The 103,298-nt window shown below is 46.4% G+C and overlaps 3 protein-coding genes and 1 long non-coding RNA gene across 10 annotated transcripts; 2 read left to right on the top strand and 2 right to left on the bottom strand.

The window, feature by feature from the left end:
* The first annotated feature begins 4,756 nt into the window (after positions 1–4,756).
* On the top strand, positions 4,757–20,120 carry Tmem183a (transmembrane protein 183A). Of its 2 annotated transcripts, none has more exons than XM_005005901.4 (8): positions 4,757–4,965; positions 5,163–5,252; positions 6,124–6,291; positions 10,886–11,042; positions 11,723–11,903; positions 14,381–14,461; positions 17,187–17,342; positions 19,323–20,120. In XM_005005901.4, the coding sequence occupies exons 1-8, from the start codon at positions 4,857–4,859 to the stop codon at positions 19,506–19,508; spliced, it is 1,128 nt and encodes a 375-aa protein (XP_005005958.1). In that variant the 5' UTR covers positions 4,757–4,856; the 3' UTR covers positions 19,509–20,120. The 2 variants fall into 2 exon arrangements, with proteins under 2 accessions (XP_005005958.1, XP_003474872.1); XM_003474824.5 differs by having other exon boundaries at positions 10,883–11,042.
* A 2,402-nt stretch (positions 20,121–22,522) lies between these two features.
* Positions 22,523–70,396, top strand: Ppfia4 (PTPRF interacting protein alpha 4). Of its 6 annotated transcripts, none has more exons than XR_002792454.2 (31): positions 22,523–22,685; positions 33,561–34,189; positions 38,180–38,281; positions 38,677–38,841; positions 39,097–39,171; positions 39,389–39,463; positions 40,013–40,204; positions 40,490–40,636; positions 40,876–41,010; positions 42,892–42,975; positions 43,162–43,293; positions 43,588–43,650; positions 44,280–44,371; positions 46,274–46,382; positions 47,907–48,115; positions 49,567–49,807; positions 50,125–50,160; positions 50,380–50,513; positions 50,794–50,960; positions 52,962–53,055; positions 53,532–53,613; positions 54,131–54,331; positions 54,970–55,032; positions 55,599–55,625; positions 57,726–57,901; positions 61,177–61,274; positions 61,838–62,013; positions 64,156–64,224; positions 67,411–67,588; positions 67,814–67,925; positions 68,139–70,396. XR_002792454.2 is itself a non-coding variant. In XM_023567145.2 (30 exons), exons 2-30 carry the CDS (start codon positions 33,956–33,958, stop codon positions 68,186–68,188), a joined length of 3,621 nt encoding a protein of 1,206 aa, XP_023422913.2. In that variant the 5' UTR covers positions 22,523–22,685; positions 33,561–33,955; the 3' UTR covers positions 68,189–70,396. The 6 variants fall into 6 exon arrangements, 2 of the variants coding, with proteins under 2 accessions (XP_023422913.2, XP_023422914.2); XR_216386.4 differs by having other exon boundaries at positions 22,524–22,685; positions 39,374–39,463; XR_001202369.3 differs by lacking the exon at positions 55,599–55,625 and having other exon boundaries at positions 39,374–39,463.
* LOC106028752 (uncharacterized) lies at positions 27,346–34,546 on the bottom strand. The gene is made up of 5 exons (XR_001202371.3): positions 34,281–34,546; positions 32,490–32,869; positions 30,113–30,264; positions 28,405–29,521; positions 27,346–27,603 (listed from the first exon to the last, which is right to left on the bottom strand). It is a non-coding gene; the product is annotated as an uncharacterized LOC106028752 (long non-coding RNA).
* Positions 70,397–75,447: 5,051 nt separating the features above from the next.
* On the bottom strand, positions 75,448–78,169 carry Myog (myogenin). The gene is made up of 3 exons (XM_003474821.3): positions 77,630–78,169; positions 76,892–76,973; positions 75,448–76,341 (listed from the first exon to the last, which is right to left on the bottom strand). Exons 1-3 carry the CDS (start codon positions 78,098–78,100, stop codon positions 76,220–76,222), a joined length of 675 nt encoding a protein of 224 aa, XP_003474869.1. The 5' UTR covers positions 78,101–78,169; the 3' UTR covers positions 75,448–76,219.
* Positions 78,170–103,298: the final 25,129 nt, after the last annotated feature.

Raw genomic sequence — 103,298 nt, 5'->3', positions numbered from 1 at the left:
AAAGCTCACTGACCCACAGTCCTGAGATTGCTAAGCTGACTCCTCCCATCACTACCTGACCAGGTGTAAACTCAAAGTCAACATCATACAGGCTAAAGCAACTGTGTAGATAAATTGTTTTTCAGTTGTTTATAAAAAGAGAAATAACCATAGATAAAGTATCAATAGGCCTCCCTATGTTCTAGTAACACTTTATTGACAAAAGCAGGTGAGCTTTGGCTTATAGCCCCTAGTTTACTGGCTCTTGATCTAAACTTGTGGTTTTCAGTATATGGGCTGAACATTAAAGTTACCTGAAGATGCCAGGCATGGTGGCGCATACCTGTAATCCCAGTACTTGGGAAGTTGAGGAAAGAGGATTGCTGTGAGTTTGAGGGCAGCCTGGGCTACAAAGTGAGTTCAAGGCCAGCCTGAATTGCATAGTGAAAGCCTAATTCAAAAAAATAAAGTTACCTAAAGATTGTTTTTTATTGTTTATGCTTATTTGTTTTACAACTGAGGTGCCCAGAAATTTGAGGTGTTGGCTAGGTCACTGGTATTTTTAAAATTTTTACCAGTGAGTCTGGGTTGTGAACTACAGATTCAAGTGAATATGTGTGTACTTGTAAGTGTAGTTAACATTTATTGAGTGCTTATTATATACCAGGTACTACAGCTAAAAGCTTTTTGTGACAGTGTTATCTCACTCTCATGGCTCTATGATTTGGTTACTACTATTAGGTCTATTTTATAGGTAAAGAAACTGAATTTTGGTGGGACTAAGCAATTTGTTCCAAGTCAGGTCACTTTCAGAGGAAGAACAGTGATTCAGATTCAGACATCACCATCAGAACCTGAGTCTCCCATTGCCAGGCTGCTCTTATTATTATGCTTAAGTGAAAACTACCCAGCCTTCACTTGAACTTAACTAGATAAACTATTTTTAACATATACACTATATTTTAAATAAGTCTTATAAAGTTAGTTACAGGCATTTACCTCAGATTTAACGAATGTACTTTTTCTAGTGCCACTGAAAACTTTTTCTGCGTCAGATTCTTCTCACCTTTGAAACATCATAGAGATTTATTGTTAAAGTACCCTTTCAGTTTGTTTCATGTCTTAGAGACTTCCTCTATCTTAGCTACTACTTGACTCCACATCTGCTTGGGCTATTAATCTTTTTAAGGCTATTAATGTTAATCAAAGATAAAGGCTTAGTAGGATCTTCATTTTATAGGTGCTATAGGATAGCAGTTTTACATACGGGCTTTGAAGACAGAAGTACCAGTCTCAATTATGACACTGCTGATTGCTGCTTAAATAATTAAAAAATATCAGCTAATCTTTTTACCATTTTAATCAACTGGAAGAAGTCGTCTTGATTTTAATTCCCTTATGTAGTCTCTTTTCATGCAGTAGAAGCAAAAAGTAACTCAGCACCTAAAGTATCTTTAAATGATGACTATAACTTTATCCCTCACTGCAATAGTAATAGCTGACATTGACTGTGTGCCTTGTGCTACTTTATTTTTCATAGGTTAATTAATTTAATTATTTCAGCAAACCTGGGAAGCAGGTGTTATTATCCCCAATTTATAGGCAAGGAAACTGAGGCCCAAAGAAACTAACTTTTCCAAGATCAAATAGATAATAAGTAACAAAGATTTTGAATTGAAGCAAGGCTGACTTCAGAATCTGTACTTTTACCACTTTTAAAATATTGCTTTATGTTAGTAAACTGCCTCCAATACAAAATTTCAGTGTCACATATTTATTCAAAACAGAAGGAGTAATTTTTCAGTCCTTCCAAAGCAATGATTCCCAGACTTTAGGATTTCAGACTATTAATATGCAACCAAAACAGATTTCTGACAATGCATGTAAGTTTTCCAACTTTAAATTTTGATAATAAAGGACCTTAAAAAGCCAACACCAGTCATTTACTAGTAGCACAAAGTAAAGGATAATTTAGTGCTACAAAGCAGAGTGAACAAAATCCAGATACTAGCAATTCTAATACTATTTTAGTATATGTGCTGCCAAAGTGAACACAATTCTAATACTAAATACTAAATTATGGGTTCAAAATTTGTCCTTAAACTTCTTACTTTATTGACAAGATTCTATAATGAAATTCTTCTTCCACCCTCTTCCTGACAGGTTAATCAACCATCATTTAAATATAATAGAAATTTTAATAACTTTCACACTTGTCTTTCTAGAGTACCTATGTCTTTGGGTTTGGAAATTAACAAGGCCATTAATTATAGTTGTTGCTTTTTAATGAAATATGGAATAAAAGATCTATGGATCTTTTGTTTCATTAATGTGGCCAGAGGATTTAAAACACTGAGAGGTTTAAGTTCTTAGTCTTCAAATTTTGAAACATGAAATAGTTTTCTTTTCTTTCTTTTTTTTTGTCTTTTTTCGCTTTTTATCGGTACCAGGGATCGAACTCACGACTGCCTGCTTGCAAGGCAGGCACTTATGCCGCTGAGCTAAATCCCCAGGCCCTAAAACATGAAATAGTTTTGAGAACTCACATTTCTGTCATTCCAATGGATTAAGATAAATATATTATTGAGAAATAAGACAACGTTTCAGTTAAAACTTTTAAGTTTTCCATAGAGACAGAGTATTAATAGAATCTATACTTATTGCATATTTGATTCCCTTCAGAGTTGGAATGTTTTGAACATGGTGTCACATATGCAGAAATCTCCAAGGATGAAAGGCTCATGAATTTTTTAGTGATGTGAAATGAGAAGGCTCAGTAGTTACCATCTACATTTTGAACTAAACTACTAACAATAAATTATGTATACATGGAAAATTCCCTGTTTTAACATAGAAAGTTCTTTGAAACAATTTTCATTAACAGTCTGGTGGACGCTTTTTTACTTTTGGTTTTTGTATTTTAATGTATTGCAAGTAGATATTACTAAAGAAAATATTTAAAAAGCACTCTTCTTACTTCTATAAAAAGCAAAATTTCATAACAAAATAATTAGAGAACACAAGTTAATGATGGAAGTTTAATGTTATAGCTGAGTAAACTGAATTTGAACATTTCATGATTGTATTATACTGTTTCAATTATAACTAGATTTAAGCCTAAGAGGACGACTCCTCGTGGTAGTCTGTATCATAAGGTGACTAAACGAATTCACAGTGGCTTGCTCCTAATAAATTTCTGTGTATGATACTAATTAGATGACAAATGGAATCCCTTTCTCAGTGATTTAGAGTGGATCCAGCAGATTGAATTCTTGCCCTCTACTGTTTCTCAGACTAGGGATTTTCACTCTTTTGGGAGCTGCAACCAATTAAAAGAATGGAGGAGAATACCCCGGCTTCTCATTCAATACAAGGGAAAGATCATATTGTTCATCGATCTGTCTAGAATTTTGCTTGGGCAATGATAATAGATAGGAAACTTTTAAGAACCCCTTCTCTTATTTTGAGAATTCATAAACTTGTAGCTTTGGTTAAAGAATTACTGTGCAACTAAAATACCCTGTGCTGATCCTTGAGTGTCATAATGTGAAACCCAGCAATAGTAAGGTATTCTTTGTTCAGAGTGATATTAGCCTGCTTGGGTTTATTCAATCTCAGCATAATTGAAGATATGGATAACTGCATGTATGTTTAAGTATATAGGATTGACAACCATGTTACTAAGTTTTTGTTGGATAGTTGAACAGAACTGGTTGCAGTCTCACTGTTTGAATCTCCACTTTATAAGCTCCACTTTAGTATCTTTTTTTTTTTTTTGGTCTTTTTCATTTTTTTTTTTTTGGTCTTTTTCATTTTTATCGAACTCATGACTTGCAAGGCAGGTGCTTATGCCGCTGAGCTAAACCTCCAGCCTTTAGTATCTTGAATAAGTATTTGTAAGAAGATAATCTGTAATAATCAACTAGTGATTTCTTACTGTTTTTCTTTGAAATTATGTATTATTTCTACCAGTTTTGTTTTGTTTATTCTTTCTTTAAATTAAATTAAAAAGACACTACATTACCCAGTGCTGATCACAGAGTGTCATGATGTGAAATCCAGCAATACTATTATTCTTTGTTCAGAATGATTTTAACCTGCTTTAGTTTGTTTAATCTAAACATAAATGAAGATATGGATAACTGCATGTATGTTTAAGTGTATAGGATTGACAACCATGTTACTAAATTTCTGTTGGACAGTTGAACAGAACTATTTGCAGTCTCGACTGTTTGAATTCCCACTTTACATGTTCCATTTTTGTACCTTGAACAACTATTTGTAAAACGACAATATGTAAACATCAACTAGTGATTTCTTACTGTTTATTTTTTTTTCTCTGAACACATTATTTCTACCTATTTTGTTTTGTTTAGTCTTTCTTTAAATCAAATTTTTTAAAATAAAAAAAACATTAAAAAAAAAAAAAAGAATTACAGTGCAGACTCATAAACCCATGTAGGAATAGTGGCCAGTCTACGGGCCCTTAGTCAAATGTGGCACACACAGATTACAATGTACTATGTGCGTGTGGGTACTGACGAGGACCTGGAATGCGGTAGCAGGAAGAATCTGGAAGACTAAGATATAAAGTCGTTTCTAACTCTACTGGGGTGTGAGCACCGGGTCAGATACTACAAACAACAGCAAAACAGTCTATACAGTCGGAACGAGCTCACTCCGAATCTGAGGGCGCCGGACGATGACGTATGTAGACAACTGGAGGTAATTGGTTCTGGGAGAGGGGCGTGGGCTGCCAACGAGATTTGGAGGCTAGACCTAAATTCTCGCGAGAGCTGTGGCCTCGGGTGCGGGATGGCCGCGGATCCGCGCGGAGCTGGCGCTTGGCTCTCGGCTCCGGCTATCTGGCCTGAGACATGGCCCGGGGTCCCGGTCCTTTAGGCCGGCCTCGCCCCGACACGATAACCATGCCCAAGAGAGGAAAGCGACTCAAGTTCCGGGCCCACGACGCCTGCTCCGGGCGAGGTGGGTGAGGGGGCGGGGGCGCTGAAAGACCTACGGGTGGGCAGGAAGGGGGCTGGACGGATGTGAAGCGCGCTCCGCTGCAGCAAGAGGGAGGCCGGCTGTGCTGGAGACCTGATGTGAGGAGGTCTTGGTGGGAGAATCTTGATGGTGGGAGAATCTTGATGGCCTTTTCCTTGAGGATTGATGCTGTGTTTCAGTGACCGTGGCAGATTATGCCAACTCAGATCCGGCAGTCGTGCGGTCTGGACGGGTCAAGAAAGCCGTGGCTAATGCTGTTCAGCAAGAAGGTAGGCTCAACGAGAGGTGTTTTTAGGCCCAGGCTGTGAAGACAGAACTAGTCGTTTCATTTATTTAGGATTTGATTCAGTGTTTTTCCTGCAATCCTTTGGTCATCTTCCTATGTTTGCCCACTGTGTTTGCTGTCATGTTCAAAAGGCTGAGGCGGGGTGGGGAGGAGAGGATTAGCTAAGTGTAACAGTTTCTGTAGCTGAAACTTTGTGTTTCTATCTTTGTGTGCTCTTTAGCTTCCACTGCTCTGTTTTTGGGTGTTAATTTCATTCCTGTAGTTTACATATGCTTTGCTCTGCAGTTTGCTTCCTTGTGTAACCTTATTGTGTTCTTTTTTTCCTGGTGCTTCTCAGCTTTTAAGTTTTTTTTTTTTTTTCCCTTAGCTTTTAAGCTTTTTGCTCGTGGGCCCCTGAAACTTGTGTTTTATATAACATTTGGGTTCAGATCAGGATCAGGGTTAAATTGGATGCAATTCCTCACAAACATTGCTCCTCAGAATTTATGTAAATGAGAATAGAATTCACCTTTTGCTTTTATCCTTCAGGGTTCATGGTAGATGAATTGTACATTTTCTTCTCTCTCTCTCTCTCTCTCACTCGCTCTTTCGCTCTCTTTTTTTTAAGAATTGAAGCTGACACTTAAAGAGTCAGTTTCTGCAACTTTGGATTCACTTTGCCCATTGCTTTTCTATTTTTTGATATTAAAATACTGAATTTTTATTTGAATTTGATGGTAAGTACTTAGTTTTCTCCAACAGACTTATACTGGTTCCCTCCCATCCTCCCCTGATAGATCTGATATCTTGGCGAAGTTGTCTATATTTTTGGATGGGACTATGTGCCATCTCATTCTTTCCATATTTTTTCCTAGTAAAATCTCTCTGTGGCTTGGAAGCCTCCCAGGTTCCTGCAGAGGAAGCTCTTTCTGGGGCTGGGGAGCCCTGTGACATCATTGATAGTAGTGATGAGATGGATGCCCAGGAGGAAAGTATCCATGAGAGAACTGTCTCCAGAAAAAAGAAAAGCAAGAGATACAAAGGTACAGGGCTTGCTCTCCTTTGGCTTATTAGTTCTGTCATGGGTATATATTGGAAATGTCATTTTCTTATGCTATGAGGGGAAATTCAAATGGTGATACAAATGGGGAACCTGGTAGTAGGATATTTGTTAATATATCTAGCCTTTTTGCTTTTGTTTAAGTTTGAGAAGGAAGAAGATTGGTAAGAGTCATAGGTTTCTGGAGCTGTGAACTGGATTGCAGTAGCTATTTGTTGACAATATGTCATTATTAGTAAAAATTAGCATTTCTGGATTTCTGAAAGTGTAAGGAAGCAGAGATGCAATAAATGGTTTTTCCATATATATGAATTATGTGTAACCAGTTTTATTTCAAATACAGTTAGATATTATCATGAGTTTTTGAAGGCTTTGTAGTTATTAATGCTTGCTTTATGTCTAACTGGTACTGTGGAAAACAGGAAAATATGTGATATTTACCTCCTAATGGTGAAAAAAACCTTGAAACAGAGAAAATTAAACTAATGGTATATAATATGTCAAACTACCACTAAGGGTCCTGTGTTTTTCACTAGACTTAATGAATCAGAATTTCTTGGAATGGAGCCAGAATAGCTATTGCTAATGAAAGTGAAAGTAGTTCTGATGGTCAGCTAGGTTTAGGGAAAAGCTGGGAAGTAATAAATATGATCTAGGGGCTGGGGATTTAGCTCAGCGGCATAAGCACCTGCCTTGCAAACAGACAGTCGTGAATTCGATCCCTGGTACCGATAAAAAGGAAAAAGACAAAAAAAAAAAAAAAAAAAGATCTATCAGAACATTCACCTCTTTGTGTGAAAATCAGATAATAGATACTAGTATTTGTTAAAATATTGAAATCAATAAATTAGTAAATCAGTATCACTTTACTATTACACCAGTTATTTTCAGTGCTATCCCTTTTTTCTTAAGATTACAAACTAGACATCAGTGTTTCACAAACTTCATTGTTTCTTAGTTTCTCACTTAAAATTCCTTCTTACTGTTCTATAACAATCAATATGATACATTGTACAAAAATACACTTGCATTAAAAAGCCTTTATTAAAAAATACATTCCATTTTCTTTTATTTTTTTGAGATAGGATCTTTTATATAGTTCAAGGTGGGCTTGAACTCACTATGTAGCCCATGCTGGGCCTGGAACTTGTGGTGATCCTCCTGCCTCAGCCTGCTGAGTGCTAGAACCACAGGTGTGTGCTACAAGACCGGGTTTAAAATGCATTCTGGAGGACGTAATTTGCCAGGTGTGGTGTGCATGCCTGTAATCCCAGCACTTGGAAGGCTGAGGCAGCAGGATCACTGTGAGTTTGAGGCCAGCCCGAAGTACATAGTGAGACCCTGTCTCAAAAAAAAAAAAAAAAAAGTAAAATAAAGTACATAATTCAGTACGTTTACAGAATTGTTCAGCCATTAACATAGTGTAAGTTTATAACATTTTGTTTACCCCAGGAAGAAACTCCCTTCCTATTAACTCCCTTCCTAGCCTAGCAGCCTTAGCAACACTAATCTGATGTCCATCTTTATAGATGTACTTATTCTGGACATTTCATATAAATGAAATGATATAATGTGAGGTCTTTTGTGCCTGTTTTTTTGTTTACTCAGCATAATGTTTTCCTAAAGAGTCATCAGTATTGTGGCATATATCAATAATTCATTCCTTTGTGTTGCTTGTTATTTGGCTGTTATGCATAATATTGCTACAAACATTCACAGATAAGTTTCATTTCTGTAAGATGGGAGTAAAATTGCTGGGTCATATCGTAACCTGTGTTTAACTTTTTAAGAAACTGCCAAACAGCCACTTTGCCAAAGTGGCTACATCATTCAGTATGTCTACCAGCAGTGTTGGAGGGTCCAGTTTCTCCACGCTCTTGTGGTTTTCTGACTTTAAATTACAGTGAATGTGAAGGTGTTACCTCATTGCACTTTTGATTTGCATTTCCCTGATGTCTAATGATGCTGAACATTTTTTTAAGGTACTGGTGGTCCATTTGTATACTTTGGAGAACTGTGTGTGGTTACTTCCATCATGTTTAAATTGTTCCTTAAAATACTGAGTTGTAAGAATTCTTTATATTTCATATTTAAGATACCAGTCACATTTCAAGTACATGATTTGTGGCTTAGAGACTAAGAGTCTACTTTATCTTTTACCCTACTTTATCTTTTACTTCCTTGCTTCACTTTATCCCTAGTAGGTTCCTCTGTTTGGGTCAGCTCCACCTTTTGGTTTTTTTTTGGAGACAGGGTCTTGCTGTATAGCTCAGCTGGCCTTGAGTTCACTGTGTAGTTCAGGCTGGCTTTGAACTCATGGCAGTCCTCCTGCCTCAGCCTCCCGAGTGCTGAAATTGCAGACATGCGTCACTACATCCAGCCCAGATTGACTTTCTTTTAGGTCCCTTGACTCCTCCCTTATTGGGGATTGAACCTGTCACACTATTTCCTCATCCATTTTTTATTTTGGGATAGGTTCTTGCTAAGTGGCCCAGGCTGGCCTCAAATTCTAAAGCCTCTTGCCTTAGCTTCCTAGGTAGCTGGGATTACAAGTGCACCACTATACCCATCTTGCTTTTTACTGAAGAATGTACAAAGAGAAGAATATAATGAATTCCATGTAGCTGTTACAATAATTACTAACTTGTGATCATTTATGTTTAACCACTAGTCCCCTCATTCCGTCACACACATTTCAGATTTTTTTTTTTTTTTTTGTCTTTTTTAAAATGGGATCTTGCTGTGCAGTTCAGGCTGGCCTTAAGCTCACTTTGTAGCCCAGGCTGGTCTCGAACTCACAAGGATCCTCCTAACTCAGCTTCCTGAGTGCTGGGATTACAGGCGTGAGCCACCACGCCCATTTTATTTCAGATTATTTTGAAGCAATCTCTGTAAATACTTTGGTAGGTACCTCTAAAAGGTAAATACTATTCTTTTAAAATGTTATGACAACTAAAACACTTATGATTAATTTTGAGTGTGTGTGTTTGTGTGTATGTGTGTGTTACTAGGGATTGAACCCAGGGTCTTCACACTGAGCTACATCCAGCCTTTTGAATTTTTTTCAATGAGAGAAGAATTGCTAAGGTGCTGAGCTGCCCATGATGGGCCTCAACTTGCAGTCTTCATGCTTCAGCTGGGATTAGACACCTGCGCTTCCATGCCTGACTGAAATTTCTTAGTTATGTGTAAAACATTGGCAGTTCTTCAATAATGACTGAATTTTGCCCTTAAGGACAAAAAATTTTGAACAGTATCTGCTTTGTAGGTCTTTATAAAAGTCTTTGTAGGTCTCAGTGGAGAATTTTTTCCACTGAGACCTACAGAGCCATTTGCATTCTCATTCAGAGAGAGAAATGATGGAGGGAGGGAGAAGGTAGGTCTTGGACTTGGTAGTACGTTGAGCCTTGAGTGGTTATTGGACATCCTAAGAAGGGGTAGGAGCCAGAAAAGAAGATGTGGTTTTAGATGTGCTGATGTCTATTAGGAAGGAACTTGTGTGAGAACCTGATTGACTCATGAAGCTGCAAGAAGCAGGCACAGAAGCATGGGAGGTGATGTGGAGAGACTTTTGGCCCAGGCTTTAGGACAGCAGTAAGACTGGATCTGAACTGAGACTCAGGGCTAGGACAAGTCCAGATACAAGGGTCTTTATGGAGTCCATATTGTCACTCAAGCCTGAGATACTCATTGTGCTTCAGGGTCAAGGGAAGGCACACTGGTGAAGTCTGAAGGAGAAGGTAGGGATACTTTGTTGAGGAGTAATTGACTGTCTTTTGCCAGGATTATAGGCCACACTGGCAAGGAAACTAGGAGAAACTAGAAGAAAAGTGTCACATTTCAGGCACTGTATGCATTTGTTAAATAATGAGTATATGCTGCACTTTATCTGGTTTTTATTTATTTTTACTATCTTTAATTTTGGGGGGATTTGCTTCTGAGACATGCTGACCTTGAACTCACTATGTAGTTTCCTGCCTCAGCCTCCTAAGTGAAAGATATTGCAGGGTGTGTCTTTATGCACAGGTTATCTGTTTTTCTATTTTTTTTTTTTTTTAATATAGTGGCACTTGAAATTTCCTTATATCACCCTAAAATCTGTTTTGTTCTTTACACTTTTGGAAGAGAATGTTTGGTGGATGGGACTGCAAGAAAAATCAAAGGCAAGGTTTATAATGTGACGCTAGAATTTTAGAGTCAGAAACGTGGATTCTGTTGACCTTGCCTGAGTGGCAAGGCTTTGTTTCTTACTACTAAAATGAGTACAGTGTATTCTCCTTATTTTTGTTGAAGAATTATTAAAGTTGAGTGATACATGCAAATGCATTTTGAAAACTTTAGAATATCATGTAGTTGTTAGAAAAGGCTCTTTATGAACAGGACTTACTCACTTGGGCAACAATAGGCGAAAGTTCTCAGCAGCTAGAATTAGCAGGGAGCGGTAAGCTTGAGGGCCTTCACTGGACCTATTTAAAACTTTTAACTGTGCAGGCTGTGGGAGCACTGAAATGATTATCATTAGGTACATTTCTAGCAGAAGGTAAGATTCTTGTTTTTTTTTTTTTCTGTTTCAGAAGACCTGGATGGGGCTGGAGGAGAAGAGTATCCCATGGATATTTGGCTCTTGCTGGCCTCCTACATCCGTCCTGAAGATATTGTGAATTTTTCCCTGATTTGTAAGAATGCCTGGACTGTCACTTGCACTGCTGCCTTTTGGACCAGGTTGTACCGAAGGTGCGACCATAGAGAGCTCACTGTGTTTTCTGTATAGCTGATTCATTGGTGTTTGTGATTTGGAGCCATTCCTTGACGGTGACCTCTTTTGACTTTCTCTGACCCTAGCTCTGGGCTCCTAGACCTCTCTCTAATTTAAATTTGGTAGTATTAATCACCAAGGTAATTGTCTTCCCTGTGGTTGCTTCTTTCTTCCCACTTGAAAAAAATTTTGTTTCAGCTCTCAAAAAGAACTGATTTTGTTATTTCTTCAGAGGTTTATTTTAGCTGAAATGTTCAGATGCTACAGATGTCTGTTAATCTTTCTCTCCTGGGTTAGTTGTTTCTTAGAGTGAAGTAACAGGGAGTAGAGAGTGTGCTGAGCTATCTGACAGGAGACCTGGTGGTTCTTTTTACAGGACAGGTTCTCTTTGAGCAGCGAAGTATATTGTGCTGATATTGGTTCAGAGGCTTACTCATTGTAGAGTGAAATAGGATTTAAAATTTTAAAACAGGTGAAGCAAAAGTCATTGAGAAGGTAAAGAGACAGTGGTTTGTATGTGTGTGAACCCTGGGACAAGCTACCTGCCCGCCAGTGGAATAGTGTAGTAGGTTCATATAGAGACCAGAAGTCCTGGGTGACTGACCCGGCACAGGAGAGACAGGTCACATTTTGGTAGGAGTAATGTGTCCTGTTTCAGGCACTACACGCTGGATGCTTCTCTGCCTCTGCGCCTGCGACCAGAGTCCATGGAGAAGCTGCGCTGTCTCCGGGCGTGCGTGATCCGATCTCTGTACCATATGTACGAACCGTTTGCTGCTCGTATCTCCAAGAATCCAGCCATTCCAGAAAGCACCCCCACCACACTAAGGAATTCCAAAGTAAGTGAGGATCAGTGTTAGGGTCTGACTAAAGGACTCGAGGGGTGAGCCTGTTCCTGTGGCTTGTGTTCTGCTATTTTGTTGGGGAGGGCGGTAGGTCCCAGGGTGCAGGGAGACTGATGTAAACCTTTAGGGGTCAAAAATTTCATTTCTCCAGGACATTCTCAGTGTGCTGGACTGGCTTATGTTACCTCTACTTAAAGCTTTCATGTGCTTTTAGTGTATTCTTTATTCACGTCTTAATTTGTTCGCTTGTATTATACTTTAGATCACTTTAGATACAATGACTTTAATGGTTTTGGCTAGAAGTTCAAGTGAAAAGGTAGTTGTATATTAACATTTTTAAAAGGTGCTTAAATCATGATTCAAAGATAAAATGTGAGCAACTCATTTTTTTTTCTTTCTAATGTAACTGACATCTTGGATTCCTCTTCATTCTTGACCTCTGTAAAGGATTCTGGTGTGTAGCTTTCCTTAGCATTTGTTAAGTGCCCAGTGCCAGGTTACTGCCAGCCTCTGTGGTAGATTGTTTCAGAGACGGTAAGGTGCTCTGATTCACAGACCTTCGTGCTCTGTCTGTGTTTTGGTCTAGTTTTATCTCAGGATCCTCCCAGTATTTTACATTCATACATTACATTCAAGTTTGTGGTGTTCTTCTACTCAGTCTAGTAGCTTTGATGCATTCTCTTCTTTTTGCTTTTATATTATAAAATTCCTAGTGAGGTCACCTTTGCCGAGCTTCACTAGTGCAGTAGATGTGATTATGTAGCTAGGTTGATTTCTCAGCCCTTTTCTTACTCATCTAATACTGTTGTTTACATTTAGGATCTTTTGAAGTCGTAGGTAATTTTTTGTTGTTGTTGTTTATTTTTTTTAATACATGAGTATTGAATCCAGGGCCTTGTGCATGCGAGTGTAGGTATTTTTTATTACTGTGTTCCTGTGCAAAATCTATAGCACCTTCTGTTCTCTTGGGCTTTGTCTTTATGATCATGGACATTATGTAATGATTCTTCTTCCCCAGTTTAGTCCTAGGTAGGGTGACTATGTTGCATGTGATACATATGAATTCGAAGAATACTTTTGATTTCAAGATAATTAAGATTTCCCCTTAGGTTTGCAGATGACTGGGGCCATTGGCTGCACTCAATTTAAAACTATGCTGATAGATTTAGGGCGGGAATAGCAAGCCTTCAGAGTAGAATTTCACCCTGCAGCTGCTTCTGCTTGTAATATGAGTGGACCTTGTATCATCTCACATTTACAGTATCCCTTCCCAGAAGCATTTGATAGTATCAGACTAACCATGGGGAGGGTGGGATCATCCCAAAGTTAACCATGCCAGGTGTAAATCAGTGCTGGGAGAAGAGTAGCATTGGGCAAACTCCTCATGCTTGACACATCTTAGCGGCTCCAGTGCACAGTGCAAGTGCTACTGCTTAAATCTAAAATGCCCATCTCTTCATATTCTTATCACTGTCTATTCATTTTTAAAAAGTAGACCGCAAAGCCAAAGTGAAATGAAAACCAAGATCTTAATCCAGGTAGTAAACCCAGGCCGTCTGCCTGCCGCTTCTTTGCCTGTTAACAGACCTTTGGAAGAGGGTGTGGGACCTGGACTGGCAGGTATCCCATGCATGGCCTTGCCATTAGTATAGCCACAAGCGCATGGCATCAGGGAGTTGCCAGCATGCTTAAAGGAAGTTGTCCCCTGGTCCTGGACTCCAGCTTTTCGCATTTGATTCCCCCTCTCTCTCTTTTCAGTAGCATAGCTTGTGTGGGACACTGGAGCCGTTGTGATGGCAGCAGAAGTGTTTTCCCCTTAAAGCCAAGCCCATTATTTTTGATGGAACAGCAGGACGTACAGGGCATGTCTGGAGGGCAGGACAGCTGGCACGGCGGACGACCCACCCCTTACCCCCTGGGAGGTATTTCACTTCTTGTGCTTAACCCTAGCTGTAGCCTGACTTTTACTGAAGGGCTTTCTCTAGACTGAATTGACTCCAGCTTTGTGGATCCTATACCGGCTGTCTGCTCCCAGAAGGTCCTGAGCGGCTTGCTCCTATTGGAGGGCCAGCCCTCCTTGCCTGTCTTATGGCCACATCATCTTGCCTGGTGGCAACTGGTAGCCCCTACATTTTAACATAGAGCAGTGGCCTGTTGAATCAGGGAAAATGTCCCGGTGTCTAGATACCATGTTTCTGTCTTTAAAGATGAGAACGGTAGTGGCTGGTCACAATAACTTTTGAGGTTGACTTATATTCGTCCCTCTTCTTACTGAGCAGTCCTAGGATTGTCTTTTCATGTTGTACCAGTGTTCAATTGGGAATTTCTCTGTGCCAGAGTAAAATCTCAGCATGGGGACTGTGTTTGACTTTAGAGCTGTCAGAGAGGTTTTTGCTGGTTATTTTTTGCTACTTTATATTGCATTTTGCTATCTTACCCCCTTAGTTCATTTTGTGTTTTCTTTATTACAGTGCTTACTTTTCTGGTGCAGAAAGATTGTTGGGAACAGACAAGAACCAATGTGGGAGTTCAATTTCAAGTTCAAAAAACAGGTATGTAGTCTTTCTTGTCCTCTTATTGTCTTTCAAGTAATAATCTTTTTTCCCCTTTAGTGGAGAAAATAAGTTTATATTGATTTTAAAAAACAATAAAAGTTATATTTTAGCCATGAGTTTTATGTGCTTAAAAAACTAACTTCTGGGGGCTGGGGATTTAGTTCAGCCGCATAAGCGCCTGCCTTGCAAGCAGGCGGTCGTGAGTTCGATCCCTGGTACCGATAAAAACGAAAAAGACCAAAAAAAAAATATATTTAAAAACTAACTTCTAAGTTTGCTAAGCATATGATGATGCTATTAAACATAAAAGGAATGGACAGAAACTGAATTACATACTTAGCGTACTATTGTTAATCTCTGTCAAGTAGATTAAAATGGGGAAGTATGAGTAAAAGAATAGTCGTTATATTATAATGTGTAATAGCAAGAAATTGGAACCAGGTAATATTATTCTAATGAATTTCATTAGGTATGTTAGGATATTTGTGGTGCTATATGAAGTACTACAGGGTAAATGTTTTTTTGGTTTTTTTGTTTTTTGGTATTTTGAGGCAGTCTTACTATGTAGTTCTGGCTGGCCTTGGACTCACTATGTAGCCTAGGGTGGCCTTGAATTCAGAAGTTAATTTCTTTACAGTACTGCAGTTGGGAAATCCAGGGTTAAGACATCTGCAGGTTCTGTGCCTTGTGAGGCCCTAGTCTCTGTGCACCTTATTGTCTGGTTCTTCATTGGAAAGGAACACTGTCCTCACAGCACGAGACAAAGGCCAAAAGGGGCTGAGCCTGGTGTGGACCCTCATTTATGAGGGCCTTAGTCCCCTTCATAAAGGAGAAACCCTCATGACCTCATCACCTCCTAAAGGGCCCACCTCTCAGTATCACTTTATTGAAGCTTTTTTTTTCTTTTAAGTTTTTTTTACTGCATTGAAGTTTAACAGATGTTCAAGCTATAATATTATGCATGAAATGATCTCACTAAAATTGAATAATATGTTTCAAAACTTATAACACAGTGTATCCATGCAAAGTTATGGTTCAGAGTTTATATCCTCAGTCTTTGCAGTTTTTTTGTTAGCACCTAACTAATAATTGCTCGGGGAAACTCTCACAATTTTGAGGAAACTGCAAATATTCTCCACAATTTTTTTTTTTTTTTTTTTTTTTTTTGGCAGAGGTTTGCAAGTAGCCAATCTAAGAACATTATTCAGTTCTTCTTGCTGCTGATTGGCTGCTTCCTTGTAACCCATCTCCAGCAGATGCACCAGGGTTCCTGTAACCTAACTGGTTGCTGCACTGCTTATAGCTATCTTGAGTATTTTTGTTTTTTTAAGCCCTAAGATCCCACCAAAAATGCCCTGCACCTTCTAAGGCTTTATTAATATAATATTTCATTGAATTATATAACTGCGGGAGACAAGTATTTGAAACTATAAAAATAGGCATTTTAGAGGACTGGGACTTTAGCTCAGTGGCATAAGCGCCTGCCTTGCAAGCATGCACTTGTAAGTTCGATCCTTGGTACCCATCCTCCATAGGCATTTTTCTGCAGATTTTCACAATTCACAGGTGCTCTAGGAACATAACCCCCATGAATTTCAAGGGTTCACTCATGCCATGAAAAGAAAGTAGAGAAGGAACTATTTTGTACTGAGAACTTGTTTTGGAGGTTTTAGCAGGGGAGCACAGATACTCATAGACCTTGCCCAAAGAAACATCCTGCCATCTGGGAAGGGGTCCTTTTCCCCTGAGCTGGCAGTTTTAGGAGGGACTCCTATAAAGCAGTGAGGAAGGGAGGGGACGCAGATTAGCCCGTATCAGCCCAATCAATGGAGTGACAGATGTCGTAGCCAGATAGCCCTCATAATCCAACTATTTTATATTGAAAGATAAAGATAACAACCTAGAGAACTGAGACCTTCGTACAAGACTTTTGGGGTCAACTGAAGAAATTTGAGCATGCTGTATTTATTAAATGATTTAAAAAAGTTGTGAATTTTCTTATTTGTGATACTGTGGTTATGTGTGTATTCATGCTATCATTTATTCATGTGTGTCATTTTTAAGGATGGACTGTTAAGGTTACTTCTCAAATATTATTTTCAAATGACTTTGTACTGTATATTAAATATGTAGACAGAATAAAGGATGAAAGAGTTAAATATGGCAAAATGTCCAATGATTGCGTGTATACAGGAACTTATATTGTTGTATTAACCATTTTATGTTTTGAAGACTTAAGAGGGAAACACTTAAAATAATGTACTGAAATTGCTAGCCTAAACTTATTTTTGTGGTTCAAAGTGAATGTGTTTGTAAATGAAAGTAATTTACATGGTTTTATGCCTGAGGCATTTTGGGGAAGTCATTGTCCCCTTCCTCCACATTTTGCCCTGTCTGTGCTTGTATCAGGCCACAGCAGGGATCTGTTTTGCTTTCCTTTACTTCTTAGCCTCAGCAGCTTCATTTTTTCCCACCTGTCTTCTGTATTTAACCATTTACTGTGAGACACATTACAGGTTCAGTTAGTTACCCTTCACTTGTCCCTTCTTTCAAAGGGCAGGTTTTCTCTGAGCTCTGCATAAAAACCAGTTTGTTTATAAAAAGGCAGTAAATAAAATTGTATCTCATTAGCTTTAGTTGAACTGTGGAGTTTTCAGTATTGAATTATTTGAGACAGAAGTATTTCCTCTAGGCCATTAAATTAATTCCTAATTTTCATCAGTCCCCTAGATTAAAGAGCAAGTGTATGGCACGATTGCAGCCCCCCATTCAATATGAAGATGTTCATACCAATCCAGACCAGGACTGCTGCCTGCTGCAAGTTACTACCCTCAATTTCATCTTTATTCCAATTGTCATGGGGATGATATTCACCCTGGTAAGTGGAAGCTCAGGATGTTATCTCTTGCCCTCTATAGACACACTATACCTAGATCTTTAAGGAAATTTATAAATTTAACCATTGAGGAAGAAGTCTCTGAGGAATAATACAATTATATATTAGACAAGTTAATTATATCTGAGAATATTTTCTTCTGTTTCCTTGTCTGTAGGAAAGTGAATGTTTTTCTATCTTTGTGTATATGCAGTGATGATTAGTGAATAAGAAACATTATCATGAAAGGAATAATAAACATATACAAGCACATGGGCACTGTATATTAAGACCTTGAGGCATGCATAGTGTATCATAAACAATATTAAGACATAGGGTAATGAGCTCTGTCCTTTGTGTGATGTTCTGATTACTCAAACCTTGACTAAGAATGAGACTAGTAAATGACGTATGTGCCTGTGGCTTATTTTTCCATGTTTTAAAAAATTTTAATTGGATTGGCAACTGGAAAGTTCATGTTGTCTTCTCTGTGTCTTAGGCTTATGTTCAGAGATACATGATATTCTCCTCAAAATGAAAATAAGTTTTTAAAAAGCTGGGCTTGGTGGTGCACGCCTATAATCCCAGCACTCTGGAGATTGAGGCAGAAAGATCACTGTGAGTTTGAGGCCAGCCTGGGCTACAAAGTGAGTTCAAGGCCCGCACAAACTATATAGTGAAACCCTGCCTCAAACTCCACCCCGCAAAAGAAAATAGTTTTTTTAAAATAGGGCCAGGGGTTTAGCTCCGCGGCATTAGTGCCTGCTTGGCAATCGTGAGGTCATGAGTTCAATCCCTAGTACCAAGAAAAAAAAGTATAAATAATATATGCTTATGTAAAGAATTTGAATAATACATAAATACATTGAAAAAGTAAAGATGACAGACTTCCACTGTCTTCCAAATGCATTTAAATTTCTGAAAACTTTTTTATAAATGTGCCTGTTAATATGCTTATGTATGTGTCCTCTCAAATAATTTTATATAATTGAGATTATATGGGGCTGAGGATTTAGTTCAGTGGTGTAAACGCCTGCCTTGCAAGTGCTCAGTGAAGAGTTCGATCCCCAGTACTGATTAAAAAAAAAGAGAGAGATAATATCACACATGATATTCTTTTTTTTTTTTTTTTTTTTGGTCTTTTTCCTTTTTATTAATACCACAGATTGAACTCAAGACTGCCTGCTTGCAAGCCAGGCGCTTATGCCGCTAACCTAAATCCCCAGCCCCAACACGTGATATTCTTTTTTTTTTTTGTCTTTTTTTCATTTTTATCGGTACTGGGGATCGAACTCACAACTGCCTGCTTGCAAGTCAGGCGCTTATGCTGCTAACCTAAATCCCCAGTCCCTGACACATGATATTCTTAATGAAGGCTCTTCTCCCAGACTCTAGATTAAGCCACATTAATGACCCAGTATATCCTCCTCCTCTATATAACTCACACTAACTCTGTATAAACCTGTATATATACACCTGGAAGTTTTATGTTTATTTTACAAAAAATGGAATCAAGTTTATGCTTTATGCATCTTGCTTCATTTGTTCAACAATATCTCATCAAAATCCCTCCAGGTCATCTCCCTCAATTCTAACTCAATTTAAAGGAAAATTGGGGCTGGGGATTTAGCTCAGCGGCATAAGCACCTGCCTTACAAGCAGGCGGTTGTGAGTTTGATCCCTGGTATCGATAAAAATGAAAAAAAAAGACAAAAAAAAATTTAAAGGAAAATTGCTTCTGATGGTGTCTGTGTGTGTATATCCTAATTTCTTTATCCATCTATGAGGCTTTCTTTAATATAGTTTAAATGTATGAAGCTGAGAAGATCTTATAAAATCATACTTAGTTTTTAGGTCTTTATAAAGGAGTTTCTGTTCTGTCTTTTGTCCTAGTCAGTGTAAATTATATCTAGACTATCTCATTTTAGGGAAATGATGGAAACCATGGTTACATTGGGTACTAAGTTTGCTTTTCCCTTCTAGTTTACAATTAATGTGAGTACGGACATGCGGCATCATCGAGTGAGGCTGGTGTTCCAAGATTCTCCTGTCCGTGGTGGGCGGAACCTGCGCAGTGAACAGGGTGTGCAAGTCATTCTGGACCCAGTGCACAGTGTTCGGCTCTTTGACTGGTGGCATCCGCAGTATCCATTTTCCCTGAGAGCATAGTTACTGCTTCCCATCCCTTGGGGCAGCTCTGAGTCTAGTCCATTAGTAATCAGATTCCAGTTTGGAGAGGGCAGCTGGATTGTATATCTGATTAGTAATGCACACGCTCTTTGGATTCCTGGGGCTCCTATTATGAGAAAGAGAAGGGTTCAATCAAGAGGAAAACAACTATGATTTATAAACATATTTTAATGTTAAAATTTGCATTTGAAAGATAAACCTGGCCCTGTTTTCTGTGTTAAAACCTAGTTTGGTGCTATTGAGTTTGGTTTTTTCTTTTTCGCCTGCCTTTTTTCCCTCCCTTCCCTTTCTCTCCCTCCCTCCCTTCCTTCCTTCCTTCCTTTTCTCTTTTTCTTTTCTTTTCTTCTAAGTTTTGTTTCTTTATTCTTTTGTACCAGTGGAAACAATGGATGATCTTGCTCTAGGGAAAAATTACACTCAAATCTTCATGTAAGGAAATTTCCCTCTATGAATCAGAGGAACCCCAAGGCCTAAAATCGTTGCTACTGTTGCTTCCAATGTAGCTGTCCCTCAACTGAGTGAATATTTTCTCTTCTTCCTTTAGCTATCTCCAGAAATAAAGCAGGTGACAGGGTTCTCAGAATCTTACAAGACTGACTTGTGTATCTTTTCTTAAAAATAATTTTTGGATATTTGTGGCATAAATATTTTGCCAGTTTTGGATTTTAGAGTTTTTTTTTTCATGAGGCTGATAATGACTGGGTCCTTAGTACTGACCTGGGAACTATAGTCTCAAAAGGTAGGTGAAACTATTTCCATTTTATGGTGGAGAAGCTCAGTTAATGGCTTACCCAAGGCCGTAACAGCCTGTGGACATAGAGCTAGGACTCTGACCCAGGTCTTTTTTGCTATCCATAATTTAAAAGCCCAGACCCATTTTTCTCATGGGAGATGGTAGTGAATGGGAATATGCAGAGTGCAATAGTCCAAAAAGCAAAACGTAAAACAACGAGTAAAAATTGATTATGGTGTCCTTAAGTCCTGACCAGCCTGAAAAGTATGTAAGAATGGTGAAAGAAGGTGTGTATTTTATTGAGTAAAATTTAAATAAACCAAGAAAGGTACTTCAGGAGGATAGTGGCATTTTTATGGAATTGTTAGACATTTATCATGCTAAAGATCATCTCAGAAATGCGTGGCATGTTGGAAACAGCTTCCGGAAGCATGGGCATGCTGGCTTTGCTCTGCTCTGCCCTGCACTAGGCTGCCTCCCCTGTTGTCTTCGTGCCTGCAGGAGCCTGGCCTTTGGTCCATGCAGAAATGCTGCTGTCTCTGTTTCCAAAGGACTTTCCTAGCAGTGTATGCTGAGAAGAGGGCCATGGGTGGAATTTTTGTTTTTTGCTTAAGCAGATAACCTTTTTGTGCTCACACCAGCCCCACCTCTCACCCCTGCCCAAAATAATCAGTGAGCTGGATATTGTCAGGAATTGGGCATTAAAACAGTATTCTTTAAACATGAAAGCTTGGTTGTGGGCAGGGATTATTGGGAGCCAAACTGCTAAATTAGTATATTGTTTTTCCTTACCATCCTCCCCACCCCCTGCTATTTAAAGAACATTCTTAGGAAGCATCTGCTTATTTCTGTGGCTAACAGCTAGCCTTACCCCACACTGAGGGTGGTGCTAAAGCTCTTCACACGCAGTGTGAGCCTGGGTCAGTGAAAAACAGAATTCAGGCATTTAAAGAATAAAAGCTGACAACCTAAGGACCCAACACATTTCACAGATCTTTGCAATAAAAAGTTGCCTCTTTGCAGCAGAAGGAAAGAAGAGTGGAGTCTCTGTTTTCATGAACTGAAGATGCCATGGACAGGAGGAAGTTGTCTGGGTGGAACATAGTCCCTCCAAGTTAGGAGTTACTTTAAAGTGGGGAGGGGTGGCTTGAAATAAATTGGGCTTAATAACTGTGTTCTGATTCAACTTACAAGTTTTGGTGACAACTCCATGTTGTGATAGTTAGAGGTAATGTTGGATATTGCGTCTGCTATTCTTTCTTAATGACACATTGGGAAAGGTGTATCATTAGTGTTATCCATGCTTCAGTCTTCTCAGGCATTGGGCCGAATTATCTTTCCTAGCATGATTTCCTTTTGGTAACTCCACACCACCTGGAGAAGAGTTGGAGCTTTCTGGACTTCAGGTTGAAAACTCTTTAATAGTTTTTACTTCTTTAAATAGATACATGATTTTTAAGGGCAAACAAAATATTACAAATTTAGCGTTAGTCCACTCCCCCAAAGTAAATCAGAATTCCTGGCAAATATTGGAGGAAAAAATAATAAATGGTTCTTTGTGTCATTGATCTCAACTGTAGCCTTTGCTGCTGATAGAGAACACACACACGCACACATATATTCATGCATATGTGAACATTGTATGTGTATAAAAATTCTTCACACTTCAGAGCACTTACTGGCTATTCGTAAAGGACTGAGGAGGCACTGCGATGAAACGTCACCAACCAGATGGGCAGGATGCATTAATAGCCACAGAGGGACAGAGTGAGGAGCAATTCAGGAGGGTTTTAGACACAGTTTGTCAGTCAGGAGTTTTGGCATCTGAGTCTGTTTTCATTCCATCTATATATAACAGACACTAAACTGCATTTTATAGTAACAGCTTTAGAACTGTCCGATGCTTGCAAGCAAGTGACACAATTCACTGAAGAGCATACTACCCAGTGTATCTGGCTTCAAGTTTCTTAAGTTACAAAAGTGCGTGGCAGAAAGATAAGGTGACAAGCTGGTGGCCAATTGAGAGAACAAGTGGTTACACTAGGGACAGGGTGTGTCCTGCGCTCCCGACCCTCGACGAGATCTTGAGCCTGCCAGGTAAGGTCTTGGCACTCAGTAACTTGCACAGCCAAACCAAGATGGCGCACAGCATCAAAGCTGCTCCCTCGTCACGTGCCAGTGCCCGGGGGCAGGAGGCGGGGCCTCAGGAGAGGTGGCCAGGTCCCGCCCTCGGGGGCGGGGCCAGGCTGTCTGCGGAGGAAGGGGGCGGGGCCTTGAGGCCGGGCGCTAGGGCGGCGGAGGTTTCGGCTGCCTCGGCTGGCGTTCGGCTCTCTAGGACCTGTCGCACTGCTCGGGTCGGGGGCAGCTCCCTGTTGTCTCCGAGCAGAGCTGCTTGCTGCTGGGCCTTCAGCGACTGCAAGCAGGTGAGCATTCAGAGGCCGACCTGGGGGAAGATGCCTCTTTTCCCCAGCTCTAGCGCCCTGCACAGTTTGGGGAGGGTCTCTGTCTATCGCGCCTTAAGAGACATTCTCATTTTATTCTGTGTTTCTGGCCGTGTTTAGACACTGCTAGCTCCCTGCCCCTCGCCAGCCTTGCAGTGCCCTGTGCCCTTGGGGATGAAAGTGAGGGTGATGCCCGATTTGCAGGGAGGGCATGGAGTTCGCTCTCAGCTCCTTCGGCTTCGCGGGAGGGGGTGATCTGGCTCGTCTCCTGGTGGGAACTGGGTGTACTGCGCCCCCGTTTCCCCCAAGACGAGTCAGAAGAAAAAGCTCCTCTGGCTCACTCTAGGACCGACTCTACTCCTTTGGGCAAGCGCTACTGAGGTGTTGAGGTGTGTGTGGTTTCTAGGGGTCTTAACCCTTCCTGCTTGCTACATTACACCCCTTGTTACTGCCTCCTGTTAGCTCTTTATTCCTGGAACTCCCAGCTTAAGTCTGTGCCAGAGATGTCCCTATCTCCGCAGTGCCAGGGCGGTGGGGTGGAAGGAGCGGCCACTGGAGGCCTGGTGGGGGTGGGGATAAGGGTGGGCACAACAGGAAAAGACAGCTGGAATGGAGAGATTCCTAACTGGGAGGGTGAGAAAGGGGAGCTGACTTTTGGTCATGCAGTAGGGAATGGTTTCCAGTAGAGATCTTGAGGTTCCAATGGTGGGTAGGCAGAGAGGTCGGGCTGGAGGACTTGGAAATGTGGTGTGGGTGGTTTTCTCTGAGAAGGAGGAGTGATCCAGGACAAAGTGGCACTAGATGCTGATGTCACCTTTGAGAGAGATGTACTGGTAGTATTCCTTAGGAAGGTAGGAGACTTGAAGCTCTATGAGGAAAGCAAGAGCTTAAGGAGGAGGTTTTGGGTAGCAAGGAGATCCTTTCCTGGTGTGACTGAAGGGGCTCCCCTCCCCCCCCAGGAGCTCGTTTTTGAGGTCCTGCAGCTCTTTCCAGAGTTGTTAGAGTTGATTCACTTAGTACTGTGTTCAACATCCACCCAGCATTTATTGGGTCCCTACTCTTTTCCAGAGACCGTGATGCATGCTTGGTCTTCTGAAGGTAAGTTAGGGTCAAGAAACTGTTGGAAGATACCCTTAGTAGGCACACATAAGAGGCACTCTGTTAACATTCTCTCCACCTACACACAAATTAGTGACATTGCTACTGGATTAGCAAAAGAAAGTTTTAACTTGATTCTAGCCCATGTAGTGCCTACCACTGACTGACTAACCACGTAGTCCCCAGGAAGCTTGCCTTAGCAAAATGACAGTCTGAATGATTTCTCTTGGTTATTTCCTGATTGTGTCCTGAGGAGGACAGCAGTGGTAGCTCAGGGTAATGAGGGGATGGATCGCACAGTGATTATTGGGGCTCAAGAATGCACTGGACACAGAGGGAGACACCATCTCTGGAAGATGAAGGAGTATGGGGGCAGGGCATGGGAGGGAGCTTCATCCTGTGGGCTTTGGGGCTGTGCTGCCGAGCCAGTCATGATGTCATGTGTGAGGCCTGGCTGCTGGGTTGTAGAGAAGGGACTGATTGGAGGGGCAGGGCAAGGCAGGGCAGGCTGGGTCTCCTTAGATTTAGGAAGAGTTATCAGGGATCGCTGGGGGTCCTTTCTGATCATCCAAAACTAGCAGAGCTGGAGCTGGGGACAAGATGAGTATGGAGCTGTGGTGGCAATGAGTCAGAGTGAAGACTGGGAGTGGGGATCATTCTAAGATGCAGGGTAGGGCTGGGGTTGTAGCTCAGTGGTAGATGCTTTGTCTAGCCTGTCTTCTTCAATCCTCAGTGCTGAAAAACAAAACACAAAACCACAAGTAAATAAATACCACCACCACGCACACAGAGATGCACAAAACCTTCAAACAAGATGTGAGCAACTAATTGTGGCCTTCTTATGCCAGGATACTCTCCCTGGAGCCCTAGGCTCTATTATGTTGAGTACAAGGTGTGGTGGCCAAGTGGGTACGTGCGTGCAAGAGTGCGTGCATGCAAGCGTGTGTGCATGAGGCGGGGTGTGCCAAGGGGAGGAGTTACTGAGGAGCAGGCAAGATTAAAACAATGCAAGCTGCTCCAGAGTCTGGGTCCCAGGTAGGGAATTAGGAGAAATGGAGGGGAAGGAGTGGGGTCAGGGGAAAGACTAAGTGTGTATTGCAGTCACACAAAGACACCATCTGTGCCCTCTTTGGCCTGCTAGCTCACTGACCTATAATTAGCTCTAGAGCCTACTGTGCTGGCTCACAGGAGTGTGGCTTTTCGGGTGGCCAGCAGGATAAAAGGACTCAGATGGGCCATGATGCTATGCTGAGCAACACATGCCCACCACCGTGGCCTCTGAGTACTGCATTCCAGAAAAGGTTGCTTCTAGGTGACTGTCAGCATTTGTTGTTCGGGAGGGGACCTGAGGGAATTGAGAATGTCACTGGGGTGGGCTGGTGGGAGAAATAGCAGCAGGACAAGGAGCTCCAAGCAAGGCTGGTATGAGACTCAGGATAGTCAGAGCCTGAGGACCCCTCTGTTGTCCTTACCTGGTGGCTGCTAGCTGTACACGCGTGACTGCTACCCAGAGACCTTGAGTGCTGCAGGCCTGAGACTTCCTGCAGGTGTCTTTTGTCTCTCTAGAAGTCAGCTGTAGCACAGCTCTGCTTTTCCCATGGGGACTGAGAAGCCTTGACTGGAGCATCTTCATTCTGAGGGTACTGGAGGAGAAACTGCTCCCAGTTAATTCAATTGGTCATACTCCAACTGACGCTTGGTACTGACCCACCAGGCAGGGCTGGAGACTCAAGAATTGGTTACATGCTATTCTGTATTACTTTTGAACAACTGCATGTGTGTCTGTGTTCTCTCAAGTCACCTGTGAACTTCCTGAAGGTTGAAACGTGTCTCTTGTATGTCTTGTGTATCTGTAACAGTACTGGGTTGGTGGAAATCACTCAGTGAGTGAGTGTTCGATTGAATTGAAGAGGTTCTGGTCCCCTGAGTTCCTTGAAGCAGGACGTCCTTGCAACTAGAAATATTTACCCTGAAGCATAGAAGCCTCTGTAGACCCAGTCCACAGATTCTGTCTGTGGTAGTAAACAAAGTGAAAATTCCTCAATCCCTCACAAAACATGATCTCTGGCTTTAGGTTTATAACCGTAAACAATACTATGAATGCATAAATTATGTACATTCTTTGTATAAATATACAAACATGTAATGCATATATCAGCAGGCAGTCGTGAGTTTGATCCCTGGTACCGATAAAAATGAGAAAGACAAAAAAAAAAAAAATAGCATGTCCTATGTAGTTTTGTAGTTAAGTGTCAGATGAAATTGCTGGTTTTTTGTTGCTTCTTTTGCTTAGCTAGAAGATTGAATTCTTGTAAATTAAATGTATATCTGAAAAACTTCCTTCGAGTGATCAAACTTTCCTCATTTCGTTGTGAGTTCTTTGCCTAAAGGGCAAAGGGAACTTTGTGCTGGGCTGTTGGATGGGTGGGCAGATGGGGAAGGGACCGTGTAGTCCCAGGTAGTGGTTGGCTGGGGGTGGTGGCTGGATGATGAAGTCCTTGGAAGCTGCTTCGGAAGAGAGCTCTCCCTTGTTTGGCTAAGAGAAGCACTGCTGAGAGTAGAGGCCTGGGAGGGAGGCCAGGCCCAAGGGTTGGCCTGCAATGTTCTAAGAGCGTAGGAATTCTGAGAGATGCAGGAGCGACTCCTGCTATTTCTCAATTTCTCATAGGCAAGGTGCCTTGGGCCTGGGAGATCCTGTAGAGAGAGAGAGAGAGAGAGAGAGAGAGAGAGAGAGAGAGAGAGAGAAAGTGTGTGTGTGTGTGTGTGTGTGTGTGTGTGTGTGTGTGTGTGTGTGTGTGCCGGGCTCAGTTCCATGATCTCCACTCACACCACATCAGCTGTGGAGTGCCTGAAAGTTTTGGCCCTATCTAGGGCAGAGCACCCCATCCCCTTTCATCCTCATACTCCGCCCCCACCAGGCATTCCTGCTCGGACTCAAGACCATCAGTTCACTTGCATGGTCACCACGGCTACATGCACACGCTCTCATGGGCCTCCTGGGCACTTCGGAGCACATATGATTTCATAACTCCCAGATGCATGTGCACACACTCACTTTCACAAACATGCACACTCACATGCATCTTCACGTACACAGTCATATGCAGTTATGAGCCCTCATACAGAATTACCAACACACACATCACACTTTTCACCTCTGCATACGCCCACTCACTTTCAAGCACACACACAGGACTCTGTTTTCACAACCACACTCTACACACAACCTCTGTCCCTCTTCCACAGCCACACACACACATAGATTCTCGTGACTGCACACTTAGGTGACCCCCTACATTCTCTTTTTCACAAACACGCACTCTTGTGACCACATACATGTGTGCACTTTTTGTGATGCCTGCATTTCCCAGAGCACTTCTGTACTCTGACCTTTTCATGCCCTGGCACCTGGCAGCACTCTGGCCAGTACTATTTTCTCTTGCGTGCTCCCCAGTCTCATGGCTGATCTACTAACGCAGTGACTTCTAAGATTGTTTTTTGGCCATCAAAGGACCCTGTTTAATATTTGTCCCACACAGACTCCTGGTTTTGAAAGATTTTTATTCTCCAAATGTACCACACTTAGTACTTTGTTTTTCCTTTGGCCAGTGTTACTTGAGGCCATTAATTAGTTAATTGATTAGTAGAAGACGGCTTGGGATACTGTGCTCAGTAAGGTTAGTAAAAGCTGCTTGTTATGTTCAGTGGTGCCACCTTAGATGCTGGTTTGGATGAGTAGACTCTTCATGAGACAGCTGGATTGTGGAAAATGACTGGTGGGTCCTGGTATCACCTATCTGGCCTTCCCAAAAGAAAGCAAAAGGGGACACAAACTTAAGTATTTCTATAAAAAGTATTTAAGGGATTCTCTCTCTTTCTCTCTGTGTCTGTCTCTCTCTTTGTCTATCTGTCTCTCTGCTTCTCTCTCTCTCTCTCTCTCTCTCTCTCTCTCTCTCTCTCTCTCTCTCTCTCTCCTGCCAGCACTGGGGATTGAACTCAGGGTTTTTACACTGAGCTGCATCCATACATCTACGCCATCTCCAACCCTCTTAACCTTTTTTAAGGGTCTCTCTGTTAGCCTAACCTGGAATTTGAAGTTGGAATTCTCCTGCCTCAGCCTCCCAGAATGCTGGAGAGAATGCTGGAGTTTTTGTAAACTGAGAATCCTTTTATACTAACGAAACCTTAATCAGATGTCCTGTAAAACCAATAGATATGGAGTTTTTGTGATCAAGTTGATGAGACTAAGGAAAGAAGAGACCCGGTCCTTGAGACTTATTACACCATTTTCTCCTTCCTTTCGCCCAGTCAGCCCCTGAAGGAACTCTGTCATAAAGCTGAGTTTGTAATCTCTGAAGTTTAGAGGGAGCTGTGACAGCTGTAATTTATGTGTGACTGAAGAGGAATTATTTTGGAGGTACATAGAGGCTTGTAGCCATCCCTTTTCCACTAGTATCTGACATTAGTCTTCTTGGGGTAGCGATAGTTAGGGTGACCATACTGCCACATGTGTCCAGGACAGATGTGTGGTCCCAGGTGACTGTCAGCGTAACCACCTTTCAATCTCAGAGGGGCCAGGCTGGATAGTAGATTGTATACTCACCTAAGCGCAAGGCTGAACCTTGAGAAGAGGCAGCCCTCAACTCCAGGGCAGCTAGAGAGCTGTGCTTCACAGGCTCAGGCCCCCAGGAACCCTTCCTGTGCCCTCTGAGAAGGTGCCTGGTGTTACAGGACTGTGGGCTGTAGTTGGCAGCTGGTGCCAACCTGTGCCTGGCCTGCATGTGCTGCTTCTCAGAACTGCTTCTTGCTCTTGCTCTCTCTGTTGCGCCTCATGACGACCTGTGAGTTTGCTGGAGTGTGTTATGTGTTGCAGCCCTCATTTCCCGCCTCTGCAGGCTGCAGCTGGAAAGGCTGAGTCTCGCTGCTGGTCTTGAAGGAGGCCCCGAGGACTGGGTGCCTTTGTGGCTAGCTGGGAGGAACTCTAAATAGAATTTGTTTAAGATTTGACTCTCTGGGAATGGATTCCTGTAGCTAGATGGATTCTTTATTTTCTTGCTGCATTTAGAGTGGGCCCAGCCTTGAGGGCTGTGGAGCGGGCTTAGCCTTCAGCTGCTGTGAGTTAGCAGAAGGCATGTGTGTCCATCCACTGGGCACCAGTCCCAACACTTCTGCCTGGTAACGCTGCTTATCCTCCTGCCACCTATCTGAGGTGGGGGCTGTTGATCACTCCTGTTTCACAGAAGGGGAACCCAGAAAGTTTGAGTGTCTTCCCAGGGAGGAGCCTGGGTGTACACCCATGCGCCTGTGCCAGAATCTGTCTTTCAATACTGGAGTGGCCACCAGCTTGCTTCCAAGAAGATATAGCTTTTGGAGGGCGAGTTAAGTGACCCTGCTCCCAGGCCTGGAGCCAGGCCTTCCTATTTTGGAGTTCTGCTTTGAAGTCAGCTAGGGATGGACTTTCCAGAAATCACTCTCGATGTCACACATATGCACTCAGTTCCATTCAGGTTAGGATCTGTGTTGGAGCATCCAGAGCCAAGTAGGATGTGGTTCTTACTGCAGATGAGGTGATGTGAAGTAAGCCTAGTGCCAGAAAGAAGCGCACCCACAGGGCCGCCCTGAGTCAACGAAGGGCAAATTTTACTTATTGGAGGAAATCAGAAGAGGCTCCATGGGGGAAGTGGTGCCTGAGAGGAGCTTAGAATGGCGATCTGGGTTCACTGGAGAGACAGAGGAGATGAGGGTCAGGCAAAGTGATGTACAGAAGGCTGTGATCAGGAGTGAGCTCTGGGAGCAAGAGAGGGAGTGGGACTAGGGGTGGGGCAGGGGCTGAGTGGGGCTTTTGGAGGAGAGTTTGAGTGGAGATTGGGGTTCTTAGGGTGCTGAGCTGGACAGGGGAGGAAAAGAAGCATCTTTAGGGTGAGAGGAAAGGTGTGCAGCTAGGGGTATGGCGCGAGGAGGTGGGAGTGGGGGGTGTCTTCAGTGTGCCTGAGGGTAGCGTGTGAAAACCCACAGGAAGCCAGGAGCAGTGACCAGAAGGAAGTCCACCTCAGTCTCTGCCTGCAGGAATGTGGACAGGTATGGGGGACCCAGGGAGGCAGCTTGCACTTGGGGGAGGAGTGTAAGTACGGAGCTAGCCAGGAGCTGAGGGAGAGATGTGGGTGAGTGGTGGATGGGGTTATGGAGATAAGTTGCTGTTAGTGGAGAAGTGGCCAGTGGTGACCTTGATGGTTCTCAGCAGAAAGGCTGCCAGGCTTGAGGAGCAGAGGCAAAGCGAGCGCCAAGATGGCCTGTCCCCAGACTGCCATCACCTGGTGAGAGTGGAAAGGGCTAGAGCCCAGGTGCTTTGGTTCCTTGGAGGAGACGGGATGCCGGGATGCCGTCTTCACTTTTCCTCTTCCGCTACCCTCACCTCTCTTTGGAGGCAGATGGAAGACGTGAACACAGCTTCCTCTTTTACTAGCTGTGGAGATTTGCACAGTTCTCACGTCTGTGAATGGGGAGGGTTATATCCTCCTCCTAAGGAATCTTGAGGATTAAAATCAGTTTGTACCTTTCAGCTGACCATGCAGTCCTAGGCATGTGGTAAATATTGGTAAATGACAACAGCTACCCGAATCATTCTTGTTTTCCTGGACGGACCCCCCCCCCCCCATTTCTTCAGGCCCTAGCCTTCCTGTAGTTGAGAGCTGTATGACCCTCCCCTCTTTCCCTCAGCTCTGAAGAGGTTCCCACCTCAAGTTCCCTTTGTCCAGCTCATGGCCACTCAGATTTGAATGCAGTCCCCAGCGCTTTGGCCTAGCCCTGCAGCCTTGGCCTTGCTGAGCTGGCTCGCAGTGGTGGGGCTGGCCATCTGGTAGGACAGTGGGGAGCCAGGCCTGTGTGTGTATGACCAGCTGGAGCATCAGACCCAAGTATTCATCCTTCCTGTTTGTTAGGAAAAGATAGGGATGTCTTTGGGAAACCAAAGAGGCCTGTGAGTTCTCCTTTCTGTGTTTTAAAAACCAGAGGCCTACTTTTTCTCTGGCCCCTCCTTACACTGTCTCTCACACGCACCCACTCACTCTTGAGCCTCCTCCGCTGTTTCACAGTCCTCTGGGCAAAGCCCCTTGCAAATGCTTGCTGGAGGTGGGAAGGCTCACAGCTTTCACCTCTGAATCAGGACCTGGGAGTGTTACTTAGAGTTGTGCAGGGAGTCAAGGTGGCTTCTGCTAGGCTCAGATGATAATTATGCTATTTAAAGACACCCTGGGAGCCAGAAGGAACCAGGTGTCCCCCTGTGGCTGTCCTTGGGCTCCCGTCTGTTCACTGGCTTGTGTGGTGGACAGGGGCAGAGCAGGAGGTCCTAGGTGGTCATCTGTCTGGCCTCTCTGTCAGGGTGTATCTTCAACCAGTTCTCCATGCCATTTGGCCAGAAGGGGACTTACTACATGGCATTAGGTTTGGAGGCAGGCTGGGAAAGGCCTGGCAGCCCCAAAGCCAGCTGCTCCATTGCCAAAATGACCAGGAGGATTTGAAGAAGCCAAGTTGGATCACATGGCCAGCACCTTACCGAGGGCAGCCTGGTCTCCCCTCCTGAGAACTTTCCCAGGCCCTTTCCTATTGGGAGCTTTAAAAGCTGCATCCTCAGCCTGTTTTTGCCAACAAGAAGGGAAAATCATCCCTCCCCCACCATCAGAGGGTGCATTCTACTTTTCTGAGCTCTGCTCTTCCATGATCTCATCCCTGTAAGGCAGGCAAGGCCGGGGTTGTGGGTTCCAGCAAAGGTCTCAGTTGTGGTGATGAGTCCAAGGTGATCTGTCTGGTTTTGGCAGAACTGCAGCCCAGATCTAAGGCCCGGCTGTGGGCCTTTCCTTTGTGAGCACTGCGGACTGCCTGCAAATCTACTGGGCTGAGGTCATTTCCAGGTTCCTGGACTTTTGAGCACACTACAAGATCTCCACAGGGCTGCTCCTGCCACAAGGGGCCCTTCCTGGCCTGGTCTCCTCTTCTGGTCCTTCCCTTCTTTTTGATATGAGTGAGTGAGTGGAGGAATAGAAAGAATATAGGCCCAGTTCTTGATGAGTTTGGAGCATCCAGGGCAAAAGGGCCTGGGCACCACGGGTGAGCAAAGAGGAGGAAGCATGTTCTTAGCATCAGTGAGGTGGCTGCTCTAACCAGACTGGGGTGGCAGGCCCTTCTCTCCCCTCCAAGCTGCTCTATGGGGAGAGGAGATGGCAGGGGAGTGTGTGCTGCTCCGGCAGCAGCAGGAGCTGGGAGGAAGGTGGGGTGCAGACAGGGGCTCTGCCTTTCACCTTGGTAACTTTTCAGGGTCCTGACTCCATGATGGGTCACTAACTTGGCAGAGGGATCTTCATAATCAGAGCTTGTGTCCAGTTTCTGTGGCTGGGGGCATGTTCATGGCCACACGTATGTGCCCTAGGTCTCTTGTGTTCCTGTGTCTGCATCTGTGTGTGTGCGCACATGTGCTGGCTTGAGTCACAGGCCCCTCTGCAAATGTGAGTGTGAGCTCTGGAATCTCCCAACTGGAACTCTAGCTTTCATCTGATCCAGGCCCCACATTCCTCCCTGCCTCCTCCTTACTACCCTGTGCTGTTTAGAGCCTCAGGACTCTGGGGGAGGGGCTGAGGAATAAGAGGTGGGGGCCTCTTCTTCTGCTGGCCTCAGGCCTGCCACTGTGCTCCTCACCTTGAACTGGGTCCTTGAACTGTCCTGCCCAGCTTGTCCTCATTCCTGAGGTGGACAGTGGCTGCCCCTGTGTCTTGAGAGGGGAGAGGGAGAGGAAGGAAGGAAGGAAAGCTCCATTGTGGAGGTTTCCAGTACACTGCTGGGGGTGTCACACCCCTTCAGAGCTCTGCAGCAACAGGGAGCCCTGCTGGGAAACTAGCGGTGGGCTGGAAATTAGAAGCTGATGTGGGCAGAGAAATCCCGATGCTTTCTCCTTTTGCCTTCCTTGTTCTGATCACTGGGCCTCCCTGTGCCAGGCACCAGGCATCACTAGAGCCAGGCTGTGCACAAGTTGACCATGGTGGCTGGTGACTTCTGGCAGGGCTAGTGATGATGATTACCTGGAGAGAGAAGATGCCCAGCCATGAGCAGGTGGCCTCACTTCTGTCCCCCTTGATGGGTTTCAGAAGTGGGGAATGACTTCAACCAGTGCCTCCCCTTCGAATTATGGGCAACGTATCAGGTCAGAGTTGTCTGCCTGCCTCAGTGCCCAGCCCGTGCCCTTCCAGGGCCTTAGACATATGCTAGTGGTCAGGGCAGGAACTGCTCTGCCCCTCTTTCTGTGGCGCCCCACCAGGCGCCCCACCCACTAAGCCTTTTAATGCCCTCAGCACTTGCCTTGGCTTGAGTGTGCAGGTGAGGGGTGTAGGCACCCAGCGAGACTCTGTTTCCTCCCCTCTCACCCTCCGGTCTCAGCAGGACTCTGGGCAGCCAGCCGGCTGCTCCCCTAGCTGACTGAATCATTTCTATATTTGGCCAGCGAGCCACGTGGGTGGGGGAACCACTGCCGCTGCACCTCTGACAGCTGCGGGGGGCGGGGGCAGGGGCTGGGCAGTGGGCGTGTGCGTTCCTTGGGGGCGCTAAGGAGGCCGGGTGGGTGGGAGTGAATGGGCCGGAGAAGGGACTCGCGCCGCCGCCCCCCTCCCCATCCTCCTCTGTTCCGGCGCACTGTCGGCCTGCTTGGCCCCACCCCACCTCCTGCCCTTCTCCCTTCCCTTCACGGGTCCTCAGAGGCACTCTCTTCTTCCACAGACCACACCGCCCTCCGGAAACGATGGGTGTCGCTAGACCCAGCTGGGACTCCGCCAGGCTCCGGGGCTCAGTCTGAGGGCCTTCTCCGAGGCCTGCTCTCCTTGTCTGTCATGGCCACACTCCGATGCTGCCCGCCGGTCTGGGCACACAGGGCACCCAGTCCCAGCCCTGAGGGGTTAAGCCAGGCTTTCTGGCTCCATTCCATCGGGGAACTGCAGGCCCCAGGCTTCTTTCAGAGCAAGAGCAACTGATGGCATGGGAGAAGCCCCTGCCCGCCTGTGCACTCTCCTGGCACTGCCCACTCTGAGACCCATGCACAGGGTCCTCCTGCAGGTGCCAACCCCGTGAGTCCCTCCCCGTCCCCGAACGCTGAGAAGGCCCTGCCCACCCCCACCATGTGTGAGGTGATGCCCACAATCAATGAGGGGGACCCCCTGGGACCCCCGCATGGCGCCGATGCAGACGCCAACTTTGAGCAGCTTATGGTGAACATGTTGGATGAGCGGGAGAAGTTGCTGGAGTCGCTTCGGGAGAGTCAGGAAACCTTGGCAGCCACGCAGAGCCGGCTCCAGGACGCCCTGCATGAGCGGGACCAGCTCCAGCGCCACCTTAACTCCGCCCTCCCCCAGGTAAGGCGCCTCCTTCAGCCCCTCCCCTCAGCCTCTGTTGGGCCCTCAGCTCATCTGCATATATTATTTGCATATAAATACGGGAACTCACGTTTATGCTCCATCTTCCTGCGTAAATCATTCCCTGTTACCCTCCAAGCTCCTCAGCCTGGAATTGGCTTAGCTTGGTAAAACATGGGCGCTGAGCTTTGAAGCAGGAGGAAAATCCAGTTGTATTTTCCAACTGCCAGTGATGCCAGACTGCCAGTAGGTGGCACACTAGACCAGAAAGAAATCAGTTCTGCCCGCTCCCCATCCCAGGCCCTGGTTTTTTTTTTTTTTTTGTTGTTTGTCTTTTTTGTTTTTTATCGCTACCAGGGATCGAACTCACGACTGCCTCCTTGCAAGGCAGGCGCTTATGCCGCTGAGCTAAATCCCCAGCCCCTAAGGCCCTGTTCTTGGAGGTGGTGGATGGGGTAGGGAAAAATAACGGAAGGCGGAAGTGAGAGGTCCTTAGAAATTATCTGGTCCATCTTCCCTGTCTCACAAATGAAAAGCAAGAGCACATGTCAATTACAGGCAGAAGCAAGGTATCTTAACTCCCTCTTTCTTGCTCCTCAATGGCTCTGCTACTGTGAGGTAGAAAACTGCATGTTTTCTACGGACTGAGCGCTCTGTGTGGATTATCTTCCCAAATTCCCACAGCGAGGAAGTTGGTAGCATTATCACTATCTATCATCTTGTTTTAAAATCAAGAAAGTAAAGTTTGGGGAGACCAGTCAGTTGCTTGTGACTGCATTTGGTAGGTGGTTGAAAGAGAGTTGAACTCTGAAGAGCAGCATCTTGCCCCCCAATATATTTGACCACGTTGGCCCAGGAAGCAGGCAGATGTTGCTTCTTCTGTATCCCCTTTGGCAGATATGTCAGGCAAAATGTGTGCTCTGAGGATGGAGAATGGAGCAGGAGTTTGAGTTCTTCTAGTGCTTGTGAGAGAAGGTGTGAGCCCTGCCTGGTTAGTGAGGCCCTGGGTAGGGTGTGGATAGTCTGTCTGTAAGCACAGGGCTCAGAGTGACCGCCTGGACTTAGGAGAAAGATGAGCACTAACCCCAGGCACTGGCCACCTGCATGGCCCACCCTGAGTTGATGAGGGTGCTAGGATCGGGGAGCACCTGAGGAGTAATGGGAGATCCAAGGATGGGCCTTTGTGGGTGATGAGGGAGGAGTCATGTGAGGCCTTCTCAATAGGAATATGGAGCCTTTATGAAAAGTGGGGATGGGCAGATGGACCCCATCTGCCTCTCTTCGAACACCCCCTGAATGTGCCCCTGGGATGATTGAGTTCCAAGGAGCTCAGAGACCAGGAAGGAGACTCAGGACCCAGATGACTAAGGGAGAATGCAGAAGATAAGAGGTGCAAAGGGTGCTTAACACAGCAGCACTGATAAAAAATAGCTGTTTGACAGGTGCCTGCTAAGTGCTTTCTGTACTTTGGGATCATTTAATCCTTACAGCAGTGCCTAGAGAGAGTCTGTGTTACAGGTCAGAGAACTGACTTCAGAGAGGCTAGGTAATTTGTTCAAAATCAGGTACCTAACAAGGATGATTCCAGATCTTCATGGAAGCTTCACAAGGGCAGAGATTGTATCTTTCTTGTCATTATATCCTTGGTCACCAGTACAGTACCTGATACTCATACATACTTGTGGTTGAATGGCAGACTCAAACTGGTTTCAAATTTCCTTTCTTCCTTCCTTTCTTCCTACCTACATCCCTTCCTTCCTTCCTTCCTTGCTTCCTTCTTTCCTTCCTTTCTCTTTTTCTTTTTGAGACAGGGTCTCGTTATGCACTTCAGGCTGCCCTTGAACTCACTGTAGTCCAGGCTGGCCTAGAACTCTCGGCAGTCCTCCTGCTTCAACCTCCCAAGTGCTGAGATTACAGGTGTGGCCCACCACACCTGGCCTGAATTGGATTTCAAGGGAAGAAGGGAGGCTTCCACGGGGGAGTCTAGGAAGGTCCCTAGGAGGCTGGCCTGTTGGTGATGTGCTTTGGGAGGAATCTGCTCCATTCAGGTAGCAGAGAGGGTTGGGCTCTGCAAAGAGAGAGAGCCCACCCTGATTGGGAAGGCTTGCTGGTGTTTGCAAATAGGCAAGTGACCCAGGTCAGCTGGGTCTTCGAGTGGAAAGGAGCCATGAGACAGAAATTTCAAAATGAGGGTGAGAAATGCAAAGTGTGATTGAAAAGCACAGTACATGTTTAAATTTTTTTTAGAAAAATTATCTCAGAAAAAGACACATTGTCATTAACCGCCCCCCCCCCCAAATACTTTTCCTCATTTTAAGCCCTGCCTTTCTGTTGGATGCACTCAGCAGCCGCGTTCACTGAATTTTGGTCACATCTTACAAGGATGTGATCCTCATGAAAGAGGACTGCCAGAACTGTTTCGGGAAGTGGCAGGAATGATGGGATAAGTATGCTCAAAGTGAGGGGCAGGATTTTGAGGAGGAGGGATTAATAGCAACGTGGGGTTGTTTTTCTGTAATAATTTTTAAAAAATGTAACATTCACTGTGTGTTTTGATTGTACCACATGTGTGTTTAATTTTGTGGAGAGCGTTGTAAATTGGGAGGTCAGCAGTCTGTCAGATGGGTTGGAGCTGGGGAAGAAGAGGCCAGGCATCCTGAGGTGGAAAGACCAAGCTGCTCCTGGGGCTGAGGTGGGAGGGTGCGGTAATCACAGCCCTTTGTGTCATGGTATAGGACTGGGAACAGGCTGAGTCCCATCTCTGGGTACAAGTATACATGCTTGTGTGTGAGTAAGCATGTGAGTTTGTGTATGTGTGCGCACACATGTGTATGAAAGTGTGACTGTGTATGTCTGTGTGTGAGCTGAGGCTTCAGGACCAGATTTCTGCTTCCAGGGTGTGAAATGCTGGACTTCAGCTCCTTTGGTCTTGGCTTTGATAGAAGGACAGTAATCCGGGAATGAGGCCAGAGGTTCTTGGTTCCTTTTGCTCTGGCTTCTCTGGTCCTTTATCCCTTCACACAATCCCTGTTTCCTCTTATGTGGTCCAGAGTGATAAAGAAGGCTGCTTTGAGAATTCATCCTCCGGTGATGGACTTCGGGTGTACAAGGAGAGCTGTAGTGAGGAGCAGGGCTGCAGCTTCTGTTCGGTCTCTCTTAGACCTTGACAACCAGAGCTTGGGTCATATATCTGAGAACCTTCCTAGAATTTGGCAAGGGCTATTAAATAGATAAGAGGCTGTGGGCCAGCTCCTCACCCCTACACACTGGTGCTGACAGAAGACAGTGGTTGGAAGTCTCTGAAAGGGTCTGGGCCTACCAGTATGAATGGGTTCCCCTGGAAGAGATACTTGGTACCCAGATATTTAGAAAAGCCAACGTTAGTGCTGTGGCATCAGAAAAGAGCTCCCATGAAGCCAGAGCTAAATCTGCACGGTGAGCTGGTTCTCCAGGTTCACTTGCTCCGTTGTGTGTGTGTTTCATCTGTTCCCTTATTTTACCAGCCACCTGCAGCTTGCAGAGCCTGGGAAAGGGGTAGAAGAGAGCTCCCTGGGGCTGACTCCGATGTAAGCTTTAGCACACCCTTCCATCCCATCTCCATTACCTATGTGCTTCAGTGTGACCCTCACTGCCAAACTAGCCTTACCCACCACTGGTTTCTACAGGGCAAGGCCATTGAAATGAAAAGGCTGCGTGGGGGCTGGCGAGGGTGGGGCTGTGGGGCAGACTCAGTGACTCGATCACTCCTGGGTGAGAGCCGATTCTGGGAGGATCCTGACATGAATTTGGACTGCACAGTGGACTCATGGACCCCCTGGGGAAGCTCACACTAACAGTTGGATTTGTTGCCCTGCAGTGCAATGGGCTGAGAATCTCTAGGGGCAAGTAGGGGTCAGGGGTGGGTGAGAGGAGTCCCCCATGGACTCAAGCATGCAGGGTGCTGCTTAGGGTGCATATCACCAAGCACTGAGAGGCCCTGGGGGTTTTCAGGAATTTGCCACATTAAACCGGGAGCTGAGCATGTGTCGTGAACAGCTTCTAGAGCGGGAGGAAGAGATATCAGAGCTGAAAGCAGAACGGAACAACACAAGGGTAAGTGGGGCTGACCTGTGTGTGTGTGTGTGTGTGTGTGTGTGTGTGTGTGTGTGTGTGCATGTCCACCAAGAAGTAGGCAAAGCCAGGCTGGGCACAGCCTCAGACCTATCCTGACCGCTTCTGCCTCACATCCTGGGTTACAGTTACCATAGTGCTCAGCATTTCTCCTGTAGTTCTATGTCAGGTTTCTGGAGGAGAGGGCAGGGCAGCTGAGTTGGGTGGGTTTTGAATTTGGGGGCAGTGATTTACCACATGGAAGAATTTCAACATCATAACACTAGGATGGCTAGCTGTACTTATGTCTGCTGGGTGATCTGATGGCCCTGCTTGCGTGTGGCCCCAGAGGTGCATACTCATAGCTGTCCCTCCTGCTCTCCTCTGCTCTTTGCCAGCTGCTTCTGGAACATCTGGAGTGCCTAGTGTCCCGCCACGAGCGGTCCCTGCGGATGACTGTGGTGAAACGCCAGGCCCAGTCACCTTCGGGGGTCTCCAGTGAAGTGGAGGTGCTAAAGGCCCTCAAGTCCCTGTTTGAGCACCACAAGGCCCTGGATGAGAAGGTACCCACCTGGCTCTGCTCTCTTCTGAAGCCTTCTGTGTTCCTTTTCTGCATAAATTATTTAGGAAAATCTGTCTTCTAGCTTCAGGATTGGCTCCATCCTTCCATTGGCCTAATTCCATGTCCTCCTAGGTTTCCTTCTGGGAGTTTGCTTTTGGGAGGTCCTCATAGCTGACAGCCATAGACCAAGCCCAGGCTCCAGCCTGAGTCCACTTGGGCTCCTCTTCCTTCCAATATCTGTCCTTACCCTGGCCAGGTACGAGAGCGGCTCCGGGCAGCGCTGGAGCGAGTTACCACCTTGGAGGAGCAGCTGGCAGGAGCCCACCAGCAGGTGAGTTTGCTGTCTGCACTGTGATAGACCAAAGCTCCTGGAAGCCGGGAGGGTTTCTCCCATTGCGTTCCTCATCATGATGCTTCTCCGCATGGTGGCTGGACCCTAGGAACTGAGGCTGGGGCCAGACACCCTTTCTAGGAGTGGATCTGGATGCGTAGGAAGTTGTTTCTGACTTACTGCCAGGCGCTGTGCCCGACAGGTGTCTGCCCTGCAGCAGGGAGCAGGGGTTCGGGATGGAGTGGCAGAAGAGGAGGGGACTGTGGAGCTGGGACCAAAACGCCTATGGAAGGTTGGTAACCGGGTGCTGCATAGCAGAGACCTCTGCTCCCCACAACAGAATGGGAGACCCTGCCTGCTTGAGCTCAGTAGAGTTACTACTTAAATTAAATATGGGGCTTTCTGTGATATTCCCAGTTTTCTCCGTCTCCCCACTCCATCTGCAAAGAAATGTATAGATTTTGATCTTGTGCAAGGCACATGTGACATGCTTGCCCACTGAATTGTTAGGTGCCATCTTCCTTGAATGCCAGCTGCAGGCAAGATTCCTTCCCTCATGGAATCTTTGTTCCCCTAATTTGTCCTTTCTGGGTTACAGGAGGCTGAGTAAGATAGCAGGTATAGGTAGAAATGGTTGTTTTCCAAGAAATACTCGGGAGCAGGGGTATTGGTCCACTTGAGGAATAAGCTCCTGGGGCCTGGGGGAAGGAAAGTACCTGATGTGTGCTTCAATGTTGGGGCACAGCCATGTGAGGGTATGTGGTCCCTCACCTCCCCAGGATGGAGCAGAGGGTGGGATGCCCTGGGGCTCGTGATTGATTGATGGCTCCTGTCCCTGGAGGAGGATGTGGGCCGGATAGAGGAGCTACAAGAGCTCTTGGAGAAGCAGAACTTTGAGTTGAGCCAGGCCAGAGAACGACTGGTCACCCTGACAGCAGCTGTGACAGAGCTTGAAGAGGACCTGGGCACAGCCCGCCGGGACCTTATCAAGTCAGAGGAGCTGAGCAGCAAGCACCAGCGTGACCTCCGTGAGGTGAGCAAGGCCCTCCAACCCCTGCTGTCAGCTCCCTCATCTTGCTGGGTATAGGTACCTGACACTCAGGAGGGTGTGGCAGAGGTCCGAGCAAGATCAGGGAGTGTGAGATTGAAAACTCAGTGGGTCTAGTGTGGGGAGCAGTGATGGATGATTGGTTCATGGCCAGACACCAAGAAAGGGGTATAGGTCATGCCCTGTCCACATGTTGGAAGAGAAGTACAGAGAGGAGGAGGCAGGGAAAGGCTGGCCCCCTTTCCTGTCCTCCCTTCTGCTCCCACCCAGGCTCTGGCCCAGAAGGAGGACATGGAGGAGCGAATCACCACCCTAGAGAAGCGCTACCTGGCTGCTCAGCGTGAGGCCACATCCATCCATGACCTCAATGACAAACTGGAGAATGAGCTGGCCAACAAGGAGTCCCTACATCGCCAGGTAACTCCTCTAGACGGGGTGGGGATTGCACTTGACATCAGTGGTCCTGATGGTTTCGCCAGAACCACTTCTTGGTGGCTCAGGGGCCCCTGGCTCCTGCCCTTGGGAAAAGAGACATCGAAAGCCAAGCTTGTCCCTTGTTACTTCTGACCTGTTACCTGTTCTCTGCTGAGGCTGGGGCAGGGGTGGGGAGGCCTGGTGCCCTCTCTTCAGTTACTTCTCCACCCCTGCACTGTTAGTGTGAGGAGAAGGCCCGACACCTGCAGGAGCTGCTGGAGGTGGCGGAGCAGAAGCTGCAACAGACAATGCGCAAGGCAGAGACACTGCCGGAGGTGGAGGCTGAGCTGGCCCAGAGGATTGCAGCCCTCACCAAGGCAAGTGGACCGTGGCCTGGGATTGCCACTGTGCCCTGTGTCCCGAGCTCTTATGGAGCCAGGCAGGACACAGGAAGTTGGCCTTGGCATTCTCTGGGGTCTGTCTCTCTGGCACATTGGAGGCACACTGGGCCTTGAGCCCGAGAACTCTCACTGCGTGATGCTCAGAAACACTACCTTACGTCTGTCATGGACGAGCAATCCCTGCTCTCTTTATCCCACAGGGATGTGCCAATCCCACTGGAAGGAGGGGTAGGAATACTGTAAGGAGAAGAGACTGCACTGATGCACAGTATTTACATTATCATTCACACTGGTATACTTGAGACTTCTTTTCCATTGGGGCTAAAGTGGAAAGATTAGGATTCTTATTTCTGGCAAGATGAAATGGGAAGAAATATATGATTAATATGATCAAAGTCTGTATATCTCAGGAGGGGTGAGAATTTAGGTTGTGCACCTCTTTCTTTAGGAATCAAAGGATTCTAGATCTAGGGACCACCCCTAGCTGCTAAAGCCTACAGCTTTTGGATGAATAAAAAGGAATATCATTTTACCTAATGGAGAGCTAACTTTATGGGGCAATAATTCCTAAGAGGGTGCAGGCCGAAAACAAATAGGTGCTGAAGGGGTTAGGTAACTGCATGGACTTAGATATGCTGAGGGTTAATCAAAAGACTTTAGATCTTTTCAGCTAGATGGAGGCTTTGTCGGGTGGGTTGTAATGCAATGAAGATGATCATAACTACAACCAAACCCAGGGACAGAGGGAAACCAGTGCTAAGTAAGCACCTGGCCCCAGAGCCTCTGAAGAAGAGAGGCCAGTGTACCAGTGTGGCACCTTGTGTACTCCGAGGAGGGAACCTGTATCCTGATTATGCCTCAGTAGATCCTGGACTAAGTCTGCTTCTGCTACTGGCTCTGTAAGCTGGAAAAAGTCACCCTCTAACTGGATCTCCATGTCCTTATCTCTATGATGGTGGAGTTGGCCCTGGTGGTCTCTAAAGTCTATTTTTCCAGACCTAGGAGTGAAGGGTAGGGTTTAAATTACAGCAGAGGATGTTATGTGTGGGCTGCGAAGCAGAAACTGACAAAAAAGGGGTGGGCAGAAATGATTAATGTGTTCAAATGAGTCATAGCAGGAGAATTTTAAGGACGGATTTCCTGGCTGCAAGATGTAGTTATGGGATATTCTAGAATATCTTGTCAGCAAAAACAATAGGGTCTCCATCTCTGGAGATCTATGAACAGAAAGAGAAACTGCTCAAATTAGTACAAAGAGACCGTTCATACTAGTACAAAGGTAATAACTATGGCAAAGCTAGCATTGTTGAGTGCCTATTGTGTTCTAACGGTTTTCAGGAACTGATTCTTTCCTTCAGTTTCTGAAATGGTCCAGTGGGTACAGGTTCTGTTATTGTCCATTCTACGATTGAGAAAACTAAGGTACATACAGAAGTTCAGAGACTTGGCCAGAGTCTCATAGCTGGTAAGAGAGGGAACTAGGATTTGAACCCAGGCCTTCTGGCTTGAGTCCATGCTCTTGTGTGTAGTTCCATCTATCTGGAGGCACAGAGGTGATATATGATAGCTTCTTCTTTCAAGTGGAGCGTTTTCTGGAAATGTGGAGAAGATGGACAGCCTTTCTTGTTGCCAGCTCTGAGGAGGTAGGAAGTGGAGGACCAGCAAGAGTCAGGTGCTTGGGACCAAAGGCAGTGGGGAATTGAAGTTCCACACCAAGATGGTAGAAAGAAGAGGGCTGGGGTTTCTTGGCACCTGAGCCTGGATTTCCAAGACTCCCAGGCCCAGGCCCAGTGGGGTGTGGGGCGAGGCAGGAGGGACAGAGATCTCTAGGATACACTGAGCCATCTCTGCCCCTAGGCTGAAGAACGGCACGGAAACATAGAGGAACATCTGCGGCAGCTGGAAGGGCAGCTGGAGGAGAAGAACCAGGAGCTGGCAAGGGTGAGGGCAGCAGGATAGGCTCTCCAGGCAGCTTGGGGGGAAGCTCCCAGGATGGTGTGTTGGGGAGGGGGTAGGGTGAGTAGAGGAAGGGCCTGCCTCGGAGAGAGCCTCATAAGGGCAGAGGCTTGCGGGAGGGCGGCAACAAAGCTCTGAGGGGGTATGGTGTAAGGCAGGCCGGCTGTGCAGGTGCGCCAGCGGGAGAAGATGAACGAGGACCACAACAAGAGGCTGTCAGACACTGTGGACCGGCTGCTTAGCGAGTCAAACGAACGCCTGCAGCTGCACCTCAAAGAGCGCATGGCAGCCCTGGAGGAGAAGGTTCAGTGGGCGGGGCCGTGGGCGGGGCGGGGCCAGATTGGCGGCTTTGGGATGTGATAGGTCAGTTAGGGGCAGGGAGGTGGGGCCTGTGTAGGGCGGTACAGGCCTGAAGATGGGGAAAGGGAGATAAGGAAGGAGAAGAGTCTCCCGGTGGGAGCCCTCTGGGGCAGGCTGGGAAAGCAGGCTTGGGGTGCAAAAGGGAGTGCTCCCAGTTGGGAGAGAAAAGCACAGACTAAATAAGTGTAGGGGAGTTGGCGGATAGGGCATCTTTGGCTGACAGCTGATCTCTCCTAGAACACGCTGATCCAGGAGTTGGAGAGCTCTCAGCGCCAGATCGAAGAGCAGCATCACCACAAGGTACCCATTGGTAGCCCCCCGACATCCAACCTGGAGAGCCCCTGGTAAAAGACACCCCCCCCCCATGCACCTGCTCTGATACCCAGCACTGTGCTCCCGTGTCAGGCCCATGCACATAAGTTACGTATCATGCTTCACTACAGCTCAACACAGTAGACACTATATCATTCCCCAGAGTAAAAAATACACTGAATCCGTAAGCACAGGGCCTAGGGAAGAACTCAGCCCAAGGATTTGTAGTGCTCTCAAACCCTGGTGAGGCGAGATTCAGCACTTCTGGGAGGATTTGCCACCACCCTGCCTCAGGATATGTGGGAGAATTCTGGGTCTCTGCTGCCTGACCTCATTTGCCAGGCTTCTATGAGGCTATGAGGGTCAGTAGCCCTTTCTAGCACAGGCCTAGCCCAGACAGAACTTGCCTGGCTCAGCCCCATTTGGATGTTTTTCCCACTTCTCTGTTGGCATCTCTTCTTATTAGTACTCTGTGTAGCATGGTCGGGGCCTCTGACTTTGGCCTTTGCAGTGAATTCTTCTGCTCCCCAACTCTGTTATCCTTTTGATCCCTCTCTGATTCCCACCTTCCCTTCTGTGCCCCTCCCTGATCCCACCCCTTCGTCTGCCTGTCACAGGGCCGCCTGTCTGAAGAGATTGAGAAGCTATGTCAAGAGGTGGACCAGCTGAAGGGTCGAGGGGGGCAGTTTGTGGATGGTATCCACTCCAGGTACTGGACCTTGAGAGGTGGTTGTGAGGGGCAGGGTCCTGCACAGACCCTGAGGAAGGAGATTTTCTCCCACCAAATCGCACTCAGGCCCTCTGGGTTCTCTTCCTATTCAGGGTGGGACACTGGAGCTGAGAGAGTTGGTCAGGTGGGCAGTTAGGAAGGGAACATCTGTCCTCTGAGGATACAGAGAGGCAAGAAATCAGAGACTGCTCTTCTTTATTGCTATGCTTCTTGTGTCCTTAACAGTAGGCATGCTCTTGAGAGGAGATTTGCCAATTTATATGCCCTCCCATGCACCACAAAGCCCACTGGTGGAGAGTACCACTTACTGTAGTTTTTCAGAGACACCATCTTTAGGATGCTTTTTTTTTGGGTCTTTTTATCGGTACCGGGGATCGAACTCACGACTGCCTGCTTGCAAGGCAGGCTAGGATGCTTTTTGAGAGTCAAGGATCACCTGAGTTTGAATAGGAAGAAGTGGGCAGAAAGCAATTGGAGAGACTGAAGCAAGGCAGGAAAATTTTCTGTCCTCTTGGAAGTTTCGATGCTGCTTGTATGTCTGACATCCCTTTACCTGGAAACAGTGTAAGAAACGGATAATGGAATTTTTGTGCCTTAGAGAAGCTCTGGATTTTTCTCCACTTTTTGGAAAGCAGCTGGCATTGAACTCAGACCTCGAGCCTGCGCTCAGTTCTTTACTCAAAGAGACTAAGTGAAGATTGAGGAGACTGAAGTGGTTAATGCCACCCAAGGTCAGGGATCCTGGCTATTTTCTCTTAAAACCACAGTCTGTTAGATTAGAACTTCGGGAGTTCTCTTCAGTCAGTGCTCTTGTTATATTAGGGAAATGGGGATCAGTTACTGTGAGAAAGGTGAAAGGACATAGGTATGTGGGGAGGGGCAGGATAGGTATGTGTGGAAAATTTGGGAAAAAAAAGAACTTGAGAGGAGAAACTTGTGGGATGTAGGGTAGCAGAAACTCAAGTGCCATCTTCAAATTCAACAAGAGTTACTGTAGTGGTATAGGAGTATAAAAAAAAGGCAAGGAACAGAGACATAGAATGGTAGCTGGGATGCTACTTTTTTCTTCCTGTAGGTGACCAGAAGGGCTACCATTCATTTAATACCTGTCCCAGAATATCCCAAGTCATCTGCCACTGTATGCTTTCTTTATTTGTTGGGAATTCTTAGCTTTGGCTGTACAATCACTGGACCCATAACTGAATTGGGACTGAGTTGTAATGGAAAAGAGGGACCTCACTTAGCTCCTAGCTGAGAAAGTGCAGAGAAGAAATATCACAGGGGAGGCTTTTAGACTCTCCAGAGACTGTTCCTGGCACCCTAAAATCTAGCCTGTGCCTCTGATACAAGATTGAGGCCTCTCAAAGCTTCCTGAGGATAAGGTAGGGATATACTGGGTGGAATTTTAGCCAGATTAGGAACTCAGTCTGGATTATCAGAAGACCTGAGAAAAGACTTTGGGGGAGAAGACCGAGAGATAAAGACCTGGAAAGTGGAAAGACCTTCAGAGATCACTGCTGGAACTTCTCCAGTGCCTGGAGCCCACCTACAGTTCTTGGCAGAAGGCCAGAGAACCTCCACTTGAACACCTGACTGAGAGCTCAACTTTCTAAAAGCATAACAACCATGAGAAGATCCTTTTTATGCTAAATGAAAAGCTGCTCCCTAAGGCTTTCTCCCCTAGATGATTCTGACCCGGAGCAGAATAAGTCTAAATCTTGTACTTACATGGCAGCCCTACAAACACATATGATAGCTGCATACATATCTGATTAAGACTTCTCTGAGCTGAAGATCCCTTACTCTTGGGGTCTGGGGGTGCTGGCTGGGTCTCTTGGTCTTCAGAGCCGTCTTTTCTGTCCCCCCTGCCACCCTCTCAAGGTCGCACATGGGCAGTGCAGCAGACATAAGGTTCTCCTTGAGCACCACCATCCGCGGACCCCCAAGTGTGCATCGCCGCTATTCCACCCGAAGGGAAGAATCAGCCAAGGTAAGGGGGAGACGAGTGTGCGGGGGTCTCCCCAGGGAGTTTGAGGTCAGTTCATCCCCGTGCCTGGCTCCAGTTACACAGACGACTGGCATGTGGTGCAAATCCTCCCCTGCCCTCCCCCGTGTCCATAACAGCTGCAGCCCTGGGTTTGGGGCGATTGTCAGCTGCAACAGCTGTGCCCCCCTTTGCCTTGGCCTCCTGGTGGGCAGGACGTAGGGGCTAGAAGGCAGCCAGCCAGGCCCTAAGGCCCCACTGAAGCGTGTGTGCGTGTGCCTGGGTGTGCAGGCATGTGTTTCTTGTGGTCATGGAGGGGCTGTGGGGGTAAGAAGCAATTGGCAAGCTTCCTGAAACAGTAGTTGTGATTTATAGGGAGAAGGGAAGGGTGGCAGGTTACCTGGCTCTTGGAATGGCACCTGGAGTTTTCTGAGGGGCAGCTCTGGCCTCACCCCGTCTGATTTGGCCAAAAGAGATTGGGAGAATAACCGAAGATAAATTGTGGAAAACGGCTGACTTCCATCTCCTGGAGAAATATTTCCTGCCTGGCCAGCTAATTGTTAGTCCCATCTACATCCAGTTCCTCTGTGTGCTCTGGGGGCACCAGGATATATAGATAGCAACGATGGAAGGAACTCCTACTCTGCTGGGGAAACTTTTCCACCCTTAGGGAGCCCCAGTCTGATCACAATCTTTTTGTCCCTCCCTCAGTCTTCTATATTCTGTTACAAAGACACAGCTGCTAACCAGTAGTTCACAGAAGGTGACACGTGCTAGAGCAGAACCCTCAGGGAAAATTGGGGACTTGGATCATAGAAGCTCTATGTTAGCAGCCCTCTTAGACCTGGCTAGTTCCTTCCCTTCCCCTACTTTTCTGGTTTTCCCAGCTCCATTCTGGCCTTCTCTTCTTTGGGACCTTTCTCTGCTGAAGAGGTTTATAGTATGATTTTGGAAAAGCCACTGCCTCTTAGAGTTGATCCTGTAGTGTGCTCAAACTCTGGGAGACACAGACACTTGTGCCTCCTTGGCCTTGCCTTGTCCCCAGATCTAGACATCTTTTGTGGGTTTGTGCAAACAGAAAGCAATCACTTTTACATAGTGTCTGTTTCGTTCCAAGTCCCTGTGCTAAGAGGAGCACCTGCAGTTCTTCACTTAAGCTTTACAATTACCTACAGGGTAGGTGTTATTGCTATCCTGTTTTACAAATGAAGAAACTGAGACACAGAGCAGTTAAGGAACTTTCCCATGGTTGTACAGCTAGTATTGGTGGAGCTGAGATCCAAACCAAGATCGTGTTTCTAGAATCTGTTCTTAACCATTGTATCAGCCAATTCCTTGAGTGAGGTGGAACAGCGGTTCTCAGACTTTACTGTACAAATAAATCACCTGGGAATCAGATCTTGAATCAGTGGGTCTGCCTGGCTAACAAGCTCCTAGGAGATGTTCTGCTACTGAACAGGGTGGGGAGCTCTTGCTCCTCAGCTGTCTTGGAGTCTGATCGATACTCCTCTACTCTCCTCCTCTGCTAAGGACTGGGAGCTGTCTCCACTGCCTGGTATGCTGGCTCCCAAGGCCACTGCTGCCTTTGACAGCGACCCTGAGATCTCTGACATGGAAGAGGATGAGCCGGGGGCTCTTGTGGGCTCTGTCGATGTTGTCTCTCCCAGTGGCCACTCAGATGCCCAGACTTTGGCCGTGATGCTGCAGGAACAACTGGATGCCATCAATGAAGAGATCAGGTTGGGGCAGGACAGAGACTGAGGGGTGCCTGGAAGGATGGGTCTCCTTGGCATTTGGTCACTATAGGAAAAATTCTACTGCTGCTTTATTTGCTTCTTATAGCCGCACCTCAGAGGGTTGTAGTCTAAAGACCTCCTATGGAGCATCAGGCAAGATCTGGCCCAGTGCTGATCCAAGAGAAGCAGGACCTTAGTGTGACTGTCAAGCCTCATCTCCCTCTCTGGGCTGGTGGGGTGGCCAGGCTTGGGAGAATGAGCTTGCTCCTGGTGCTCATCCTGACCACTAAGAATGCAGTTCCGATACCACTGCTGGCTCAGGGTGAAAGGTTCATGTGACTGTCAGTCTCACCCCTCTCCCGGGGGTAGACAGGATGACCTCTGTGTTATAGACAAGGAAACAGATATTCAGGCAGGTTAAGTGGCCTGCCTAAAGCCACACAGGAAGTGGCAGAGCTTGGATATAAACTTGTGGTAACTGAGCCTGCTGTGCCATGGCTTCCATTCCCAATGAGGCATCAAACAGAAATTGGCAGCAGGGAAAATGATCAAAATCTTCACCTTATCCTTCCTGTTTAGTGAGCTTATTAATGTCAATGACAAACAGTGAGGGAAAATCTGAGCCAAGGTATATAGTTTTACAAGCTGTCGAGGTTCAGCAGTTCCCATCCAGTGGGATTTTACAAGCCAGTTACAAATAAGGGTACACGTGCACACACATGAACAGCAATATAGGACTTCCAACTCTTCACTCTGCAAAATAAAACATTAAAGTAACTGCTGTTTACCATCACAGCCATCCTGCAAAAAAGAAAAAAAAAAGGACTTTTTTACATCCCTAGTGTGGGAAAGATATCCTTTCAGAATATAAACACGTCCTTCTCCTTATAGGACATTCAGCATCTTTCAACAGTGTGTGTGTAGTGTGCTTGTGCAGATGTGAGTCTTGTACACATTCCCTGCCAAGTGCCACAAACACACACACACACACACACACACACACACACACACACACACGCACGCAGAGCTATTGCTAAGTTTCTCATTTTTCTATGAAACAGGGAGAATCCCATTGGAGATTGCATTTGGAAACCAATCTCTAAAACCGGACCAGACGTTGCTTATATTTGGAAACTGAGGCACAGAAAGCAAAGTTCCTGATGCAAGCTCACCCTGGTAGTTATGTAGTTCAAGAATTCTAACTTCCATGGTGGTTTGTGTTTCACTGACCATATTGCCTCCTCCTTGCAATGACTTGTGAAACTAGGAAAGCGGGCCAGCGAAGAAGAGAGAGAGTGAGAGGCAGGGATGCTGCTAAGCTCCAGACATTCTGTGTTCTGAAGGTGCCACAGACTATAGGGTGCCCTTAGGCCTTGCTTTGTGTGTGGCCCTAGGGTAGTGAGAGCCAGTCCTTGCTGGGCTAATGGCCAGGTCTGGTACTGCCTGCCTCCTAGGATGATCCAGGAAGAAAAGGAGTCCACAGAGCTCCGCGCAGAAGAGATTGAGACGCGTGTAACCAGCGGCAGCATGGAAGCCCTTAACTTGACACAGCTGCGGAAGCGTGGTTCCATCCCCACCTCACTGACTGCCCTGTCCCTGGCCAGTGCATCTCCTCCACTCAGTGGCCGCTCCACACCGAAGCTCACCTCCCGCAGTGCTGCCCAGGACCTGGACCGAATGGGGATCATGACCTTGGTGAGAGCTTTTGGGCAGCTGATAAGCAGAGCTTTCCCTCAGTTGGGCCCGCCACCTTCTTCCCACAAATGAGGCCACCAACGTGTGCCGAGTAGGAAAGGGCTTTCTTAATGCCTAAGAACCTCACTACCCACACTGCTCCTCTTTTTGAGAGGTAGCCTTTACTTAATTTTTCAGGCCAATATTTTTCTGCGGTGACATTCCCTCCAGGCCTATGAGACACTGATAGTCTGTTCTCATCCTGAGATCACTAGGCTCCTCCCAGGGTGGGTGTGGATTAGGGCTTGCCCCTCCTCACCTTTTTCTTTCTCTTCCAGCCCAGTGACTTAAGAAAGCATAGGCGGAAGCTGCTGGTGAGTGTTTCCTGGCGGCCCAGGTACTCATGGGTGATTGTTCCCAGACCCTTCCCTTACAGAGTCTCCCCCACGGCTCTTGGGTCTGAGTCTGAACTTGAGAGGCCACAGGACCTCCTGATAGTTGATCAATTTTCTTGTTCCTCTGCCTCATCTGGGCTGGGTAGGCAAGCCCCAGATCTCACCCTCTACCTCCTGACGGCTCCACTGTCTGTTCAGTCGCCAGTGTCTCGGGAAGAGAACCGAGAGGATAAAGCCACCATAAAATGTGAGACTTCTCCTCCTTCCTCACCCAGGACGCTGCGGCTAGAGAAGCTTGGCCACCCAGCCCTGAGCCAGGAGGAAGGCAAGAGGTAAGTGGAGCAGTCCCACCTCCCATCTCTCTGTCCCCAAGGCCGTAGCATTGTGCCCTCTGCGTCTCACCTGTCTCAGGTGCTAGAGCATCTCTCTTCTCTCTGAAACACCCTTAAGGAAGGATGATCCTATGGTCACCTGCTCTGATCATATCCCCTTGCCCTTCCCCTAACCTCAGCATTGATGCTTACGTTCTTTCAAGCTTTAACTTCCATCTCTCTGGCTGTAATTTAAGTATGTTTCTTCTTATTCTGCCCCCTCCTGGCTGTCATCCTCTAGTGCCTTGGAAGATCAAGGCAGCAACCCCAGCAGCAGCAACAGCAGCCAGGACTCGTTGCACAAGGGCGCCAAGCGCAAGGGCATCAAGTCATCCATTGGCCGGCTGTTTGGGAAGAAGGAGAAGGGCAGGCTGATCCAGCTGAGTCGGGATGGAGCCACAGGCCATGGTCTCTGCCCCTTTCATAGCACAGGGCTGGGTGTGTGCTGGGGAGTCAGAAGCAGAAGGGTGTCCTGGGCCTGCCTTCCTGGGGCTGGTAGATGAAGAAGCTGTAGGCAGGCAGGTTCCAGCTCTAGAGCAATGTCAGTCTTCTGTTAGTTATTTCCCCATGGGAAAGATGGCCTCGGGAGGGGGCAAGCAGCTGCACCTCCAGTGTGAGGTTGTGTCTGGATGGCCATTTCCTTGGCTTGTTGTAGCAGAGATTTCTGGATGGAGAGAAAGGTCCAACCGCTCTGATTTCCTCCACTTGAAAAGTTCTGTGATGTACTGTGCAAGACCTGCAGGAGAAATTTCTTAGTTTTTCCTTTGAATGAGTCAGTTATTGATTAGAACTTACTTCTGGCACTCAGAGTATAAAAACACCCACGAATGGCTTTGCAGACATTTGGTTCAAGAGAATGTTTGGGCAGGGCAGCGCTGTGATCACCACTGTGGTGAAAGCTCTAGGCCGTGTTTGGTGTGTGGGAGGTACACAATGGGTGTTCACTTTCTTCCTTCCTCTCTCCCAGTTCTCTTTCCTTTCTTCTTTTCCCTCCCTCCTTTTCTTTTCATTGCCTCTTCAGTCTTTTGTTCAAACACACTTAATGAGTGCTTCCTGTGTGGTGTAGTACAAGGTGTTGGAGAGACAGCTCATTCCTCACAGATCTTAGTATCTAATGAAAAGAAAAAAATAAAGACATGCTTCCAGAACAGTACAGTGGAGATGAGCCCAAGCTGCTTCAGGAGCTCAGACCTGGCTGTGGGGTGTTGGGTATGGCAGGAAGGGCTTCCCCTGCTGGTACCCTGAGCTGGGGTGCTATTGGAAGGGTTCTGTATGAGCAGGAGGGATGCACTCAGAGGAGGGGAAAGATTGTGTGGGTTACAGGGCTTTGTGTGCTGTCCTCTGTGTTCAAAATGAAGTAGGAGGATAGGAAGAGAAGGGAGAAGGATGTCAGCTTCTGAGTCTGAGGGATAGACTCAGAAGTTCAGAGGCAATGGGAACAATGAAGAATTTCTTCCTGGAGAGGAACTCCATCAGCTAGAAGAAAGAAAATCTTTGACCCTAGATGCATTAGACTTCCCTGCATCTCAGAAATAAGCGAATTGGAACAGAGCTAGTTGAGCAAGGGGTAGAGAGTGAGGAAGAAGGGGAAGAAGAGGAAGATAAATGAGGGGGGCAGGAGGAGGAGGGAAGGAGGGTACCCTTGTTCAGGGTGTGGGAATCTCATCCCAGGAATGAGGTAGAGCTCTGCCCTCCTCCCCATCCTCAGGGGCAGAGGGATGGGAAGGCAGCAAAGTTCAATCAGTGGCAGAGGTGTGCTGTGAAAATCCTCATGATTTCTTGTGCCCCATACTGTGTTGGCACTGAAACCCATGACAGCAGTCAAACTGGTTCCTGGACCTCCCATACCTGCTGCCCATGTGTGCTCTGAGAAGTGGCCAGGATATCAGTGAATCCTAAGATGCTGCCCTTTGCCACAAATTCTGTAGGATTCCAGCATGAATTCAGGAGACCCTCAGTAGAAGACAGCAGAATGTGTTCCTCTTTGCAATCTGTGCGAGTGGGCGCACCCAAAGAAAGAGGCTGGGAGATACATCTCTCTGTGCCGATATCCCCATCCCGAACCAAGTTGGGATAATCCTCTCGGAGCCTTGTAAGCCCCTTGTGTCTACTCTCTGGGTTTGCTTTGTCCCTTGGCTTGGAGTAGGGACAGGTTTTCTGAGGATTTTAGGGTGGGGCATCTGGCTGGAAATACCCCCAGGACTGAGGCTTCCAGGTGGGATACTGTCAAGATGATCCACTCAGTGCCACTCTGGATGCAGGACCTTGGGAGGAGGCTCTAGGAATCACATGAGGTCCTATCAGACCCTCCACTGAAGAGTCTCTTGCTGCTTCTGCTCCTCTTCACTGGCCCAGGCCAAGGGAAGAGAAACAGGGGGCCTGCTGACCCAGGCATCTCTTCCCTTTCAGTTCTGCTCACAGACTCCGAGCTCAGTCTGCAGGAGCCTATGGTGCCTGCTAAGTTGGGGACCCAAGCAGAGAAGGACCGGCGGCTGAAGAAGAAGTAAGAGCCGCCAGGGTGGGGCCCAGGCCTCAGCCCACTTTCCTTCTTCTCAGCTGCCATGGGACTGAGCTCAGGAAGCCAGAGCCCAGCAAGGCCCTTCCTGAGCTCAGCTGGTCCATGTGGGCACAGCAGGGTATGTCCTGAGTTAGGAGGAGGTGCTTAGGGTGACCCTACGGAAGGAAGGGAGAAGGAAGCAGGGGATTGTGAGAAAGTGTCTCAGGGCCCATGGGGAAGGGCATACTGAAATGTCTAAATCAGTACAAATAGGTTGTACATCCACAGTAAGAGTCCCTCATTCTCTGGCATGGAAGGGTGTCTTGCCCACATGGCTTCAGCATAGAGCAGTGGAGTGAGTCCATGGGTGGGGAGCTGGGGAAGTGTAAGTCCTCACTCTTGGTCCAGCCCAGTGGTCCCCAGGAGCCAGGCTGGTTGACAGAAGGAAAGACTAGTGAGTCTCCTCTTCTTCTTTTTACAAGACACCAGCTGCTTGAAGATGCCCGAAGAAAAGGAATGCCCTTTGCCCAGTGGGATGGTCCCACAGTGGTCTCCTGGCTGGAGGTGAGCCTGGGCAAGGCAGTCCACTCTGGGGTGTGGAGGGAAGATTGTGTGGTTTGGACAAAGGTGCCTGGTCAGTGAGTGGTGCCCCTACTGCTTCCCAAGCATGTTCCTCCTCTGCCAAGTGCACATGTGGCACCCCAAGTATTTGTCTGTCCTCAGTACCAACCTCAGAGGACATAATCGACTCTGCTTACTTATGTCTCATAGGCAGCTAAGTTCGGGTAAGGGGTGCTAGTTCATAGGCAATTGGTTCTTAGAGGTTTCCCCTAGGAGGTGATCAGCTTTGTGATTATGAGAAAATTCCTTTACCTTCCCAGGCTTCTGATTGTTAATCTGTAAAATGGTTTGTTGGTAGTCTTCTCTGGATTCCTAAGGTCCTAGCAGTGCTGTGTTTGCTAGACTGAGACTACAGATGGGGCCTGGCTTTGGCCCCTAGCTTGCTATGCCCAAGCTCTTGGCAGTGGGACCAGATCTTGGGGGAAGGGGGTTGACTTATCCCTGCACCTCATGTCTGCAGCTCTGGGTGGGGATGCCTGCTTGGTATGTGGCAGCCTGCCGGGCCAACGTCAAGAGTGGTGCCATCATGTCCGCCCTGTCAGACACAGAAATCCAGCGGGAAATTGGCATCAGCAATGCCCTGCACCGGCTCAAGTTGCGGCTGGCCATCCAGGAGATGGTATCACTCACCAGTCCCTCTGCCCCTCCCACCTCGAGAACGGTGAGTGGCCTCCCTCCCAAGAACATTTACAGAGACCCTGGAGTAGTGTTTGCAAAGCCTCCCACTGGTCTTTGGGAATAGTGGCCTTGGGCTCTGCCCTTTGCCATCCTCATGAAAGGCTTTCCCAGTCCTTAGGAGGGGATCCACGGGCTGGCTTGCTGCCTCCTACAGACCATCCGTAACCTCCGTTTCCCCAGCGTTGTCTGACTGCAATTCCAGATCTCTGCGCAGAGTTTCTCAGATGGGAATTCTAGGGTCCTGTGTTATTGGCAGGTTGGAGAAGGTGGAGGTGTAGGGCACTTAAGAATTCTGTCCTCTGTCATCTAACCTTAAAATGAGCTAAAATCACACTGTTGCTCATCTCTGTGATTGTGGTCAGTCCCCATTTTGGGTCAGCACCATTCATTTGCATCCATCCAGGAAACATGCACTGAGCACTTTCTATGCACCAGGTGCTATGCTAAGCAGTGTAGATACAACAATAAAAGAGATGCTTGGAGCTTACCAGTGTGCAGAGCTCTAGGCCAGGCATTTGGAGGACTTGGGAAGGGAGCTTTGTCCAGCTCCTTGGGAGTCTGGGCCTTCTGGGAATCTTAGGGACCCGACCCAAACCAGCTAGGTTTCCTCTATGCCTGCAGTCTTCCGGGAATGTCTGGGTCACCCATGAGGAGATGGAGACTCTGGCAACGTCCACCAAAACAGTGAGTGTAGCCCTTGGCTCTGGTTAAAACTGGCGACTTCCATGAGATGAAGGGAAGGCTGTGGGGAGTCTTTGGTGCTTGATGTCCCTGATGCTCATTGCATCCTGGTCTCAGGGCGGAGGACTGAGGGGAACGAGGGGAAATTGTGAGCGGTTTGTGTCTGTGTGGTGTGTCCCAGAGGGACATAAGCTTCCCCATGGCCCTCAGCACCCTGTAGTGGAAGAGCCTGGGGCTAAAGAGGGCTTTGCCTTCAATGGGTCTGAGCTCCAGGCTTGATCCCTGGTGCAGGAGCAGGGCTGGGAAAGCCTAACATCTTGCTTGGTTCCCAGTCAATCCCGAGAGGCAAGGAAGTATGTTTTTGCCACACACACATTTGCTCTGCTCTCGCTATGAACATGGACATGCACCAGCCTTCTGCTCTATCTAAACTATCACAGCTGCTTTCCCTGGTCACCCACTTAGCAGCTGAGGCATCTTCTCCCTACTGTGTGTGGGTCCTGGGTAGAGCTGGCTGGGTTTCTTGACTTTGCTTATTTTCCCTGACACGCGGCACTTGTTCCTGCTAGGACAGTGAGGAGGGCAGCTGGGCTCAGGTAAGACCCCTGTCCCTGCCAGGACAGCTCTCAGAAGATCAGGATGGTGTTTTTCCCGCAGGCTCTCTGTCCCTCAAGTCCCAGTGTGTGCATCCCTTTTCATGCTGGGAGCTCTGAATGCAGTTTCTCTGCCCCCACTGAACTCCCAGTGCCCCTCGAGCTCCTTGCTGTAGGGTGAGGAGCCCTGGGGTTGTGCCCTCTATGTGCCTATCTCTTCTCTGCACTTTGCTTCCCACGAATGACAGACTCAGATTGGTACGAGTCTCCCTCTCCCTGCCCCTCTCAGGGCCACTCTGGCAAAGTGGCAGGGCCTCTCATTTGTTCATTTAGTGCACAAAAGTTCATCGGGCATCTACCATGAGCTTTCTGGATATAGAAGTTGTTAACAAGTACAGCATGCATGGAGTAGCAAACAAAGGATTAATATCAGTACAGTATCAATAAGGATTAAAAGGGAAATATTAACAAATAAAGGGACAGCCTCAAATAGTGACAGGTGCCACTGAGAAGAATGAACCAGGAAGCAGCACCGTTTACTCCAGTAGATGGGGCCTGGCCAGTAATCACATTCACACAATGGAACATCGTGCAGCAGAGAAACAGAGGGCTCAGAAATATAATGCTAAGCGAAATGTGCAAGTCCTGATAGCCTCAAAGAATTTGATACTAAAATTCAAAAACAAAGTTAGTAATATATTGTTTGGAAGAACAGACATTACTGATTGTAAAAACTGTGGACACTTTTTTTTTGGTACCAGGAATTGAACTTAGGACCTTGTGCTTGCCAGGCAGGCGCTTATGTTGCTAAACTCCCAGCCCTGTGAATACACTTTTTTTTTTTTTTTTGTCTTTTTCCTTTTTATCGGTACCGGGGATCGAACCCACAACTGCCTGCTTGCAAGGCAGGTGCTTATGCCGCTGAGCTAAATCCCCAGAACCACTGTAAATACAGTTTTAAGGCAGGGGAGTGCTGGACAGAAAGCCAAGCATGGTGGCTACCTCTGGGAGAGGCAGGGAGAAGTGAGAGAGGGAAGAACAGCACAAAGATGGATGTGAGGATGTGGAGAATAACAGTGAAAGTCTGGTCTTTCCCTTCAGTGCTGTCTGCAATGGGAACTTTATATAGTGAGCACACCTGACATGTAGCTTTATATACATCAACACTTTCATGTTAAAAGGAGACAAAATAAATTTACCAATGTGAAAACATCAAGGGAAATATGACAGAGAGTTGCTGTCAAAACTAAAGATTTTGAAAGGTGGCAGTCGTGGAACCTCCCCTTGCTAATGTCAGGAGGTGACTTCCAGTTGGTGCAGGATTTGGGAAGGCAGCAAAGGACCTACAAAAGGGAGCAGAGGATCCATCAAGTGTTAAAGGACTCAACGCGCTATTCACGTGCAAGCCACCTGCCCTTTGTTTTTCTCGGGGCTTCAGACTCTGTTTAATGTCCCCATGGACTGTGAGGCCAGCCATTTTCCAGAGTGAGGCTGGCATGCTTTGCTGCTCTGCAGGTCCACTGTGCACAGTCTGCCCCCTGGGCTGAGTGGGCTCAAGGCTCATGGAGAAGCAGGGAGGCAGGACGTCTGCACAGGGCATTCCAGAGTGAACAAGAAGGGTTCGTATTCTCTGCTGCCCGCCTGCTTGCTGCTGTTCGTTAGTGTAGATAATTGATTCATGAGTGGAACTGGATCTTTTTGAGATCTTGGAAAGCTCTGTTTAAAATCTCCCACCTCAGCTGACCATGGTTGTGCATGCCCATAATCCCAGAACTCTGGGAGGCTGAATCAGGAGAATCACAAGTTCAAGCCCAGCCTATGTAGGTAAGATAGAGACTTAGAGAGAACCTGCCTCAAAATAGAAAATTTAAAAAAGGTCTGGGGATGTAAATCAGTGTGAAGGCCATGGGTTTAGCACTGCAAATAAATAAAGTAAAATAAAATAAACTTCCCTGCACTCTATTTACCCCTTAGTTAAAAGAAACTGAAATTTTATTAGTCCACTCTTCTTACCCCTTTGGTGGAGGATCGGTTAAAGTTTCTCCCAAGCAGATATGCCAGCTGCAACTTGGTGGCACGGCTTTCCTCTTTCTTGTTCCCCAGACCTTGGCCTATGGAGACATGAACCATGAGTGGATTGGGAATGAGTGGCTGCCTAGCCTGGGGCTCCCCCAGTACCGGAGCTACTTCATGGAGTGCCTGGTGGATGCACGCATGCTGGACCACCTCACCAAGAAGGACCTGCGTGTCCACCTGAAGATGGTGGACAGCTTCCATCGGTGAGTGGGGCTGGAACCAGGGCCACTGCCCCAGTGAGGGGGTCTGTGTCGGGAACAGAAATGCCTCTCCTCTTTGCATGGCCAGGTCTAGTGGGTAATGGGTTTCCTTCTTGGGAAAGTTCCACTCTTGTTGAATTCTCATGTTGTCCTGCAATTGGAGGATCTGATCCTCTTACCTCTAACCCTTGAGACAAAAAGTCATTCTCTTTAGTATCTTCTTTGAGATTTTTTCACTGAGGCCTGAATTTCTTAGCTTGTCTTTGGGCTAATTGAATTCTGCTTACCCTGAAAAGACTAAAACTGAATGTGAAATTTGGTTTGGGTGTCTCACTCCCTCTAAACTCAAGGACAATGGATGTCTAGGCCCTTTTTCTGCTGATACTGCAGATTGGAGCTCCTGAGCTTTGAACCCATATTCTTTGGTTCAGAGATCAACCAGTCCTATCTTCCTCTGTACTGAAGAGATCTTCTGTTTAGAAGTGTGGCAGTGGAGGTCCTAAACTGACAATGTGTGGGCAGAATTTGGTCTGCAGATATGTTTTGTTTGGCCCACATGTATTTTAAAAACCATGAATCTAGTTGCCAGTACTTAAACAGGAGGAGACTTTACATAAACCTCCAGACTTCTGGTTTCTCTTGAAAAACCTCAAGTTCTGTCCGCACATTTCTCCATGAAAATGACCTACTACAGGTGGAGAGCGATACCCTCACAGGATGGGGGGGGGGCTTCTCCAGGTCCTTCTGGGTCCCTCCAGCTGCCTGCCTTATGTGCATTTGCCCACCTGGTCCACTGGGCATTTAAGTTGGAGAGCGAGGTGGGTGACAGTGTTGCAGGCCTGACAGCTGTTGGAGTCCTTTGCAGCACCCAACTCCAAGCAGCACAGGCTGCTGCTTCAGCCAGATCTTTTGCCTTGAGAGGATAATGACAGGGGTGAGGCTGAAAAGTGTGGGCTTTCAGGATTTCCTCAGGGCCTGTGGGTGTCCCCCAAGGATGTGGGGGACCGTTGATGACCTCCAACTCAGAGCAGAACTAGGGATCTAGTTAGCTTTCTCATGTCATAGGAGCATGGGAAGGATTCTTAGCCCAAGGTCACTAGGGATGATGGCAGAGTACAGGTGGAACAAGACTGCTGCCTCAGGGCCACCACCCTGCAGAGACTCCTGTCCTGGGACCCTTGCCTTCCTGACCCCAGTGCCCCCAACACAGCTTATGAGGGCGACTTGCGAGGGAAGCCTGTGTGCTCCCTCTGCACTCTCCTCTCCTCCCTCCACTGGGACTGAAAGGGAATCCTTTGTCTCTGCCCAGGAGACTGCCAGACCTAGCTGCACCTGTCCCCTGCTGGTGATTGATAGGGCTGGGGAGAAGGCTGGTCCCTCGCCAAGCTGGGATGTGCTGGTTGCTGGAAGATGTCAGCCAGCCTCACCCTGCAGCACGGAAGTCCTCCCACAGCCCCTGTCCCCAGAGTTGGGAGCAAAGCCCAGCCTGCTGCGTGGTTCCAGCTCTGGCTCTGCATCTCGAGTGCTTTGGAGTTTCTAAAGCTAACTCCTCCATCTTTGACACCCAGCTCAGAGGCTTTTCCTTGGACAGGGCATTCTGCTGGGTGGGTTTCCTCAAGGAGCTCCTGTTTGAATCAGACCTACACACACAGTAACCAGAACCTTCATCCTTGAAGTGCTCCCATTTCTGAGTACATGAGATGTCCCAGGGGCTGGACTGAGCCCTTTCACTCATTGTCACCACAGTCTGGGAAGGGAGGTAGACCACATCTCACAGATGCTCGGTGACCCTCAGCTTACAAGTGGCAGAGCAAGCATTCAAACGCAGTCTGACCTGTGCTGTAGAGCAGCTCTAAAGTCACAGGAACTGTCTTGAATGTTAACTAGACAGCTTCTGCTCCCTCATGTTGGGCCAAGGCTTAAGTCAGCAGCTTGAGCAATAAATGGGTATGTGAACCAAAGGGGACTCCAGAAATGATGCCTCTGAGCTGTGAGGGAGTCGCTGTTCTAGGCAGAAGGGTTGGCCAGGCAGCACTGCGGGGAGGGAGGCGGGCAGGGTGTTTGCCTGACTTATCCTCACAAATAGAGTCAGATGCAGTTGCTGTTGGGAGGGACCTTCTGGTCTGTTCCTCCATGGGCGTAGAAACCCAGGCAGGCTGAGGGACCAGGCAGTGCTCACATTTGAGATATGCAGATATGGGTCTTCTAACATAGGGTGAGCTGCCTTGAGGGTCCCCAGAGCTGTCCAGATACTGGCTCAGTGTATTCCTAAGGATGCTCTGGGGTGACTGCTGCATAGGAGGAGCTCAGACCAATAGCTCTGGGGTCTTTTCTAATCCACAGTGTCTGTGGCCCTCAGGCTGGTTTAGGTTTCATTTATGCAGTGCTTTTATGGCCTGCTACTCAGGAAGTTCTCTTCATAATTTATGTGAATTATTTCATTTAATTCACTAAGCACTTATAAAAGAGTACGTATTATGTGCTAGAAGTTTAAGATCAGTGAACAAAACAAAATCCCCTACCCTCCTGCAGCTTACATTCTAACTGGTAAGGAACAATAAATGTAAGGTATGTGACTAGATAAAAATTCTAGGGAAAAAAGTAAGGGGAATTGGGAGTGTGGGTCCGGGGAAGTGATGGTGATGGTGTAGTTTTAACTCTGATGAACAAGGTGACGGATGGGTTGGACTGAGAAAGTGATATTTGAGAAAACTTAATGGAAGAGTGAGCCATGTTGCAGGGACAGTACAGATGTTCTGGGCAGAGTAAGCAGCCAGTGCAAAGGCCTTGAGGCACAAAGATCTAGGCAGCCTGCTGTTTTGAGGACCCAAAGGGGTGTGCCTGAGGCTGCTGCAGAGAATGAGGGTGAGGGTAACCACAGGGAGGGTCAGATGGGTAAGGGAACCCATTGTGCAGGTCACCAAAAGAACTCTGAGAGAAATGGTAATATAAAAGGAGCAACTTGTTTTTTCTTTTTTCTTTTTCTTTCTTTCTTTCTTTTTTTTTTACTTGTGATTAATGTGAGTCTTTGTCACTTACATGCCTGGAGAGAGGGGACAGGGAAGATGTAAGGTAACAGAGAGAGAGAGAGACAGACAGACAGACAGAGAGACAGAGAGAGGAGTGACCTTGGCTCCAGTGCAGCCCTGTTGGGGGCAGGAGGGGTGGCGGGGGCTGGGTGCTCCTTGTGCTGCACTGGACCTGCTGGGGCAGGTGTGGCAGGTGGGGGAGAGCATGGTCCCACTGAGGCTGAGGCTCTGGCTGCTGTGTGCTTACAGAACCAGTCTTCAGTACGGCATCATGTGTCTGAAGAGGCTGAACTATGATCGGAAGGAATTGGAGAAGAGGCGGGAGGAGAGCCAGCATGAGACCAAGGGTAAGCCCCTAGGGCCTGGCGGGCCGCTAGGAAGGGTGCCTCACGAGCAGAAAAGCAGGAGAGAGTGTCCTGAACCTCAGGAAACTCTGAGCACTAAAGGGAAGATGCATCCCCAGCCTCTGGGAGCTCCTGGCCTGATGAAGCAGACAGTGCCCAGGGCCAGCACAGTCATTCCTGTCTAAATCCCCTCCCAGACAGTGGCCACCAGCCAGAAAGGTGGGAGGAAGCCCAAGACAGCGCCTTCACTGGTGTGCTCATGGGCCTTGGTCTGGTAGGGTTGGATGGGAGAGATGCAGGTTTTAGAGGAGACTTTGAAGGTGAAAATAAGGGAAGGCCATTCTGGCCTGGGGAAGGGGACGACCTATGCAGGGATTCCGGGGAGTCTGTGGGCCTGACTGAGGCTGACGGATGGCAGGGATGGAGGAAGGAGGGGAAAGGTTAGAGAGGTGGAGGTGAGCAGGAGCCAGAGAGCAGGCTGATGGGCTCCAGGACCTCTGTTCCTACCCCTGGAGGCGCCTGGACCAAATTTGCTGTTTCTGCCCTTTCCTTCCTCTGCCCTCTAGATGTGCTGGTCTGGACCAACGACCAAGTGGTTCATTGGGTCCAGTCCATTGGGCTTCGGGACTACGCGGGCAACCTTCATGAGAGTGGTGTCCACGGTGCCCTGCTGGCCCTTGATGAGAACTTTGACCACAACACCCTGGCTTTGGTCCTGCAGATCCCCACACAGAACACCCAGGTCTGCAACATCAGACTCATGTACAGGCTCCACAATTTGCTGGTGTGTGTGTGTGAGTGGGGGGCTTTCTGGGCCATTGCTGCATTCTCAAACCTCCCGTGTGATGCCTGTGCAGAATAGCTAAAGCCCATAGGGAACACATGTGGCCACGTCATCTCCTCCCAACTCTGTGTTGTAGCTGAGACTCTGCCTTCCTTGGCTCTGACCTGCTTGACTGAGCAGAACATCAACTCCTTTGTCTGCCCCCTTAGGGATCTGCCCCTGGTCCCATGGGCCTCCACAAACTAATTATACTGTACAGCACAGTCCAGAGCCTCCTCATGCCAGGACTCTGTCTGCCTGTCAACAGGGCAAAAGATTAGGCATCTTCTTCAATTACATTTCATAATTATTATGGAGCTGTCATCCAAGAATATATCTAAATTCCCTTGAACCTATTTATACTTTTGGCCTTTCTAACTTCCTGTGGGTAATGGGATTCTACTAACAGTTGTGTAAAGTACTTCCTGATTTTATTTGTCCTACATATGCTCCTGCCAGGCTCCCCCTGAGGAGGGAGCTGCCTTCTCCTTAGAGCTGAAGTTTGGTAAGCCTGCTGCTATTTGACCAGTACTCACCTTTTGTGAAAACTGAATTTCACAAACTCTGATCCTGTTGTCCCTGGGCCTGAGCTTTTGTCACTCCAGTCAGAGTGGTCTTAATTCCTTTAGCCTTTCCTCATATAGACATGCCTCTGTCCCCTGATCAGTTTAGCTGCCCTTGTCTGGACTGTTTGCAGCTGCCAGGTTGCTTTTGAAACTCAGCCACCAGCGCTGCACAGGCTATTCTGGGAGCAGACACGCTTTGGCTCGAGTGAGGGGAGAGCTGTGTTGTCTCAAAGTTCTGGGTGGAGTGTTGGCCTTTGGGGTTCATGGCAGCCCAGTGTGTCCTTAGTGACCCTTTGGGACCAGTGACCTCTCCTAACCAATCAAAATGGATAGTGAAGATCCACACTTCTCTAATAAAATTTCTCCCAAACACACTCTACACTTGCTTTAGCTTCTACCTCATTTGTCATTTTCCTGGCTGCTTACACAGCTCTGCAAGGTGTTTCTGAAACTGATACCTATCCACTTAGCCTTTCCTTAGTCAGAGGAACAGTGTCATTGGACACTTGAATATTTATTACACTTCTCCTTTCAGGGTACTTGTAATAGTATTACTTTCTCAATACCGATAAAGACTATCCTTATTGAATGCTGTGATTATTATCTTCCACCCAGAAAAGGGCTTTTCTCTTTCGTTTACTTCCTATTTACTTTAAAAATGCATTCCTATTCTACTTTAAAATGAATGCACATTTTGTGGATAGCAGTAATCCTGTAAATTGTAGTAGGGAGGCAGCTCTGTTGTTTTCTCAGTGTTCATATTTTCCTGACATGTTTATTTCACTTAGCTCTCAAGGGAAGTGATATCTGACTCAGTATGGAATCCGTCATTTAATATGGTCACAATATTTGGTGACTGAAAGTTTGCAAATTTTCCTGTGTCTGGCTATTTTCTTTTTTTTTTTAAACTTTTTTTTAATCGGTACCGGGGATGATCGAACTCACGACCGCCTGCTTGTAAGGCAGGTACTTGTGCCGCTGAGCTAAATCCCCAGCCCCTGGCTATTTTCTTGATGAGTTAATTTCTGGAAAACCTAGAGAAAGGTTTTGTGTACCATGCAGCTCAGAGCCTCTGATAACCCTGACTGAGTGGTCTTCCTAATTTTAGTTCATGATGTGAAGCCTTGAAATGTATTTATTTAATCTGAGTAAGTTAAGTTCTGTTTGTTTATGGTCTGCATCCTTTTTTTCCCCACACCCTTCCAAAAGCAGGTGAGTCCGATTTTTCTCCAGTAGGTAAAGCCAATCCTTCATTTGTTCTATGAGCCTACTTTTTAAAAATATTACATTTTTTTCTAATTTTCTAAGCTTAACAGTTTCACTTTTAATAGGACCCTGAGATTTGTTAAAAGGAATAGCCTCAGGAAGGTGGTGAAGGTTTCGAATGGCCTAATGCACCAAAGTCCTGCCCCATCTGCCCTAGGACCCTGGGAAACGGGGAAAATGGTATAAAGGTCACTGACTGCACTTTCCTCTCTTACTGTGTGGACTCCAGGCCCGCCAGGTGATGGAGAGAGAGTTCAATAACCTTTTGGCCTTGGGCACAGACCGGAAGCTGGATGACGTAAGTACCTATTCATAAATCAAGGGTCTCAGAGATTTGGTCACTAAAGTTCACAAACTCTGCTTTCCTGGCTGATGACTGGTGTGCTGGCCCAAGGGAGACCAGGCGTAGCTGGGCTTGTCTTTGGGCAGCAGTAGGCTGTGGAGAAGACTCTATGAAACTCCTTTCTTTTTTTTTTTTTTTTTTCTTTTTTTTTTTTGGTCTTTTTCCTTTTTATCGGTACCGGGGATCGAACTCACAACTGCCTGCTTGCAAGGCAGGCGCTTATGCCGCTGAGCTAAATCCCCAGGCCCGAAACTCCTTTCTGGTATAAAAGCAGAAAGCTCTTCTGTGTTATACTCCTAGCATCTTCCTGCTCTATGCCTAGCACAACTTGCCACACAGGATCAAAGGTTTTTCCACAAAGACCGCATCATTGCTTTTCTTTCTTTCTTTCTTTCTTTTTTTTTTTTTTTGTCTTTTTCGTTTTTATCGGTACCAGGGATCGAACTCACGACTGCCTGCTTGCAAGGCAGGCCCTTATGCCGCTGAGCTAAACCCCCAAGACCACATCATTGGGAGAGCACCTTTGTTTTTAGCTGTCAGGCCGAACTAGCACATCTCTGTCCTGCCCAGTAAGCCTTGCCATTAATTTTATTAGGTCTGCCCTTGGAGTTAAAAGATACCCCTGACATCTGGAGCCACAGTACTCCTTTAGCGACGTTTGGCAAGCTCACTGGCTTCCTGAGGATGTGGCCCCTTCTCCCCTTGCCTCCTCTCTGCTTACGTTCCTATCACCAACCTTGCTTGCCCTTGCTGGTCAGGTCTGCTTCAGCTGATTTGGCTCCAAGCGAGTTAAAAAAGAACTGAACTCTTTATTTTTAGCTTTTCCGTCTTCAGTCAGATCATTGTTGCTTAGTTGGGTTTAACAGGGCTAAAAACAACTGGGTAGAATGATCGCTTTGCCTCAGTAGACAGGAAGGACACACTCAAGAATATGCATAATTCAGTGAGGTGTGTTTTCTTCACAGAGGTACCTGAATTGTGTGTGTGGGAATACAGATGGTATGTAAATGCCAACCAGGGAGATAAACGAATACCCCTCCAGCTGTCTCCACTCTCAAAGACCTCAATTTTCTTGGTGCTTCTGGGATAATGGCCTCACCAGTCAGGCCCCACATACCTAGAATTTTAACTTTTTTTGTTGCTTTCTGGAAAAATGACTCCTGTATACATTAGCATGGTGCTTTCTCTTATAAAAAAAAATTACTCCTCAATTCTTATAAAATACCCTTAGAATGCCTGTGCAAGGGATGGGCCAGGCATGGTGGCACAATGGTGACAGACATTTCACTTTATGCTCACTGTCACTTATGGACAGGTTATTATCCCCATTTTACAGGAAATTGTAGCTCAAAGAAGTATGTTACTACTGCCCCAGGGCTGATGTGTGGCAGAGTAGGTCTGGAGCAGACTGCCTCTGATTGCTGCATCCTCTCCTGTATCTCACTCCTCCCAGGAGCTCCGGAAGCTGGCTGGCCTGGGAGGCTTCAGACCTTGGGGTAGAACAATATAGTTAAGTTGGTGATACCACTGGATAGCACAGTGGGGTTTCTGGGATGCATCTGCAGTGGAGAGGGCAGCTGGAGAGGACTGGTTTTTCTTGTAGGATGCTTAGAGTGGAAACCAGGTCCTAGGAATGAGGTGAGACTGGTGAGGGGGGCAGTACAGGCAGAAATCTGAGGTTTAAGGAGGCGGCCCTGGTCCAGGCACCTAGCGCTTCATCAAAATCTTGAGCTGTCTCTTCTTAGACAGCTAGGCTTCCTGTCAGTTCTGGTTCCATTTCCTCTCACGGATCAGAAAGGCTTCATCCAGTTCTCCCTCTTGATGAAGATCAGGACCCAAGAGGGCAGGAGCAGAAAAAACATGCTGGTCACGCCACAGAGGACGAATAGAAACCAACCTAGAGGGCTGGCTGAAGGTGGAAAGGGGACTGAAAGAAACAGGTGTGAACTAGGTGATGGGAAAAACGAAGTTCCTGCTAAACATAGGAATGCACTCCTGTGTAGGGAGCTAACTGCTATCCATTCATTGAACAGATATTTATTGTCAGCAGTATTCCCAGACACTACTCAGGAGCTGAGGAGACAACAGTTAGAACAAAAAAGATCATAACCACAGCTTCTGGATCCTTGGAGGAGAGAGAGGAGACAGGAGGGAGGAGAGAGAGACAGACAGACAGACAAAGTGAAAGGGGTGAAGCGAGGGAGAGTATAAGGAGGAAAGGGCAGGAGAAAGTAATACTAATGAAATGATCTCCTCGGTCCATGTAACAATTCTACTAGGATGGAAACTATGACAGAGAGGTATCTGCTACTAAGAATTGATTGGAGTCAGTGCCCTCCACAGGGCACAAACAACAAATCCCAAGGGAGTGGGGCCAGGAGGGCAACAGTGTCCCTGTTCACCCTGGTACCACTCTGCCTGCAGCTTGCAGCCCTTGAACACAGTGATGGACGGGAGCATGGCTGCAAAGCAGGTGGATGTGGATCAAAAGGGTGGGGCAGGGAGAGGGACACATCCTGTAGGGTTGGGGCTCTGCCTGCCTGTTGGCAAGCTAGTTAGAGAGCAAGCCGGCATAGTGAAATGGTAGATGGAAGGAGGCAGCTTGCCATGTCCTTTGGAGGAGTGTGTTTCTGGTTATCTGCCTGCACGGTCTCTGTTACATCGGATCCCCTGGGGTAGGTAGCCTAAGAACATGTAGGGCAGATATTGTATCTCCATGTCACAGATGAGGACCCTGAAGGTCTTAAGGTCCCGTGCTAGAACACCGCCAAGCCAGAATTGGAAGCCAGGGGGACTAGTGGGTGATCCTGTGGAGAGACTCAGAAGAGGAATAGCTTGAAAGATCGATGGGCAACCTGAGCTCAGTTTGAGAAGATTGGGGTGAGCAGGGAAGCAGGGTTTGACTGCTGGATGACAGATCTGAACATACGACCTCCCCAACCCTAGGTAGAGGCAGCCATCCACATCAGGCTGATTCACTCAAAAGGGGAAAAACTGCGGGCTCCAGAGGAAGGGCGACCTCGTTCGCTTCATTCCAAAGGGGTAGCGGGGAGCTGTACCCTAACCGGCTGCAGCCGCCCTCCCCAGGCTGGGAGCAAGGGCAGCAATTCTAACCACCCTTCGTTGCCCTCCTTGCTGCAGGGGGAGGACAAGGTGTTCCGGCGCGCGCCCTCCTGGAGGAAACGCTTCCGGCCGCGGGACCACCACAGCAGCGGCCTGCTCGGCGCCTCGGCCGAGACCCTGCCGGCCGCCTTCCGCGTGTCCACCCTGGGGCCCCTGCAGCCCCCCGCGGCCCCGCCCAAGAAGATGCTGCCCGAAGGTGAGTGGCGGGCGGGCCGAGCACGGCCGAGGCCCGCGGGCGCTGACTCCTGGCCGGGCGCGGGGAGAGGCGAGGCTGGCGGCTGGCGCCGCGCGCTGCCGGGCTGTGGCTGCACTAACGCTGCGGTGGGGCGGGGGCGCTGCCGGCCAGGCCCCGCGGCCCGAGCGTGTGCGCGCACTAACCCGCCGCTCTGTGTGTTCTCCCGCGGCTGCCGATTCCTGCCAGCCGGGACGGCGGGGGCGCAGAGACTGGAGACCTCCACGGTTCGGACCTACTCCTGCTGACCCCCCTGCCTCCCGCCCGCCCCGGGTCCGTCGGGGTGTGCCCCCGGCTCGGGGTAAGTGGCCAGGCCCTGGGACGCCGGCCTCTGCCGCCGGCCGGCCCTGCAGCCCCGCCCCGCTCGCGCCAGTCCTGCCCGGCTGCCCTGCGCGCTTCCAGCGGCCCGGGGCGCTTTGCGCTTGGGAGCCTGTTGCAGCCCCCCTGCCACCGCGCCGCCGTCTGGGGACTGGCTCTGACTCCGCGTCCCCTGTCTCTGTCTCTTCTCTCTTAGCTCACTCCCACTATCTCTACGGACACATGCTCTCCGCCTTCCGGGACTAGCCATGGCCCTCAGGGCTGGCGTCTACCTGGTTTCACAGGCCCAGCCGGCCCTGACCTTTCCTGCTCGGTCCCTTATCTCCCGCGACTCCTAGTCTCGTCTGTGACTTTCCAGTTGCCCTGGATCTCAAGAATATACTCATCCAGCCCCTCGGCATCCTAGTACCCCGACTCCCACTGCGTGTCCTTTGTAAGTCTCCTGGATGTGGCCGGGGTCTCCCGCTGTAGTGTAGGTGCCCTGGTTGCCCATGCTTGGGATTCTCCGGGAGGGAGGAAGGGCAGCCCAGGGTGGGTATGATGCCACCCAGGCTCTTCTGGACCTATTTCGGGCTGGACTTCACCCTCCTCCAAGGTCAGGATACTGGGCCAAGGACCGAGATGGTGCATCCAGGAAAGGGGCACTGCAGACTCTGTTCTGCTTGAGTTATGCTGCCTCGTGGTCCCTGGCCACTCTGGTTCTTGTACCAGGTGGTCTGAGGTTGATTTTGACACCTCCAACATCATACTTCCTCTAAACCATCACCACAAGTTGAAAATCCTGCCTTTAGGACTTGCTTGGGGGCTGAAGAGATGTAGGAGATCACATTTTTTCTCATAATGGCGAGGCCAGGAGAAGAGCTAAAGTAGAAATTCGGGAACTGAGCTTACACTGAATCCTAAATGTGAGTTTAGGAAGAGTCAAGAGGAGATGAACCTCAGAGCAATAGGCCAGGGTGACAGAGGGTGGGGAAACTCTCAGCCCTTGCTTGGTGAGAAGTGTAAGCAAGCAGGAGGGAGGGCTGATGGCCTCTGGTAGCCTGAAGCCCAAAGGGCGGTTGGAATGCCCCCACCCTGGAGGGATCTCAGCCCCAGAGGCAGAACAGATCTAACTGTGCTGCTAACTCTACCACCAGCAATCTTTTCCTGCTGTCCCACTCACTCCCTAATCTCAGCCTTATGAGAGTAAACCTCATGGGAGGACTGAATATGTGTTGACCCTAAAATCAGGTTTGGGAAAGAGGCAGTCTGGAATTTCCTTCCTATGACCTGCCAGGGAGAAAATAAAGCTTCCTTTTCATTGAATCACGTCCCTGATTCAGGAAATCCAGTATTGAAGGCAGTTATACCTCCTTATCTTCAAATCATCCAGCCCTTGACTGGGTTGTCCTGGGACTGCTTTCTCTCTAGAAATTCCTCAGACCCACCCAGCTTCCGTCACTTTAATCTCTCCCTAGCAGCAAGGTAGGAACTGGGTTAGAGGGATGCAGGTGCTGGTTGGGAGGACTGTTATTCCCAAGAAATTCCTCTTCTTCACCTATTCTTCTAATTTAATAGGGGGCTTAAAAATGTTTGGGAGGATGATGGGACATTGGGCTTCCTTGGAGAGGAGAGGAAAAGCATCAGGCACGTTTATTGGAAAAGGTCCAGCACAATGCCATCCTACAGGTGGCTGGAGCAGCTGGTTTGTGACCTGATCCATTTGGGTTGAGCAAGGGCTGGACTAGCAGGTGGGGCAGTAGGCCAAAGCACCCGTCCAGAGGAGGGATAGAGAGCTGTGCCATGTCTTAGAGCCTGTTGCTGCTACCTGCTAGAAGAGAGCCCAGTAGGGTATGTAGGTAGACTCTTGCCTGGGCTGGGGCAGGCAGCCACCTGCCCTTGCTCTTGTTCCTTGTTTACTGCCCTTCCTGTCAGGCCATTGGGAATGACAGTAGAAAATTATTGAGCAGAAAATGAATTGGATAGAGAGAAAGAGCCCAATGTCAGGGAAATGAATGCTGAAATTAGAGAGAAAGTCCAGGTTCCTAAGATTGGTGGAGTTCAGCACTAAAAGGCCATCTGACTGCTTCAGGGGACTGCCTGTCCATGGGGTAGGCATAAAGGACGGTCAGCCCCAGCTTGTCCTCCCTACAACAGCCATGTCGTAATGCAGCAAGTTGGGGGAGCCAGGTCCATCCAGGGCCCCTTGGGAAGGACTGCAGTGAGGGGACGGAGGAGAGGAAACTGCACAGTGATGGATGGCTGTTGTCTCGGTGTACCCTTGCCTCATAGTTGATGCATTTTCTTTGGAGAGTCACAGTGACCCAAGCCCTCCTCGCCAGCCTCCATGTCTCCCCAGTTCTTCTCTGTACTGTATTGGCTCAGTGCATTGGAGCAGGTGTGTGGATGCGTGTGGGGTGTGAGTGTGGGTGTGTACATACCAATAAACAACCTGGTTTTAAGACAACATACAAATGGCCTCTGTTCTTTTTTTCTTTCTTTCTGTTTTGACTTGGGCTTACCTGACACATGCAGCTTAGTTCATAATCCCAAGGGCTGCGGTGCTCTGGGAGGAAGTATCGGCGTTCTGAAAGTGTAGTCAATAACTGTCTGTTTCCTTATATAACCACAGGATTGATGAGGAGGACAGTGTTTGGGTCACCTGCGCAAAGGGAGTTGAGGACAAGATGAAGGGGTGGGGAGCCCGGCTGCTGGCCCTGATTGATCTCCTCCTTCATCTCTCCTCCCCTTCCCAGGCTACTCCATTTGTCACTGCTCCCGCAGTTCCTGCTGCTAAGCCTCCTCTGTGTGTCACACTGCTGTCCAACCCCCTGCAGATTGAGATCTGCCTCCTCCTCCAGGTGGCCCTCAATGTCATATGACTTGGCTTCTGTCCCTCTCTCCTCTTGCAGTCTAGAGAAACCATTGGTCCCTCCAGCCCCCTCTCCAGAAGGGAGAGGTACTACTTTCCTTGCTTTTGTAACTTTGAACCTTGAAGACCCACATCAAGCTTGAGCCGGAGGCAGTGCCCGCTCCCCAGCAGTTAGTTAACTAACAGCCTTAGGCCCTGGAGCTTTCTCAGCTCTCAAATGCCGTATGCTTGTTGACGTCATTCTGTGTCCCACACTGAGCTTCGAGGATGCTCTATCAGGTTAGCGCCTTTCATCTCTACATCTCTAGATGTGCACACTTGACTGAACGAACCAACCTTATGTTAGAGCATTGTGAAGAAAATTAAATTAATAAAAGATGAAAATTATTGAGTGCAGTTACTTAGAACAGTGCCAGACATCGTTCTAAGCATTCTGCTTCAGTCTTTTCCTGCTGCTATAACCAATACCTTAGGCAGAGTAATTTATAAATAGCTCAAATGTGTTGCTCACTATCCTGAGACTAAGTCCAAGATCACAGTACCAGCAGATTCAGTGTCTGCTAAAGGCTCGCTTGTCAGAAAAGGCACTTTCTCAGTATGTTCCTGTGTGGAAGAAGCAGAAGCGTGAAAGGCATGTGGGGCTTTCACTTTGTGAGAGCACTAATCCCATGAATGAGGGTGGAACAGTGGAAAGTAGGCTGAGGCCTGGTCCCACTGCCAAGAGCTTGGGCATAGCAAGCTAGGGGCCAAGGCCAGGCCCCATCTGTAGTCTCAGTCTAGCAAACACAGCACTAATCACAATCACAAGTGATTGTGACCTAATCACTTCCTAATGACCTGTCTGGTGGTGCTTTTGCTTTGGGGAGTAAGTTTCAACATGAATTTTAGGGAGGGGCAAACATTCAAACCTTAGCATACACTAAATGTTATAACTTATTTGATCTTCAGAACCTGGTAATGTGTTAACATTGCCACTTTATAGAGCGGAAAATTATAAAGCTAAGATCACACACACAGCTGGTAAGAGAGAGATGTGGTTCTCAAGCCTCATCCTGCCTGTATCTGGCGGTGCCTTGTTCTTGGTGACTACAGCATGAATGTTAAAGTTCTGAGCCAGCACACACGGCTTACTTCCCCTCTATGTGAACTCAAGCCTTCCATAGCTCTTTCCCCAGCTTCTTTGTCTGAACCATCTGGGTGGCCCTTGGCTCCTGTGAATAGTCTCAGGGCTATGTTTGTCCTGCTCATCTAAATGGCAAACCCCCATTCATGCCACACATTATGTGTCCTGTATCCTCTCCATGAAGCAAGGATGGCTGAGTCCACAGACACAGGTGGCGGAGGGGAGCAAGGCACGACAGCCGACACAGAGCTCAGGAAAGGCAAGTGGAGGTGAGGGAAGGTCCTGGGCTAGTACCTGCGAACCACTTGCGAGCTCCTCCCACTCTCTCTATGATCAGGGGTAGAATTGGTGTGCTTGGTGACCAGTAGGCCACAAGAATATGCTCTGAAGGGCTCTAGGAAGACCAGGACTTGCCAGAGTTGCATGCCCTGGGATGGGGATACAGAAGGAGCAGGCTTAGGCAAAAATGTGTGCTTGATGATATACATGCTTGGCTTGAGACAAGAACTCAGCATCAGTAGAAAAGAAAAAAAATGAATGTTGGTTTCTTTTCTAGAGCCTTGTCATCTGCTTCCTCTAGGAGTGTTCTGATGTGAGAGCCAGGTGATTGCTGATGGCTGAGGGGGAACACGGGTAAGGCCCAGCCAGAATTACCAGGAGGTGGTGATGTGGTTTCCCTCTCAGGTCTGGGCTCAGCTTTTTTTGCCAAGATTGCACTGAACTTGGAATCTTCTAGTCTTCATTTTGAGCTTCAGTTTAACTTGAGGCTTCTGCATCATGGCCTGGAGCCCAGAAGCCAGGAATTCAGAGAAGCATGAGACACAACATGTTGGAGGTGCTGTTTGTCAGATGCTAGAGTTGAGAAGACTCCTGCCTTTCCACCCGCCATCTCCTCCTCCAGTTGCTCTAATCACTTACTATACTTACAGCCTTAAAAAGGGTTTCCAACCTGTCGAATAAATTACTGGGAGAAGTTAGATACTTCAGAACATTTATTAATGCACAAATAGTACTCTAAATATCCTGCAAGTCAGGCTAATTATCTAAACACTCTTAGGAAGTTCCTATTTTCACATTAACAATTGCTGTGCCAGTTTTAAGTCATTTTTTCATTCTAGAAGGTTCCCTAAAGTCCATTTTAGACATTTGATTAATCCAGTTTGATTTATTGTAGGTGCTTCTCCTAAAGAAGGAATTTAACCTCACTGTCATAAAGAATTCAGCCTCATTATTCATTAGGTGGTCTTATCTGTAATTCTATTGTGAAGGTTAAGGATTTGTTAATTTAAGAAGGTTCCTGTGCTTTGGTGAAAGTTGTTTATTCTGTGGAAATGATGAGTGAATCTGGGTCCCTGCCTGGCCTGAGTTTGCCATTCAGACCTATGTAATTTCCAGAATTATTTCCAGAAGAGAATTATTTCTCTTCTGGAACTTAAAGGCTGTGTGACCCAGTAGGTAACAAGGACATCTGACAGTGGCTGAGGACTTCTTAACTGTAATAACTCTTGCTAAGGGCTGTCATTGTTTCCTGGGTATGAATATGAATCTCAGTTTCCAACTGTCTTGATAATCAAAGGGGACTTGAAAAATAGATCCAGCAACCTCAGTGGACAAGGGGACAAGGGACAGGTAGGTCACCACTAAATCAGTGGTGTTGTATCCATCCTCTGAACTTGGGAAGTGCCATGGGCAGAGGAATGAATCCACAGAGAAAAGACTACTTCTTGAATGTGTGATTCAGTATGTTTAGTGAATAAAAAGTGAGTGAATCTAGACTCTAGATGCAAGACATGACAGCCAACTCTGTTGCCTTTCTTACCCCAAGGGCAGTGAGTTAATGGTTAAGAGTCATGACAGAGACCTTTCTATCTGTCTCCAACCTAAGGAGGGAAGATTGTAAACTTAGTGACACAAACTCAAAAAGAAGAAAATCTAACAAGCTAGGGAGAAGTAGACCAATTTGTGATTCTCAGTAGGACAAGCCCTGACTGTTACTTGGGGCAAGCAGGCCTTGGGGAAACCCAGCCTCCTAAAACCTTACCCAAGGTAAGGTTGTGATATATCGCTGAGGTTCCCTTCCTATAGTCTTCTGCAAGCGGAATTTCTGGAGGACCTAGGGCAAGGTGTTAACATCCCCAGGAGCAAGGCCAGGAGGGCAGTGTAGGGAGATCCTCAGAACAAGTACAGCTTAGTCACCAGCTCCTGAAGGGTAAAACTGGGCTGGGTCAGTTGTCAAGGCCCTCAAAGAACAGAATGAGGGATGGAATGCACCATGCTCTGAATTCTAATTCTTCAGTAATGATTCTGAAACCCACATATTGCAGTAAGTCAGGCAAACTTAGCCCTAAGCAGTTAGAATTAGTGAAGTTTTTAAGTAGGTGTCCATTTCAGTTTCACTCCTTGGTTAAGCCTTATGTAACCTCCATCCAAAATCTTTATTCTGGATTTCTCGATGACCTTCTCCCCTTAGGAAGTCAGTCCTAAAACAGCAACCCATGATGAGAATCCCAGCTTGTGTTTGATGGCTCTTTGTGAGCCCTGCCATCTCCCCTAGTGAGTCTCCTTCATCTGTGGGCTGTAGGCAGGGGCAAGAACTTCCCCCTGCCATGGAGAGAAGGAAGAGAATGGGAGGGGATGTGAGGAAATGACAGTATCTAACCCTATTCTGATGCAATCCCTCCCAGTTCTCTGCAGGGCTTCTAGTAATATGGAACCAGGAGAAAACCAGGAATAGTGAGAAGAGCCCTATCAATACCAGCTCTACATCCTGACCCAGGGAGTGGGCTGAACATAGGGCATCTAGGTATGCTCAGGGAATTGGAGGCCAGTGGACCTATGGGTGATAAGTTGGAGTGCAGCAGATTGTGAACAGTGTGAATTAATGTGCAATGGAGTACTTGGCAGGCCTTCCTCTGTGTCCTATAGGACTTCTGTGGAATCCAGGTCATGTATCAGACCCACTTTGACTCCATTATAATGATCCAAAGAGCAGGATTCCCCAGTGCCTGGTCACTGTCACAAGGTGATGCCTGTGGTTCTTCTGGAGCCCATCCCATGCCAATCCTTAGAATTCTTGGAAGCCCTGTCCCTGTAGTGTGTCTGGACCTTCAGTAGGAAAAGTCTGAGCTGTCACTCATTCTATATATGAAAGGTTTGGCCCAGACAGGACACTGTAGCCAGGAAAGCCACAACTGGAAGCAGGAAGCCCCATCTTGCCCTGCCCCTAGGAAGTTACCTGTGACGCCATCTTCCCGCCCCTGGGAATTTACATATGGCGCCAAACCTAGGACCAATGGGCTACCTGTGTATCCCTAATGCCCGCCTTAGGTTCCACCCCAAACCGAGGTTATTTACAGGCCCCCACGCCACGTGTCCGCCGGAGAGATCGCCTGACGCCAGCGGTGGGGTTGCGGGTCATCTCTCTCCGTGTTCTCAGAATAAAGGCCGCTTTTTATTTTATATTTCTCATCTTTTGTTAATATTTTTCATCTTTTGGAAATAACTCTATCAATATCATCACTACAGACACTCTTCTAGCAACCAGTCTTTATTCATTTTTTAAAAAAGGAAATCCAAATAAGTTAGCAAAAAAAAAAAAATACAAAATAATGGCAAAACCACACGATGCTTAGTTAACAAAAGAAATCACCCCAAGACCCACCCTCTTTCCCCCTGCCTGTCCCTGGCATCTTCAGCACAGGAGACCTTGGTCAGATGGCAGCTTTACAAACAACACACGAAACAGAACAGAACAAAACATAAAGCTACTGGAAGGTTCCCAATATAAACTGCAAAAGCTTGGCCCCCCAGGAACTTGGGAACAGAGGATTGTTCCTCTCCCTTTCTTTTCTCTCAATTCAGGGCAGGCCCAGCCCAGCCACTGGCATCAAGGAGAGACTAGAACAGGAGATGTGTACACTTACCCAGGTAAGGACACTGGCTTTGTCTCTCAAACTGTCTCATTTAGAGGTTGGAGTTAGAGGCTACATTATGAGAAAAAGGAAACTCCTGAGTTTGCCCCCTCAGGAGGGAGCATGCGCAAGGGAGCTCTCTGGCCCCCAGCTTTATCTCCTTGGAAAGGGGATGCCTCTGCTCTAAGGAGTCAGCTAAATGAGGGCATCCATCTCGGTGCTGAGTGGTGCATTAACCTTATATGGATGAGAAGGGGGGTAGTCTGGCCTATGGCAGTCCCGGGTTATCTTCCCAGCATCAGGATAGCCTAGTGGAGGAGGCTCCTGCTGCAGAAGTGGTGGCACCTATGGCCAGTTGAGGAGCTCACATGAACACCCAGCCTGGTGGACACTCAGTTAGGCATAGTTTCATTTGGGAAGGCCACAGACACATCTTCCACTGTGATGCTGTCCACGATGGAGGTGAGGGAGTGCAGATTGTGGGCATCAGTAGGGTCAGCAGCCAGCAGATGATCTGTAAGGAGAAGGTCGGGAGGCAGGGATGGCTGAGACCCTTGAGGATTTCCAGGACAGATGGGTGGGTAAAACTCAGGAATCCTATTTCCTACTCCCCACTTTCCCCATGCTGTGAGTTTGTGTGCATGTGTGTGTACTTGTGTGTGCACACATGTGTATGTGCTTATATGCATGCCTCGGAACTTCCCTAGTGGTATATGGATTTGTTAGCAGTGATTCCAGGATGCAGCCAGGATAGTGCATTTGTGAGACCAAAACTGTCCTTCACTGGGCCCAGTTTTGCAGCACTGAGTCAGCAATTCCCAGGAACCCCTGGGCAGGGACAGGTCAATCTCCAGGTACCAGCTGGTTGCAGCAAGAGCCATGACCACTCCTTAGCTAGTCCAAGCTGCAGGAAGGCACAGGGCCTCCCAGCCTTCCATTTGGGACCATGGGTCAGCAGGTCCCTGGAGAAGCCTCAGGAAGAAGTATGGAGCAGGGATTAAGGTAAGGGGAGGACCCAGCCTAGGAGGGATTTAGGGATTGATTCAGGGTCAGGCTTCACTCACCACCTGGGTTGGGACTGAACTCCAGTGCGCTGCCCCACTCCGGACTGCAGGAGGCACTGTGGGAGCTACATTCACTGGGCACCTGCAAACAGGGACAAGGCCCAAGGTCAAGGCCCAACCATCCCTGAATGTGTCCCTGCCTTGCCCAAGCCTACAGAGCTGCAGTGGGTTCTGAGGGTGAGCCACAGGCTGGGGCCCTCCAGCCCCCCACCTTGGAATGTTCACATCACTGGCCTTCCTTCTAGGCCTTCGTGGTCTCCATCCTAGATGGTGGTTCCACCTTTACAGGTATCAGCTTAGAGAGATCTCTGGCTTTCCTGATCCTGGGATATGGGTGACTAAGCAGAGTGGCCCAACCAAGGGTGATTTGTGAGCAGGGCTACTAGGGTTCTGATGAGATGGGGTGGGCTTTGTCTGCTTAGCTACACCCAGGATGGGGGTACTCTTTGGTGAGTACTTGGCTTGGCCCTTTAGGCTGTAGCATCGGCTTGGAGATCAGCTCTCACTCCAGTGCAGGCTGTGGACTCACTCCTGTGCCAGCCCCACCCCATCTCCATCTCCTGCCCTCTGCCCTTATGCTATCTGGAAAGAGCAAGGGAAGACAGATGGTCATCTGGAGAGCCAGCTTTAGACCACTGGCACCTGCTTCAGCCCTCTGATGAGCACCTCCATGGCGTCCTGGGATGTTCAGGGGCCTTCCCTGGGCCTTCCCCCTGGGCAGGTGGAGGAGCCACTTACCGTAGACTGTGGCCCACCCGCGCCTCGGTAGCGCAGGTCACGCTCCTCCTGGTTGAGGGAGCTGAGCAGGGCCTGCAGGCGTTCGATGTACTGGATGGCGCTGCGCAGGATCTCTACCTTGGGCAGCCGCTGGTTGGGGTTCAGCAGGGTGCTCCTCTTCAGGGCCTCAAAGGCCTCGTTCACCTTCTTGAGCCTGCGCTTCTCCCTCAGTGTGGCCGCCCTCCTCCGGTCCACGGACACCGACTTCCTCTTACACACCTTACATGCCCATGGCAAGCACTGGCCTGGACAGTGCTCGGGGGTCCCCAGCCCCTTATCTTCTAGGGGCCCTCGGGTCTCCGGGCTCAGGCTGAGCTCAGTCCGCTCATAGCCCGGTGGCTCAAAACCCTGGAGGTGGACAGGCAGGTAGTTCTCCCCGTCATAGAAGCGGGGTTCCTGGTAGAAGTAGGGGGATGTCTCATACAGCTCCATGGGGTCGGAAAAGATTTGTTCCTGCCACTGGCCCCCAAGCTCCTGCAGCCCCTCTCGCCAACTGCTGGGTGCCATTTAAACCCTCCCTGCTGGCATGGAACCAGAGATAAATATAGCCAACGCCACAGAAACCTGAGCCCCCCTCTAAGCTGTTGCTGCACATCAAGACGTTTACAGTGGATTAGATGTGATTCCCCTTCCCTCTCCCCGTGGCCCCCACCCCACCCAGCCAGCCTGCCCCTGCCGGGGTGGCTCCTGTGCACGGGTCGGGAAGCCGTCGGGTGTAATTTGATTAGTTTTCATTTCTGGACAGCCCCTGTGGGGCCGGGGAGGTGGGGGAGGACACATTCCCCTCTCATCTGCTCCTTTCAATTACTCCTGGTCAAGCAGGCGCAGGCCTGCTGCCTCCTTGTAGTCCCAAAGCAGCAGGGTGGGTGCAGGGGAGGAGGAAACGTGGAAGGGCTTGGATTCGCTGGAAAGTGCTTTTCCACTCAGTCTGTCTCCCTGCTTCCTGACAGCACCTTAACTACTCAGCATCAGCCCATAGACTTCCCTCTTCAAAGAACAGAATTGTTTGAAATTTGGGGCATGTGTGGGTGCCCAGGGGTAAGAAGGACTGAAATTCAGAGGCACAAATAGACTCAACTTCTGGGTTTCTAAAGCAGCTTTGATCTTATTCTTTTGGAGGATTTTTAAAAATTAGGGGCCAGGGGAAGGTTTCTGTTTAATACAATTGGTCAGGGTCAGAGTAGGGATGAGAATTTACCGCTTACACATTGTTACCTTCCCCAGCGGCAAGGTCAAGTGCCGTAAGCCCTCCGTCTCCTCCCTCTGTTACTCATTTATCTGCCATCCCATGTTGTCTCCTCTACTTAGCTTCCTACCATGTTTGGATGCTAGAATCTTCCTGACTCCTCACAGGGGATAGGAGTAGGAAAGGACAGGAAACAGAGCCCTGCAAACTCAGTGTGCACTTTCTCTCTTCCGGACCACCTTTCTGGTTCCTCCACCCCTTCCTGTCATCAGTTTTGCACTCATCATGCAGAACTCAGGTGTCAGGTGGAAGCAGGACTGTTTAGTCTTCGGGTGGCTCAATCCATAGTTACCTCTTGGTGGCGGGTCAGGTGTGAAAGAACCAATTCCTGCCAGCTTCAGCTATTAGCAGTGGACAGGCCTCATTCAGGGCTGGGCATTTTTGGGCTGGCCAAAGCATGATCCCTACTCCCCATTTAAAACCTCAAATACCACAGTGGTCATTATGTTTGACCCACACTGACAGTATCTGAATTCCTTTCTCAGGTTGCCCCTGTCCAGCTCCTGCTGACCTCAGAAGATAGCTTGTTCCACCAAGTCCCAGCTTCAGAAGTCCTGAACTTTGAACTGAACCCTTCTAGTCTTGTGTCTCAGCATTCTTTTCTTTCTTTCTTTCTTTTTTTTAAACTTTAGGGCTCCATACACTGATCCATCCTGTAGGCTCCGTTCCTATGGGAGAGGAAACTGCCAAGTTAACACCCATTGCAAGGACATTAAGAGGAAGTAGATTCAAGAGGAAGATTCAGGGAGGACCTGCTTCACAGAGGAGCTGAGATCTGTAGGGAATTTGAAGGGCTGGGTTTCTCTCCTCCTTTTATCCACAGTGAAGAGTCAGAAAGATGCTGAAAAATCCTTATATTTAGGAACTAGAAGAGGTTGTAGCTGGACAATAACTTCAAGCAGGTTTTGGGGAGTGGTGAGGTCTTAATTTGGATCTGGGCTTTACTAGGGTGCTGGAACATACAGCATGGAACTGTAGTTTCTAAACCTGAATCAGACCTGGACCAGTGAGGATGAAGACAACGCATTATTTCCAACACACCCCCCACCCCAAAAAGAAAAAAAAAATCCCAAACAATCGTGCCTTGGTTTATACTCTAATCCCACAAGCCCTTGAGAAAAGAGTGATGTTAGAACTACCATGGCAACCCAGAAATGGCATCTTGAATACTTCTGGGATGCAATCTGAGTAACCCCTAAACAGTGTGTCTTGTTTCCTCAAGTGAAGGCAGAATGGGCTTGCTCTGTGCTGGCTCCAGAGCCTTGCTGACTAGTAGGGGAGCTGGGACTCAGAACCTTGTGCGCTTGGTTATACAAGGCTGGGGGAGTCTTGTTTGATCTACAGTTAGTAGGGAACTGTACAAGCAAGTGGATTGTCAACAGTGTGTTTTTTTGTTAGAATGGAAAAGCATCTCTGTGGAGGGATGGGGGAGGAGGAGTGAGTTGGGCCAGCCTCAGAGAATGGAAGGGTTTGGACAAGACAAAGAGAGGAAGTGAAGGGGTACTGGTAGACCAGTTGGTGTGGAGTTCAGGGTGTAATTTGATTGGCACTGCAGACAAGACTGAAAAGATGAGAGCAATCCCAACTGGGCCTGGAGGGACTTGGAAACTGAGGCAGAGTGGCCACTTGGATCACCATGAGAGCAATCCAGGAGTGTGATGATGAAGCTCTCAGAGGTGTGTGGCTGGATTGGGCTGGGAAAGGATGCGTATTTCAGGCTTGCAAAGGATGATAGTGTGTGTGTGTGTGTGTGTGTGCGCACACGCACTTAGCTGTTGTACTAAATGAAAGGGCACCTAGCACATGAAAACAGCCAATAAATATGAGGCCCATTTCTTGCTTTGTCCTCTCCCCCACTCTTGAACCACCAACCCCAGAGCTTCTCCACCAGGTTGTTTTGTTGCCTCCAGGGGACCACAGGAAAGAAAACCTATCTTAACCCCCATGTGTGGATATTTATTCTCTCAGTCAGGAAATGTGTATTGAGCACTGTATGTGTGCCAGATGCCAAGGTCACTCGTGTGAGTGGGACACAGTCTTTCTGCCATCATCATGCTCACAGTTGAGTGAGGGAGACTAGGACACAAAATCATCTACTCAAGGTAGGAAATTTAAGTTATCAAAGATCAAGGAGGGGGGGGGGAAGTGCTCAAATAGTCCAGGGAAGGAACGATTCATTCACTCCTACCTCTGCTTGACACCTAGTTACTGAGGACCTACTCTGGCCGGAACCAGACTCAGGAAAGAGCAGTGAATAGAGACAGCCCTTGTCTGCAGGAAGCTGTACAGAGTGTGGATTTAGCCTTGTGTCTGCGTGATGTTTGCCTGTGACCTAGCACAAGGGCAGGGCTGGCAGGTTAGGGTGACCCTGTGTGTCTGGGTCTCCATGGATCCGTTCATAGAGGTGTTTGTGTATGTCTGAGTAAGGTAGCCCAGGGGCTCTGTCAAGGCCTGCTGTGGAGCGCTGATAGTCTCAGCACGGACACCATTGGAAGATCCTGCAGCCTCACCTCAAAACCCTGATGGGGGGGATTGTGCCTTCTCTGCCTTGTTCTGCTCTCAGCCAAGCTGTGGAGGAGCTGTGTGGAGGGGCTTGGTCATCCTCCCCTGCACACCCCTCCACCCTCACAGGCTGCCTTCTGATGGATGGGAACACATTGGTGCCAAGCACAGAACAGCCTTTGTGCTCTGCCACCAGCGTCGATCCATCAGCTCTAACGTGACAGCAGGGCGTCCGGCCCTAATCCCCACCCCTGCCGCTTGGGCACACAGGGGCCCCTGCGTGACTCTAGCCCCCTCCCCAGTAGTCCTGCTTTTCTAGAGGAAACCCTTGTGCTCTTTTGGGGGGCTCCAGGGCCAGGCTGATGTGTCCCCCCTCCCAATCTCAACTTGATTCTGTCTATTTGTATGTTGGGCTCATCTCATTTGCATGGTAGCATTGGATTTCAGAAATCCCCTTCACCTGCTGCCAGTTCTTTCCTTCTCTTTCTGCTGCACACCCAGTCACGGCTGTCTAATGTCCAGCTTTTCTAGTCCCTGAAGATCTCATAGGTGAGCTAACCTAGGCTGCTAGGTAGCTTGGCTAAAATCAAAGGTTCCCATTCTGGAGTCTTGCGCTTGAGAACAAGAAGATCTGGAAGGGAGGAAGCTTCTGGCTTTTAAAAAACCGGACCCACCTTTTGTTTTCCTGCCTTGGGTGTGAGTATTATTGAGGAGGATTAGGCAGGAGTTGGATAGGTATGTCACTAGGACACAGATGCATAAACATGACATGCAGATCAGCCTTGATTACTTGTGTGACAGTAGTTTTACAGCAGGGTGAGAACAGAGCAGTGAGGCAGTCTGGGACCAGTTAGGCCACCTCTTCCTACACATGGGAAAGAGGCCCAGAGAAGGGATATGACTTTCCCCAGGACACAGAGGAGAAGTGTCAGAAATGGGAGAGGCGTCTGTTCTTGGGAAGCCTGAGCTGAAGCAGTGGGGCTGAACCCTCTGTCCCTGCCTGAGATTAGCAGGTGACATAGGGTGCAGCAAGTGGCTATGTGCTGTCCAGGTGGGTGGGTGGGGGAGACAGTCGGACAGTCAGGAGACAGAGTTTCAATGGCAAATTCAAGGACATGCGGAGAAGTGGTGATGGAGAGAGCAAAAGGAGGCACAGGAGAGGCCTGCTCGGACGGGAGGAGAACTTTGGAGGCAGCTGGGACCAAGGCTGCGAGGTGGGGAAGAGGGAAGGACCTCAGGCTCGGGGTTGCATTGTTTCCATTGGAGATTGAAGCATCAAATCACCACTAGGAAATCCCATCCCTGCCTGGAATCTGGAGCTCAGAGCTGGGATCATCTTTTAAGAATCTCAGGCTTTGGGATGGGGAGATGAGGGGCCTGGAGGTGGAAGAAAGTCTGAGGAGTGTGGGGTCAAGGAAAGGTGATTGGTGAAGAAAAGCAGAGAATTGGTTTTTAAAAATAACCAGCACAGAGCACACTATATGATCCAGGGTCCAGTGGGGAAATATGGGTGAGGACTATGAGTATCCTAGGTCCGTGTGGGACTGTGGCTTTCAGCTTCTGGTTAGGACAAATACTGCCAGGAACTGAGGGAAGGTGGAGGAAGTAACCCCAGAAAAGGAGGCAGGGCATGTTGCTGTTGTATTGCCTCTCTGGTCAGTTTGCCCATCTGTAAATGGGGCTGCTGAGTTAAAGAGCCAAATGACCCTTTTATTCCTGACTTAATATATGGGTCTGGAGAATCAGCCCAGGAATAAAAGGGTTATTTGAATCTGGAGTAGGAGGACTGTTTTGAGGTTGTGTGTGTGTGTGTGTGTGTGTGTGTTGGGGATTAAATCTAGGCCCTTGTGTGTGTTGGGAAAGCGGTCTACCACTGAGCCACACCCCTAGTGGAGATCTGTTTGAACCAGGCTTATCCCTGGCCTGAGAATGGACAGTAACAGCAGAGAGGGCACGATTTCCTGACACTTCTGCTCCCATACTCAAGCTCATGGAAAGGCAACCACCTGGTTCTCTGAACCCATTTCAGCCCATCTAGAACTGCCTAGTCTCTGGACTCTCACCTGTCCCTCTCCCCTCCCTGTCACCCCCCCAGCCCACCCTTTCTGTGGGGTCAGAAAGCATAGCATGCCACTCCGCCCCCTTCCACTCCCTGGACTGCTTCTATTTCTGCCTCTTTGACAAGTTGTGACATATTTGAGAGCAGCTGCTGCCTGGGTGGAGATGTCTTTGCTTTCTTCTTGGCTTTACCCTCTCTTCCCCAATCCCTCTCCTGACAGCCACCCCATCCCAGAATGTGCCCTGAGACCCTCCCTTGTATTCTCCTCTTTGGAACTCAGACATCCAACTTTTCCTAGATTTCGGTAGGAGTGATCAGCACTGATGCAATGGGGATCTTGTGAAACAGAAAGTGAAGTGGTCAGGAATTGGGGTAGGATCTCTTCCACCAAATCTCAAGCTGTGTGATTTGAGGCATTTGCTCTGGGCTTCCTTTTTCTGCCTGTAAAATGGGAATGATATTGGGAATAATGTCTTCCCTGCCAGTGGTAAGTAACTTTGCCACCTGTTAATTGTGGATTTGGAGAACTCTTTAGTTCTACTGGTCTTGTTACTATTTGCTCTTCTGAGGACTTTATTCCATTGTCCCTCTTTGGTTGCCTTTCCTCTGAGCTCGCAACATACCAAATTTTTTATTTCTCATCCAAAATAAAAAATCTCCCCTCTCTTTTCCCTGTAGCTCTCCTGGTTATGGCTCGCTCTATCACTAACCTTCCTTTCTAGAAGGAAGAGTTTATATATTTTCCCACTTCTTTACTTCCCATCCACTAGTCTTCTCATTGACTCACTTTCCCTGGGTCACTAAACCTGCTTCCTACCTCCAAGACTACTAGAGATTCTCAGCCAGTACTAACTCATTTTAATCTTATGCACTTGGTCTGGATCGTCTGTCAGTGTTGACCATGGCCTCCTTGAAGTTCACTCCCTTAGCTCCCACCATGACTCTATCTCTTGGTTTTTCTCTGATTTTTCTCACCCTTCTCTGCTTTTTCTTTTTTCTCATTTTACCTTATTTTGTTCTTTCTCTTCATGAGAGCGACCTCTACCCATCTCTAAGAGAATTTTTCCATTGTTAGTTCTCTGGTCTGCAATTTCCCATGACAATCTCATTCTCTCATTTAGCTTTCAATTGCTATGTAGCTAAATGCTCAATGAATGTTAGCTGTTCTTTACTGCTATTTATTGATTACTCTGAACCCTATATTCTGGCTGTAATTTCCTCTCTGAATTGCAAGTCACATGTCCAAGGTTTTGATCAGTGTCTCCACTTAAATATCTTGCAGGCTCCTAAAATGATATATATTTGTTATGGAATCATTTCTTGCTCTCCTCCACCTCAGAATTTCTTTTATTGCTGATGAATGCCATAATCTACCCAGTAATTTCTCTTTCTCATCTCTTATTCTTCTATATTTAATCATTCAACAAGTTCCACAATCCAGCTCAGTAATTCCTAGCCTCATAAGGTCACACATTTTTTTCAGTTCCCATTATTCTGGGTAAGAAGCCTCTTTGAAGACATGAGACATTTAATAGAGGTCACAAAAGGGTCACAATGTCGTGATAAAGTAAAGATTACTCCAGATATTCCTCTGGATATATAATTTAGTAGCAGAGCATTTGCCTAGCAGACCTGAGGCCCTGGGTTTGATCTCCAGAATTCCCAAAATATAAATAAGGAAAAAAGAAAGGGAGAAAAAAAGAGGAAAAGCTGAAAACAAACCTCAAAAGTATCAAACTAATTTAAGTGCCTGAGAAACAAAATTCAGCACTCTTTAAGGATTATAATAAAATCTAACACACAGTAATATAAAATTAATAATGACAGTCATCCCATCAAAAATTAGTAGGTAACAAGGAAGTAGGGAGAACATGTGGCCTATAATCAGGAGCAAAATCAGTTAAATTAGATTGAGAAATGATAAGTGATAGAATTAGCATCAGTATTGTTATGATAAACATCCTCAAAGCTTTAAAGAATAACATGAGAAAATTAAGAGATAAAAGGAAGATATAACATGGAATCAAAATTGTACTAGATTGCAGTATGTATCAGTCTGTTTAGACTGCCATAACAAAATACCATAGACTAAATTGCTTACACTATAGACAATTATTTCCTCATAGTTCTGGAGGCTTGAGAATAGGAAGTTTGAGAACAAAGGAAAAACATGGCCACATTCTGGGTGAGGGCTCTCTTCCTCACCCACATATGGCTGCCTTATGAGCAGAGAAAGAGAGAGGGACACACACACACACACACACACACACACACACACACACAGAATCAAGTGCTCTAGTCATTTCTTCTTCTAAGGATGCTCTTCCTACTAGGTCAGGGCTCCACCCTCATGGTCTAATTGTCTCTCAAAAGCCCACCTGAAGATACCATCCAACTGAAGGCAGGAATTCAACATCTGAATTTTGAGGGGACTTTGACAGATTAATAATGGATTAAACCCTGAAGGAAAAAAGTGTTCATTGAATATAAACACAAGGCAATATAAACTCCCAAATTAAACACAGATGATAAAAAAGAACTAAACCAAAAAGACTCCAATGTTCTACATGGTAATTACATACCAAGTAGCATAGTTGTAATTAAGTCTCCAAAATGCAGAAAAACATTAGAAAAAAATGTCTACAGATTTTCTAAATTTGATTAAAACTATAAATTCATAGATCTAAATCATTCAACAAGCCCCCCAAATGATAAAAGTTTATCAAAGGCATATTATAATTAAATTGCTGAAAACTAATGATAAAGAAAAAATTTAGAACACTCAAAGGAAAAGATCAGTATTATGTATAGAGGAACAAAGATAACTGCTGATTTCTCATCAGAAGCTATGAAGGTCAGGAGATGATAGGACACCATCTTTATTTAATTTTATTTTGTCTTTTTGAGACAGGATGATAGGAAATATTGGATAAAATTTGCAAGATGACAGATTTAAACCTAACGTAGAAATGTATTATGTCAATATATTAAATATAAAGAAACTGGATTTTAAAAGGCAGGATTCAACGATAGGCTGTCTCAAAGAGACTAACTTGACACTTAAAAACACAGATAAACTGAGAGTGAAAAGATGGAAAGTATATATGATATAAATATTAATCATAGGAGATCTGGAGTGGCTTTATGAATATCAGAAAAAGTGGATTTCAGAATGAGGAATATTACCATGAATAATGAAGCACACTACATAATAATAAAAGATCAATCTATCATGTTAATCCTATATCTAACAGACCTTTAAAATCTGTCAAACAAAAAATGATAAAACTGGAAGAAGATACAGACAAATCCAAAAATTTCAAAACTTTAATCTCCTCTGTAATATTCATGTCACTCAGAACAGATAATTCATAGATGATAGTACTTTGTGGAACAAATAGATGAAATCAATATGGAAATAGAAGACAATGCTATCAATTAATTTTGATAATTCATATTTTCAGGATATTACACCCGACGATGATGGAATACTCATTTTTTTCCAAGTGCACATGGATTTTCCCTAAGAACACATGCTGGGCCATAAAACAAGGCTCAATAAATTTAAAGATATTGACAGTGCAGAGCATGTATTCTGACCACAATGAAATGCAATTAGAAATCAGTAATCAATAAATTTCCAGGAAAATCCCTCAACATTTGGAAATTAAACCTCTGTATACTCAAAGGCCATTACTTGTTGAGCTAAGGAAAAGTAAGGTCCTGTGTTCAGTGCCGCAGAAACCGCATCTCATTTACTTCTCACTACAGCTCCATATGGTGATGACCATGGTTGCCACTGACAGATGAAGGTCCGGAGCTCAGGAGGATTAGATAGTGGGGAATTGTAAAGCTAGGAGCAGACTTTGCTCTGTCTCCTGCCAAAGCACAGCTCATGGTCTGTATGGCGTTCCACAGTAAGCTAGTTAGGGCAATGGAGAAGGTGCCTTGCTGGACATGGGGCTGAATTGTGGGCCACTGGCCAGCTGCTCACTTCCTCCCGGCTTCCCACCTGCAATGGCACCCCCAGGCTTGATGCTTAGGAGTTTCCCATACCACATTAGTTCCCATACCACTAATGTAGTATGGGAAACCACATTACCACTAACGTGTCCCATGTCCTTCCTATTGTTGTCCTTGAGTTTGAGACTCTTGGTCCCCAGAACCAAGAGTCTCTCCTTGGCACTCCCTGGCTTTCCTTAGGTGCTCAATCCCTAGGTGCACAAGTCGTCCTGGATGTCTTTCTCTGGAGCCCCACCCCACTGCCCTTACCTCCTGGCTCCCCATCCTTATCGCAGCACCTGCTCTCTGTGCAGGGTGGATCTGACCCGTGCTCTCTGAGCTCTAACAAGACTTGAGATGTCATGTTCCCCAGGCAGCCTTCCCAAACCAACTGAACTAGAGCACACCAGAAATCAGAGCATCCTTGGGCCGCTCAGCACTGGTCAGGGGCTCCTCGTGTTTTTCTCTTTTACTTGAGGGACCCTTGAACCATACTGCCTGGGTTTTAATCCTAACATTAACACTTCTGGGTTTGTGATCTTGTGCAAGTGACTTTATCTCTCTGTGCCTCTATTTATCTATTTATCTGCTTAAAAAGCATAAAGAAAGGGCCTGTCTCATGGGCTTGCTGTATCATATTTACAAGGTGCCTGGCACTCAGTAAGCATTGGCTCTGTTACTATTGAGTTTACTTCCTTTTGCTCATATTTCCCCATCAGACCGGGAGCTTCCTGGGAGCAGAAGTAGCATATCATTTATCTCTCTGTCATCCCAGAAGCTCTCTAGGGCGAGGAGTTGCTTCTCCCTTAAAGAATGATGGCTCCTGACAACAAAGAACCCATCTTTGCCCCTACACAGGGCCTGCGAGTAGTTCTCAGGCTCCGAATAGCTTTGCTTGCCTGCCTGTCCTTGCTCCAGGAAGGACACCAGGGGAGGACCAGGGGCTGGCAGAGCTCCTGGGCAGAGGATGTTGGGAGGTAGCCTGGACACCCTGCCTTGTGGAGAGGTCTGGTGATGGAGAGGTTCCTATCCACGGTCAGGTGACCCCCACAGAGAGCTGGAAAGCCTCTAGAATGAGGTTACAAGGTAGTCTCCAGGGGCTGCCTTTACCCCAAGGAGGTGGCAAGCTGGGGAATTCTATGATCCTTCTGTCTGCACATCCCATCTTTCTCTTTCTGTCTCAGAAGATGAGATGTAGAATTGCCCAGGGCACAGAGCAAACAGAGATGGCATGGAATCTTGGCTTTGCTGCTTGCTAGCTGTGCAAACTTTTCTTCATTTATTGTCTTGGAACCTTTTATTTCCTCATAGGCAAAATGTTAATAAGAAAACTTGTTTCTCTGGGCATATCATGTGCTCTATAAATGTTGGTTGAGTGAAAGAATGCATATTCATTTCCTTTCTTTTGGGAGTTTGGGAGTGGAATAACCAGCCCTGCCTCTGAGATGAATTGAATTCTACCATCTGTGGGCAGAACAGGTCATCGATATGACATTTAGTTCATCCTTAGCCTTTAATCCACCCCAAGCACACACTTAAATAAGCTCCCAAAATGGAACCCGTGGTAATGCATTCTTGAGCTTGCTTATGAGAAAACCCCTTTTAATATCACATCACCCACTTCCTCCCCTCCCTCAGTGGCATATCCCAGACATGTCTTTGACTTTTTTCTGTAGCTGGAATGAGGAATGTGGCATAACTCATCGGGTTGGAGAGTTGAGTTGGGGCATCTGGATTCTGGTTCCAGCTCTGCGCTTACCCCAATGTGACCTTGGGAATTGGAAGCTAATATTTATTAAGTCTCAGCTGTGTGCTGCCCAGAGCACTAGATGCTCAGTGGAGTAGGTGACAGACTTCCTGTTTTACAGAAGAAAACTCTGAGGCTCAGAGGGGTTAAGCAACTTGCACTAAATTACACAGCTACAAAGGGATGAATTGTGCAGCTTCCTGGGCCACAGCCTGTTTCCCCGGCACAGCACTGACTTCTCTGAAATTTTCTGATCTGTGGAAGACAACTGAGTTTGGTATTCTGGAAGGTCCCTTCCCACATTGGTATTTGGTTGCCACCTGCTCTCTGGAAGGATCTTAGGAAATTTCTGCTCTGCCTCCTGACTTAGCTCTCTGCCCTTCTCTTTGTCTGTCCTCCTCATCCTCTCCAGTGAGTTGGTGTGAGACAAGGAAGCAAATGTTTCCCTGGAGTTGGGCAGACCCATCTGCCACGTTCCCTGCATAGCTGGCCGTGGGAACGCTGTGTTCCGCCCTCTGGACCCTGCTGCCTAAAGTCTCTGCATTCCCCTTCCTGAGGGAGCCTGGCCAGCCCAAGGCCGGACCCACTAGCCTCTCTGCCTCTGTAAAGCACCCTACTCCTGGGAGTAGGGTGGGGCCTATGCCCTGGCATCCCAGGTCTGGGGCTCTTCATAGAACCTTGTTTTCACAACCAGAGTTCACCATTACCAGGATTTGCAACTTTGTTCCATCTGGGCTCCCCCACAGGAGAGACATAGCCCTGCCTTTCAGTTTGTACCCCTGGCTCTCACAACCTATGAATTGCTTCTTTGCAGCTATGATGGGAAAGCAAGGCCTTGGGAACTGGCCTGTGACCAGAGCTCAGGAACCTTCCTTCCCAGCTTGGCCCTCCCTGCCCTGGGTTTTCAGTAAAACTGCTATTTCCTTGTGGGGACTGGCTTTCCAAGTCCTACTCGCCCGTTCCTCTGTCCTGTGAGCAGATGTCTGAAAGCACTTGCTTCTTTGTTGGAGGGCGAGGTGTTCACACACTTCCTGGTCTAAGGGCCAGGGTTGTGTTCTCTTAGATTCTGGAACCTAGAGCCAGACATGGGTATCTGGTGTCAACTGATAGGAACTGGATGGTGAAGGAAAGCACCTGGCCGGCATAGGATTGCGTGGCGGGGTGAGGGAAGCAATGTGACCATCCTCATCATGCCATCGTCAACAGCCACATCATCATTTAGGACCTTCTTGTTTACTGGGCAGACACATTAATGATTTAATGCCCACAGTGATTCTATGAGATAGATGCTAGTCCCATTCCCAAATTGACAGTCATGGGTAAGGGTTGGCTCATGGTGCTGATGGCAGGTGGAGGCAGGATTCCAACCTAGTCTATCTCCTTCCAAAATCAGTGGACTGTCTTCTCCAATAAAGTCTACTGCCTCATACTCAGTCCTTGGACAACTGAGGTGACCAATACCTTTTCAGAGTGTGCATACAGTAGGTACTCTGTACGTGCACATTGTAGAAATGTAGTGCATCCTTGGTTAGTTGAGCTGAGTGGTGGGGCCATGTCATCATGTTATTAAAGCAAGTTTCTTCTTTGTCTTGGAGAGATTTCAGGGCTAGTGTTTTTACTCTCTCTGTGTGTGTGTGTGTGTGTGTGTGTGTGTGTGAAAGTCTTGCTTTATAATTCAGGCTACCCTTGAGCGCACTAACCCAGGGTGGCCTTGAACTCCTGGAAATCCTCCTGCCTCAGCCTTCTGAGAGTTTGGATTGCAGGTGTGTGCCATCATGCCTGACTCAAGGGTACTTTTTTGGATAGACTTGAATATTACAGCCTCATGCTCTTGACCTGGGGTGAATTTCTGGCCCTTTGCCTCTTGGTTGCATTCACTGGGGGGGAAAAACTGAGACTGTCATTCAGCGTGCCACAGAACTGTAAACCAGCAGGGTCGGGCTAAATGCCTTGGCCTTCAAAGGAGTTGGTGTAGTCCCAAAGTAGGTGAGGGGCATTGAGTTGCTGAGGCTTTGTTGTGAGGCAGATGGCCTCACTCTTGGAGTTGTGAATTTCTGAACATTCCATCCACCCTTTGCAGGGGGTGCCTGGCACCATTGCCTGCAGCCTGGGAGTGGGCGTTGGCATTCTCAGAGTGGTGTTCACAGAGCCTCCCTCCCTGCCACATGCTGGTCCTATGCGGGCTGGTGAGCAGATGGCATCTCCTGACTTGCTTTCATTTTGCTTTGCTCTTGCTGGCTGTCACTGCCAGGGCTTGGCTCTTGGCCTTGGAGGTTGGTAGCCAGCCTCTGGCCTTTGACACCTCTAAGCCTCCTTCCCCATACTTCTAACCACAGTGAAATCATAGATATATAAATTATCAGAGCTGGGAAGCCTCTTAGACTGTCTCCTTTTAACAAGGAAACTAAAAACTAGGGAGGAGGGAGTGGCTTGCCTAAGTGACAGATGGTGGAGTGAAGTGAGCCATATTGGACTTCAGTAGTCTGCCTGCTTGTCCTCAAGAGCCAGGAAATATTGTATTCATTGAGTACACAGTTAATATCTTCTACTTATAATCACATTGCCTTTACCTGGGTAATTGCCTGGTTGTACACACACACACACACACACACACACACACAGAGTTTCCTTTCTATGCCTTTTCTGGGCTTGGTAAGCTCCACATCCTTAAAGATCCCTGTTCTCTTCTCCACCATCATCAAAACTTCTGGTCCAGGTGTCTTCCCTGTGGGATCTCACCTCTGTTAGGTGCTAAAGGGCTGATGAGTCATGGCTGGAGATGTTAGACCCTTGGTCCTTCCTCCTCTCCACACAGAGTGGGTAGAGAGCTTCATCATGTTGAATCATAAGGCCTTAGATTGGTTATTTTTTCCTCACTAAGCCTGAGTCTTCTCATTCTGTAACTAGAGACAATAATACACTTAGCTTAGTTCTTGGCACCCAGTCAGTTAATAAGATGTTAGTTGTTCTCTAAATTATTCGTGTGACTATGATTATTCCTGAAAGCAGTGTTTCTCTGGAAGACTTTCCATCTAACAGAAGGGTGGGGCTTGGGCACCATAAGGTGACAGTATGGCCCTGCTCCCCTGCAACTCACACAACACAAACTTCTGTATTGTAGGAGGCCTCCTGAGGCCTAGACCCTACCCTGGGCTAAACCATTGTTAGCCAAGCCTCTTGCATTTCACGGATCTCAACTCTGCCTGTTGCAAGTTATAAATAAATCCCAAGCATCTGTTCTGTGAAACCCCAATAGAGAGACTAAAAGCAGAAGCTTCCTAGATCCCTGCCTCCATCCTTCCCCATCTTCCTCTGTTTCTGGCAGGATTTTAATTTTCTGCTCTAGAATTTAAAGCTCTTCTCTTTTGTACTGCCTCCTCCAATCTCAAACCTGTCTGTGGACACTCCATCACTGCAGATGTCGAGGAAATCGCTGGGGAATATTTCCCTGGGAAGGAAGTGCCCAGTTAAAGAAACTGCATAGAAGCTAAGTGCTCCTGCCCCAGCCCAAGGCCTGGCGGGACCAGCAGCTGTGAGGCAGACAGAATGTGCCTAGAAAACATGAAGGGACTGTGAGGCCGACGCTGCCCACAGCCATGGGCTCAGAGGCAGTGGCGTTCTGAATCTCCCAAGCCAAGCAAACCCTTCGCCTTGGTAGGGAGTGAGGAAAGAATCCTTGGGATCTTTTCTTTTCTCATCTTCACTCCTTAAGATATTTTCTTAAATTCTGTGTGCCTCAGGCCCTCCCAACCTGCCAAAGTGATAATTAACTAATCTAGGTGCTATGAACTGACAGAACTTCTTCCCCCAGATTCATTCATTAAGGTGTGGCAGCGGGAAGTGGAGGAGGAGGGACGTGCTACTGTATATCCTTCAGGCCATGTCCCACAGTGACCCGCTCTTCCCGTCAGGCTTCACTTCCTACCTCAGCTATAAGCTATAAATTCACCAGTGGACTAATCTCTTCAGGAGTATCATGGCCTTATGATCCAGTCACCTCCCCAAAGCCCACTCCTGTGAGTGCACGAGGCTTTGGAAGGCCATCTGGGTATAAACCCTGACAGGGTCTCTCCTTCCCTCCTACCTTGATCTCACCCTTGCTGCTTCCTTCCCCATGTCATTAGCTCTTTCTCCTCCGCCATCCCCCTCTGCCATGCCACTCTGCCTTGGAACCAACCAACTATGGATTGGAATCTCTGCAAACTGTGAGTCAAATAAACCTTTCCTCTTTGCAGTTGTGGGTTGGGTATTGCATCTCATTGATGAGAAAGTAAATGAAACAGACGCTATGGCACTTACTGTCAGCACGTGCACACCAAGGAGAGGCTGCAGGAGCAGAGGAAGAAGTGGGCCACTTGCGAGCCAGGACAAGCGCCTCACTATGACCCAAGTACACAGACACAGTCTCAGACTGTAGCCTCCAGAACTATGAGAAGATGAATTTATATTGTTTTAAGCCTCCCAATCCATGGCATTTGGTTATGGCAGCCTGAGCTAACTGAAGCACTACATAAGCAGAATGCTGAGATATTCCCTCTTCTCAGGAAGAGCACTTCCTTGGGGCTTCCTGGAGACCATGCTGGCACCTGTGGCCTGCCATTCAGTGACTCTCTGTGTAGAGGTGGCTGCGTCTCTTCTATTTGGAGCCACACAACAGAATCAATATATAAGTAAGGTTTTAATTATACCAAATTTTACTGTGCAGACATTTATAAAATTATATAAAATAATAATTTAACAATGCTCATATCCCTACTATCCACTTTAAGAAAAAAATGGCAGCACTGCCTTTGATCTTATTCCATTGCTACTCTGCACTGGGATAGTGCTGATGGTCAATTTTATGCCTATAATTCCCTTATTTTTCTTTATAGAAAAATATTTCTATCCTGTTTCTATCATTTCTACCCCTGAATGAGATGTTTGATTTCTTTCTCTCTCTCTCCCTCTCTCTCTCTCTCTCTCTCTATCTATCTTTTGCTTTTTTGAGACAGGGTCAGACTGGCCGTGAGCTCACTGTGTAGCCCAGGCTGGCCTCGAATTCCCAGCAGTCCTCCCTACTCCAGCCTCCCAAGTGCTGGGATTACAAGAGTGCGCCACAACAGCGGGCTAATTTTATGCATTTTCAATATTTTATTAATGGAATCTAAGTGTGCGTCTTCTCTTGTGATAAGTTTTTCATCTGTGTTGTGTGTGTTGCAGTTCATTTTCTTTTCATCAGAGTGCAGAATTCCATTAGGTTCTGATACGACAGTTATCTCTTAATTCTATTGCTTATGAACGGTTTTTCCGTAGTTTTGAGGTTCTGAATACCATGCTGCAGTAAGTATTCTACTTCATGCTGCTTTGTTTACTGTGTGGAAGTCGCGTTAGGATTATGCATAGAAGTGGAGCTGCTAAATCAGAGTCTGCGTCCTAAATGGGGCTAGAACGTATGAAAAGTGTTTAAGATTTGAATATTCCTATGACAAATGAAGTTGAGCATTTTCACATGCTCATTAGTCATTCATACTTCTGTATTTGTGAAACTCCTATTTAGATATTTTCTCCATCTCTATTGAACTTGCTATAACAATACCTGAGATAGATCAATTTAAAAGGAGGACAGGTTTATTTTGCTCAGGGGTTTTAGTTCATGGTTGCTTGGCTTCATTAAGCTTTGGGTTCATGGCAAAGACAGACATCATGGCAGTGGGTATGTGGTAGAGTTTGGCATCCAGTTGATAACGTGTTAATTCAAAAGACTGGCATTTCCCCGCTGCACTGCAGCAGCATCTGGGCTATAAATCTGGTGACCAGATGTAGTGGATTAACCAATGGTCAACGTGCAACACCGAGTTGAACTGATGACTTTACAAGATCAGATTGATCCCATTTTTTTCTAATCCTGATCTTAATGAGTTTTCCATAAGTGAGTTATTGAAGATTATCAAATGCTTTTTCTGCATTTACTGATGTCTTCTTTTACTTGTCTTTTCCTGTTTTATCTTCTTCTGAGATAGGGTCTGTGTAATCCAAGCCAGCCTTGAACTCTCAATCTTTCTATCTCAGCCTCCCAAGGGCTGGGATTACAGGCATGAGCCATGATGCCCAGGATTTTTACTTGTTCTATAAGTATGGTGGATTACATTGATTTTTGACTAAGTGTCTCTCTATCTCTGTCTCTGTCTCTCTAGAGAGAGTTTGGTTACCTACTATTATGTTCAGGATTTTCAGCTATGTTCATGGTGGAGACTGATGTTTCATTTTCCTTTTTTACAAAGTTTTCTTACAGTTTGGTGTAGCAACCAGCTGCAGCTCTAGATGTTCTCCGGGGAAGGATGGTGAGAGGATGAGAAAATAAACAAAAGAGAGAAAAGCTGAGATCAGGTGGAACCCTGTCTTGTGATGGTAGGGAAGGGACTACTTAGCCACCGTAGTAGGTGTATTTATACACTCAAGAGGAAGACATCAATTTCAGCCCTGCTGCCTAGCAACCTGTTTACCTGGCTGGCCTGGGCACCTTGCCTTTTTGGAGCTGGAACAGCATGTTTATGTGGCTTGTTTTGGGCTCTCTGTGTATTTGGTGCTGACCTTGGTTTAGCCCCACACATGTGATCAATCTCCAGCTTCAACAGCTCCCTTCTGTTTGGTACCATGATGGTATTACTCCCATAAAACAAACTTACAAGTGTTTTCTTTCTTTTAGTATTGTGAAAACTTTGTGTAAGATTCATGCCCAATCCTTCCTTAAACACTTACAGGACTTCACTCAGGAATCCAGGTAGTTTCCTTATGAGAAAATTTAAAATTACATGTGTAATTTTTATTTGAAATAGGAACTAAGTTTTATTAGAAGTTTTCAGAATCCTTGTTAGGGATAGAATTTACTGGAATTTTTATTAGCTACAGGGCCTAGTTTCAATTTCTTTTAGAGTTAATTTCAAAAATCTTTTCATTTAATGACAATTTTCAAACATTGGCCATTGTCCATAATATCCACTAAATTAATGTATCTCTGACTTGTGACAATGTCCTTTTTAAAAATTCCTGATATTGGAATATGTTTTCTCTTTATCAGTTTTGCTAAGTGTTTATTAACTCCTTTAGTCTTTACAAAAAATCAACTTTTGTTGATTTTCTCTACTATATATATTTCTCCCATTTCATTGATTTATTCTCTTTATTATGCATTTTCTTTAGATTTAAGTTGATCATCTTTGATAAGTTCTTGAGGTTCTAATTCTTAGGTTACTTTTTCAGGCTTTATTTATTCATAACATGTGTAGTAATGCTTCATTTATGATATATTCATTTCCTTTTAGACGCTACCTTGGCTGCATCTCCAAATTTTGATATATTGGGGTTTCATAATCATTTAGGTCACAATGTTTTCTAATTTCTGTTTTGAATTCTTCTATAATGATAGTTGACATAGAAGTGTGTTTGGTTTCCAAACATTAATGATAGCCTGTTAATATTTTTGTTCATGATTTGCTTAATTCTTGCAATGGTTTAAATGTTCCCTCCAAAACTCGTGTAGAATGTTAACTGCCATTGTGATGGTATAAGGGATGGGACCTCTAAAGCTGGTATGGAGAGGTGTGATTGGTGCTGTTCCTTGGGGAATAGGCTCCTGATAAAAGTTTCGGCCCCATAACCTTCCCCTGTGTTATGACTTGTGTCTAGATGTGTCACCGCAAAGCCTCATGTGCTCGTTGGTGGGGGTTTTTAGAGCTGGCTGGTTCTAGGCTGTGTGATACTGTAGTTAAGGTGTGGTATTAAATTAGTCCACTGATTGGGATTAACATAGTTCTGGGTGTGGACAATGGAAACCCCACCCTGGGTGCAATGGAGGTTTATAACCTGTTGCTGCTGCTACTTCCTGCTTGCCACACCATGGGCTGTTTCTCCTCTGCAGTGCACCTCTGCCATGCTGCCCCGCTTTGGAACCAGCCAGCTATGGACCGAAACCTCTGCAAACTGAACTGAAACAAACCTTCCCTCCGCTCAATTTGTGTGTCAGGTATTTAGTCTCAGCAGCAACAAAAATAACTAAGACACCCTCTCATCGTGCCTTCCACTGTTAGGATACAGCAAGGGAGGAAGCCAAATGCATCCTCTCAGCCTTGGACTTTCCAGCTTTCAGAACTGCGAGCCAGTTAAGTGCCCTTTATTCAGTCTGTGGTATTCTGTTATAGCAGCAGAAAATGGACTGAGACAGTTCCTCTATGGGTGATGCATGTTTTCTGTATGTTCTTTGTCTTTGAGTCGTGTGGAAGTTGCTTTACCAGGTCAACAGTCCATGTGCAATTAAAAAGCATTTGCATGATCCATGTATTGGGTTTAGTTTTCAATTTTGTTAATCACTCCATTCGAATTTCCTCTATCTTTGCTATTTGGCTTGTTAGTTCATCAGTTACAGTAGAGGTATGGCAAAAATTTCCAATTTTAGTTGCGTATTACCTGTTAATTTTGTTGGTTCTTACATAATCTGTCTTATGGCTATGCTAATAGGTGCATAAATGTACAGAATTTATCTTCTGTTAAGTTAATTCTTTTAATTATTATTCACTTCTTTATTTCTGGTGGCACATTTTGCCTTAAAGTCTACTTTGTTTGATTTTACCATAACCATACTAACCTTATTTTGATTAGTACTTGGATAGTATGTTTTTTGCATTCTTTTATTTTTACTTTTTTCTGAACTTCTATTTAAAGTATCTCTCTTGCCAGTAGCATTTAAAAAAATTGAGTTGTCTATATCTTTATTTGATGTATTCAATTCATTATTATTTAATTGTGGCTATGAAGTTTAAACCTAGCACGTTACTTTTGTGCATTTGCCCTGTATGTTTTCGTTTTAAAAATTTTTTTGCCTCCTTTGGATTAATTTACTTTTATTCTATTTCTCTGCTACTGTACAGTAAGTTACTAGTGAAGTATCCTTTTATTGTGTTATCTTTTAGAAGTTTTCCAGGTATATTAATCATAGTGAAAGTCTATATTTGACAGGAGCTATAAAAATGATCAAGATGAAATATGTAATTATTATGTAATGCAAATATATAATAATAAAAAGTCTGCAAATAAAAAATCAGAATTACCTATGGGTATGAGTTTTCTTTTGGGGAGAGTATCTCCCCTCTGCTTGTTTTTTAATCTTTTATGTGCCATTAATTTTTGACTGGTTTCTGGTTGTTCCTGAGAAATTATAGAAGCTCCAGAAAAGGATTTAATTTTCATCTGTCAGGCATATAGGTTTTGATTAGATTAACTGGATGTAATTGAGAATCATCTGGTCCCATGATACCTCTACTTATAAGGTTTAGTTTTTCTTATGTTTATACCAAAGGCCTGGGGCTCCCAATTCCAGTTTTGTCTTCACTGAACCATAAGCATTGGCAAAATTTCCTTTTGGTTTCTTGCAGCATTATCTTGCACATGTACTATTTAACCAAAAGTGTTTTGAGACAGGATTTTGGTAAGTTTCTAAATTATCTGGGCTGGGCTCAAGTTTGTAACCCTCCTGCCTCAGCCTCGTAGAGTGCTGGGATTACAGGGCTGTGCGGCCATACCCAGAAAGGCAAATCCTCTTTATACTACTGGGTTCTATAATTTCCCTTTTCTTTGGATTTTAACCCTTCAAGTCCTGGCTAACACAGTTGTTCTTTGTATTTTTGGACTTTTATGTAGTGTTTAAAGATCTCAGTGAGAGGAATAATCTGATATAATCTATTTTTTTCTCAGCTAGAAGCAATATAGTAGGTATTTAATAAAATAAATGTTCAGTTCTTGACCTCAACAAGAGTCAAAGCAAAAAATTTACTCACCCCAACACGTAAATGAATCTCAAACTCAAACTCTAGAGAGGTGCTACACTGAACCTGGCACCTCCTGGGATTTTGATTGACATTACATTGAAATTACAGAATATTTGAGGAAGAAAAAAAAGAACATTTGGTGAAGAACTAATACCTTTATAATTTTTGTATTCTAATAGCATCATTCAGTAGCCAAACTTGCTGAATTCAAGTTCCAGCCCTGCCATTGAGATTTTTGACCTTGGGAAAATTTCTTCCTCCTCTTCAAGTGGGACAGTTATAACAATACTGCCTTTATCTTAGAATGCTATGAGGATGTGTGTTAGGTTACTCATTGTTAAAACATTAGACCCACTTGATATTTACTGGGTTCTGCACAAGAGTTTCTTATATTAAATAATTCTCCTTTAAAGGTTTTCAAGAAAGCTCTAAAATACTTCTCCACAAAATTGTGTATGTCTTTTAAAATATTTATTCCTAGTTATCTTATATTTTGATGCTATTTTTGTGTTACCATGGTTTTAAAAGTTATATTTTTCTGTTTTTACTGGGAGTGAATCGATTTTTTGTTCTTGGAAATGAAACTGACAGTGAAATTGAGTTTTGTATATTAATTTTGTGTTTAGTGACTTTGTCAAATTCTAGTTATTCTGCTCATTTATCTGTGGATTATTTAACTTTTGACACATAGATAATATTTTTTTTTTTGTGATGCTAGGTATTGAATCCAGGTCTTTGCACATTCTCGGAAAATGTTCTATCACTGATCTATATTCCGGCCCTATATAGATAATCTTATCCATTCATGAAAAATAACAATTTTGATTCCTTCTTATTAGTTCTGATGACTTTCTCCCTCTCTCCATTTTTCTTCTCCACTTTCTGTTTTATTTAGAACTTTCAGATATAGATTATTCAGGTTTTTCTTCTTGAATTTGTTTCAATAAGTTATATTTTTTAAGAGCTTTTCCATTTCATCTAAGTTTTCAAATTTTTGGCAAAAAAGTTTTTCTTGATATTACCTTACTATCTTAAAAAAATCTTTTTACCCTATATACTTTTGCCTCCTACCTTGATTACTTTTGAGTTATAGCTTTCGTTTTTTATTTGACCATTTTTGCCAAAGCTTTATTGATTTTATTAGATTTTTCAAAAAACTTAACTTTTTGGCACTATTACTTCTCTATTATTTTTAATTTTATTATTTTTGTAGCTATCATTTCATTCTTTCTACTTGAAGTCTGATTTTTCTTGAATTTCTTAAATTGACTGTCTTAAATTTTAGTCTTTTATCTTTAATTTGAGCATTTAAACTTATTTCTCCCTAAAGTATGATTTTAATTATATTTCACAAATTTGACATATGTCTTTGGTTTTAAAAAAAAATTTTAAACTGGGCATGGTGGCACATACCTTTAATCCCAGGACTCAGGAAGTTGAGGCAGGAAGATCAGCATAAATTCAAGGCCAGCCTGCGCCACATAGCCAGACTGCCTCAAAACACCAAAAAAATTTTTTTTCATTTTAATTTATTCATGTTTTATTCATGAGTTACTTAATGATTTTTAAAAATGAAAAATATTTGTATTAGGTATCATGAGTCTAGAGTGAGAATTTTTGTTGTCATCTTTAACTAGATCAAACACACTATTTCATTGTCCAGTTTTGTTTTTTGTTTGGGTTTTTTTGGTACCAGGATTCAACTCACAATCTTGTGCTTGTCAGACAGGCTCTTGTGCTGCTGAGCTAAATACCCAGCTGTCCCCTGGCTTTTACAATTTACAGAATAAAGCTGTCAGTACGACTGTAGCTTGAAGTTTGTATAGTCCTGTGCTGCATAGCGACATTTAAGTCAACTGACCACAGGGAAGATAATAGTCCTGTAAGATTACAGGGACCCCCAACACTTCCTGTGGAATCAGAGCTGTTGTAACCTTATAACACACATTACTCACGTGTTGGTGGGAGTGCTGGTGTAAACAAGCCTGCTGTGTTGCCAGTTTATAAAGCAGCACTTACAATTTGTGTAATACATAATACTAATGATAAGAAATGGCTGCATTACTGGTTTATGTGATTATAATATACTAGACTCCTTGTCAGTATTTTAGTGTTTACTCCTTTCACTTGTAAACAAAAATTCCTGCACAACGAGCTGTCACTTTAGTCAGCAGCCGCCACACCCATTTGTGTTGACCTTTTCTTTGACCGCATCACAGGCTACATCGAATGACTGACCTGTACCAGCCAGTGCGGAAGGACCCACTTGAGTTTCAGACTGAAGAAATTGCCTAATAGCCTACATCTCAGGTTCTATCCCTGTTTGCATGATCCATGACTATATATTTTTTGCTGTTTTTAATAGTTTTTCCTTTTTAATTTTGAAAATTTTACACATTCTGAACACTGCTGTGCACACGTTCTGGGGGTGGAGTACAACTTGTTTCCACTGCTTGCCCCAGTTTACTAGTAATTTATTTTGCAGTTCTGAGAAATTTTCTGCCATTTTATTCTTCAAATACTGATGCTGTGTCTTCTTTTTCCTGTCTTCTAAAATTCCAATTTAATCTTTCTTTGATGTTTTTTATCTCCTGTCTCTCTGAACTGCATTCTGAGTTACCTCTTTAGATATGTTTTTCTGTTCATAATTCTTACTTTGGTTCTGTTTAAGCTACTATTAAACTTGCCCACTTTATTTTGAATACACTTTCAGATTGGAAAAACTGTAAAACAACTCAGAAAAGTGAAAAAATACAGACATACAGGTTTACTATGAATTATAAACCAAATACCTAAATATCCACTCTAGAAATGGAACATCACCAACAGCTCCAAAGCCCACTCTGTGTCATTTCCTGGTCCTTTTTTCCCTTCCCTCACCAGGGGAAACAACTACCCTCACAGTTATGCAATAATTTCTTTATCTAAAATGGTTTTGTTACTGATGTCTAATTTTGTTTGCTTACTTAAAAACAATACTGTGTACATACTTTGGCTCTGTTTTATTCAGCTTTTTGTTTACAGGTAAATCTCCATTTGCATCAGTGCTTCATCTCCATTCACTGCTGTGAAGTATTTTACTATATGAATATTCCATAATTTTTCATTCTATTTTGGTGGATATGAATTATTTCTCCCCCACCCCTTTTTTTTAAATCAGTACCGAGGATCAAACTCACAACCGTCTGCTTGCAAGGCAGGTGCTTATGCCGTTGAGCTAAATCCCCAGTCCCATTTCTCCCCTTTTGTGAGGGACAGTATTTTCAGTGAAGTTGCTAAGAACATTGCTGTGTATTTGAACACATATAGCTTAGTGTTTCTAGACTGTATAATAGAAGTTCAATAGTTGGATCATGGATTCTGGATATCTTTAATTTTACTAGCTAATTTCAAGATATTTTCCAAAATGGTCATTCCACTGATTTTTAAATTTTAATTGTTTTGCTTAATTCATTTTTAGAAAATTTATATGGTAATTCAAAACTGCTTGGTAGTATTTGATCTTTCTCTTTACTCCTATTTAAATTTCTGCTTTTATTTCTTTATGTTTGTCCTTAGATTCCCCACACAACAGTTTCAATATAGAAACTCTGCTGATATGATGCTTCCATTTCAGTTTCTCAGGCTTTCTCAACCTCTGCAGCATTGCTGTTCTGGGCAGATGAATCTCCGGTGTGAGGAGCAGGCATGTGCATTGCGTGATGCTCAGCAGCATCCCTGGCTTTCATGCACTAGGTGCCAGCAGCAACCTTGGTCCTGTTGCCTTAGCTGAGACACCAAAATGGCCCCTGGAGGGCAAGTTGTCCTGCTTTGTGACCCACTACGCTCTTGGTTTTTTCCTTGGTAGTCTCTTGCTCATATCATCTTGTTTTTTTGTGTGTTTTGTGATTTTTTTAACTGTAAGTTTATTTTTATTGCTTGGATCTTAAATGTCCCCCAAAAGTTTGTGTGCTGAAAGCTTGGTCTCCAGCTGATGGTGTTATTAGGAGGTGGTGGGAACTTTAGTAAGTGGAGCTGCGTGGAAGGAACTTAGGTCACTGGATGTGTCCTTGAAGGGGATATTGGGGCCCCAGCTCCTTCCCCTCATTTTGCTTCCTGGCCACCATGAGGTTAGCAGTTTTGCTCCATTGTGTGCTTCTCACTGTGATGCTTAAGGCCACATGCCTAAGAGAACAGGACCAAATGTCCATGAACTGAAGCCTCTGAAACCATGAGCCAAAATAAACCTTTCCTCCTTGGAAGTTCATTTATTTCAGGTATTTTGTTACAAT

The sequence above is a fragment of the Cavia porcellus genome, unplaced genomic scaffold, assembly GCF_034190915.1.
Source record: "Cavia porcellus strain 051 isolate PalLab524CR breed Dunkin Hartley unplaced genomic scaffold, mCavPor4.1 scaffold_29, whole genome shotgun sequence".
NCBI lineage: Eukaryota > Metazoa > Chordata > Mammalia > Rodentia > Caviidae > Cavia > Cavia porcellus.
Note: the sequence above shows the minus strand (reverse complement) of the source record. Positions and strands in the feature narration are given on the sequence as shown.

What these genes read in the sequence shown, in the direction of transcription:
- Tmem183a (XM_003474824.5), top strand. Translation starts at nt 4,857, where the DNA reads ATGGCCCGGGGTCCCGGTCCTTTAGGCCGGCCTCGCCCCGACACGATA. An exon ending in ATTTCAAGTTCAAAAAACAG is followed by an intron (nt 14,462 to 17,186) that starts GTATGTAGTCTT and finishes AATTTTCATCAG; the next exon opens with TCCCCTAGATTAAAGAGCAA. An exon ending in TGGGGATGATATTCACCCTG is followed by an intron (nt 17,343 to 19,322) that starts GTAAGTGGAAGC and finishes TTTCCCTTCTAG; the next exon opens with TTTACAATTAATGTGAGTAC.
- Ppfia4 (XM_023567145.2), top strand. Translation starts at nt 33,956, where the DNA reads ATGTGTGAGGTGATGCCCACAATCAATGAGGGGGACCCCCTGGGACCC. An exon ending in TGGCAGCCCTGGAGGAGAAG is followed by an intron (nt 43,294 to 43,587) that starts GTTCAGTGGGCG and finishes GATCTCTCCTAG; the next exon opens with AACACGCTGATCCAGGAGTT. An exon ending in GAATGGGGATCATGACCTTG is followed by an intron (nt 49,808 to 50,124) that starts GTGAGAGCTTTT and finishes TTTCTCTTCCAG; the next exon opens with CCCAGTGACTTAAGAAAGCA.
- Myog (XM_003474821.3), bottom strand. Translation starts at nt 78,100, where the DNA reads ATGGAGCTGTATGAGACATCCCCCTACTTCTACCAGGAACCCCGCTTC. An exon ending in CGGGTGGGCCACAGTCTACG is followed by an intron (nt 76,974 to 77,629) that starts GTAAGTGGCTCC and finishes CCCTGTTTGCAG; the next exon opens with GTGCCCAGTGAATGTAGCTC. An exon ending in GTTCAGTCCCAACCCAGGTG is followed by an intron (nt 76,342 to 76,891) that starts GTGAGTGAAGCC and finishes TTCTCCTTACAG; the next exon opens with ATCATCTGCTGGCTGCTGAC.